Raw genomic sequence first — 144,179 nt, forward strand, 5'->3', positions numbered from 1 at the left:
CAACATATGGACTGCAAAGAACCAAGCCAGGACTTATCTTTGATGATCTGGTCAGAATAGCAGAGAAATCCAAGAAGAGATGTGAATCCAACCAGGAACATTGACAACTGGCACTAACTGCAGGACAGAGCCAGGCTAAATAGCCGAGCCTGAATAGACAATCAGTGGAAGCAGCTGCAGACTGCTAAATCCAAGGAGCAGCCATACCACTTATAACCACCGGAGGGAGCCCAAGAACAGAACTCACAATAGTGCCACTTACAGCCACCGGAGGGAGCCCAAGAGCGGAATTCACAACACATCAGTGACCCTGTCACATTATCGCGGCTCACCGATGGGTTGGCATGACAACCAGATGTCTCCAGCAGTAGTCTATGGTTGTCACTGCCGGATTGCTATGAGCGCCGCCCGCTAGCCGGAAACGCATGGATCAGGAATCGTCCCACCGAACTCCCACTCTCCTTTTTCATGGGCAAAATGCTACTCAGGCAACACAGGGTGAGGGTAAAACAGTATGGCAATGCTTTATTGAGCCACAAAACAGGCAGATAACAGAACAGTCCTTTTGAGATGTATGGATGTCTTGGCAGAATCTCTCTGGCTGTTTCTCTCTCAGTCTCTTTATACAGAGGCATGTAACCTATCTTTAGACTTGACAAGTGTCCCCCTCATTATTTACATAAAGGGTAAGAATAGAGACGAGATCAAGTAGCATTACGTGATTATTTAAACTATTTGCATAGTTTTATCCTCTCTGCTTTAGAAGTAAAAACCTGGCTCCATAACACAATGAATAATTAGCATATCAGCAAACATCACTAGTGATCAAGGCTAAGCCTCAATAAAAGTCAATATTACAGGCTGACAAACAAAAGTCTGTTTTCTTGACCAACCAGAAATCAACACTTAAATTTCAAAGCCAACATACAGATAACATTCTATTATTCTTCGTTTGCTAAAAATAGTCATCTGGTTAATTAAGATACAATGTTGTATGTTTTCTCAATGCCAAAAGTAAAAAAAAAGTTTTTAATATTAAAAAGAAAAAAAAAGTTCAAATCACCCCTTTTTGCCTCATTCAAAATTAAACAATAAGAAAAATCAAACATGCACATATTTGGTATTGCCGTGTTTAGAATTGCTTGATCTATCAATATAAAAAAATAATTAACCTGATCGCTAAATGGCGTAACAAGAAAAAGTAAAAATGCCAGAATTACGTTTTTTTGGCCACCATAACAACATTGAATTAAAATGCAATAACGGGCGATCAAAAGATCACATCTGCACCAAAATGGTATAATTTAAAATGTCAGCTCGGCACCTAAAAAATCAGCCTTCACCCAACCCAAGATCATGAAAAATAAAGATGCCACGGGTATCGAAAAATGGCGCAATTCTTTTATAGTTTACCTAATAAAGATTAGTTATTTTTACTGATAAATGTTTGTTTTGGGTCGTTTATTTTCTGTTGGTATTTGGTTTAATCTATAAAACTCCCATATAATATTGTCAACTTGTACGCACGTTATTGTGCATCATGTTTTTGTACAATTTGTCAATAATATATATATAGGTTCTTCCCGTTTGAGTTATTTTTGAAGGTCAACAAAATACGATTTTCCTGCAATTCATTTCTCACACTCTAGGTATAATAATGGCTTTTCCCTGTGTGGGATTTTTGATGTTTAAAAAGGTTGACAACTAGTTGGACAAGTCCTTCTCATTCCTCATGTTCGGTCCTCATATTTGCTGGCACCGTTTCAGTGGTGTTGGCGCTTGTGTTCTTGGGGCTCTTTTGAGGTTTTTACGTCATATGAGCACTGTGCCCAATCAGCGCTGACGTCACTGTCCCCACCTTCGGACAAATCAAGCATCATGAGGCAGTCAGAGAGCAGCCGCGGCCCTGGCTTCCTGTTCATGTCCAATACGTCGAAGGAAGGAACAGTGAAGCTGCCGCTGATCGGGTGCAGGGCTCTTGTGATGTAACAACCTCACATAAGCCTCAGGACAGTGAGTCTCGACACCGCTGAAGTGGAGCCGGCACGCCAGCGGAGTATGAGTGTTTTTAATTTAATGAGGCCAAACATGAGGATTGAGTTCACTAAGAAAAAAAAAAGATATATAATATATATATATATATATATATACCATATTTTTTGAATTCTAAGATGTACCTAGGTTTTAGAGGAAATTAGGAAAAGAAATTGAAGCAAAAAATGTGGTCAATTCTGCACTTACTATCCCCTATCCTGGTATATATGGTCTCCTCACCCCCATCCTGATACACATGGCCCCCTCATCCCTACCCTGGTATGCATGGCCCCCTCATCCCTATCCTGGCAGGAATGATCTCCCTCATCCCTATACTAGTATGCATGGCCCCATCCTTATCCTGGTATGCAGGGCCGTATCCCTATACTGGTATTGTTGGCCCCCATACCAGTCCTGGTATGCATGGCCCAATCCTTATAATTGGCCCCCATCATTGTATGCATGGCCCCATCGTAAAACATAAAAAAAGAAAAACATTACACTTACCTACCCGGCGCTCCCTCCCTGCTCCGATGCCAGCAGCTGCTTTATGCTTGTAAGCAGCACATGGCAGGGACATCACAAGCAGAGAACAGCTGCTGGAGTATTCGCCGGGACTGTGCGCACAGAGAGCGGTGAGTATTCATTTCTCTTCAGTAGTGCGCAGTATCAGCCACCGGCTTCCTGCTGCTGCCGGCGGTCACGTGTGCCGCTACTTAAGAGAAATGATTATTCATTGGATTCATTCATTCATCAGGAGACTATTTAATATTGACCTATATTCAAGTGAGACTAGACAAAAAAAAAACTACAATCGGGTATCATGTTATCCAAAACAGTCAGAAAACTAGCCACATATTGGCAGATCCCAGACCTCAAGCTATATACTTTGTAAGATTATAAGCCACTCCAGTGTCAGGAATAGAGAGTATGTGACAATACAGTATATACCGCTCAGGGAACACTTAACTTTCAGAGATAATCTCCATATTCATACTAAATAATGGCACAGATCTTCCAGACATTATGGTTGCACACATCCCTAGTCTTTATAACGATATTGCACTCATTCCTTGACAGACCGCAGCATGGCCATTAGTTAGAAGCTGCTATTGATCTTTGGAGCAGGTAAGTTTTCCCTGAGTGGTACATATTGGGCCATCTGAAAACGGAGTTTAGTCTAGGACAATTTGTCTGCACTACTAATTAACAGCTGTTACATTACCAAACTAGGGCAGTCCCTATAGGAGAAAAACACAAGAACTATACTGTATTGTCACATACTATCTATTCCTGACACTGGAGTGGTGTATAAACTTACAAAGTATATAGTTTGAGGTCTGGGATCTGCCAATATGTGGCTGGTTTTCTGACGGTTTCGGATAACATGATACATGATTTTAGTTTTTTTTTTGTCTAGTCTCGCTTGAATATAGGTCAATACTAAATAGTGTCCTGATGAGTCGCCTTTGTGAGGACAAGGAAACCGGTAGAAATGAGAGGCTTGGAGAGTGCGTGTGTATACGTCACCTCATCCTATATACTGAACTGTGGGGTACATGTCTTTTCTATTAGTACACCTACTGACTAACCTTCAGGGGGTGAATTATGGGTATAGTTTTACATTTGGAATGAATAAAGTTTAGTTTTATCCTTTTGTCAGCAAACATGAGGAATGACAAGAGACAACCCTTTTAAGAAGATTCAATCTTGGTTAAAACTATTCCAACATTATGAACATTAAAAAGGCTTCTCCCCTATGTGACGTCTCTGATGTCTAACAAGAAGCTCTTGGCATTTAAAACATTTCCCACATTCTGAACAGGAAAAAGGCTTCTCCTCTGTGTGACTGATCTGATGTCTAACAACAAGCTCTTTCCGGTTAAAACATTTCCCACATTTTGAACAGGAAAAAGGCTTCTCCCCGGTGTGAGTTTTTTGGTGACGAACAAGATGTGGTTTCTGGTTAAAACATTTCCCACATTCTGAACAGAAAAAAGGCTTCTCCCCTGTGTGAGTTCTCTGGTGACTAACCAAATATGATTTCAGGTAAAAACATTTCCCACATTCTGAACACGAAAAAGGCCTCTGTCCTGTGTGAGTTTTTTGGTGTCTAACAAGATTCTCTTTGAGGGTAAAACATTTCCCACATTCTGAACAGAAAAAAGGCTTCTCCCCTGTGTGAGTTCTATAGTGAAAAACAAAATGTGATTTTATGTTAAAACATTTCCCACATTCTGAACATGAAAACGGCTTCTTCCCCGTGTGAGTTCTATGGTGAATAACCAAATCTGATTTCCGGTTAAAACATTTCCCACATTCTGAACAGGAAAAAGGCTTCTCCCCTGTGTGAATTGTTTGGTGTCTAACCAAATCGGATTTCCAGTTAAAACATTTTCCACATTCTGTACAAGAAAAAGGCTTCTCCCCTGTGTGAGTTCTATGGTGAATAACAAAATGTCCTTTCTGGCTAAAACATTTCCCACATTCTGAACATGAAAACGGCTTCTCCCCAGTGTGAGTTCTATGGTGAATAACCAAATCTGATTTCCGGTTAAAACATTTCCCACATTCTGAACAGGAAAAAGGCTTCTCCGCTGTGTGAGTTCTTTGGTGTCTATCAAAATGTGATTTTGGGTTAAAACATTTCCCAGATTCTGAACATGAAAATGACTTCTTTGCTTTAGAAGCAGATTGTCTTTTAATAACTCGTTTGTGACTTTGATTTTCCTTAGTAGTCAGTAATGAATCAGAAGATGGGACCTGTTTCATAGGATCAGATGACAGATCTTTGCTGTGAATGGATGATGATATATCTGGAGTAATGGCATTCACTTCAGTTGTATCTTGTACGATATGAAGATCATCAGATTTAAAAACTGAAGATGTCAGCTCTCCCTCTGATCTCCTGGTACAGTCATCTGCTAAGATAAATAAACAATTATTATTTTTTAATAAAATATCCTTGAGTTTTATATTTTTGAACATTTCTACTACTATAAAAAATAGCAAGCTATGTAAAAAAAACTTTAATTACACTATGTAACAATTGTTTTCTCCCTGGATAGAAAGTTTTCCTAATCCGTTATGCCTAAAACAAATAGAAAATATATAGAACAAAAACAAATGAGCCATGCGCACAGTGAACAAACCTATAGAGACATGCTCACACCACCGAGAGACTTGAACACACAAAAAAGTACAGTAAAACCAAAAACACTCTGTTGCAAAAAAAATCAGTGAACAGCAAGTGCTAGTAAAAAGATGGAAAAAACAGGGTATTTGGTTGATACGTTTTTTGCAAAAAATTTATATTAAGCCGTTCTACCAAACGTCAAGGTATACCCATATTAGAGCAGTCCTAACTAATGTATGTAATCCCTATCTAATGTATTTAAAAACCTGATCATTTGTACAATACCTGTATCAGCAGGGTTCAGAAAGGGAATGTCCATGCTGTTCACAGTGATTTTTTTGCAACAGAGTGTTTTTGGTTTACGGTGCTTTTTTGTGTGTTCAACAAATAGAAAATAGTTGTTGTTTCACCAAAACTTTGCTTCTGTGATCGGAACAAAGAAATTTTGAAATGTTCTGTTTTCGGTAAAAATCTCAATTCATATTCAATATTGAGTAGTCTTCTAGAATATTCTTGAACTGCTAGAATTGTGCAGAAGTTTCTACAATTTTCCAGAATTATCTAGAAGTGTCTAGAAACTTTTAGCACTTTCTAGAACATTCTCAGACTGTTCAGTAGTAGTCATACAAGTATAAAAGCACATGTGACTCGAACCAACATTTCGGTTTATGTTATTGCTGAGTAAGAGAATAATGAATTGTAGTTAAACAGTAATTATTTTCTTTTAGATGGCATCAATAGGTTGTTTGCGCCCAGCAGATGCATTTTGCTACGTGTGTGGACAATTTATAAAGACAACAGAGAAAAAGAATTCTATGAAAGCATGTCGTAAGATGTGCGAGGCCTACAAGGCATATTTTGGCATGATCAAGACAAGTCCTGGGCACCTCATTTCATATGCAAATATTGCAAGAAAACTCTTGAAGGTAAGGTGAACAATTGCTGCTCATTTAGATGGCAGTGCTTTATTTTGTAGAATTTCAATGATTTTGGTCTAGTACAGTTTAAGGAGTTGCAATTGACAACATTTTCACATATGTCAATGCACAATAGTAAAATATGTATTAGGCTAGTTTCACATTTGCGTTTAAAAACGCAGCGTTTTTAACGCAAATGCAGGTGGTGAAAAAACGCATGTAAACGCGTGCAAACGCTGCGTTTTTTAGACGCATGCGTTTTTGCGTGCGGCAAAAAGAACGTGGCGTTTTGCCGCGTTTACATGCGTTTTTTCCTGCGTTTGCGTTTTTGAAACGCATGCTGAGAAGTGTGTGACAGCTGCCAATCATCAAAACTAGGGTTGAGCGAAACAGATCGGCCAATTTCAAAAGTCGCCGACTTTTGGCAAAGTCGGGTTTCGTTATATATACAATGGTGTTCAAAAGTCCTGCATAGGCGTGAAGAAAACTATATGTTTCATACTTCTGAATCTCTACAGTGAAACTGGTGGAACATATATGTTTTTGTAATCCCTCATTGTATGCCATACTCATTTTTGAATGTCCCAAGTGTATAAATTGTTATGGTATGCGCATTTTTGATAATTTTTTTTACAGCATAACCATACCTACACCAGTACAGTGTGGAGAATGGTGAACAGGTTTCTAAGTTCATTAACTTCCAATGCAAGTTCACAGACTTAAATTTTACTTTTTAAGATTTATTATTTTTTATTTAATTCAGAGTGCTGAAAAGGGCCTTTTGAGTGCATCTTTAGCTTCTAATACTTTATTGGCCAGCTTTTGCTCTTGAGCACCAGCTTGCATCTCTGTGGCATTGAGTGAACAAGCTTCTGCAGATGTTCACGAGTGATGATGTGGTTCCAGGCCTGTATCAGAGCCTCAATCAACTCACTCTTGGTCCTTGGCTGTTTTCTAGATATCTCTAATGATACCTTGTGCCACAAATTTTCAATTGGATTGAGGTCCGGGGACTGAGCTGGCCAGTCAATAGTAGCCACCTTGTTCTTCCAACACCATTGGCTGCCATACAGCCCCAGACCATTACTTTCATCGGATGTTTCACAGAGAAGCTCAAACACTCTGACTTGTACTCTTCATGTGGGACCCTTCTCACATAACACTTGCGATCATTTCCTAAAATGCAAAAAGTGCTTTCATCACTAAATAGCACTTTTTCCCACTCCTCCTTCCTCCATTTTAAATATTTCAATGCCCACAGTTTTCGCCTTTGTCTTTGTATGGCTGTCATCAATGGCTTCATTCGGGCCTTGCACCCTCTCAATCCTGCTTCCAAACATCTCTTTCTAACAGTTGATGTTGCTACCTCAATATTGCACTTTTCTTGCCATTCTCGCAGAAGCTGAGGAGAGGTGAGCTTTCGATTGGCAAGGGATGTTCTTATCAGTACTCTATCCTCCCTTTTAGTTGACTTTCTGGGCCGACCAGATCTGGGCCTGTCCTGGGTAATTCCAAGCTGCTTATGTTTCTGCAAAATTCTTACGACTGTACTCTGATTACAGCCGACCTTCCTTGCGATCTGGGGGCCAGTATAACCCTCTTCATGTAGCACTACAACTCGCACACGATCCTCCGTTGACAAAAATCTGAAGGCTCCCATCATAAAACTCTACAGTATGATTCACTAGATAGACCAACAGATAAAACAAACAAACAAAGCAGCAGATGTGATTAAATGTAATGCAATGTGATTGGCTGCCATATCCAGGTTATGATTGGTCACAAGAACCTCATCTGTGATTGGCTAATTTTGGATCTGAAGCTGTACAATATTTAGTTCTGCTTTCAATTCCCATATTGTTGCAATAATTTCAGGCAAAACTGCTTCAAAAGCTAACAATATTACAGGGAGAGAATGCAAAATTGTATTCTGAACAAAACCATATATAATATGTCGTATTAGCATCGAAGATATTAGACAGAAAACGTTTAACACTTGAAAAATCAATTTATCTAATGCCTATGCAGGACTTTTGAACACCACTGTATATATATCATTGAGACACACACACACACATTATATATTTATTTACTTCAGCGCGATATAGCAGAAAAGCCGAGTGCCGGCTTTTCATTTCTCCTGCCTAAACCCGACATGATATGAGACATGGTTTACATACAGTAAACCATGTCATATCCCCCTTTTTTTTTGCATATTCCACACTACTAATGTTAGTAGTGTGTATGTGCAAAATTTCGGCGCTGTAGCTATTAATTTTAAGGGTTAAATCGCGGAAAAAATTGGCGTGGGCTCCCGCGCAATTTTCTCCGCCAGAGTGGTAAAGCCAGTGACTTAGGGCAGATATTAATAGCCTGGAGAGGGTACACGGTTATTGGCCCCCCTCTGGCTAAAAACATCTGCCCCCAGCCACCCCAGAAAAGGCACATCTGGAAGATGCGCCTGTTCTGGCACTTGGCCACTCTCTTCCGATTCCCGTGTAGCGGTGGGATATGGGGTAATGAAGGGTTAATGTCACCTTGCTATTGTAAGGTGACATTAAGCCAGATTAATAATGGAGAGGCGTCAATTATAACACCTATCCATTATTAATCCAATTGTATGAAATGGTTAAAAAAAACACACAATATTGCAAAGTATTACAGGTTGTTGTAATATTTTATTGTTTTCTCAATCCACCTGAAGACCATCGTTCTGTAACAAATTAAAAATAATAAACCGACAATATACATACCTTCCGTAGATCTGTAACGTACCACGATGTAAATCCATCTGAAGGGGTTAAAATATTTTACAGGCAGGAGCTCTGCTATAATGCAGCTGTGCTCCTGCCTGTAAACCCCGGGGAATGAAGGTAATGTAGGTCAATGACCTGTAGTTACCTTCAGTCGCGGTGATGCGCCCTCTGCTGGATGTCCTCATATGACGTCGAGCGTGGGAAAAAGTTCCCAGGCTCCAGTTCATGAGGACATCCAGCAGAGGGCGCATCACTGCGCATGAAGGTAACTACAGGTCATTGACCTACATTAGCTTCATTCGCCGGGGTTTACAGGCACGAGCACAGCTGCATTAGCAGAGCTCCTGCCTGTAAAATATTTTAACCCCTTCAGATGGATTTACATCATGGGACGTGACAGATCATCGGAAGATATGTATATTGTTGGTTTATTATTTTTCCTTTGTTACAGAGCGAGGGTCTTCAGGTGGATTGAGAGAGCAATAAAATATTAAAACAACCTGTGTGTTTATTTCATTAAAATACTTTTTAATAATGTGTGTTTTTTTAACCCTTTCATACAATTGGATTAATAATGGATAGGAGTCATAATTGACGCCTCTCCATTATTAATCTGGCTTAATGTCACCTTACAATAGCAAGGTGGCATTAACCCTTCATTACCCCATATCCCACCGCTACATGGGAGTGGGAAGAGAGTGGCCAAGTGCCAGAATAGGCGCATCTTCCAGATGTGCCTTTTCTGGGGTGGCTGGGGGCAGATGTTCGTAGCCGGGGGGGCAATAACCATGGACCCTCTCTAGGCTATTAATATCTGCCCTCAGTCACTGGCTTTACCACTCTGGCGGAGAAAATTGCGCGGGAGCCCACGCCAATTTTTTCCGCGATTTAACCCTTAAATTTAATAGCTACAGCGCCGAAATTTTGCACATACACACTACTAACAATAGTAGTGTGGAATATGCAAAAAAAAAGGGGATATGAGATGGTTTACTGTATATAAACCATGTCTCATATCATGTCGGGTTTAGGCAGGAGAAATGAAAAGCCGGCAATTGATTTACCGGCTTTAGGGTTAGGGGTAGGGTTTGGATCCCTTTATCACCTTGATGGTGGGGGGTGGCTTATCAGTGTGTATTCTTGTTTTTTTCTATAAAAACGCATGCGTTTTTAACGCAAACAAACGCATGTGCTTAAAAACGCATGCGTTTACATAGACTGCAATACGTTTTTTTGCGGCAAAAAAACGCCTCTAGAAATTACTACATGTTGCATTTCCGCAACAAAACGCAAGCATGGAAAAAAAGGCATGCGTTGTCAAACGCGGCAAAACACATGCAAAAAAAACGCATGCGTTTTTAATGTTAAGAATAGAAAAAAAAACGCATGCGTTTTTTTTGCGGTAAAACGCAGCTGCAATAAACGCAAATGTGAAACCAGCCTTAAGTAATGTGTAAAATTTCATGCTTTTAAATTTATATCATTAATTATATCTGCTATGTTACAGGTTGGTACAGAGGAGAAAAGAGCCATGAAGTTTGCTATCTCGCAAATTTAGCAGCAACCGACCAACCACTCAAGCAACTGCTACTTCTGAATGTTGGATCCTGCCAAATGTGGCACAGGCAAGAATGCGCCTCAAATCATTTATCCAGACCTTCCTTCTTCCATTTCTCCAGTACCACACTGCCCCGAGATGCCTTTTCCAACTCCCCTGAAGAGGGATCAGCCATCTTCAGGAAAAAGCAGCAAGTCGGACAGCGAGGAAGATATTATTGGAGATCAAGATTACGTTTTCACAGATGCGATTGAGGAAAGAAGGCCATAATTTCCTAACGAGAAAGATGTCAACGATCTAATCAGAGACCTTCATCTTACCAAGTCCAATGCTGAGCTTCTGACATCCAGGCTCAAGCATTGGAACTTGTTGGATGAAAGCGTGCAAGCCACAGATCACAGAAAGCGTCAAACATTTCCAACTTCTTCTTTTGAGAAGATGGGTTGTGCTTCTGCAACAATGTGGCCGGTCTTTTTGAGGCCATAGGTATTACCTGTTATCTGAGTGAATGGCGCCTATTCATAAACAGTTCATCCCAGAGCTCCAAAGCTGTGCTGCTTCACAACGGAAACAACTACCCTTCTCTCCCTATGGCTCATTCTGTGTATCTCAAAGAGGACTACAATAGTGTCAAAATGTTGCGGAGTGCCTTGAAGTAGGATGACTATGGATGGAAGGTCATCGGAGACTTCAAAATGGTATCATTCCTGATGGGCCTTCAAGGCGGTTTCACTAAATTTCCTTTGCCTCTGGGACAGCCGGGACACTAAGGCGCACTATCACAGAAAGGACTGGCCACAGCGGACTGAGTTCTCTGTGGGGAAGAGCAACGTCAAGTGGGAGACACTGATAGAACATCTGAAGGCGCTGATGCCACCACTGCACATCAAGTTAGGCCTCATCAAGTCATCAAGCAATTTGTCACAGCTTTTGACAAGTAGTCAGCAGCTTTCAGGTACCTCCAAGGTCTTGTTCCAAAGCTGTCCGAGGCAAAGGTCAAGGCTGGCATCTTCGTCGGACCGCAAATCAAGAAGATCATAGAATGTGACGAGTTTGCCAAGCTGCTTAACATTACTGAGAAAACTGCTTGGAACAGTTTCGTTGCAGTGGTTCATGGCTTCCTGGGTAATCACAAGGCTGAAAACTATGTGCAGTTGGTTCAGACTCTCATAAAGAATTATATAAGAGAACTCAGAGGAGCAAGGCGGGCGCTTTCATCAAGTTATACTGGACTTTGAACGTTATTACCAAGGACAGTATAATGAAAACATGATAGGGGACTACATTTGGGGGCTTCTTCGAAAAAGCAATTTGCAGTACACTCGCAAATCTAGAACACCTAATCCTTTTTTAACCTTTTTGAGAGATTTTTGACTGCCTTTGTCTATTTGCCATGCAAGTGTTTTTTTTATCAGACCGCATGAACGAAAATATAATAATTTCCTTTTTTTGTCAAAATAAATACGAAATTTTTCTGGGCTGTGGTCATAAAATCAATGTTTGTGCTGCATATAGTCATTTTTCCATAGTCTTTAAACATAAGCAGTTGAAATATTACACTTGGAAGCCAGGAACAAAAATTGTGTTACATGGTGTTATTTACCAAGACAATGACTGTTCACAGTCTATTAGAAAACCTTGTTGGATGAACCAGTAATGTGTGGTGTTTAACTGGTTAATGATCTCCAGTCTTATTTAGAAGCATTTTGCAGGACCTTCGAGGAGCTCTGCTTCGCCTACTTCAAGGAACGCTCACGGTGGCTCAGTATGTTGTTCAGTTCCGCAGTCTTTCGTCTGAATTATCCTAGAATAATGAGTCCTTGCTGGCTACCTTCTGGGAGGGCTTGTCAGGAAGAATCAAAGAGCTGTCGGGACAGGCCTACAAACCCTGGATGACCTGATTTCTCTTGCAACCCGAATAGATCTATAATAATAATAATCTTTATTTTTATATAGCGCTAACATATTCCGCAGTGCTTTACAGGTTGCACACATTATCGTTGCTGTCCCCGTTGGGGCTCACAATCTAAATTCACTATCAGTATGTCTTTGGAATGTGGGAGGAAACCGGAGTACCCGGAGGAAACCCACGCAAACACGGAGAGAACAAACAAACTCTTTGCAGATGTTGTCCTTAGTGGGGCTTGAACCCAGGACTCCAGAGCTGCAAGGCTGCTGTGCTATCCACTGCACCACCGTGGGCTCGGAAGGGAAGTAGTGACGTTTTGAAATGCAGACTTTGATGGAATGGTCTGCGGGCGTCACGTTGCATTTGCAGAGCCCCTGATGTGCCTAAGCAGTAGAACCCCCCACAAATGACCCCATTTTGGAAACTAGACCCCCCAAGGAACTTATCTAGATGCCTTCAGTGTGAATGTACAATTTTCATAGTCATGAAAATACAGAAAAATTTTAAATGAGAAGGCGAGTCCAAACTTTTGGTCTGTACTGCATATATATATATATATATATATATATATATATATATATACACATACTGTATGTATTTATATAGACTGTATATATGTTTTCATGAATGTTTGAGCCCATGGATCCATTATATGTCCATTTTGCAAGCCGGCGAGAAAATCTCGCCATACGGATGACACACGGATACTTTTTGGATAAAAAAAATCACATCCTTGCATTGAATATGGATGTCATACAGATCACTGTTCATGAACATTTCTGCGTATCTCGGCTGTAAAAAACAGACCGTATTTTTATATGTTAGGTGTGACGCCGGTCTAACTGAAAACTACAAATACAGATTATACAGTAAACCAGAGTTGCATTCATTTATGGAGGACCATTGGCCTACTGTGAATCCTGACCAGAAGATTAGAGAAAATAATATTGCTCCCCATTTCAGGAGAGATTGTGCAGTAATCTGAATTTCTTAGGATCAAAAACAATGTAATTTATGAGGTGGAGTGAATCCATGAAACCACTGCTGGAGCCAACACATCTCCTGCAGGCGGGAATAAATGTATATTACAGCCATCAGCCACGCACAGCTCAGAGATAGATCATGGCACCGGTGTGATGGGTTTATGTAGATTATCACAATCCTCCTTGAAGTTAGTTGGTTTTAATACAAAGTGAAAAGTCCGGATAAAGGGAAACTCTGTTATTGTCCAGAAATTCACACTTGGCCTCACTGCACATTTAATGTTGTTGATCATAAAAGTGAAGTTTGGCCAGAAAGACGGGACCTGGTCTTGTAGGGACCATATGATCACATTCAGCATCACAGAAGGGAGAGAAGGGAGATTCATCCGATAAGATCTCAGGGTTCTAGGAAGCCAACAGCATCATTACCCTCCGCTTTCTCTTACAGGCCCATCAGGATATTTTTCTTCAAGTGATTTTCTATCTTGTCAGCACATTCTACGTACGCTGTCATTTGGCTTTGTAGTTAACAGATCTGGGCAGGTAACAGTCAGCATCTTCTAATGTGAAGGAGAGAATGGATAAAGAAATCAATTATTAAACCTAATGTAAGTCAGTTCAGATATGGTGCACCAAGATGGCGTCTGTGTCTTCAGACAACACCCTGGAAAGAATCCTTGGAATGCAGAAGCTAAGATACTGGATACCATATATGGAAGTGAAGTTGAAATGGACCTATCATAGACTGACACTGGCCACTCAGAAGATTGTGTGACACCTATTTCCTGTCTCTTTGTCTTGAGAATAAACTTCATTTGTGTGCAAGCCTTTGCTGAGAAAGGAGTATACATCTAACTCTGTGCTCGGCGTTACTCTTTAAGCGTGCTCTCAGGTACAAGCAATCATATAGATCTCGCTTTAAGGGATCACCCTCAAACTAATACCAGGGGGTCGCTTGATCCTTCAGGTTGTAAGTTCTATAGAAAAGGGCTTTCAATGCCCAAAGTCATTAGAACAGTTTTGGGTGGAGGAGAATGTTGTGGTCTAGAGGCAAAATAGTGATCATGGTAATACGGCCGGACTACAGCACCGATAAAGCAGCCACAGCCGGTGACTGAGAAGAATCTGTGACTTCTCTGCATTTAGTGGTTACTACTCACCTGGGTAGCCATACGTGGGAATCTCCTCTTTAAACCACTCATCATCTCTCATATATGTCTCTGTAGTGTCAATATGGGTCAGATCTTCACCCTGAAACAAATATTATAAAAGTCACTGACAGATGGAGAAGTCACATCTATGATCAGCTCTAATCCTGACATCTCCACATTCTCATTACACAAGTATAAAACATATCTTATACTGGTGGAAAAAAAAGACTCAACACAAGACCTTCACAGGCATCTACACATCATACACTCCCTGATAGAAGTTATGTCACTTATCCATGTTAGGTAAATAAAAGCTTATAACCTGACGTTAAATTCATCCATTGGTTGTATAAATTATTCTTTTGAAAGCGGAAACCCTCCGAAATGTGGTTTAGGTTAAGAAAATAAATTGGCAAAAATGCAGAAATATTGATCAGTTAAAGGACACAGAATGGTCAGATTTTGGCAAGACAAAATTTTTGTTGCCTGGTCATATAATGCACCCAATCCTAGTTTACATCCTCACCTGTGCTCAGTAAATGATCAGTTAATTAGTGTGTGTGTGAAGCCCCAGAGTCCTGGTTGTCACAGTGGCATTGCTTTCCCCTTGGGGAGAGTGATGTCACGCTTGGAGGCGATGAAGGATAACTTTCACCAGGTAAATCTCACATACAACACGTTCACACTCCAGGCCAGAAGGGGGAGCTCCGAACCCGGATTCAGAGTGAACTTCCCTTATATATTCTGGCTGGACAGGAAGTTAGAGAGCATTCTGTCAGAGGACAGAGAAATGAGCAGTTGGTCCAGAGAGACCAAGGGAGCAGAGAATGCCTGACAGCAGACTGGAGCAGTCTGAGCATAGGGACGTGTTTGGAGCTGTGCAGCCGGAGGTGCTGCAGCTCAAGCATTGAAAGGATTAAGAAGGACGAACAGATTGTGGAAGAGATTGCAGGAGAGAGAAAGCGCAGGAGAATAACGCCAGTGGAACAGAGGTGAGAAGTGGATACCTCACTGGCTAGTGCAGATTCCGGTAGCCGGAAGACCGTGGCCGAGCTGAACTATACAGTGGCATAGCAGAAACTGGCAGGAAAGCTCGATTGTAGATCACTTGTTCGCATTGATACCCAGGAGACACAGTGAATACTATAGGGCCCGGGTCATGATAGAGACTGTAAAAAGGTCCAGTTCACCTGTCATATGGTTTGTGTCCTAACCTTTATGGGGGACAGAGAGGAACTGTGAGGACCTTATTTGAAGCCTTAGTCAGTAAGGAACCACATCACCACCGCACTTTGAGGAAGGCTTTAATCTACACCTGGTGAGAGGACTCTGGAGTTGCCTCCAAGCCGACCGGACCCTGCCTATACCTGTTGTCTGGTGCCCTGGACTGCAGTTGCCTGAAGCCTACAGTAAACCAGGTAAAGACATTGCAAACCTGAGTCCTCGTTCTTCATCGCACCATTCACCATCTTCACCTATACACCGGGAGCCCTGGGGACCTACTTCACCTGTGGGAAGTTATACCATCTATCTGCCATACCATCTCCCCAGAGGACCGCTTTAAGCAGTGTCGGTCCCTACTGACCGAATACCACAGGTGGCGTCACAAACTTTATTCATAAAACCCCCAAAAGACCTTTACTTTAATTGGGCACCCAGGTACACCGTGACATCCCCTTTGAGTACTGGACCAGGTACTGAGTACACCACGGCCCAAGCGGGTGACTCGTGTGTATAAAAAGAAACCCAGCACCCCAGACCTTCACTTGAACTGCAACTTGAGCTCTGACAACATGCCAAAAATCCACCCTGCGACCAAAGCCTGAAGACCAGTTCCACTGCAGAGGTGGCTGGCACCTTTAATGTGTATCAGCATCAAGTACAAAGAATTAAAAAAAGATTTGAAGAGACTGGAGATGTGTTTGATAAGCCCAGGTCTGGCAGACCCAGCAAGACAACTGCTCATCAGGAACGTTTGTTGGTTAGAAAATCCAAAGCAAGTCCCTCTTCCACTGCAGCAGAGCTCCAACAGGCCTGGTCACCTCAAGTCCCTGTGTCAACTAGAACAGTTTATAGGATTCTGTCTCGAAATGGCCTCCATGGTCGAATCAGTGCCCAGAAGCCAGCACTAAACAAAAGGCAAATAAAAAAACGTGCGGCATTTGCAAAGTCCCACAGCCTGCTAAACAGATGGACGCTGGAAAAGTGGCAGAAGGTGGATTTCTCTGATGAATCTTCAGAACAATTACACCACAGCTGCTGCAATTACTGCAGGAGACCTACTGGAGCCCGTATGGATCCAAAATACACCCAGAAACCTGTTAAATTTGGTGGTGGAAAGATCATGGTCTGGGGTTACATTCAGTATGGGGTGTGCGAAACATTTGCAAGGTGGAAGGCAATATCAATAGCCAAAAATATCAAGAAGTATTAGCTTCCTCTTATATTCCAAATCATAAAAGGGGTCAAATTCTGCAGCAGGAAGGTGCTCCATCTCATACATCCATCTTTGCAACAAAGTTCATCCAGGCAAAAAGATCAATATGCTCATGGACTGGCCAGCCCAGTCACCAGACATGAACATCACTGAGAATGTTTGGGGTAGGATGAAAGAGGAACCTTGGAAGACAAAACCAAAGAATCTAGATGAACTCTGGGAGGCATGTAAGACTGCATTCTCTACTGTTCCTGATGACTTCATTAATAAATTGTATGAATCATTGTTGAACCGCATGGATGCAATCCTTCAAGCTCATGGAAGTCATACAAAATATTAAATATGACTCTAATAGCACCACAACTTCATTCACCAATGTTATGCAACATATATTTGTATTTTAAGTTAACTATTTATCATATTATTTTCTGTGGGCGACAAAACTTTTGTCTTGCCAAAATCTGACCATTCTGTGTCCATTAACTGAACAATATTTCTGCATTGATGCCAATTTATTTTCTTAACCTAAACCACATTTCGTAGGGTTTCAGCTTTCAAAAGAATAATTTATACAACCAATGGAAGAATTTAACGTCAGGTTATAACCTTTTATTTAGATAACATGGATAAGCAACATAACTTCTGTCAGGGAGTGTAGCGGAGATCTCCTGACACCTTCTCTCCATCTACCTGATGATCCTGAGGAGCATTGGGATCTTCTTGCTTGAAGTCTTGTGGAAGTAGAGGACAGGGACATCTCTCTGGTGTTGTCCACTTACTGGATAGATCTGGAGGAAACACATACAGGGAGTGAATTCATTCTTTACATACAGATAATTATAGGCCGTGTGTATTTAGTCCTGTCTATTACCTGGAGATGTGAGGGGCTGGGGAACCTCCATTATGACGTTCTTGTACAGATCTCTGTGTCCTTCTAAATACTCCCACTCCTCCATGGAGAAATAGACAGCGACATCCTGACACCTTATAGGAACCTGACACATACAATGATACCGTCATCCCCCCGATCCCTTCATAGTGTTACTGTATAATGTCCCAGCATTCCCAGCAGTGTCACCTCTCCAGTCAGCAGCTCAATCATCTTGTAGATGAGCTCTAGGATCTTCTGGTCATTGATGTCCTCATGGATCAGGGGGTGAGGTGGAGGCCCTGTGATTGGGCTCAGGGGTCTTCCCCATCCCTCAGACACAGGGTCCTGACAGCGCTCACTAGAGGTCTTCACCATTATGTAATCCTAGTAATGGAGAGACACATTAATAAATCTCACTACAGACATTGCCAGAGTCCCCCCCTCTCCAGTTCTGTCCATCAGTTATTTCCATAGATAAGAATGATGTAATGTGACGTTATCAGAATCTCTCACCTCTCCAGTAAGCCGGAAGAGGATCTCTAGGGTGAGGTGTAATATCCTCTCCGCCATCTTGTCTCTGTCCATATCCATCTTTGATGGGTAAATCAGGAAAATTTTCTTTTGTAGAAGATCTTCACTGAGAGGATCCGATATTGTAGAGACCTGAATGAGAAGATGAGCCGATGTAACATCATAAGAATCCTGTGTAACAATACAATTACGGGAGATAATAAGGGAAACATATGAGGAGATTTATTATTTTACAGTATTTAGTTTCCTTCTTTACATCTACTAATAAAACCTACCGTATATACTCCAGTATAAGCCGAGATTTTCAGCCCCTTTTTTTGTTTTTTTTGGGCTGAAAGTCCCCCTCTCGGCTTATACTCGAGTCATACCCAGGGGTCGGCAGGGGAGGGGGAGCGGGAGCTGTCTAATTATACTCACCTACTCCTGGCATGGTCCCTGCATGTCCCTGGCGCCCCAGCTTCTTCCTATACTGAGTGGTCACATGATACCGCTCATTACAGTAATGAATATGAGGCTCCACCTCCCATAGGGGTGGAGCCCCATATTCATTACTGTAATGAGCGGTAACGGTGAACGCTTAGTACAGGAAGAAGCTGCAGTGCTGGGAAGCCAGGGACCTGCAGGGACCGCGCCAGGTGCAGGTGAGTATAATGGGGTGGGGGAGCGCTGCGCGATATTCAACAGAAAGATAGGAGGAGAACCAGGAGAGAGCAGTGTCCTTAATGCCAAGTGACTGGAGCCTAGAGAGTAGGAGAGGGTGGTCAACAGTGTCGAAAGCTGCAGAAAGGTCGAGAAGAATGAGCAGAGAGTGGTAACCGTTACGTTTTGCTGTCAGAAGGTCGTTGGTCACTTTGATGAGTGCAGTTTCTGTCGAACGTAGGGGGCGGAAACCGGACTGTGAAGGGTCTAGGAGGGAGTGAGTGGAGAGGTAACGGGTAAGGCGGGAGTATATCAGGCGCTCCAAGAGTTTAGAGATGAAGGGGAGATTGGAGACTGGTCTGTAGTTGTTTGTGCAGGATGGGTCGAGGGCGGGTTTCTTTAGTAATGGAGTAATGATAGTGTTTGAAGGAGGAGGGGAAAATGCCAGAGGAGAGGGAGAGATCAAAGACTGTAGTTAGGCGAGTTGTGACGAATGGAGAGAGAGACTGGAGGAGATGTGAGGGAATGGGGTCGGTGGTGCATGTAGTCGGACGAGAAGAGGAGAGGAACCTGGAGACTTCTTCTGTGATGGGATCGAATGTGGAGAGTGAGCCAGGGGAAATGCAAAAACGTGTTTTCCTCCATAAGCGTTCAGCATACCTAGAGCATCGCTGGAGAAATCGGGTTTGCGATGTGAGCCAGGGCTGTTTCACTCTGTGTTTGGAGGTTCTGAGGGTGAGGGGCGCTACTTGGTCTAGGGTGCTTCTAAGAGTGTCATTGAAGTGATGTACAGCCAGATCAGGACAGGAAAAAGAAGAGATTGGGGACAATGATGAGTGTAGGGAGTCTGAAAGTGTATGAGGGTTAATGGCATGTAGATTTCTGACTGAATGGTAGGTAGGAGGGTGCTGGGGTGAGCGAGGATTTGTGAGTGTGAAGGAGAGAAAGTTGTGGTCAGAGAGGGGAAGCGGTGAGTTATCTAGGTAGGAGATTGAGCAGAGCATGGTGAAAACCAGGTCCAAGGTGTTACCGTCTTTGTGTGTTTCAGAGGTTGAGAGCTGTGAGAGGCCTTGAGAAGTGCTTAGTGATAGAAGCTGGGATGCAGATGTGGAAGTGGGGCTGTTAATGGGAATGTTGAAGTCTCCCAGGATAAGGGTTGGTAGTTCTGAGGACATGATGTTATGATCCTTTAGTGGCAGAGGATCACAAATAGACCAGCAAGTGATTAAACTTAGGACAAGCTCTAGGGAGATGGTAACTGGACTGATCGCAAATCTGAACCTATCCAACACAACTAGAGGTAGCCGGTGAACGTGCCTAAAAAATTCCTAGACGTCTCGAGCCAGCCGGAGAAACTAGCTACCCCTAAAGAGAAAGAAAGACCTCGCTTGCCTCCAGAGAAATAATCCCCAAAGATATAGAAGCCCCCAACAAATATTAACGGTGAAGTAAGAGGAAGGCACATACATAGGGATGAAATCAGATTCAGCAAAAGAGGCCCACTAGTACTAGAAAGCAAAAGATGGAGCAGGGGTCTATGCGATCAATACAAAACCCTTACAAAATATCCATCCTGAGATTTCAAGAACCCACGCACCAACTAACGGTGTGTGGGGAGAAACTCAGTCCACTAGAGCAACCAGCAAGCGAGAGAATCACATCTTAGCAAGCTGGACAGAAAATATGATAAACACTGATGATCAAAAAATGAGCAAACAAAACTTAGCTTGTCTTGGAGGGACTGGGAGCAAGGTAGTCAGCAGGAATCTGAGTAGCACTGATTACATCGACAGCCGGCAACAAGTGGAAGTGAAACAGAGCTATATAGGAACCTCCCAGAGGATAACGAGACAGCTGACCAGCAGGATAACAAATAAAGCCACCAGGGGGAGCCCAAAGCAAAAGTCACACCATACCACCTGTGACCACAAGAGGGAGCCTGAAAACAGAGTTCACAACACATGAAGTGCGGCAGCCAGGCAGAGAAATGGTCCAGGAAGTGGGTGGGTGAACCTGGGGGCCGGTATATGACCGCTACTCTGAGGGAGAGGGGACGGAAGAGCCTGATGGTGTGGACTTCAAAAGAAGGGAATGAGAGTGATGGAACTGGGGGGATGACCTGGAAAGTGCATTGTGGGGACAGGAGTATGCCGACTCCACCACTAGGTCTGTTTGTGGGACTCGGGGAATGGGAGAATTGTAAGCCACCATGGGAAATGGCAGGAGAGACAATGTCAGAATCCTGAATCCAGGTTTCCGTGAGGGCCAACAGATTCAGAGAGTTTTTCAGAAAGTAATTGTGAAGGAAAGGAAGCTTGTTGCAAACAGACTGTGGATTCCAAAGGGCACAATTAAAAGAAGGAGATGAAGGGGTGCAAGTAACAATAGTAAGATTATTAAGGTTTCGATGTGAGGTATGGTAGGGGTTGAGGTTGCGGGATGGGGGCCCGGGGTTGGGGGAGATGTCCCCTGAAATCAGTACGAGCAGGAAGATAAAGAGCAAGTAGTTTTTGGAATTGTATGAAGTTTTTTGTGCAGTGTGTTTGGGTAAGATGGACTGAGGTTTTTTAAGAAGGTGAGAAGTGCATGGGAGCTGTACATGGGAGAGGGAAGGAGTGCGGAGCTGATGTACATGAGTCGTGATGGAGGGGGATTGGTCGGTGTAAGTGGATTGCAAGGGAACACAGGAGGATAGGAATAAAGCACATGGATAGACGGGAGAGCAGAGTGTGGGTTACCTGACTCCTGCCCTGACTAACTGCCATGGAATAACTGCTGTATCATGACGCTTAGCTCCGTGACGCTTTGCTTCTGGGACGTGTGCACCCCTAAGGATGTTTCTAAATTTATAGTGCAGACTGCCGGGTCAGAAGAGATGGATTGTGGGAACTGGTTTAGGATAATTTGGAAGCTGGGGCCAGCACACCAGAGGCTTTTTTTTTTTTTTAGATGATCAAAGACATTCAGCCTGGTAACATCTACTTTAACACCTTCCTTCCACCAGATAAGATCTACACTGATCCCAGTCATGGATATGCAACAGTGAGTTTTAAGTACAATGCACCAAATGAATTATGCCGATGAATTAGCAAACACATTAAATTATGTTTCTAGATGGTAAAGCAGAGGATGACAGACAGCAGACAGCAAGCAGAGGTGGGAAGTTATTCCATAAGAGTCTATTGCAGCAGATGGGACAGCAAGCTGAGGTGGGAGGTTATACCTGTGTAAAGAGAGAAGATAGATGTTAGTTCTTTGCCATGGAATAACTGCTGTATCACGACGCTTAGCTCCGTGACGCTTTGCTTCTGGGACGCCTGCACCCCTAAGGATGTTTCTAAATTTAGCACTATATGGGGCAAGTGTCTGTATGGGGCCATAACGTTTGTGCAGCACTATATGGGGCAAGTGTCTGTATGGGGCCATAACGTTTGTGCAACACTATATGGGGCAAATATCTTTATGGAGCATCTTATGGGGCCATATTCAACATTTGTGCAGCATTATATTGGGAAAATGTGTCTATGGAGCATCTTATGGGGCCATTATTAACCTTTATGCAGGATTATATGGGGCATATTTAATATGGAGCATCTTTTGGGGCCATCATAAACTTTATGGAGCATTTATGGGGCTCCTGATTCAATATGGATATTCAAAAACACTTAACCTACTGATGTCTCAATTAATTTTACTTTTATTGGTATCTATTTTTACTTTTTACAATTACCGGTAGCTGCTGCATTTTCCACCCTAGGCTTATACTCAAGTCATTAAGTTTTCCCAGTTTTTTGTGGAAAAATTAGGGGGGGGTCGGCTTATACTCGAGTATATACGGTATATATTTAGGCCTCAGACAACAAGCAGTTTCCTCCTCGGAGTCGGCAGCTGAATACGTTCCTCATAGACTCATCTTCCATAACGCTAATTCTTGTCTCATTTACCGACCCTGGAATCGGCATTAGCAATACTGCAGGAGATATTCATTACATGCGACATGAGAAATAACTACTTCATGATGAGGACGACATCATCTTCTACTACGGCTCTAGAGACATATTTGGCCAGAGTCAGTCACTGACTCCATCACCACCGGCCGTCTATATGAAGGTTTCCCGTCTTCCCCGCACTGTAATTTTCTATCACGTTAGATCTCAGCTCTGATTCACACACAGAAGTTTGAGGCTTTTAGAAAAGCTTTTTTGTTTCCACAATCAACACGGACAGAAATGATCTGATCCCAAACTCTCCATGTACAGTGATTTATGGGGTTTATTTCTAGCCTTAGGCTTTCCTATATTACAAGGAAAACACCCCAAAAAAACAGATATTGAAATGTTTCTAAAGAAAATTGGCTCCAACAATTCTTGTAAAAAGAAAAAAACATGGAAAAAGCAGAAGACACGTTTTATAATTTTTAACATGTTAAACATTTATTAAAAAGAAATTAATGGTTTTGTGCCCCAGAACATAGATGTGCACCGCAGGGACAGCACAGATGAGGCTTCAACAAAAACCCTGGAAGTTTAACCACTTGCTGCTGTGAAAAGCAAACATGACATCTAAGAACATAGTAACACAGTTATTAAGGTTGAAGGAAGACTTTAAGTCCATCTAGTCCAACCCATAGCCTAACCTAACATGCCCTAACATGTTGATCCAGAGGAAGGCAAAAAAAACCCATGTGGCAAAGAGTAAGTTCCACCTTGGGGAAAAAAATTCCTTCCCGACTCCACATGCGGCAATCAGACTAGTTCCCTGGATCAACGCCCTATCAATTATATTATAAATATATTATACTTTTCCAGAAAGGTATCCAGTCCCCTCTTAAATTTAAGTAACAAATCACTCATTACAATATCATACGGCAGAGAGTTCCATAGTCTCACTGCTCTTACAGTAAAGAATCCGCGTCTGTTATTTGTTGTGAATTCTGCTCTTGGGCTCTCTCCGGTGGTTATAAGTGGTAGCGCTGCTGTCTTCGATCGCAGCATTTCATCAGGTGTGTCCACTTAATGCAATCCACTGGGCTATTTAGTTTTGCTTCACCCTTTGGTCAGTGCCAGTTGTCCATTGTTCCTGGAGGATTCACATCTCTGTCTGGTCTCTCCTGCTTGCTGTTCATTTCAACAAAGATAAGTTCTGGCTTTGTTTTTGCAGTCCACATGCTGTGGGCCTTATAGTTGAGTGCATTTCTATGTTTTGTCTTGTCTACCTTGGTCTGTATAAGGACTTGCTCATACAAGCTGGTATCTCTGGAAATGCAGATATACCCTCCATACCTTTAGTTAGATGTGGAGATTTTGTATTTTCTGTGGTGGATATTTTCTAGTTAATACTGACCGCATAGTACTCTGTCCTATCCTTTCGATCTAGCTAGAATGGCCTCCTTTGCTAAATCCTGATTTCAGTCTGTGTATGTTAATTCCCTCTCCTCTCACAGTCAATATTTGTGGGGGGCTGTCTATCCTTTGGGGATTTTCTGAGGCAAGATAGTTTTTCCGTTTCTTTCTCTAGGGGTATTTAGTCCTCCGGCTGTGACGAGGTGTCTAGGGAGTGACAGGAACATCCCACGGCTACTTCTAGTTGCGGTATTATGTTCAGGGTCCGCGGTCAGTACAGGTACTACCTTCTCCAGAGTACGTCTCATGCTGCTCCTAGGCCACCAGATCATAACAGTACAACTGGCCAACAATGAGTTAATTGCATCTCAAAAGGGAAGGAAAGTGCTGAGCCATTTTTTTTTCTGTAGTCTGTTGTGTCTTTTTTTCCCTCTTTACCTCTGCGTGGCTCAGGAGTTTGGCGCTGGCATAGATGTTCAGGGATTGGCTTCTCGTGTGGATCAGCTTGCTGCTAGAGTACAGGGTATTTCCGATTATATCGTTCAGACTTCAGGTTTTAGAGCCTAGAATCCCAACTCCTAATTTGTTTTTTGGGGACAGGTCCAAATTTTTGAGCTTTAAAAATAACTGTAAACTGTTTTTTGCTCTGAAACCCCATTCCTCTGGTGATCCCATTCAGCAGGTTAAAATTGTCACCTCTCTGCTACGCGGTGATCCTCAGGATTGGGCATTTTCCCTGGAATCTGGGAATCCGGCTTTGCTTAATGTAGACACCTTTTTTCAGGCGCTAGGGTTATTGTATGATGAACCTAATTCAGTGGATCATGCTGAGAAGACCTTGTTGGCCCTGTGTCAGGATCAAGAAGCGGCGGAATCGTATTGCCAGAAATTTCGAAAATGGTCTGTGCTGACTAAATGGAATGAGGATGCCTTGGCGGCAATTTTCAGAAAGGGTCTTTCTGAATCCGTTAAAGATGTTATGGTGGGGTTCCCCACGCCTGCTGGTCTGAGTGATTCTATGTCTCTGGCCATTCAGATTGATCGGCGCTTGCGCGAGCGCAGAGTTGTGCACACTATGGCGTTATCTTCCGAGCGGAGTACTGAGCCTATGCAGTGTGATAGGATTTTGTCTAGAGCTGAACGACAAGGATTCAGATGTCAGAATAGGTTGTGTTTTTACTGCGGCGATTCTGCTCATGTTATTTCTGATTGCCCTAAGCGTACAAAGAGAATCGCTAGTTCCGTTACCATCAGTACTGTACAACCTAAATTTCTGTTATCTGTGACCCTGATCTGCTCATTATCGTCATTTTCTGTCATGGCATTTGTGGATTCAGGCGCCGCTTTGAACTTAATGGACTTAGAATTTGCCAAACGTTGTGGTTTCCCCTTACAGCCTTTGCAGAACCCTATTCCTTTGAGGGGTATTGATGCTACACCGTTGGCTAAAAATAAACCTCAGTTTTGGACACAGCTGACCATGTGCATGGCACCAGCCCATCAGGAAGATTGTCGTTTTCTGGTGTTGCATAATTTGCATGATGCTATTGTGCTGGGTTTCCCATGGTTACAGGTACATAATCCGGTGTTAGATTGGAAATCTATGTCTATGACTAGTTGGGGTTGTCAGGGGGTTCATGGTGACATTCCTTTGATGTCAATTTCCTCTTCCCCCTCTTCTGAAATTCCTGAGTTTTTGTCAGATTTCCAGGATGTATTCGATGAACCCAAGTCCAGTTCCCTTCCACCGCATAGGGACTGTGATTGTGCTATTGACTTGATTCCAGGCTGTAAGTTCCCTAAGGGACGACTTTTCAATCTGTCTGTGCCAGAACATGCCGCCATGCGGAGTTATGTTAAGGAGTCTTTGGAGAAGGGGCATATTCGGCCATCTTCTTCACCATTGGGAGCAGGTTTTTTTTTTGTTGCCAAGAAGGATGGCTCCTTGAGACCCTGTATTGATTATCGCCTCTTGAATAAGATCACGGTCAAATTCCAATACCCTTTGCCTTTGCTTTCTGATTTGTTTGCTAGGATTAAGGGGGCTAGTTGGTTTACTAAGATTGACCTTCGAGGGGCATATAACCTTGTTCTTATTAAACAGGGTGACGAATGGAAAACTGCGTTTAATACGCCCGAAGGCCATTTTGAATACCTTGTGATGCCATTCGGGCTCTCTAATGCTCCATCTGTGTTTCAGTCCTTCATGCATGATATCTTTCGGAGTTATCTTGATAAATTCATGATTGTATATTTGGATGATATTTTGATTTTTTCCGATGATTGGGAGTCTCATGTGAAACAGGTGAGGATGGTATTTCAGATCCTTCGTGATAATGCTTTATTTGTGAAGGGGTCTAAGTGCCTCTTTGGAGTGCAGAAGGTTTCTTTTTTGGGCTTCATTTTTTCTCCCTCATCTATAGAAATGGATCCAGTTAAGGTTCAGGCCATTCATGATTGGATTCAGCCCACATCCGTGAAGAGCCTTCAGAAATTTTTGAGCTTTGCTAATTTTTATCGCCGTTTCATTGCCAACTTCTCCAGTGTGGTTAAACCCCTGACCGATTTGACGAAGAAAGGCGCTGATGTGACGAATTGGTCCTCTGCGGCTGTTTCTGCCTTTCAGGAGCTTAAATGCTGATTTACTTCTGCCCCTGTGTTGCATCAGCCGGATGTTTCTCTTCCATTTCAGGTTGAGGTTGATGCTTCTGAGATTGGGGCAGGGGCCGTTTTTTCTCAGAGGAGTTCTGATGGTTCCTTGATGAAACCGTGTGCCTTCTTTTCTCGAAAGTTTTCGCCTGCAGAACGCAATTATGATGTCGGCAATCGAGAGTTGTTGGTGATGAAGTGGGCATTTGAGGTGTGGCGACATTGGCTTGAGGGGGCCAAGCACCGTATTGTGGTCTTGACCGATTATAAGAATCTGATTTACCTCGAGTCTGCCAAGCGGCTGAATCCTAGACAGGCTCGATGGTCCCTGTTTTTCTCCAGTTTTGATTTTGTGGTCTCGTATCTTCCGGGTTCTAAGAATGTTAAGGTGGATGCCCTCTCTAGGAGCTTTTTGCCTGATTCTCCTGCGGTCCTTGAGCCGGTCGGCATTCTGAAGGAAGGGGTGATTCTTTCTGCCATCTCCCCTGATTTACAACGGGTTCTTCAGAAATTTCAGGCTGATAAACCTGACCGCTGTCCAGTGGGGAAACTGTTTGTTCCTGATAGATGGACTAGTAAAGTGATTTCTGAGGTTCATTGTTCTGTGTTGGCTGGCCATCCTGGGATTTTTGGTACCAGAGATTTGGTTGGCAGGTCCTTTTGGTGGCCTTCTTTGTTACGGGATGTGCGTTCTTTTGTGCAGTCCTGTGGGACTTGTGCACAGGCTAAGCCTTGCTGTTCCCGCGCTAGTGGGTTGCTTTTGCCTTTGCCGGTTCCTGAGAGGCCTTGGACGCATATTTCTATGGATTTTATTTCAGATCTTCCGGTTTCCCAGAGGATGTCGGTTATCTGGGTGGTTTATGACTGGTTTTCTAAGATGGTTCATTTGGTACCTTTGCCTAAATTGCCTTCCTCTTCTGATTTGGTTCTGTTGTTTTTTCAGCATGTGGTTCGTTTGCATGGCATTCCGGAGAATATTGTGTCCGATAGAGGTTCCCAGTTTGTTTCTAGGTTTTGGTGAGCCTTTTGTGCTAGGCTGGGCATTGATTTGTCTTTTTCTTCCGCATTTCATCCTCAGGCAAATGGCCAAACCGAGCGAACTAATCAGACTTTGGAAACTTATTTGAGATGCTTTGTGTCTGCTGATCAGGATGATTGGGTGGCTTTCTTGCCATTGGCCGAGTTTGCCCTTAATAATCGGGCTAGTTCTGCCACCTTGGTTTCGCACTTCTTTTGTAATTTTGGTTTTCATCCTCGTTTTTCTTCAGAGCAGGTTGAGCCTTCTGATTGTCCTGGGGTGGATTCTGTGGTTGACAGGTTGCAGCAAATTTGGGCTCATGTGGTGGACAATTTGGTGTTGTCTCAGGAGGAGGCTCAGCGTTTTGCTAACCGTCGTCGGTGTGTTGGTTCCCGGCTTTGGGTTGGGGATTTGGTCTGGTTGTCTTCCCGTCATGTTCCTATGAAGGTTTCTTCCCCTAAGTTCAATCCTCAGTTTATTGGCCCTTACAAGATTTCTGAGATTATTAATCCAGTGTCTTTTCGTTTGGCCCTTCCAGCCTCTTTTTCCATCCATAATGTTTTTCATAGATCTTTGTTGCGGAAATATGTGGTGCCCGTTGTTCCCTCTGTTGATCCTCCTGCCCCGGTGTTGATTGATGGGGAGTTGGAGTATGTGGTTGAGAAGATTTTGGATTCTCGTTTTTCAAGGCGGAAGCTTCAGTATCTTGTCAAATGGAAGGGTTATGGCCAGGAGGATAATTCTTGGGTTGTTGCCTCCGATGTTCATGCTGACGATTTGGTTCGTGCCTTTCATTTGGCTCGTCCTGATCGGCCTGGGGGCTCTGGTGAGGGTTCGGTGACCCCTCCTCAAGGGGGGGGTACTGTTGTGAATTCTGCTCTTGGACTCCCTCCGGTGGTTATAAGTGGTAGCGCTGCTGTCTTCGATCGCAGTATTTCATCAGGTGTGTCCACTTAATGCAATCCACTGGGCTATTTAGTTTTGCTTCACCCTTTGGTCAGTGCCAGTTGTCCATTGTTCCTGGAGGATTCACATCTCTGTCTGGTCTCTCCTGCTTGCTGTTCATTTGAACAAAGGTAAGTTCTGGCTTTGTTTTTGCAGTCCACATGCTGTGGGCCTTATAGTTCAGTGCATTTCTATGTTTTGTCTTGTCCAGCTTGGTCTGTATAAGGACTTGCTCATACAAGCTGGTATCTCTGGAAATGCAGATATACCCTCCATACCTTTAGTTAGATGTGGAAATTTTTTATTTTCTGTGGTGGATATTTTCTAGTGTTTTAATACTGACCGCATAGTACTCTGTCCTATCCTTTCTATCTAGCTAGAATGGCCTCCTTTGCTAAATCCTGATTTCAGTCTGTGTATGTTAATTCCCTCTCCTCTCACAGTCAATATTTGTGGGGGGCTGTCTATCCTTTGGGGATTTTCTCTGAGGCAAATTAGTTTTTCCGTTTCTTTCTCTAGGGGTATTTAGTCCTCCGGCTGTGACGAGGTGTCTAGGGAGTGACAGGAACATCCCACGGCTACTTCTAGTTGCGGTGTTATGTTCAGGGTCCGCGGTCAGTACAGGTACCACCTTCTCCAGAGTACGTCTCATGCTGCTCGTAGGCCACCAGATCATAACAGTTATTATGCTTAAACCTTCTTGCCTCCAGACGCAGAGGATGCCCCCTTGTCCCTGTCTTAGGTCTATGATTAAAAAGTTCATCAGAAAGGTCTTTGTACTGTCCCCTCATATATTTATACATTAACATAAGATCACCCCTTAGTCTTCGTTTTTCCAAACTAAACAGCCCCAAGTGTAATAACCTATCTTGGTATTGCAGATCCCCCAGTCTTCTAATAACCTTGGTCGCTCTTCTCTGCACCCGCTCTAGTTCAGCTAAGTCTTTCTTATACACAGGAGACCAGAACTGTGCACAGTATTCTAAGTGTTGTCGTACAAGTGACTTGTATAGAGGTAAAATTATGTTCTCCTCATGAGCATCTATGCCTCTTTTAATGCATCCCATTATTTTATTCGCCTTTGTAGCAGCTGCCTGACACTGACCACTGAACATGAGTTTGTCATCCACCCATACACCCAGATCTTTTTCATTGACGGTTTTGCCCAGAGTTTTAGAATTAAGCACACAGTTATTCATCATATTACTTTTACCCAAGTGCATGACCTTACATTTATCCCCATTAAAGCTCATATGCCATTTATCAGCCCAAGCTTCTAGTTTACATAAATCATCCTGTAATATAAAATTGTCCTACCCTGTATTGATTACCCTGCAGAGTTTAGTGTCATCTGCAAATATTGAAATTCTACTCTGTATGCCCCCTACCATGTCATTAACCCCTTCATGACCTTGCCGTTTTTTGCAATTCTGACCAGTATCCCTTTATGAGGTAATAACTCAGGAACGCTTCAACGGATCCTAGCGATTCTGAGATTGTTTTTTCGTGACATATTGGGCTTCATGTTAGTGGTAAATTTAGGTCGATAATTTCTGAGTTTATTTGTGAAAAAAAACGGAAATTTGGCAAAAATTTTGAAAATTTCGCAATTTTCACATTTTGAATTTTTATTCTGTTAAACCAGAGAGTTATGTGACACAAAATAGTTAATAAATAACATTTCCCACATGTCTACTTTACATCAGCACAAATTTGGAAACAAATTTTTTTTTGCTAGGAAGTTATAAGGGTTAAAATTTGACCAGTGATTTCTCATTTTTACAACAAAATTTACAAAACCATTTTTTTTAGGGACCACCTCACATTTGAAGTCAGTTTGAGGGTTCTATATGGCTGAAAATACCCAAAAGTGACACCATTCTAAAAACTGCACCCCTCAAGGTGCTCAAAACCACATTCAAGAAGTTTATTAACCCTTCAGGTGTTTCACAGCAGCAGAAGCAACATGGAAGTAAAAAATGAACATTTAACTTTTTAGTCACAAAAATGATCTTTTAGCAACAATTTTTTATTTTCCCAAGGGTAAAAGGAGAAACTGGACCACGGACGTTGTTGTCCAATTTGTCCTGAGTACGCTGATACCTCATATGTGGGGGTAAACCACTGTTTGGGCGCACGGCAGGGCTCGGAAGGGGAGGCGTGCCATTTGACTTTTTGAATGGAAAATTAGCTCCAATCGTTAGCGGACACCATGTCGCGTTTGGAGAGCCCCTGTGTGCCTAAACATTGGAGCTCCCCTACAAGTGACCCCATTTTGGAAACTAGACCCCCCAAGGAACTTATCTAGATGCATAGTGAGCACTTATAACCCCCAGGTGCTTCACAGAAGTTTATAACGCAGAGCCGTGAAAATAAAAAAATAATTTTTCTTTCCTCAAAAATGATTTTTAGCCCAGAATTTTTTATTTTCCCAAGGGTAATAGGAGAAATTGGACCCCAAATGTTGTTGTCCAGTTTGTCCTGAGTACGATGATACCCCATATGTGGGGGTAAACCACTGTTTGGGCGCACGGCAGGGCTCAGAAGGGAAGGCACGCCATTTGGCTTTTTGAATGGAAAATTAGCTCCAATCATTAGCGGACACCATGTCGCGTTTGGAGAGCCCCTGTGTGCCTAAACATTGGAGCTCCCGCACAAGTGACCCCATTTTGGAAACTAGACCTCCCAAGGAACTAATCTAGATGTGTGGTGAGCACTTTGAACCCCCAAGTGCTTCACAGAAGTTTATAACGCAGAGCCATGAAAATAAAAAATAATTTTTCTTTTCTCAAAAATGATTTTTTAGCCCACAATTTTTTATTTTCCCAAGGGTAACAGGAGAAATTGGACCCCAAAAGTTGTTGTCCAGTTTCTCCTGAGTACGCTGATACCCCATATGTGGGGGTAAACCACTGTTTTGGCACACGTCGGGGTTCGGAAGGGAAGTAGTGACGTTTTGAAATGCAGACTTTGATGGAATGCTCTGCGGGCATCAGGTTGCGTTTGCAGAGTCCCTGATGTGCCTAAACAGTAGGAACTCCCCACAAGTGACTCCATTTTGGAAACTAGACCCCCAAGGGAACTTATCTAGATGTGTGGTGAGCACTTTGAACCCCCAAGTGCTTCACAGAAGTTTACAACGCAGAGCCGTGAAAATAAAAAATCATTTTTCTTTCCTCAAAAAAGATGTTTTAGCAAGCAATTTTTTATTTTCACAAGGGTAACAGGAGAATTTGGACCCCAATATTTGTTGCCCAGTTTGTTGTGAGTACGCTGATACCCCACATGTGGGGGTAAACCACTGTTTGGGCACACGTCAGGGCTCGGAAGGGAAGTAGTGACATTTGAAATGCAGACTTTGATGGAATGGTCTGCGGGCGTCACATTGCATTTGCAGAGCCCCTGATGTGCCTAAACAGTAGAAACACCCCCCACAAGTAACCCCATTTTGGAAACTAGACCCCCCAAGGAACTTATCTAGATGTGTGGTGAGCACTTTCAACCCCCAAGTGCTTCACAGAAGTTTATAACGCAGAGCCATGAAAATAAAAAATAATTGTTCTTTCCTCAAAAATTATGTTTTAGCAAGTAATTTTTTATTTTTGCAAGGGTAACAGGAGAAATTGGACCCCAACAGTTGTTGCCCAGTTTGTCCTGAGTACGCTGGTACCCCAAATGTGGGAGTAAACCACTGTTTGGGCACACGTCGGGGCTTGGAAGGGCGGGAGCACCATTTGACTTTTTGAACGCAAGATTGGCTGGAATCAATGGTGGCGCCATGTTGCGTTTGGAGACCCCTGATGTGCCTAAACAGTGGAAACCCCTCAATTCTAACTTCAACACTAACCCCAACACACCCCTAATCCTAATCCCAACTGTAGCCATAACCCTAATCACAACCCTAACTCCAACACACCCCTAACCACAACCCTAACCGCAACACACCCGTAACCCTAATTCCAACCCTAATCCTAACCCTAATTCCAACCGTAACCCTAATCCCAACCCTAACCACAACTGTAACCCCAACACACCCCTAACCCTATCCGTAACCCTAACCACAAGCCTAATCTTAACCCTATTTCAAACCCTAGCCCTAATTCCAACCCTAACTCTAATTCCAACCCTAACCCTAAGGCTATGTGCCCACGTTGCGGATTCGTGTGAGATTTTTCCGCACGATTTTTGAAAAATCTGCAGGTAAAAGGCACTGCGTTTTGCCTGCGGATTTACAGCAGATTTCCAGTGTTTTTTTGTGCGGATTTCACCTGCGGATTCCTATTGAGGAACAGGTGTAAAACGCTGCGGAATCCGCACAAAGAATTGACATGCTGCGGAAAATACAATGCAGCGTTTCTGCACGGAATTTTCCGCACCATGGGCACAGCGGATTTGGTTTTCCTTAGGTGTACATGGTACTGTAAACCTGATGGAAAACTGCTTCGAATTCGCAGTGGCCAATCCGCTGCGGATCCGCGGCCAATCCGCTGCCAATCCGCTGCGGATCCGCGGCCAATCCGCTGCAGATCCGCGGCCAATCCGCTGCGGATCCGCTGCGGATCCGCGGCCGATCCGCTCTGTGTGCACATGCCATAACCCGAACCCTAACCCTACCCGTAACCCTATCCCTACCCCTAACCCTACCCCTAGTTCTAACCCTAGTTCTAACCCTAACCCTAGTGGGAAAAAAAAAAAAAAATTTCTTTATTTTATTATTGTCCCTACCTATGGGGGTGATAAAGGGGGGGGTTTATTTATTATTTTTTTATTTTGATCGCTGTGGTAGAACCTACCACAGCGATCAAAATGTACCTGTAACGAATCTGCCAGCCTGCAGATTCGGCGGGCGCACTGAGCATGCGCCCGCCATCTTGGTAGATGGCGGCGCCCAGGGAGAAGACGGACCGACTTCGGGAGGATCGGTAAGTATGAGGGGGTGGTGGGGGGGTGGATCGGAGCACAGGGGGGGGATCGGAGGACGGGGGGAGCGGACAGGAGCACGGGGGAGCGGACAGGAGCACGGGGGAGCGAACAGGGGGACGGAGGGGGGTACCGGACAGAACGGTGGACTGGGGAGGAGATTGGGGGCGGTGGGGGGGGGGCAGAACATGATTTCCAGCCATGGCAGATGCTATTGCAGCATCGGCCATGGCTGGATTGCAATATTTCACCATTTTCATAGGTGAAATATTGCAAATTGCTCTGATTGGCTGTTGCACTTTCAACAGCCAATCAGAGCGATCGTAGCCATGTGGGGGCAAAGCCACCCCCCCTAGGCTGAAGTACAACTCCCCCTCTCCCTGCAGATCGGGTAAAATAGGAATTAACCCTTTCACCCGATCTGCAGGGATGCGATCATTCCATGACGCCGCATAGGCGTCATGGGTCGGGAAGGGGTTAATAAATATGTTAAAAAGAGGGCCCAATACGGACCCCTGTGGTACCCCACTGCTAACCGCGACCCAGTCCGAGTGTTTCATCCATTAATAACCACACTTTGTTTCCTATCCCTGAGCCAGCTCTCAACCGACTTACACATATTTTCCCCATCCCCATTATTCTCATTTTATGTATCAACCTGTTGTGTGGCACCATATCAAAAGCTTTTGAAAAGTCCATATACACTACATCCACTGGGTTCCCTTGGTCCAGTCCGGAACTTACCTCTTCATAGAAGCTGATCAGATTAGTCTGACATGAACGGTCCCTAGTAAACCCGTGCTGATACTGGGTCATGAGGTTATTCCTCTTCAGATACTCCAGTATAGCATCCCTTAGAATGCCAGGATTTTACCCACAGTAGAGGTTAAGCTTACTGGCCTATAATTACCGAGTTCAGATTTTGTCCCCTTTTTGAATATTGGCACCACATTTGCTATACGCCAGTGCAGTGGTACAGACCCTGTTATTATGGAGTCTTTAAAGATTAAAAATAATGGTCTATCAATGACTGTACTTAATTCCTGCAGTACTCGGGGATGGATGCCATCCGGGCCCGGAGATTTGTCAATTTTAGTGATTTTTAGACGCCGCCGTACTTCCTGCGGGGTTAAGCAGGAGACACTTAATGGGGAATTTTTGTTATCACTAATCATATTGTCTGCCATGGGATCTTCTTGTGTAAATGCTGATGAAAAAAAGTCATTTAGCATATTGGCTTTTTCCTCATCCTCATCCACCATTTCACCCAGACTATTTTTAAGGGGCCAACACTGTCATTTTTTAGTTTCTTACTATTCATGTAGTTAAATAATATTTTGGGATTATTTTTACTCTCTCTGGCAATGAGTCTCTCTGTCTCAATTTTGCTGCCTTGATTTGCTTTTTACAGAATTTATTTAATTTTCTGTAATTATTTAATGCCTCCTCACTACCTACTTCCTTTAACCCCTTCATGACCCAGCCTATTTTGACCTTAATGACCTGGCCGTTTTTTGCAATTCTGACCAGTGTCCCTTTATGAGGTAATAACTCAGGAACGCTTTAACGAATCCTAGCGGTTCTGAGAATGTTTTTCCGTGACATTTTGGGCTTCATCTTAGTGGAAAATTTAGGTCGATAAATTTTGCGTTTATTTGTGAAAAAAATGGAAATTTGTCTACAATTTTCAAATTTTGAATTTTTATTCTGTTAAACGAGAGAGTTATGTGACACAAAATAGTTAATAAATAACATTTCCCACATGTCTACTTTACATCAGCACAATTTTGGAAACAAACTTTTTTTTTTTGCTAGGAAGTTATAAGGGTTAAAATTTGACCAGCGATTTCTCATTTTTACAACAAAATTTACAAAACCATTTTTTTAGGGACCATCTCACATTTGAAGTCAGTTTGAGGGTTCTATATGGCTGAAAATACCCAAAAGTGACACCATTCTTAAAACTGCACCCCTCAAGGTGCTCAAAACCACATTCAAAAAGTTTATTAACCCTTCAGGTGCTTCACAGCAGCAGAAGCAACATGGAAGGAAAAAATTAACATTTAACTTTTTAGTCACAAAAATGATCTTTTAGCAACAATTTTTTTATTTTCCCAAGGGTAAAAAGAGAAACTGGACCCCAAAAGTTATTGTACAATTTGTCCTGAGTACGCCGATACCTTATATGTGGGGGGAACCACTGTTTGGGCGCACGACAGGGCTCGGAAGGGAAGGATCGTCATTTGACTTTTTCAATGAAAAATCAGCTCCAATCTTTAGCGGACACCATGTCGCGTTTGGAGAGCCCCTGTGTGCCTAAACATTGGAGCTCCCCCACAAGTGACCCCATTTTGGAAACTAGATCCCCCAAGGAACTTATCTAGATGCATAGTGAGCACATTGAACCCCCAGGTGCTTCACAAATTGATCCGTAAATATGAAAAAGAACTTTTTTTCCTCAAAAACTTTCTTTTAGCCTCAATTTTTTCATTTTCACATGGGCAACAGGATAAAATAGATCCTAAAATGTGTTGGACAGTTTCTCCAGAGTACACCGATACCACACATGTGGTCACAAACCACTGTTTGTGCACACGGCAAGGCTCGGAAGGGAGAGAGCGCCATTTTACTTTTGAATGAAAAATTAGCTCCAAGCGTTAGCGGACAGCATGCAGCTTTTGGAGAGCCACTGTTTGCCTAAACATTGGAGCTCCCCCACATGTGACCCCATTTTGGAAACTAGACCCCCCAAGGAACTTATCTAGATGCATAGTGAGCACTTTGAATCCCAAGGTGCTTCACAAATTGATCCGTAAAAATGAAAAAGTACTTTTTTTTTCACAAAAAAATTCTTTTAGCCTCAATTTGTTCATTTCCACATGGGCAACAGGATAAAATGGATCCTAAAATGTATTGGGCAATTTCTCCTGAGTACACCGATACCTCACATGTGGGGGTAAACCACTGTTTGGGCACACAACAGGGCTCGGAAGGGAAGGAGTGCCATTTGACTTTTTGAATGAAAAATTAGCTCCAATCGTTAGCGGACACCATGTCGTGTTTGGAGAGCCCCTGTGTGCCTAAACATTGGAGCTCCCCCACATGTGACCCCATTTTGGAAACTAGACCTCCCATGGAACTAATCTAGATGTGCGGCGACCACTTTAAACCCCCAAGTGCTTCACAGAAGTTTATAATGCAGAGCCGTGAAAATAAAAAATCATTTTTCTTTCCTCAAAAATTATTTTTTAGCCCGCAATTTTTTATTTTCACAAGAGTAACAGGAGAAATTGGACCCCAAAAGTTGTTGTTCAGTTTGTCCTGAGAATGCTGATACCCCATATGTGGGGGGCTGGAATCAATGGTGGCGCCATGTTGCGTTTGGAGACCCCAGATGTGCCTAAACAGTGGAAACCCCTCAATTCTAACTCCAACACACCCCTAGCCCTAATCCCAACTCTAGCCATAACCCTAATTATAATCCTAACCCCAACAGACCCCTAACCACAACCCTAACCCCAACACACCCCTAACCCTAATTCCAACCCTAACCCTAATCCCAACCCTAACCATAACCCTAAACCCAAGCCTAATCTTAACCCTATTTCCAACCCTAGCGCTAATTCCAACCTTAACTCTAATTCCAACCCTAACCCTAAGGCTATGTGCCCACGTTGCGGATTCGTGTGAGATTTTTCCACACCATTTTTGAAAAATCCGCAGGTAAAAGACACTGCGTTTTACCTGCGGATTTCAAGTGTTTTTTTGTGCGGATTTCACCTGCGGATTCCTATTGAGGAAGAGGTGTAAAACGCTGCGTAATCCGCACAACGAATTGACATGCTGCAGAAAATACAACACAGCGTTTCCGCGCAGCATTTTCCGTACCATGGGCACAGCGGATTTGGTTTTCCATAGGTTTACATGGTACTGTAAACCTGATGGAAAACTGCTACGAAACCGCAGCGGCCAATCCTTGTGCGGATCCGCAGCCAAATCCGCACAGTGTGCACATAGCCTAATTCTAACCCTAAGGCTACTTTCCCACTTGCGTCGGTACGGGTCCGTCGCAATGTATCGGGCCGATGTACCGACGCACATTGTGAAATTTGTGCATGACGCGGGCAGCTGCCCATTCTGAAGTCCAGGGAGGGGGTGGAGTTTCGGCCGCGCATGCGCGGTAGAAAATGGCGGACGCGACGGAGAAAAAAACGTTCACTTGAACGTTTTTTGTGACGACGGTCCACCAAAACACAATGGATCTGTCGCACGACGGACGTGACATGTGGCCATCCGTCGCTAATACAAGTCTCTGGGCAAAATACGCATCCTGCGAGCACATTTGCAAGATCCATTTTTTGCCCAAAATGACGGATTACGACGGATGCCAAACGACGGAAGTGTGAAAGAGGCCTAACCCTAGTTCTAACCCTAACCCTAGTGGAAAAATAAAAGTAAATATATTTTCTTTATTTTATTATTGTTCCAACCTATGGGGGTGATAAGGGGGGGTTCATTTACTATTTTTTTTATTTTGATCACCGTGATAGGTGTTATCACAGTGATCAAAATGTACCTGGAACGAATCTGCCGGCTGGCCGATTCGGCGGGCGCACTGCGCATGCGCCCGCCATTTTGGAAGATGGCGGTGCCCATGGAGAAGATGGACAGACACCGGGAGGCTCGGTAAGTATGAGGGGGTGGGATCGGAGCACGGAGGGGTGCATCGGAGCACCAGGGGGGTGGATCGGAGCACGGAGGGAGCGGACAGGAGGATGGGGTAGCGGACAGGAGGACGGAGGGGAGCGGACCACAGTACGGGACAAAATGGAGGACTGGGGAGGTGATCGGTGGCAGTGGGCACATTAGGGTTCCTAGCCATGGCCGATGATATTGCAGCATCGGCCATGGCTGGATTGTAATATTTCACCACTTTTCATAGGTGAAATATTACAAATTGCTCTGATTGGCTGTTGAAAGTGAAACAGCCAATCAGAGCGATCGTAGCTGTTTCACTTTCAGATCGGGTGAGATTGGAGTTAACCCTTTCACACGATCTGCAGGGACGCGATCCCTCCATGACGCCACATAGGCGTCACAGGTCGGATTGGCACCGACTTTCATGACGCCTATGTGGCGTCACAGGTAGGGAAGGGGTTAATTCTCTAAATGCTTTCTTTTTGTCCCTTATTGCACCCCTTACAGTTCTATTTAGCCATATTGGTTTCCTCCTATTTCTACAGTAGTATGTATATTCCCATACAGTATATAGTGTGCACAGGTCCTATCCAGGATGCTAATAAATGTTTCCCATTTTCTTTGTGTATTTTTATGTCTCAGGATATCGCCCTAGTTAATTGCACCAAGATCATCTCTCATCCGTTGGAAATTTGCCCTCCTGAAGTTTAGTGTCCTTGTCACCCCTCTACTACACATCTTATTAAATGATACAAGAAAACTTATTATTTTGTGATCACTATTCCCCAAGTGACCCCCAACCCTTATATTTGCTATGCGGTCTGGCCTGTGGGTTAATATTCGGTCTAGCAGTGCCCCCCTTCTTGTTGGGTCCTGAAGTAGTTGTCAGAGGTAATTGTCTCTCATAGTTGTCAGACACCGATCACCTTTGCTGGAACTGCAGGTTTCTGTTCCCCAATCTATTTCAGGGTAGTTGAAGTCCCCCATAATAATGACTTCTCCTTGAGTCGCAGCTTCATCTATTTGCTTTACGAGGATATTCTCCATTGCTTCCATTATTTTTGGAGATTTATAACAAACCCCTATCAGTAATTTATCATTTTCCCCCCTCCCCTTATCTCCACCCACAGGGACTCTACATTTTCATTAGATTCACCTATATTATCACGCAGGATGGGTTTTAAGGTCTATTTTACATACAGACACACCCCTCCCCCTCGCTTATCCATCCGGTCATTTCTGAACAGACTATAGCCCTGCAAGTTAACAGCCCAGTCATGGCTCTCATCCAGCCACGTCTCAGATATCCCCACCATGTCATAATTATGCTCCAACAACATTAATTCTAATTCGCCCATTTTGTTGGCGAGGCTTCTGGCATTAGTATACATGCACTTGATGTTCCTCTCTGAACCTCTATTTTTTCTTAAATTATTAATTGTTCTAACCCCACCCCCATGCCACCGCCACCCCCAACTTTCTTATTTGTGCCCAGGTCTCTAGCTGCACTATCTTCCCCTCCTATAAAATGAATACCCTCCTCCCCAATCCCTAGATTAAACCCTCCTCCAACTTTCTAGCCATTTTCTCCCCCAACACAGCTGCACCTTCCCCATTGCGGTGCAGCCCGTCCCTAGCGTAGAGCCTGTATCCCACTGAGAAGTCGGCCCAGTTCTGCAGGAACCCAAACCCCTCCTTCCTACATCAATTCTTGAGCCACTTATTAATCTCCCAAATCTCCCGTTGCTTCTCTGGCGTGGCACAGGCAGTATTTCGAAAAAAAACACGTTGGAGGTCCTTGCTTTCAGCTTGCAGCCTAATTCCCTGAAATCATCCATAAGGACCTTCCACCTACCTCTAACTTTGTCATTTGTGCCAATGTGCACCATGACCGCTGGGTCCTCACCAGCCCCTCCCAGTAATCTGTCCACCCGATCAGGGATGTGTCGGACTCAAGCGCCAGGTAGGCAGCACACCGTCCGACGATCAGTCTTTGGGACAGATTGCCCTATCTGTTCCCCTAATAATTGAGTCCCCCACTACCAGAACCTGTCTGGCCTGCCCTGCTCTCCTATTTCCCTCCTTACTGTAGCAGTCACTCCTCCAGCTTTCAGAGGACATGCCTGGCTGCAGCAGTGCTACCCCTGTACTGGCACCCCCCTCATCTGCCAACTTAGCAAACTTATTGGGGTGTGCCAGCTCAGGACTAGCCTCCCTGGCACTCTTTCCTCTACCCGGCCTTCTGTCACTCAGCTTGCTGCTTCACTGTCCTGCAGCTCCATCCTACCATCCCCCTCCTCATCTATCCCATTAAGCGGCTGCTCAGTGAGCAGAAGACTCCTTTCCATATTGTCTATGGATCTCAGTGTTGCCAGCTGCACGTTTAGATCCAGAATCTGGGTTTCCAAATGCACAACGTGATCACATCTCGCACAGCAGTGTGCACCCTCGACCGGCTGATCAAGGACTGCATACATGTGGCAAGGTGTGCACTGGATGGCATTAACAATAGTGGAGCACATTTCCTAATGGGGATTGCACCAGACAGAAATGTTAAATAAAAATAAATACAAAGTATTAATAAAATACAGACAGCAATTCCTCCCTTAGAAACTCCCTGATTTCAAAGTCACTGAATCACAAGTCACACTTACCGCCGTTCACACTTATGCTCCGGACACACTCAGCTCGAAGGTGTGACAGAGATTGGCTGAATGCCCCCCGCCCCCAAGTACTCGATAGTATGGGGCGGCCTAGTTATTACGGTACTTACATTCCTAATAATGGTGTCTGGGCTGCAATGTATGAAGGTCTATTAGGCCAGAGGCAGCGTCCAGTAAGTTACCTTTTACCGCCCCCATACACATTAGACTAAAGTTCCATGAAATTACTGATTTCGGGGTTTGGGCGACTATATAATGTATTTGGGGCCTCCCGACAGATGATGTCAGGGCAGAGAAGGATCTGACATCCTGAATTTCAGAGGATAATCCGTTTGTTCTTCCGGTAGATAATCCTCCACTAGAGGAGTCTGGAGGCGACTCTCTCATACAGACCCCAGGAAAGCTGGAATATTTGTGTGTATGGGGGAGTCGGGAGAGACGGCCGTCTGCCAAATGACCGTTCAGCCAACTCTTATCTCATGTGTATGGGGCTGTTAGTATTAGGGTATGTGTCCACGATCAGGATGGCCGGCGGTATCGTCGGAGCGGCAAACCCGCTCGGCGCTAAGCCCCACCCCCTTCTGGGACGTGATGATGCCGGATGTGTTCATTGCACACATCTGGGATCATCGCACCCCACGCATAGGGCCCTGTGTTATTCCTTGCGGCGGCGCAGCGGCGCCGCAAGGAACATGGACATGCTGCGATCTTGAAAGATGCACAGCATGTCCGGAGTCGCAGGGCCGCCGGATGCGTGTTACCACCCATAGTGGAGACGGGATTTCATAAAATCCCCTCCACTACGCTGGAACATCTGAACGCTGCGTGTTTGACGCTCCGGCCCCACGCAGCGTCAAACACGCAGCGTTTCCTGAACGTGGACACATACCCTTACACTGACAGCAGTGATGATACATGGCACTACAGTAGTACAGGGCATCACCGGAGCCATCAGAGGCTTGTATGTTGGATGATCGCACGGATCAGAGGGGTTTAACCCCTTCACCCCCTGAACTTATTTCGTTTTCATCTTTCGCTCCCCATCTTTCCAGAGCTATAACTTTTTAATTTTTCCGTCAATATGGCCATGTGAGGGCTGATTTTTTGCAGGACAAGTTGTACTTTTGAATGACATAATTGTTTTTACCATGTCGTGTAACTGAAAACGGGAAACAAATTCCAAGTGTAATGAAATTGCAAAAAAAAGTTGAATCCCACACTGGTTTTTTGTTTGGCTTTTTTGCTAGGTTCACTAGATGCTAAAACTGACCTGCTATTATGATTCTCCAGGTCATTACGAGTTCATAGACACCAAACATGTCTAGATTCTCTTTTATGTAAGTGGTAAAAAAAGAATTCCAAAATTTGCTTTAAAAAAATTGCGTAATTTTCCGATAACGTAGCGTCTCCATTTTTCATGATCTGGGGTCATGTGAGGGCTTATTTTTTTGCGTGCCAAGCTGACTTTTTTTAATAATACCATTTCGGTGCAGATACATTCTTTTGATTGTCCATTATTACATTTTAATGCAATGGAGCGGCGACCAAAAAAAAATTAATTTTGTCATTTTGATTTTTTTTCTCGCTACGCCATTTAACAATCAGGTCAATTTTTTTTTATTGATAGATCGGGCGATTCTGAACGCGTCGATACCAAATATGTGTAGGTTTGATTTTTTTTATTGTGTTATTTTGATTGGAGGGAAAGGGGGGTGATTTGAAATTTTATATTTTTTTTATTTCTTTTATATTTTTAAACACTTTTTTTTTTAATTTTGACATGCTTCAATAGCCTCCATGGGAGGCTAGAAGCATGCACAGCTGGATCACCTCTGCTACATAGAGGTGAAGCACAGATCTCCTCTATCAGAAACAACGACTCAGGTCCAGAAACCAGAGTCACAAATTGGTCCTGCCAGGATCACCCAGAACCAATTGGGATAGTACCCTGAGATACTTCCTATTATATATACCAACCTCAAAAAATGAAGTATGATAACTCACAAACTCATAAAAATAATACAAAGTTTTTATTAATATTAAACACCAAACATACAAAACAAGATCCGTATACAAATAATATTATACTACAGAGTACTTTAAATATTGGGTTAAGGTGCACCAAAAAAAACACGCTAAGTGTCACATAATGAAGAAAGGAGGAGGGTACAATCACATAAAGACTGAACCCCAGTAGTTACTAATTTTAGCTCATCTGACTACCCATATCATTACAGGGATCCACTACTGCACTATACTACCAACAAGCCAATTCAACGGTCCAGTGACCCAGAGTTTCATAAGTGCAGTAAGGACTATTAGTCCCATAATAAAGTCTTACCCTTTTCTTTCTCCATAATGCCAACACACGCCCCTACGCGCGTTTCGCCCACTGCTTCATCTGGGGGCCCGCATGGTGTCTCTGTCTCCAACATCCTGCATTTATAGTCCTCCTTACCGCTAATTAGCGGCGCATGCCTCTGACCTATACGGGCGCCTAGTACCGCATCATCCCGGGCACCAACATGGCGGTGCGGGTTACCGGAAAATCTCGGATGACGTCAGTGACCCGCACACGTCATTAACAGGCGCCGGAAATGATGCCGCGGCCACTGCCCGTGCCAGGAGCATGCGCACTAGCGGCAAAACAATCACCTCTTATACCTAATGCTACCACTGCGATGTGAACGAACCCCAGGTAACCGGATATGTCACATTAATCCGCCTCCTATCGATCAGATACTCATTATAGTGATCTACGTCCACCATTAATATAACAATCAAGAATATACATCATACAGAAATTAAATATATATAATATACTAATAAAATTATACCCAGTCCCAATATATATATATACACAATAGTGTACAGTGTTACTTAATAATACGACTATAATACAGTCGTCACATATACAACAACACATGAAATATAGAATTCAAAAATCCATAATTCCAGTATTTGTAAACATTTTAATAATAATAAAGTGACATCGTGCAAATTGAAGAGTTCCATCCATCGGTATAGGGGTCAACAAGACTCTGGGATCCACATCCAGATAGAATTTATTCGGAGGAACCCTCACCCTCACCAAGACCACCAGGGCGATCAGGATGAGCGGCGTGAAAGGCACGAACTAAATCGGCCGCATGCACATCAGAGGCGACCACCCAGGAATTATCCTCCTGACCATAGCCCTTCCACTTGACCAGGTACTGAAGCCTCCGCCTGGAGAGACGAGAATCTAAGATCTTCTCCACCACGTACTCCAACTCGCCCTCAACCAACACCGGAGCAGGAGGCTCAGCAGAAGGAACCACAGGCACAACGTACTGCCGCAACAAGGACCTATGAAATACGTTGTGAATGGCAAACGACACCGGAAGATCCAGGCGAAAGGATACAGGATTAAGGATCTCCAATATCTTGTAAGGACCAATGAATCGAGGCTTAAATTTGGGAGAGGAGACCTTCATAGGAACAAATCGAGAAGACAGCCATACCAAATCCCCAACACGAAGTCGGGGACCCACACCGCGGCGGCGGTTGGCAAAACGCTGAGCCTTCTCCTGTGACAACTTCAAGTTGTCCACCACATGATTCCAGATCCGCTGCAACCTATCCACCACAGAATCCACCCCAGGACAGTCAGAAGGCTCCACATGTCCCGAGGAAAAACGAGGGTGGAAACCAGAGTTGCAGAAAAATGGCGAAACCAAGGTGGCAGAACTAGCCCGATTATTAAGGGCAAATTCAGCCAACGGCAAGAAGGTCACCCAATCATCCTGATCAGAAGAGACAAAACACCTCAAATACGCCTCCAGAGTCTGATTAGTTTGTTCCGTTTGTCCGTTAGTCTGTGGATGAAAAGCGGACGAAAACGACAAATCTATGCCCATCCTACCACAAAAGGATCGCCAGAACCTGGAAACAAACTGGGATCCTCTGTCCGACACAATATTCTCAGGAATGCCGTGCAAACGAACCACGTTCTGGAAGAACACAGGAACCAGATCAGAAGAGGAAGGCAGTTTGGGCAAAGGAACCAGATGGACCATCTTGGAGAAACGATCACATATCACCCAGATGACAGACATGCCCTGAGACACCGGAAGATCCGAAATGAAATCCATAGAGATGTGTGTCCAAGGTCTCTTCGGGACAGGCAAGGGCAAGAGCAACCCGCTGGCACGAGAACAGCAAGGCTTAGCTCGAGCACAAGTACCACAGGACTGCACAAATGACCGCACATCTCTTGACAAGGAAGGCCACCAAAAGGACCTGGCCACCAGATCTCTGGTGCCAAAAATTCCCGGGTGCCCTGCCAACACTGAGGAATGAACCTCGGAAATGACTCTGCTGGTCCATTTAGCAGGCACAAACAATCTGTCAGGTGGACAAGAGTCAGGCCTACCAGCCTGAAATCTCTGCAACACACGTCGCAGATCTGGAGAAATAGCTGACAGGATAACTCCATCCTTAAGAATACCCACAGGTTCAGCGACTCCAGGAGCATCAGGCACAAAGCTCCTAGACAGAGCATCGGCCTTCACATTCTTAGAACCTGGTAAATACGAAACCACAAAGTCAAAACGGGAGAAAAACAATGACCAGCGGGCCTGTCTAGGATTCAGGCGTTTAGCAGACTCGAGGTACATCAGATTTTTGTGATCAGTCAAGACCACCACACGATGCTTAGCACCCTCGAGCCAATGACGCCACTCCTCAAATGCCCACTTCATGGCCAACAACTCCCGATTGCCCACATCATAATTTCGCTCTGCCGGCGAAAACTTCCTAGAGAAAAAGGCACAAGGTCTCATAGTAGAGCAACCAGGGCCTCTCTGCGACAAAACGGCCCCTGCCCCAATCTCCGAAGCATCCACTTCAACCTGAAAGGGAAGTGAGACATCAGGCTGGCACAAAACAGGCGCCGAAGTAAACCGGCGCTTCAACTCCTGGAAAGCCTCCACGGCAGCAGGAGCCCAGTTAGCCACATCAGAGCCTTTCTTGGTCATATCCGTCAACGGTTTAACAACGCTAGAAAAATTAGCGATAAAACGACGGTAGAAGTTAGCAAAACCCAAGAACTTCTGAAGACTCTTAACTGACGAGGGTTGAGTCCAATCATGAATAGCTCGAACCTTGACTGGGTCCACCTCCACAGCAGAAGGGGAAAAAATGAACCCTAAAAAGGGAACCTTCTGTACACCAAAGAGACACTTTGAGCCTTTAACAAACAAAGAATTTTCACGCAAAATCTTGAAAACCATCCTGACCTGTTCCACATGCGAGTCCCAATCATCAGAAAAAAACAGAATATCATCCAGATAAACGATCAAAAATTTATCCAGATACTTCCGGAAAATGTCATGCATAAAGGACTGAAAAACTGAAGGTGCATTAGAGAGCCCAAATGGCATCACCAAGTACTCAAAATGACCTTCGGGCGTATTGAATGCGGTTTTCCATTCATCTCCTTGCTTAATGCGCACAAGGTTGTACGCACCATGAAGGTCTATCTTGGTGAACCACTTGGCACCTTTAATCCGGGCAAACAAGTCTGACAACAACGGCAAAGGATACTGAAATTTGACAGTGATCTTATTCAAAAGCCGATAGTCAATACAAGGCCTCAAAGATCCGTCCTTTTTAGCCACAAAAAAGAATCCCGCACCAAGAGGGGAAGAAGAAGGACGGATATGCCCCTTCTCCAGAGACTCCTTGATATATGAACGCATCGCGGTATGTTCAGGTACCGACAGATTAAACAGTCTTCCCTTAGGAAACTTACTGCCTGGAATCAAATCTATTGCACAGTCACATTCCCTATGAGGAGGCAATGCACTTGACCTAGACTCGCTGAAAACATCCTGATAATCAGACAAATACGCCGGAACTTCCGAAGGCGTAGAAGTAGCAATAGACAAGGGCAGGGAATCTCCATGAATTCCATGACAGCCCCAACTTGACACTGACATTGCCTTCCAGTCCAAGACTGGATTATGGGTCTGTAACCATGGCAACCCCAAAACAACCAAATCATGCATCTTATGCAGAACAAGAAAACGTATCACCTCCCGATGTTCAGGAGTCATGCACATGGTAACCTGTGTCCAAAACTGCGGCTTATTTTCTGCCAATGGCGTAGGGTCAATACCCCTAAGAGGGATAGGATTTTCTAATGGCTCAAGAACAAAACCGCAACGCTTGGCAAATGACAGATCCATAAGACTCAGGGCAGCACCTGAATCTACAAACGCCACGACAGGATACGATGACAGTGAGCAAATCAAAGAACAGATAGAATGAACTTAGGTTGCAAATTACCAATGGCGACAGGACTAACAACCTTAGTAAGACGCTTAGAGCATGCTGAGATAACATGTGCAGAATCACCACAGTAGTAACACAAGCCATTCTGGCGTCTATGAATTTTCCGCTCATTTCTAGTCAGGATTCTATCACATTGCATTAAATCAGGTGCCTGTTCAGATAACACCATGAGGGAATTTGCGGTTTTGCGCTCCCGCAACCGCCGGTCAATTTGAATCGCCAGGGCCATGGAATCATTCAGACCTGTGGGAATGGGAAAACCCACCATCACATTCTTAATGGCTTCAGAAAGGCCATTTCTAAAATTTGCAGCCAATGCACACTCGTTCCACTGGGTCAGCACGGACCATTTCCGAAATTTTTGGCAATACACCTCAGCCTCGTCCTGGCCCTGAGACATAGCCAGCAAGGCTTTTTCTGCCTGAATCTCAAGATTGGGTTCCTCATAAAGCAAACCGAGCGCCAGAAAAAACGCATCAATATCAGCCAATGCCGGATCTCCTGGCGCCAGCGAGAAAGCCCAATCCTGAGGGTCGCCCCGTAAAAAAGAAATAACAATTTTCACTTGCTGAGCGGAGTCTCCAGAGGAACAGGGTCTCAGGGACAAAAACAATTTACAATTATTCCTGAAATTTCTAAACTTAAATCGGTCTCCGGAAAACAGTTCAGGAATCGGTATCTTAGGTTCTGACATAGGATTTCTGGTAACATAATCTTGTATGCCCTGCACACGAGCAGCAAGCTGGTCCACACTTGTAATCAAGGTCTGGACATTCATGTCTGCAGCAATCACAAGCCACTCAAAGGTAAAGGGGAAAAGAAAAAAAAAAAAAATGAGAGAGAGAAAAAAAAACTCAGAACTTTCTTTCTTATAATCCCACTTCTGCAATGCATTTAACATTTAGTACCGGCCTGGCAAACTGTTATGACCCCAATGGCGAGGGTCTCAGAGATATCAGCAAGTCTGCAAAGTACAAAAATCCAGCTCATAGGGCAGTGGTAACTGGGTTGACCATATATCTACTCCTAACGCCAACCCTAGAAGTAGCCGGGGAACATGCCTACGTTGGTCGCTAGATGTCTCGCGCCAGCCGGAGAGCTAACTACCCCTAGAAGAGGAAAACAAAGACCTCTCTTGCCTCCAGAGAAAGGACTCCAAAAGTAGGATACAAGCCCCCCACAAATAATAACGGTGAGGTAAGAGGAAATGACAAACACAGAGATGAACTAGGTTTAGCACAGAGAGGCCCACTTACTAATAGCAGAATATAGTAAGATAACTTATATGGTCAACAAAAACCCTATCAAAAATCCACGCTGGAGATTCAAGAACCCCCGAACCGTCTAACGGCCCGGGGGGAGAACACCAGCCGCCCTAGAGCTTCCAGCAAGGTCAGGATACAGATAATATACAAGCTGGACAAAAAATGCAAACAATAACGAATTGCAAAAAGCAAAAAAGCAGACTTAGCTTAATCAAGCAGGAACCAGGATCAGTAGACAAGAGCACTACAGATTAGCTCTGATATCAACGTTGCCAGGCATTGAACTGAAGGTCCAGGGAGCTTATATAGCAACACCCCTGACCTAACGACCCAGGTGAGCATAAAAGGAATGACTGACAAACCCAGAGTCAAATCACTAGTAGCCACTAGAGGGAGCCAAAAAGTAAATTCACAACACCCTCCCCTTGAGGAGGGGTCACCAAACCCTCACCAGAGCTCCCAGGCCGATCAGGACGAGCCGAATGAAAGGCACGAACCAAATCGGCCACATGGACATCGGAGGCGACAACCCAGGAATTATCCTCCTGACCATAGCCCTTCCATTTAACCAAGTACTGGAGCTTCCGTCTCGAAACACGAGAATCCAAGATCTTCTCCACCACATACTCCAACTCCCCCTCGACCAAGACCGGAGCAGGAGGATCCACAGAAGGGACCACAGGCACCACGTATCTCCGCAACAATGACCTATGGAACACATTATGAATGGCAAACGATGCTGGGAGGTCCAAACGAAATGACACAGGGTTGAGGATTTCCAAAATCCTATAAGGACCGATGAAACGAGGCTTGAACTTAGGAGAGGAAACCTTCATAGGAACGTAACGAGAAGACAACCATACCAAATCCCCCACACGAAGTTGGGGACCCACACAGCGATGGCGGTTAGCAAAGCGCTGAGCCTTCTCTTGTGACAACGTCAAGTTGTCCACCACGGTTCCAAATCTGCTGCAACCTATCCACCACAGAATCCACCACAGGACAGTCAGAAGACTCCACCTGACCTGAGGAAAAACGAGGATGAAAACCAGAATTGCAAAAAAAAGGCGAAACCAAAGTAGCAGAACTAGCCCGATTATTGAGGGCGAACTCAGCCAAGGGCAAAAAAGTCATCCAATCATCCTGATCAGCAGAAACAAAACATCTCAGATAAGTTTCCAAGGTCTGATTAGTTGGTTCGGTTTGGCCATTCGTTTGAGGAAGGAAGGCCGACGAAAAAGACAATTCAATGCCCATCTTAGCACAAAAGGACCGCCAAAACCTTGACACAAACTGGGATCCTCTGTCAGACACAATGTTCTCCGGAATACCATGCAAACGAACCACATTCTGAAGAAACAGTGGAACCAAATCGGAGGAGGAAGGCAGCTTAGGCAGGGGCACCAAATGGACCATTTTAGAAAAACGATCACAAACCACCCAGATGACAGACATCCTCTGAGAGACAGGAAGATCCAAAATAAAATCCATGGAAATATGCGTCCAAGGCCTCTTCGGGACAGGCAAAGGCAAAAGCAAACCACTGGCACGAGAACAGCAAGGTTTGGCCCGAGCACAAATCCCAAAGGACTGCACAAAGGAACGCACATCCCGCGACAAGGAAGGCCACCAAAAGGACCTAGCCACCAAATCCCTGGTACCAAAAATCCCAGGATGACCCGCCAGCACCGAAGAATGAACCTCGGAAATGACTCTACTGGTCCATCTATCCGGGACAAACAGTCTCTCCGGTGGACAACGGTCAGGTCCATTGGCCTGAAATTCCTGCAGCACCCGTCATAAATCAGGAGAGATGGCAGACACAATCACCCCCTCTCTGAGGATACCAACCGGTTCAGAAACTCCCGGGGAGTCAGGCACAAAACTCTTAGAAAGGGCATCAGCCTTCACGATTTTCGAACCCGGAAAATAAGAAACCACGAAATCAAAACGGGAGAAAAACAGCGACCATCGAGCCTGTCTAGGATTTAACCGTTTAGCAGACTCGAGATAAGTCAAATTCTTGTGATCAGTCAAGACCACCACACGATGCTTGGCTCCCTCAAGCCAATGTCGCCACTCCTCAAATGCCCACTTCATTGCCAACAACTCCCGATTACCAACATCATAATTCCACTCGGCAGGCGAAAACTTTCTTGAAAAGAAAGCACATGGTCTCATCACAGAGCCATCAGAGCTTTTCTGCGACAAGACAGCCCCTGCTCTAATCTCAGAAGCATCAACCTCGACCTGGAAGGGAAGAGAGACATCCGGCTGGCGCAAGACAGGAGCCGAAGAAAACCGACGTTTCAGCTCCTGAAAGGCCTCCACGGCCGCAGGAGACCAATTCGTCACATCAGAACCCTTCTTGGTCAAATCCGTCAAAGGCTTAACCACACTAGAAAAATTAGTGATGAAGCGACGGTAAAAATTAGCAAAACCCAAGAACTTCTGAAGACTCTTCACTGATGTAGGTTGAGTCCAGTCATAAATAGCCTGGACCTTGACTGGATCCATCTCAATAGTAGAAGGAGAAAAAATAAAGCCCAAAAAGGAAACCTTCTGGACTCCGAAGAGACATTTAGAGCCCTTCACAAACAAGGCATTGGCACGCAGGACCTGAAATACCATCCTGACCTGCTTCACATGAGATTCCCAATCATCAGAAAAGACCAAAATATTATCCAGGTACACAATCATAAATCTATCCAGATACTCTCGGAAGATGTCGTGCATGAAGGACTGAAACACAGAGGGGGCATTAGAAAGCCCAAAAGGCATCACCAAGTACTCAAAATGGCCTTCGGGCGTATTAAATGCTGTTTTCCATTCATCGCCCTGCTTTATGCGCACAAGATTATACGCTCCTCAAGATCTATCTTGGTGAACCAACTGGCCCCCCTAATCCGAGCAAACAGATCGGACTACAGTGGCAAAGGGTACTGAAATTTGACCGTGATTTTATTTAGAAGGCGATAATCTATACAGGGTCTCAGAGAACCATCCTTCTTGGCCACAAAAAAGAACCCCGCACCCAAAGGGGACGAGGACGGGCGAATATGCCCTTTCTCCAAAGACTCCTTTATATAACTCCGCATAGCGGCATGTTCTGGTACAGACAAATTAAAAAGTCGTCCCTTAGGGAACTTACTACCAGGAATCAAATTTATGGCACAATCACAATCCCTAGGATGAGGTAGGGCACTGGATTTGGGCTCATCAAATACATCCTGGTAGTCCGACAAAAATTCAGGGACTTCAGAAGGAGTAGAAGAAGCAATTGACACCAAAGGAGCAACGCCATGAATTCCCTGGCAACCCCAACTTGACACAGACATTGCTTTCCAATCCAGGACTGGATTATGAGCCTGCAGCCATGGCAGACCCAACACGACAACGTCATGCAAATTATGTAACACAAGAAAGCGAATCACCTCCTGATGTGCAGGAGTCATGCACATAGTCACTTGAGTCCAGTACTGAGGTTTATTCTTGGCCAATGGCGTAGCATCAATTCCCTTTAGTGGAATAGGGAATTGCAAAGGCTCCAAGATAAAACCACAGCGCCTGGCAAATGACAAATCCATCAAATTCAGGGCAGCACCTGAATCCACAAAAGCCATAACTGAGTAGGATGACAGAGAGCAAATCAAAGTAACAGACAAAATGAATTTAGGCTGTACAGTACCAATGGTGACAGACTTAGCGGAGCTTTTTGTGCGCTTAGAACACTCTGAGATAACATGAGCAGAATCACCACAGTAAATGCACAACCCATTCTGACGTCTGTGATTTTGACGTTCAATTCTGGTCAGAATCCTGTCACATTGCATAGACTCAGGTTTCTGTTCAGAAAATACCGCCAGATGGTGCACAGGTTTGCGCTCCCGCAAACGCCGATCAATCTGAATGGCCAAAGACATTGACTCATTCAGACCCGCAGGCGTGGGGAACCCCACCATAACATCCTTAAGGGCTTCAGAAAGACCCTTTCTGAAAATCGCTGCCAGGGCGCACTCATTCCATTGAGTGAGCACAGACCATTTCCTAAACTTCTGACAATAAACCTCTGCTTCATCCTGACCCTGAGAGAGAGCCAGCAAAATCTTTTCTGCCTGGTCTACTAAATTAGGTTCCTCATAAAGCAATCCAAGCGCCAGAAAAAACGCATCTACATTTAGCAATGCAGGATCTCCTGGCGCCAGAGAGAATGCCCAATCTTGAGGGCCACCACGCAACAAAGAAATAATTTTAACTTGCTGAACAGAGTCACCAGAGGAACGAGGTCTCAGAGAAAGGAACAACTTGCAATTATTCTTAAGGTTCAGAAACCTAGATCTATCTCCGGAGAACAGCTCAGGAATTGGTATTTTAGGCTCTGACATAGGACTGCGAACTACATAATCCTGAATGCCTTGTACCCTTGCAGTGAGATGATCCACACTAGAAGACAGACTCTAAATGTCCATATCTGCAGTTGAATTCTGAACCACCCAGAGATTAAGGGGAGGAGAGAGGCTAGACACACTGCAGAGGAAAAAAAAAAAATGACCTCAGGACTTCTCTTATCCCTCTTCTGCGATGCATTAACACTTTATTGGCCTGCTGTACTGTTGTGATCCGGTGGTAGGATCACAAAAACTGACCTGACAGGTAAACAGAATATTAGGACAAGCTCTGGGGATGTGGGAACTATACTGACCGCAACCCTGATCCTATCCACGCACACTAAAGGCAGCCGTGGAGCGTTACCTGAAAACCTAGACGCCTCTTCACAGCCTGAGAAACTGGCTACCCCTAGAGAGAAAGCAAAGACCTCACTTGCCTCAGAGAAATTACCCCAAAGTTATAGACAGCCCCCCACAAATAATAACGGTGAGTTAGGCTACTTTCACACACAGCATATTTGCTGCGTATTTTTACACGCGCGTATTTTGCTGCTGCTTTACCTGCGTTTTTTTACGCAGGCAAAAAACGCAGCTGCTTTCACACACTGCGTTTTTTGCTGCGTTTTTTTCAGCATTGTGTACTGAAAATAAAGTTTGTTTGAAAAAAAAAAAAAAGGGGAAAAAAAAAAGAGTCATTGAGGTCATTTCCTGTCTTTATGACTCGGAATACAATACACACTGGAGTTAACATCATGTCGATTCTGCCAGCTGCAATGGCCTTGAGCCAAAGACGCCTCAGCAAGCGGAACAGACATCAGCTGGGGTTTACTAACCCCACTGTCACTAACCCCAGGTTACTAGGGCAGGCGTCAGTCAGACGCCCCCCCCTCGTAACCCTGTACGGTAAGGGTATGTTCACACGATCCTGATTTCAATCCTTTTTTTTCAGGACAAAAACCGCAGCTCTTGGCAGAAAACGCAGGTGCGTTTTTGGTGCGTTTTTGATGCGGTTTTTAGTGCGTTTTTTTATGCAGTTTTCTCTGCAGATTGTCTGTGTTTGACACAAATAAAGCTTTAACTGCAGTGGGGGAAAAAAAAAAGAAATGATGTCATTTCCTTGTCCAACCCTTTTCTTCTTCCATCCTCCATTTTGGGACTAAACACCAAAATGAGTGGACGTGTTTTGAATGACAGCGCTCCGCAGAGTGCTGAGCGTAGGCCAGATCACAGCCCGCGGATCCAGCTCTATCCAGCTATTTAAGTCTACGTTCACATTTGCGGTCTGCGCCGCAGCGTCGGGCGCCGCATGCGTCATGCGCCCCTATATTTAACATGGGGGCGCATGGACATGCGTCGCACTTGCGTTTTGCGCCGCATGCGTCACTGCAGCGCACGCATCCGGCCGCAGAGGACGCAGCAAGTTGCATTTTTGCTGCGTCCAAAATCAATCAAAAAAAGGACGCATGCGGCGCACAACGCAAATGTGAACATAGCCTAAGTGCCACGTATTTAAGTGCCACGTATTTCTTTGCCACGTATCACGTATTTCAGTGCCACGTATTTCAGTGCCACGTATTTCAGTGCCACGTATTTCAGTGCCACATATTTCAGTGCCACATATTTCAGTGCCACGTATTTCAGTGCCACGTGCCACGTATTTCAGTGCCACGTATTTAAGTGCCACGTGCCACGTATTTAAGTGCCACATATCACGTATTTCAGTGCCACGTGCCACGTATTTCAGTGCCACGTATCACGTATTTCAGTGCCACGTGCCACGTATCAAAGTGCCACGTGCCACATATTTCAGTGCCACGTATCAAAGTGCCACGTGCCACATATTTCAGTGCCACGTGCCACGTATCTAAGTGACACGTGCCACGTATCAAAGTGACACGTGCCACATATTTCAGTGCCACGTGCCACGTATTTAAGTGACACGTGCCACGTATCAAAGTGCCACGTGCCACATATTTCAGTGCCATGTATCAAAGTGCCACGTGCCACGTATTTCAGTGCCACGTGCCACGTATCTAAGTGACACGTGCCACGTATCAAAGTGCCACGTATTTAAGTGACACGTGCCACGTATCACGTATTTCAGCGCCACGTATTTAAGTGACACGTATCACGTATAAGTGCCACGTGTCACGTATTTAATTGCCACATATTTAAGTGCCACGTATCAAGATTTTCCATGGAGAACAGACACATCCAGAGATATGTCTGCTCTCCACGGCTGCAGCAACACACTGACAGGAGCCATAGTTCCTGTCGGTGTGTCACTGCGCATGCGCGAGCGAGTTTACCGGCGGTCATTGACCCCGGCACTCTCGCTTAACGGCAGTGCTGCGTGGGAAAGTTCAACGCAGCTGTACTGCTGTTAACCGAGACGCCGGAGCCATTGAACTCCGGAACAGTACGCGATACACTGCTAGGAGCTTCGCTCCTGGCAGTGTATCGCCGGAGAGCAGGGGATCGGCGTGGGACACTCGTTTTATGGATTCTGCGGACAGGGAGTATGGATTTGGTTTATTATTTTTGGATTTTTTCCTGGAGGATCGAGGGCTTCGCCTACAAGTGTGCTGTTGGTGAGTATATACTCTATGTTATGTGTTGTATGTACTGTGTGTCATGTATGTGTATTGTGTGTAGGTGTTTTGTGTAACTTTACAATTGTGCTAAGTCGCCGGACACAGGGACAACTCTCCCATCCTAATACCGGATGGGAGTAGTAGTCCCATACGGCGACTTAGCACAATGGTGGCACTAGCGTCGCATGGGGACACACACACACACACACACACACACACACACACACACCAAATCGATCAGCAGCCCCACGTTTAAGGACTCCATGCTGCTTCACTGGGGGGCGGGGGCTTCCCTCTTCCTGTCTGACGTCACGTCCGGTTCTGGGTGTCAACCCCTCCGTACAAAGACGCCGACACCCAGGACAAAGGCGCTGTGTGTGGACGGTAATATGGGGCCCTAGGGGGATACGCAGACACGCCACTGCGTAAAGAATTGACATGTCAATTCTTTTTACGCCGGCGTGTTTGCAGACAAAAGCGCCGCGTTTTTTTGCGGTGTGTCTGAACGGCAAAGTGAATTTCTCATTCACTTTGCCGGCAGACGAAAATGACATTGCGCATTTTTGAAAAGCGCCCGCAAAATAGCGCTCAAAAATGCGCTATGTCTGAAAGTAGCCTTAAGGGGAAAATACAAACGTAGAAATGAAACAGGTTTAGCAAATGAGGCCCGCTAACACTAGATAGACAGAAGATAGTAAGGGATCTGTGCGGTCAGTACAAAAACTATCAAAAACAATCCACGCAGAGAATACAAGAACCCCCACACCGACTCACGATGTGAGGGGCACACTCTTGCACCCCAGAGCTACCAGCAAGCGAAAAAAATCACATAAAGCAAGCTGGACTGAACTCTTAATATACTGAGCAACGTTTTCAAGGAAATAATGAGCAACATGAACAAGCAAGACTTAGCTTCTCCAGAAGGAAACAGGTCACAAGGGAGGTCCAGGAGAGATCTGAACCAGCACTGAATACAACGACAGCAGGCAACAAGTAAAGTTCCAGGTGAGTTAAATAGGAGCCAGCCTAGCAGGAAATGATGCAGCTGAGCCCAGCTACAGACCAGCCATATCGCTAAAGGCCACCAGAGGGAGCCCAAGAACAGAACTCACACAGTACCACTCATGACCACAGGAGGGAGCCCGAGAACAGAATTCACAACAGTTTGGTGTTTAATATTAATAAAAACTTTGTATTATTAGTTTGTGAGTTATCATACTTCATTTTTTGAGGTTGGTACAGATCACCTCTATGTAGCAGAAATGCAGGGTTGCTATGAGTGCCAACCACTCTGGTTGTGATGGCAATGCACCGATGACCCCTGATCACATGACGGGGGTCCGCGGTGTGAGCACATCCGGCCGGGAGCACTTGTTAAATGCTGCTGTCATGCCACGATTCCGCTTGCACCCATTGGGCGCACATGTCAGCTAACAACTGACATGTTGCTGCTTTGAGGTGGGCTCACCACCGGACCCCTCCTCAAAGTGGGGGATACTGCCAGCTGACATACTAATCAGACAGCTGGCAGAAAGGGGTTAAAGGTTTAAAGTGAAAAAACATCATAGTTTCAGCAACAAGAAATATCCATCACTATATGGAAAGCAGAGTCACTGCACAATGTTAGTTAAGTCTCGTCCATAACTACTTTATTATACTCTATTATCCTGTACACAGAGGAGGTGATAGAAATCACAGGTCCGACAGCAACAGTTGGAATTGGGCCCTCCAACGGAAAGAAAAAAAATCTATCTATATAAAGCTGAGTGTAAGTGTAAGTGTGTGTGTGTGTGTGTGTGTGTGTGTGTGTGTGTGTGTGTGTGTGTGTGTGTGTGTGTGTGTGTGTCAAGCCACGCCAATCCTACATGGCAACCAATCACTAAGCATCTTTCATTTCACCAGAGCTGTTTTAAAGGAGCTGAGCTGTGATTGGTTGCTATGACCAACAGTTTTCCCACTCCACAACGCCTCAAAAGACACTGACCGGGTGGGAGAAATCTATCATCCCTGTGAACATAAGCTCCAGCCATTGTCTGCCCCCCAGAAAGGAGCAGAGAGCACATGACAGAAATTAATCCCCCTCCTCTATTACTGCCGCGCTCTATTGTTACCGGCGTAGAAAATCGCATCATCAGCGGCCGCACACAGAGCCGCACTGCCAGGTTACATAACAGCACATCTCCAGGAACTCCCTGCTCAGCGCCACCCAGCTCAGGACTATGGGATGGGGAATGTGTGATGGGTATATGGGCACTGGACTATGGGATGGAGGATGTGTGATGGGTATATGGGCACTGGACTATGGGATGGAGGATGTGTGATGGTATATGGGCACTGGACTATGGGATGGAGGATGTGTATGATGGGTATATGGGCACTGGACTATGGGATGGAGGATGTGTGATGGGTATATGGGCATGGGACTATGGGATGGAGGATGTGTGATGGGTATATGGGCACTGGACTATGGGATGGAGGATATGTGTGATGGGTATATGGGCACGGGACTATGGGATGGAGGATGTGTGATGGGTATATGTGCACGGGACTATGGGATGGAGGATGTATGATGGGTATATGGGCACGGGACTATGGGATGGAGGATGTGTAAGATGGGTACATGGGTACTGGGCTATGGGATGGAGGATATGTGTGATGGGTAAATGGGAACTGGACTATGGGATGGAGGATGTCTATGATGGGTATATGGGCACAGACTATGGGATGGAGGTTGTGTGAGATGGGTATATGGGCACTGGACTATTGGATGGAGGATGTGTGGTGGGTATATGGGCATTGTGCTATGGGATGGAGGATACGTATCCCCCCTACCTGACCTATCTATTATGGTAAACGGCATCACGCTCTCTCCCGCACCTGAAATCTGCCTCGGGGTAACTCTTGACTCTGCCCTGTCCTTCAAACTGCATGTCCAAACTCTTGTCACCTCCTGTCGCCTCCAACTCAAAAATATTGCCAGAATCCGTTCCTTCCTCAGCCCACAATGTACTAAAACTCTTGTGCATGCCCTCATCATCTCCCGCCTCGACTACTGCAACACCCTCCTCTGTGGCCTCCCCGCTAACTCTCTTGCACCACTCCAGTCTATCCTCAACTCTGCTGCCCGGCTAATCCACCTCTCTCCTGGCTACTCCCCTGCTTCTCCCCTCTGCAAATCCCTCCACTGGCTCCCAATTCCCCAACGAATCCAGTTCAAACTACTAACACTGATCTACAAAGCCATCCACAACCTGTCCCCTCCCTATATCTCTGAACTAATCTCCCACTATCTTCCCTCACGTAATCTCCGATCCTCCCAAGACCTCCTACTCTCCTCCACACTTATTCGTTCCTCACACAACCGCCTCTAAGATTTCTCCCGAATATCCCCTATCCTCTGGAATTCCATGCCTCAACACGTCCGACTATCGACCACCTTTGTCTCCTTCAGACGGAACCTGAAAACCCATCTCTTCAAGAAAGCCTACAATAACCATTCTGCCGCCTCGCCATCGCCAGAGCCGCCTCGCCCGTTCCTTCTGCCCCTTCCCCACTATCCCATAGAATGTAAGTCCGCAAGGACAGGGTCCTCTCCCCTCTGTACCAGTCTGTCACTGTAAATTTGTTTACTGTAAACGATATCTATAGCCCGGTATGTAACCCCTTTCTCATGTACAGCACCATGGAATTAATGGTGCTATATAAATAATAATAATATGTATGATGGGTATATGGGCACTGGACTATGGGATGGAGGATGTGTATGATGGGCACTGGACTATGGGATGGAGGATGTGTGATGGGTATATGGGCACTAGGCTATGGGATGGAGGATATCTAAGAAGGGTATATGGGCATGGGACTATGGGATGGAGGATGTGTGATGGGTATATAGGCACGGGACTATGGGATGGAGGATGTGTGACGGGTATATGGGCACTGTACTATGGGATGGAGGATGTGTATGATGGGTATATGGGCGCGGGACTATGGGATGGAGGATATGTATGATGGGTATATGGGCACTGGACTATGGGATGGAGGATATAGTAACATAGTAACATAATTAGCAAGGCCGAAAAAATACATTTGTCCATCCAGTTCAGCCTATATTCCATCAAAATAAATCCCCAGATCTACTTCCCTCTAAGGAACCTAATAACTGTATGTATGATGGGTATATGGGCACTGTACTATGGGATGGAGGATGTGTGATGGGTATATGGGCACGGGACTATGGGATGGAGGATGTGTATGATGGGTATATAGGCACAGGACTATGGGATTGAGGATGTGTATGATGGGTATATGGGCACTGTAGTATGGGATGGAGGATGTGTATGACGGATATATGGGCACTGTACTATGGGATTGAGGATGTGTATGATGGGTATATGGGCAATGGACTATGGGATGGAGGATATGATGATGGTATATGGGCACTGGATTATTGGATGGAGGATATGTGTGATGGGTATATGGGCACTGGACTATGGGATGGAGGATATGATGATGGGTATATGGGCACTGGATTATTGGATGGAGGATATGTGTGATGGGTATATGGGCACTGGACTATGGGATGGAGGATATGCATGATGGGTATATGGGTACTAGACTATGGGATGGAGGATATGTATGATGGGTATATGGGCACGGGATTATGGGATGGAGGATATGTATGGGTATATGGGCATGGGACTATGGAATGGAGGAAATGTATGATGGTAAATGGGAACTGGACTATGGGATGGAGGATGTGTGATGGGTATAGGGGCATTGTGCTATGGGATGGAGGATATGTATGATGGGTATATGGGCACGGGATTATGGGATGGAGGATATGTATGATGGGTATATGGGCATGGGACTATGGAATGGAGGAAATGTATGATGGTATATGGGAACTGGACTATGGGATGGAGGATGTGTGATGGGTATATGGGCATTGTGCTATGGAATGGAGGATATGTATGATGGGTATATGGGCACAGGACTATGGGATGGAGGATGTGTGATGGGTATATGGGCATGGGTCTATGGGATGGAGGATGTTTGATGGGTAAATGGGCACTGGGCTATGGGATGTAGGATATGTATGATAGGTATATGGACACTGGACTGTGGGATGCAGGATGTGTGATGATCTCCCGCTTTGACTACTGCAACATCATTTTCTGTGGCCTCCCTGCTAAAACCCTTGCACCTCTCCAGTCCATCATTAAATCTGCTGCCCGACTAATTCATCTCTTTCCTCGCTACTCCTCCGCTTCTCCCCTCTACAAATCTCTTCACTGGCTCCTATTCCCACAGAGTATCCAGTTCAAATTACTAATACTGACCTACAAAGCCATCTACAACCTGTCTCCTCCACACGTCTCTGAACTAATCTCCCGATATCTTCCCTCACGTATTTTACGGTCCTCCCAAGACCTCCTTCTCTCCTCCACACTTATTCGCTCCTCACCCAACCGCCTCCAAGACTTCTCCCGAATATCCCCCATCCTCTGGAATTCTGTGCCCAAACAAATCCGACTATCAACCACATTCAGATCCTTCAGACGGAACCTGAAAACCCAGCTCTTCAGGAAAGCCTACAGCCTGCACTGACCCCGCTGCCTCCTCACCACTACCGGAGCTACCGCCTCACCAACACCCGAGCTGCTGCAGCCCCCCAGAATGTAGAATGTAAGCCCGCAAGGGCAGGGTCCTCTCCCCCCTGTATCAGTCTGTGATTGTTAGTTTGCTTATTGTAAGTGATGTTTGTAATTTGCATGTAACCCCTTCTCATGTACAGCACCATGGAATCAATGGTGCCATATAAATAATAATAATAGTATATGGGCACTGGACTATGGCTGGAGGATAATCATTATAATTTGTTATAACTAACCACAGTTAGTTACTATGTCCGGGCAATGCCGGCTCTTCAGCTAGTATACAGTGCCTTGCGCATTCGGCTCCCTGGAACATTTCAACCTTTTCCCCCATATTATGCTTCAAGCATAAAGATACCAAATGTAACTTTTTGGTGAAGAATCAGCAACAAGTGGAACACAATTGTGAAGTTGAACGAAATTTATTGGTTATTTTACATTTTTGTGAAAATTCCAAAACCTAAAATTGGGGCAGGCAATATTATTCGGCCCCTTTAACTTAATACTTTGTTGCGCCACCTTTTGCTGCGATTACAAGTCGCTTGGGGTATGTCTCTATCAGTTTTGTACATCGAGAGACTGAAATTCTTGCCCATTCTTCCTTGGCAAACAGCTCGGGCTCAGTGAAGTTTGATGGAGATCGTTTGTGAACAGCAGTTTTCAGCTCTTTCCACAGATTCTCGGTTGGATTGAGGTCTGGACTCTGACTTGGCCATTCTAACACCTGGATACGTTTATTTGTGAACCATTCCATTGTATATTTTGCTTTATGTTTGGGCTCATTGTCTTGTTGGAAGACAAATCTCTGTCCCAGTCTCAGGTCTTTTGCAGACTCCAACAGGTTTTCTTCAAGAATGGTCCTGTATTTGGCTCCATCCATCTTCCCATCCATTTTAACCATCTTCCTTGTCCCTGCTGAAGAAAAGCAGGCCCAAACCATGATGCTGCCACCACCATGTTTGACAGTGGGGATGGTGTGTTCAGGGGGATGAGCTGTGTTGCCTTTACGCCAAACATCTTTTGGCATTGTTGCCAAAAAGTTTGATTTTGGTTTCATCTGACCAGAGCACCTTCTTCCACATGTTTGGTTTGTCTCACAGGTGGCTTGTTGCAAACTTTAAATGACACTTTTTTTGGATGTCTTTGAGAAATGGCTTTCTTCTTGCCACTCTTCCATAAAGGTCAGATTTGTGCAGTGTACGACTGATTGTTGGCCTATGGACAGACTGTCCCACCTCAGCTGTAGATCTCTGCAGTTCATCCAGAGTGATCATGGGCCTCTTGGCTCCATCTCTGATCAGTCTTCTCCTTGTTTGAGATGAAAGTTTAGAGGGACAGCCGGGGCTTGGTAGATTTGCAGTGGTATGTTACTCCTTCCATTTCAATATGATCGCTTGCACAGTGCTCCTTGGGATGTTTAAAGTTTTTTAAATCATTTTGTATCCAAATCCAGCTTTAAACTTCCCCACAACAGTATCACGGACCTTCCTGTTGTGTTCCTTGGTCTTCATGATGCTCTCTGTGCTTCAAGCAGAACACAGACTATCACAGAGCAGGTGCCTTTATACGGAGACTTGATTACACACAGGTGGATTATATTTATCATCATTAGGCATTTAGGACAACATTGGATCATTCAGAGATCCACAATGAACTTCTGGAGTGAGTTTGCTGCACTGAAAGTAAACGGGCCGAATAATATTGCACGCCCCACTTTTCAGTTTATGAATTTCCACAAAATTTAAAATAACCAATAAATTTCGTTCAACTTCACAATTGTGTTCCACTTGATGTTGATTCTTCACCAAAAATTTACATTTGGCATCACTATGTTTGAAGCATGATATGTGGGAAAAGGTTGAAAAGTTCCAGGTAGCCGAATACTTTCTCAAGGCACTGTCAGATATATATATAGATATATATATATATATCATACATACATATATATATATATATATACACAGTCATGGCCAAAAGTATTCACACCCCTGCAATTCTGTCAGATAATACTCAGTTTCTTCCTGAAAATGATGGCAAACACAAATTCTTTGGTCTTATTATCTTCATTTAATTTGTCTTAAATGAAAAAAACACAAGAGAATGAAGCAAAAAGCAAAACATTGATCATTTCACACAAAACTCCAAAAATGGGCCAGACAAAAGTATTGGCACCCTCAGCCCAATACTTGATTGCACAACCTTTAGCCAAAATAACTGCGACCAACCGCTTCCAGTAACCATCAATGAATTTCTTACAATGCTCTGCTGGAATTTTAGACCATTCTTCTTTGGAAAACTGCTCCAAGTCCCTGATATTAGAAGGGCGCCTTCTCCAAACTGCCATTTTTAGACCTCTCCACAGGTGTTCTATGGGATTCAGGTCTGGACTCATTGCTGGCCACCTTAGAAGTCTCCAGTGCTGTCTCTCAAACAATTTTCTAGTGCTTTTTGAAGTGTGTTTTGGGTCATTGTCCTGCTGGAAGACCCATGACCTCTGAGGGAGACCCAGCTTTCTCACACTGGGCCCTACATTATGCTGCAAAATTGGTTGGTAGTCTTCAGACTTCATAATGCCATGCACACGGTCAAGCAGTCCAGTGCCAGAGGCAGCAAAGCAACCCCAAAACATCAGGGAACCTCCGCCATGTTTGACTGTAGGGACCGTGTTCTTTTCTTTGAATGCCTCTTTTTTTCTTCTGTAAACTCTATGTTGATGCCTTTGTCCAAAAAGCTCCACTTTTGTCTCATCTGACCAGAGAACATTCTTCCAAAACGTTTTAGGCTTTTTCAGGTAAGTTTTGGCAAACTCCAGCCTGGCTTTTTTATGTCTCGGGGTAAGAAGTGGGGTCTTCCTGGGTCTCCTACCATACAGTCCCTTTTCATTCATAGTAAGGGTTGACACTGTCGTACCCTCGGACTGCAGGGCAGCTTGAACTTGTTTGTATGTTAGTCGTGGTTCTTTATCCAACATCCGCACAATCTTGCGTTGAAATCTCTTGTCAATTTTTCTTTTCCGTCCACATCTAGGGAGGTTAGCCACAGTGCCATGGGCTTTAAACTTCTTGATTACACTGCGCACGGTAGACACAGGAACATTCAGGTCTTTGGAGATGGACTTGTAGCCTTGAGATTGCTCATGCTTCCTGACAATTTGGTTTCTCAAGTCCTCAGACAGTTCTTTGGTCTTCTTTCTTTTCTCCATGCTCAATGTGGTACACACAAGGACACAGGACAGAGGTTGAGTCAACTTTAATCCATGTCAACTGGCTGCAAGTGTTATTTAGTTATTGCCAACACCTGTTAAGTGCCACAGGTAAGTTACAGGTGCTGTTAATTACACAAATTAGAGAAGCATCACATGATTTTTCGAACAGTGCCAATACTTTTGTCCACCCCCTTTTTTATGTTTGACGTGGAATTATATCCAATTTGGCTTTAGAACAATTCTTTTTGTGTTTTTTTCATTTAAGACAAATTAAATGAAGATAATAATAACAACAAAGAATTTGTGTTTGCTATCATTTTCAGGAAGAAACTGAGTATTATCTGACAGAATTGCAGGGGTGTGAATACTTTTGGCCATGACTGTATACACTCACTGGCCACTTTATTAGGTACACCTGTCCAACTTCTTGTTAACACTTAATTTCTAATCAGCCAATCACATGGCGGCAACTCAGTGCATTTAGGCATGTAGACATGGTCAAGACAATCTCCTGCAGTTCAAACCGAGCATCAGTATGGGGAAGAAAGGTGATTTGAGTGCCTTTGAACGTGGCATGGTTGTTGGTGCCAGAAGGGCTGGTCTGAGTATTTCAGAAACTGCTGATCTACTGGGATTTTCACGCACAACCATCTCTAGGGTTTACAGAGAATGGTCCGAAAAAGAAAAAAAATCCAGTGAGCGGCAGTTCTGTGGGCGGAAATGCCTTGTTGATGCCAGAGGTCAGAGGAGAATGGGCAGACTGGTTCGAGCTGATAGAAAGGCAACAGTGACTCAAATCGCCACCCGTTACAACCAAGGTAGGCCTAAGAGCATCTCTGAACGTACAGTGCGTCAAACTTTGAGGCAGATGGGCTACAGCAGCAGAAGACCACACCGGGTACCACTCCTTTCAGCTAAGAACAGGAAACTGAGGCTACAATTTGCACAAGCTCATCGAAATTGGACAGTAGAAGATTGGAAAAACGTTGCTTAGTCTGATGAGTCTCGATTTCTGCTGCGACATTCGGATGGTAGGGTCAGAATTTGGCGTAAACAACATGAAATCTTTGGGATGTGGTGGAACGGGAGATTCGCATCAGGGATGTGCAGTTGACAAATCTGCGGCAACTGTGTGATGCCATCATGTCAATATGGACCAAAATCTCTGAGGAATGCTTCCAGCACCTTGTTGAATCTATGCCACGAAGAATTGAGGCAGTTCTGAAGGCAAAAGGGGTCCAACCGTTACTAGCATGGTGTACCTAATAAAGTGGCCAGTGAGTGTATATATTTGGCAGAGTCATATCTCCCGACAAATTGCATGCTGTCGTGGAAGGCCCAGACCAGATGATATGGAGATGAATGAGGGAGACCAAAGTTCAAAAATAGACTCTCCTTTACTTAACAAGAACTTGATGAGAAGAATATACATCAGATAGCAGGCACAACACTTTATGAATGCTTCTTCTGCATTGTGCAGAGTCAGGAACTTTCCGGTTACATGTGGCGGTACATAACTTTTGTTATAAGCCACAATAGTGCAGCAAACCTGAGCTAATGACCTCTTCCTGCTCTTTGTCTCCACTATGCTCCCTGCCTGGAATCCGAATTCTTACTGCCATTATATCTTTACTTACTTCAGAACGTACTATCTGATGTCTCCCTCCTGACACACAACACCCTATCAATTCAGGAGGACTGCAATCATATAGACCAAAGGTCTGTACTTCTCACTTTCTATGTGACTCATCACAAGGAAATTGTTCTCCTGTGTGCCCATGTAGCTCAGTATGAGGTCTCCACACAGTATGGCGGCCCCACAGCACCTCACAAAGTATTATGGCTAAAGATGAGAGAATATTTCAATGTTCTGTTCATCTCACGATTGTCGAATTTGCAATATTCACCAATTAAATCGTTGAATATAGCCAAACATGCAGAGCACAAAAGCCGGTGTTTCCCAAGCTGTGTGACAGTATGGTAATCACCGGCGTAGCGCTTCTGAACGGCGGTAAAATCATCCCCGCCGGTCAGAGAGCCACGGTTCCCACCCTGTCAGAAGACAGCGTGACCGCTCATCTGTGATCGGAGGTAAAAAGTTTACCTCTAGTCACTGGTGTCAGCTGAAGGGACTACAGGTCCCATCATCCGACACCTACAGTCGCTAATAACAGTGAGAGCCGGAGCGGCTGATGGGTGTATTCATCATACGCTACTGTGCTGTAAATAAATAAAAAAAAATAAACTGTGTGGGTTCCCCTGTATTTTTGATAACCAGCCAGGCAAAACTCACAGCTGGGGACTGCAACCCTCAACTGTCAGCCTAAGCAAGGTTGGTTATCAAGAATAGAGGGGTCCCCCAAAAGCCGGCAATTCATGTGCCGCGTTCAGTAACATCACAGCGTGACAGGATAGAATAGATAGAACAGATATATACACATAGAAAACAAATATATAGATGTCAGTGATTATATATATATATATATATATATATATATATATATATATATATATATATATATATAATCTATATATATATATTTTTTTTTTTATTACATGCATAGGCATAGACAGATAGAAGAAAAGCCGGTAATTCACCAGTCGTGATAGTGTAAAATCACCACAGGAGCCGACAGGATTGAACAAATCGATTACATACAGTAAACACAAATAGAATAGGTAGATATACAGATGTCTGTGACATATACAATCAGTACAGTGTGTGCAGCTTACTGTAAATGTATTTAATTAATAAAAGATTATTTTTCTGAAAAAAATGGCATGGGCTCCCTCGTAATTTTTGTAACCAGACGAGGGAAGCCGATGGCTGGGGACCATTGTTTATAGCCTGGGAAGGGGGTAATACCCATGGAGCTTCCCAGGCTATGAATATCAGCTCACAACTGTATACTTAGCCTTTAGTGCCTATTAAAATGGGGGACCCAACAAAAAAGTGACATAGGTTCCCCCTATATTTAATAACCAGCAAAGGCTATGCAGACAGCAGACAGCTGCTGGTTGAAATTAATAGCCTAGGAAGGTGCCATGGTTATTGCCCCCCAGGCTAAAAACATCACATCTCAGCTGCCCCAGAAAAGGCACATCTCTAAGACACACCAATTCTGACAATTTGCATATTTCCCAGAGGAGCATTGCATCTTTAAGTCTCCTCATCTCGACATGCTTAACATGTCAATCTCCGCAAGGAGAAATGATAATTCTTGGATCTCGGTCAGACACCTCTCACTCAGCCAAACCAGATCTCCACTTTGCACTGACGAGGAGCAGTACCCGGAAACACAGTGTCTGAAAATTGAAAATCTGGTTTGGCTTTTGTCCTAGGTCATGTGACAAGGCTTGTTAAAGGGTCGACATTGACTGTTAGGATTGTCCTCTTCCTCTGTGAAGAGGCAATTTGCATATTTCCCAGAGGAGCATTGCGGCTTTAAGTCTACTCATCTCGACATGCTTAACATGTCACTCTCCACAAGGACAAATGATACTTGTTTATGATATTGAAACGTTTGGTGACTAGTTGTTTCTAAGTTAGTGGACATGAAGTCTTGTATCCATCCAGAGCTTCCTCATATGCTTCATATATCCTCTCCCATTTGGTCTGCTGTTATAGTAGCATTTCATCAGATCCAGGTTCTCTTGCCTTGTCCATGTTTGGTTTGGTCCAGTAGCCCATTTATCATCAGATTGTCCTAGTTCCTTGACATCTGACGTGGACCTTGTTAATCCAGATGACGTCCGGCATGACTCTCTTTGCTCATGACACTCATGTTTATTGAGGTAGGCACCATAGTGTTATGTGTTATGGACTGGTGATTTAGGAGCGACATGCGACGAGCTCTGAGCAGGTGGTAACTATACTGACCGCAGTTTCTGATCTCAACACAACACTAGAAGTAGCCGTGGAATGTTCCTGTCACTCCCTAGACACCTCGTCACAGCCTAAGAGCTAGCTACCCCTAAAGGTAGAAACAGGAAAGCTATCTTGCCTCAGAGAAAATCCCCAAAGGATAGGACAGCCCGCCACAAATAATGACTGAGTGGAGAGGGAAATGACATACGTAGAATGAAACAAGATATAGCAAAGGAGGCCACTTCTAGCTAGATAGATAGTAAAGGACAGAACACTGTGTGGTCAGTAATAAAAACTAGAAAAAGTCCACCGCAGAGAATGTAAAAATCTCCACACCTGACTAAAGGTGTGGAGGGCAAAATCTGCTGCCCAGAGCTTCCAGCTTAGCTGAATAGATCCATACTGATAAGCTGGACTAAAGAGAAAAAACATTAAATGTGCTGAACAATAAGTCCACAACAAGTGGACTGCAAAAGGACAAGCAAGGACTTATCTTTGCTGAACTGGTCAGAGTGTCAGAGAAAGCCAAAAGAGCTGTGACTCCAAGCAGGAACAATTGACAACTGGCATTGACTGAGGGATAAGGCCAGACTAAAATAGCCGAGCCAGAAAGACGATCAGTGGAAGCAGCTGCTGATGCTAAATCCAAGAAGCAGCCATACCACTCAAAACCACAGGAGGGAGCCCAAGAGCAGAACTCACAAAAGTGCCACTTAGAACCACTGGAGGGAGCCCAAGAGCGGAATTCACAACAGTTATGGACCACTACTGGTATATTATGGCCAACAGGGCAGAGCCAGGATCTGAACCACAGTCTCCCACATTGGTGGCTGTGATTTTACTAAATGCAGCACATGTATTGCCGGCTTCTATTATATCTTTTACCGAATGTTACTGACTTTTTCCGATCTTAAGAAAAATGCTCGTCTTACCGATCATGAATCCGAATGTACCATATTCGTGCCAAATTTATGTTTGGGGATCGTTTTCTGAACATATTCGCTCATCTCTAATTATGGCCACCACAACCTGCTACACAAAATAAAAACCCCCAGTCAGTATGGAGGTATTTACAGTCCACCACAACCCCAGTATAATGGCCCCTACCAGCCACACTTAATATGATGCCCCCACAATTCCTGATATTTAAAAAAACAAAAAAACAAAACACACACTACTCAGCCAACCCGGTTCCTGAGGAGCGCTGCTCTGGTCTGTGCGGTGTGAGTACTGAGGCTCCATACTACAGGTGTGATGTAGTGACGTCATTGGGTCTGCAGTGCACGGAGTCTCAGACTCAGAAGCGAAGGCTGAATGGTGGATCAGGAGCTTTCCACTCCCTGATTCACTATTCTATTCAGCGGTATCACCGTCATGGGAATGTGGATATCGCTGAAATTGTGATGATGGGAAGGAGAGGGTGACCAATACCACACCCCACTGAGCCCTGTCAATTCATAGGCATCATAGCAACCAAGTGGGCTACCTTTATGGACGATACACTCCTGCCTATCCAACTATCGTATGGTAAATATCTCATAGATCCTGGGTTCATTAGTATCTGCACCAAGAATGAGGTTAAGTGAGTATTTATTAATTAACTGTTGGTGGTCGGAGGTAGTCAGTGAGGTGGATGGTGCCATATTGTGCATGTAGGGGGCAGTACTGTGGAAACATTGTCCTGTGTCTGTGGGAAGCCACTATTGTGGAACAAAATACTGTGTGTGGTGGGATGATGGCACTGTGTGAACTTTATATTGTGCGTGGGGGTATGGCGGTACTTTGAGAACATTATACTGTGTGTGGGGGTATGGCGGTACTTTGAGAACATTATACTGTGTGTGTGGGGTTGTGGCGGTACTATGAGAAGATTATACTGTGTGGGAGTATGGCAGTACTGTAGGAACATTATACTGTGTGTGGTGGGATGGAGGTACTATGTGGAGATTATACTTTGTGTGGTGGGATGGAGGTACTGTGGGAACTTTATACTGTGTGTGGGAGTATGGCATTACTATGAGAAGATTATACTGTGTGTGGGAGTATTGCGGTACTGTGAGAACATTATACTGTGTGTGGTGGGATGGAGGTACAGTAGGAACATTATACTGTGTGTGGGGGTATGGCAGTACTATGAACAGATTATACGCTGTGTGGGGGTATGGCGGTACTATGTGGAGATTATACTTTGTGTGGTGGGATGGAGGTACTGTGAGAACTTTATACTGTGTGTGGGAGTATGGCGGTACTATGAGAAGATTATAGTGTGTGTGGGGGTATGGCGGTACTATGAGAACATTATACTGTGTGTGGTTGTATGGCGGTACTATGAGAACATTATTAGTGATGAGTGAGCACTAAAATGCTCGGGTGCGCGTTGCTCGGGTCGAGCAGATTGGAATGCTCGGGTACTCGGCCAGAACAACGAGCCCAATGTAAGTCTATGGGAGACCCGAGTATTTTTACTGCGATCCCCCCGGGGGTCCTTTTAAGGTCTAAAAACGTTTGAAAATGATGGAAACACTGCTAAAATGACACAGGGACATCATGGGGATCGCCCCTGGAAGCATTCCTGACTCCCAGTTCACAGCTGTAATCCAATTTTTTCCGAGATTCATGCCATTTTTCCCGGTGCCACAAAAAAACACATTAAAACGAAACCAAAATTGGTTTTGCTAGGAAATATGTCAAGGTCCATCCTTTGCAGGGTAATGACTTGCCTGTAAGGCCAAATATTTAACCCCAGACTGAAAATTTCCTCCACCACTTGGGCTTAGTTCAGACGCAGCATTTTTTAAGCGTTTTTCAACTTTAACATTGCTTTCAACCAATACAAATGCATTCACTGGGAAATGTCATTGTAACATGTAACCCCCCTAGCTGGCCATGTGGTGTATGACACATAAGCAGACCCATCTTGTTTCATTTATGAAGGAGGGACTCTTAAAGTCACAGAGCCTATTTTTACTGGTGCATCAGGCGGCATTAATCTTCTTAAAGGGCCATTATTAAACAGTGGGTCTCCTAATCTGTTGTAGCCTATGCTGTGAGTGGATGGGCTGCCAAGAACTACGACGCACCACAATACCCCTGTCATAAGATGTCCATGGGGAGTCCTGAAAAAGTGTTGCATTGAATTCAAGGCCTGCCCTGCTACCAATTCATATGCACCCCAATAATCCTTTGAACCCACATACTCGATGGGCCCATGAAAATCCACTTCACAATATGCAATTTGTGCTCCATACTCCTTTGTTTTACACATTGGCAGGAAGGCCAGCCCTGCTGCACAGTCATATGCACCCCATTACGCCTTGGAACCCACATACTGGATGTGCCCATGAAAATCCACTCGTATTTTTTAATGGTATGATGGTTCCCTCTTTGCAAAATTATTTACAGGAGAATTTGGCAATTTTATTTGCCATGTTTTTAACACTAAGGTTCAGGTACAGCTTTCAAGAAGGCTAATACTTGCAATACAGCGCAATGTTATTGAAAACTACATAATTCAAGGAATAGTATGATTGAATTGTGTGAGTGCGTACACTTTTGTATATGTTAGCATACACAGGTTAATAAGCACACACAAGGATTAAATATCGTGATTACGTATATATATGAAGAGTAACTACATACTGTACAGTATAGTGAGATCATCACCAAGAGGCTTTTAAACATCATCCGTCTGGAATGAATCCGTCAGAGAAGCAACACCAAGACAGAGAACTCCTGGGAGATTACCTACGCTGCATGGGCGTCCCCAATTATGCAGGTATGAGCACACTATACATGTACAGGTACCCCAGTTTTGGCATCTGTCTTAGTCATGTTTCGCTTGTCTTATATAGTGATTTACACTATGTAGCAACTCTAGTTTTACCCAGACCTTCAAGGGGCCACTTTTCAAGGTTGAATGAAACTGAGATATTATGGACTCATCAGATTAGGGGCCATAAGCCCCCAGAAAATAAAAGCCACAAGGATTTCGATCAAACCACCACCGGCAGTTTCAGTAAACCATAATGTTTTACAATGACAAACAGCAAACATATAGAGGCTTAGAACTGTTTGTGAAGTGAATAAACAAACATTTCTCAAGATTGTGTCACTATGAGCATTGTCTGTCACATCTGTAAATGTTTTACAAGAAATGCAGGTATTGTATGAATGCATTCGGTATACAGTATTTCAATCTTGTTTACAAATCGCCATTTGTATATTCGCCATTTGTACATTTGAGGCAGCCAAAGTTATGGCTCTCAAGGAGAGAAACTAATATAGTGGACAAAGCTCTATTTTTAATGAACTACTGAGCTAAACTGACAGCATTGCTTTATCAAATTTATATGAAGTGTATTGTGTCCAATGTGTGCAACCAGGCAACACAAATAGGAGCTTATTAAGGGAGCTCTTTAAGGTACACAAATGTTATCAAGTCTTTGCTAACAAGGATGTGGTTTCACCAATGTGGGGTACCTTTTTAAAAAATACACTAGTGCCATCGCAGGCCCCTTGCCCAAAATTCAACGGCCTATAACAGTACAAAGCACGTTCACCCTGGTGATCTAGTGGCAGTTAAACAAGAGACATTGCAGGAGACAGAGATATGAAGTAGGCCCAATGTGTAATGCCCAATTCCCCAATGTGGGGACCTTTTTTTACTAAATAAAATAGTGCCATCACAGCCCCCTTCCCCAAAATGCACCATACAGAGCACGGTCACCCTGGTGATCTAGTGGCAGGGGAAGGACACAATGAGGGAGACAGAGCTAAGAAGTAGGCCCAATGTAATGTAATGCCCAATTCCCCAATGTGGGGTCCTTATTTACTAAATAGTGCCATCACAGCCCCCAACAAACAGACCAAATGTGGAAGCATATACCCATGTGTGGTTGTGAAGAGGTGCATGACAATAAACTTCCCCATAGAGAATGTATTTGAGGTTAAGTTTCGCTGGTTTAACTTGGTGGTGTACAGAAGTCTTTCCCAATCCAGCCCTTGTTCATTTTTATAAGAGTCAGCCTGTCAGCATTTTCAGTTGACAGGCGGATGCGTTAATCTGTGATAATTCCACCAGCAGCACTAAAAACCTGCACTGACAGAACGCTAGCAGCAGGGCAGGCCAGGACCTCCAAGGCATAGAGAGCCAGTTTATGCGCCATGTCCAGCTTGGATATCCAATAATTAAAAGGCACAGAGGAATCACGGAGGACGTCTGTACGATCTGCAAGGTACTCTCTCACCATCTTCCCAAACATTGAATTTTGCAACGCTTGCACCCAGACTGGTTGGCGCGGGCGTGCGGGGGTGTGGACCACAGACCAGACTTCCCTGGAAGGGGTTTAACTAAGTAGCTTCCTAGGTGTTCGCTGGAGCCTCTGATGGTGAGGTCAGACTTGTGTGGCAGGTAGCTACCAGGTACCACTCCAGGGTGGTGTCTGGCTGTAGATGCTGATCCCACCGGGGAACAGAACACAGACAGGCAGTCACGGCTGTGACACTGACTGATGGACGGATACGGCAGAGGCCCTGACCAGCGGACTGGCTTGACGGAGACACAGGCAGGCAGGCACGGCTGGCAGACAGGCAGGCACGGCTGGCAGACAGGCAGGCACGGCTGGCAGACAGGCAGGCACGGCTGGCAGACAGGCAGGCACGGCTGGCAGACAGGCAGGCACGGCTGGCAGACAGGCAGGCACGGCTGGCAGACAGGCATGACAGGAGGACTGAACTGGAAAATTGGCAGGACCGGTATGGACTGGTATCCTGTCCTGGCAGGACCAGTATGGACCGGTATACAGGCAGGCATGGCAAGTATATAGGAACAGGTAGGGACCTGTTCAGACAGGAGGAACGGAGGAAGGGGAAAGACCGCAAGAGCAGAAGCAAAGCAGGAGCACAGGAGGAGGAGCCAAGGGCTGAAGCCAAGAACAGTAAGGCAGGAGGCAGAGCCAAGAGCGAAAAAGGCGGAGTAAAGTACAGAAATGCAGGAGGCAGGAACAAGAGCGCGAGATGGAGCTGAGAGCAGAGGAGAAGACAGAGCTAGGAAGAACCAAAGGAGCAGAGCCGCAGAGTGATAGCTGAGCGGAGCCGCAGAGTGCAGAGCAAAGCAAAACCACAGAATGCAGAACTGAGTGTAGAGCAAAGTTAGACACAGAGTGCAGAATCGAGAGCAGAGCAAAGCAAGACACAGAGTGCAGAACCGAGAGCAGAGCAGGACACAGAGTGCAGAACTGAGAGCAGAGCAGAGCAGGACACAGAGTGCAGAACCGAGAGCAGAGCAGCGGAAGACACAGAGGGCAAACCGAGAGCAGAGCAAGACACAGATGGCAAAGCCGAGAGCAGAGCAAGACAGAGGGCAGAGCCGAGAGCAGAGCAGAGAGGTGCTGAGCCACTGGTAGTGGCAAACAGAGCAGAGAGATATGGCAGAGGTACACACAGCAGAGTGGAATTGGTTAACAAGCAAGGAGACAACAGGAACGGACATATACCAGAGTTCAGACAGAAACAGACACAGATACTGAACTGGTCACGGATACAGGCCTGCGGATTGCAGGCCTCAGAGTCAGACACGGAAGTAACGGAACACAGATTCAGACCAGGATACGACGCCCCCCTGGGTGGCGAACACAGACAAGGGTACTACGCCCCACTGGGTGGCGGTCACAGAGACAGAAGCAGACACCTCAGCAGCAAAGTACTGACTGAGGAAGTAAGTTTGCTCAGGCGTCCTTCAATGGGTGAGGATGCCTTAAGAATAGGAGGCCTCTAGGCAATTGGCCAGGGACACCTTAGGGAGGTGCACAAAGACTGAATAAGAAACAGGAGTTGCTGGCGCCACCCCCCTATGCACACAGACAGAAAGTGTACATAGAGCAAGCGGCCATGAAGTACATGGCATGGAGCCGGCGGCAGACAAATCTCACAGCATGGCACAGGGTGAGCGAGGTGATGTATCAAGCAGGTGGGGGATGGAAGGCCATGCAGTGATGCCAGCAGGGTTGTTACACACTTCTTGTGACAGCACCCCTTGCCTCTGTGCCGTCACGATGGGAGGTTCTGAGAAAACTGTCCCAGAACGTGGCAATTGTTCCCCTGCCTGAGATGGATTCCACTTCTGTCTCTCTCGCTTGGACTCCTTGGTTGTACAACAAACTCTGACGTCTGCTGCCTGCGTTCTCACATGGGAATTTTCTAACTAATTCCGCTACAAGGGCCCTCTGGTACTGCAACATTTTTGTACACCTCTCTGCCTCTGGTAGAAGAGATTGAAAGTTCTCCTTGTAGAGTGGGTCTAGAAGTGTCACCAACCAGTAGTGAGTGTCACCCAAAATTTTTATCATGCGAGGGTCACTGTGAAATGCAGCGCAACATAAAGTCAGCCATGCGTGCCAGACTGCTAACAGGCAAGACTTACGTGTCCTCACCAACAGGATGACTGACCATGCTGTCCTCCTCCTCCCTGTCCTCAGGCCATCCCCGCTGAACAGATGGTATGGCAGCTGTATTTGCTGTACAGTCTATAGCGCATGAAAGTAGCTCCTGTTCTTCCTCCTCCTCATTGACTACCAATCCATGATGAGAAGACATGAGGCTGGGCTGAGTGTTATCCTCCTGTATGGTTCCTTGCTCCATGTCCTCGTGCTCTGCCTGCAATGCATCCTCTTTAATTGTGAGGAGAGAGGTTTTCAGAATGCTGAGAAGCGAGATGGTAATGCTAATTATGGCGTCATCGCCGCTCACCAACTTGGTGCAGTCCTCAAACTTTTGGAGGATGGTACATGTGTCGGACATCCATGTCCACTCCTGAGGTCTTATGTGTGGAGTCTGAACTGAATATCGACTGCCTTGTTGATGTTGGTAGTCAATAACTGCCCTCTTCTGCTCACAAAGCCTTTCCAACATAAACAGCGTAGAGTTCCAGCACGTGGGGACATCACACACCAGTCGGTGAGCTGGAAGCTGCAAACGCTGATGACGCACGGCAAGGGCGGCTGAAGCTGTAGCTGACTTTCTAAAATGGGCAGACAGACGGCGTACTTTTACTAGCAGATCCGGCAGCTCTGGGTAGCTTTTCAGAAAACATTGAACCACGAGGTTAATCACATGGGCCAAGCAAGGTACGTGTGTGAGCTCACCTTGCCTAAGAGCCGCCACCAGGTTATGGCCACTGTCACACACGACCATGCCTGGCTGTAGGTTCAGCGTTGTCATCCAAACATCTGACTGCTCTTTCAGCGCTGTCCACAACTCTTCTGCATTGTGCGGTTTGTCACCTATGCAGATTAGCTTCAGCACAGCCTGTTGCCACTTGGATGAGGCAGTGCTGCAGTGCTTCCAGCTTCTGACTGATGTGTTGATTTCAGAGATGGAGGATGAAGAGGAGGAGGTGCAGGAGCTGTAGACTGTGGGGGCAACCCTGATTGATGTAGGGCCAGCAATTCTCGGCGTAGGGAGGATGTGTTCCTTCCCAAGGTCCGACCGGGTCCCGGCTTCCACTATGTTAACCCAGTGTGCCGTCAGTGAGATGTACCATCCCTGCCCACAGGCAGTTATCCACGTGTCCGTTGTTAGGTGGACTTTCCCTGAAACAGCATTGTTGAGGGCACGGGTAATACTGTGGGACACATGCTGGTGTAATGCCAGTACAGCACACCAGGAGAAATAGTGGGGACTTCAAGCGCAAGTAGAAGAGAAATATTAGAATTTAGGACTGTGGCCTGTGGGGCGTTGGCGGGGTATTTCCACTTGCGTCCCAAAGACTGGTTTATATACAATTGAAGGCTGTGCTGGGACAAGGACGTGGACGGGCTTGATGATGGTGCTGCTTGACTGTGGGGCACAACAGGTGCAGGCTAGAGGCATCTTAACATGCACGGTGTACTGGGGATTGGCTTCTCCACAAAACAGTGGAAGAAGCAGTCTTGTGACCTGCAGGCAGTGGTCCTGGAGCTTTGGGTTCAGCCCACAAAGTCAGGTGCTTTGCTGCCATGTGCCTGATCATGCTGGTGGTGGTCAGGCTGGTTGTTTTGCTACCTCTGCTGATGCTCACATGGTAGGTGCTGCAAATGGCCTGTTTGGGGTTATCAGCAGAGTCTTTAAAAAATAACCATACTCGGGAAGATCTAACAGTTGGAATAGCAACTTCCCTCATGTTGGTGTTACGGGGAACGGATGCACACCCTCTGTCTGTGGCCACACTGCTTCTTCCTGCCTGTTGGAGTGATATGCCTCCTTCCCCATGTGTGCTGATGCCCTCGCTCTGCATATCCTCCTGCCAGGTTGGGTCAGTCACTATGTCATCCACCACCTCGTCTTCCACATCTGAACCTTGCTCCTCCTCCTGACTTTCTGGCAATTGTGTCTCATCATCGTCCACCTCTTCTGACACTTTCCCACCATCGCCTTCGCGTGACCGGGGCTGGTCAAAGCTTTGGGCATCTGTACATGTGATCTCATCTGTCCCCACTTCAAGTTGACAGGCCGAGAGACCGGAATCTTGAAAAGGAATACTGAACAGCTCTTCTGAGTGTCCAAGTGTGGGTTCAGTTGTCTCAGGGCACACGGCATGGTGGGAGGAAGGAGGAACAGGGTGAGGAATAGCCGAGCCACACTCACGGCTACTCAGACTTGAACATGTGGAAGACATGGTGGTGGTGGTGGCTAAGTGACTGGAAGCATTATCCGCTATCCAACCAACAACCGTTACACACTGCGCTGGCTTCAATAGTGGTGTGCTGCGGTCCCCTAGAAACTGGGACAGGAAGGTCGAGCGAGAAGATGTGGGTCTTTGTTGTTGCCCACTTTCACCTTGGCCATGGCCTCGTCCTCTGCATGCACCATCATCATCACGTCCACTTCCCTGTCCCTTGCTTTGCCCATTTTAAATGGACTACTGCACTATTTCAAATGCTCAACACATAATAATATCTGATCAGTATGCCTGCAAATCTACGATTTTTCCAACCCAAACAGCAGGCAGACCTCAGCCTGATATAACAGACTGTATTCAATTTTGGGGGGCTTTTTGGTGAAGTACATGTATGCTAAAAAGTGCTGTATAGAATTTTAGTATCAGACAGCAAGAAAAAGAGGTACACAGCCCTACAATGCCCAAACTTGGAGCACACAGATATATGAGGGCTGTCACGGAAATACCAAACTGGCAATTATGTGTCCTTTTTTTAGGTGCTAAATAGTGCTGGGTAGATTTTGAGTATCAGACAGCAAAAAAAGAGGTACATCGGCCTACAATTCACCAACTTGGAGCACGCAGATATATGAGGGCTGTCACGGAAATACCACACTGGCAAATATGTGGCCTGTTTTTTTTATAAAATGCAAAATAGTGCTGTATAGAATTAGAGTATCAGACTGCAAAAAAGAGGTACACCGCATTACAATGCCCAAACTTGGAGCACGCAGATATATGAGGGCTGTCAGAAAAATTCCACACTGGCAAATATGTGGCCTTTTTTAATTTTGGAAGCTAAATAGCGCTGTATAGAATTAAGAGTCTCAGACAGCAAAAAAAGTGGTCCTCCGGCCTACAATGACCAAGCTTGGAGCACACAGATATATGAGGGCTGTCACGGAAATACCACATTGGCAAATATGTGGCCTTTTTTTAGATGCTAAACAGTGCTGTATAGAATAGGAGTATCAGACAGCAAAAAAAGAGGTACTCCGGCCTACAATGCCCAAAGTTGGAGCACGCAGATATACTGTATGAGGCCTTTTTCGGTGAATTTAAAACACAAAAAAAAAGTGGCATAAGGCTAGCACACACAACTATGCTAAGTATGCCTGACAAACTAGGATTTCTCAACAGGCCTCAGTCTGACAGAAGAGACTGTATATTTTGTTTTTTTGGGGTGAATTTTTGGAAAAAAAAGTTATATAGTAAAGAAGCTGCAGCAGCAGCAGGCAGTTATGGAGCTTTGGGAAGGATGCAGTGGGAGCAATGGACGCACATACAGTGCCTGCAGGCCTTGCACTGATGTGGATATGCTGTGCCCTGCCTACCTAGTGCTGCAATATCGGCACCCACAAATTAGCCCTAAAAAGGACTGTTGGTTTCTCAGGAGTTGTGGATGTAAGAGTTGCAGACCTACACTAACACTAAAAAGCACGATTCTGACCCTATCTCGGCAGCAGCTCTCCCTACTGTCGCTGAATAGGGACCTGTCACCAGCCAATCACTGAACGACCACTACAAAGATGGCTGCGGAGTTTTATGGCCTTGCAGACAATCCCTGCACCTTGACTGGGTCTCTAAAGTCCGCCAAAAAAAACACGGGGTGGAGACACCCGTTACCGCCGAATAATCCCGGAAATGCTCACTGCTCGCCGAGTACACCGAGCATAGTGATACTCAGGCGAGTAATGGCGAGCACATTCGCTCATCACTAAACATTATACTGTGGGTGGTGGGCAGGGCCGGACTGGCCATCTGGCAAATGCCAGAAGGGCCTGACTGGCCATGGGCCACCTTGTCTGCTACATTGTTAACAAAATCACTGTTCTCAAGACTCCCATACTGTCAAGAGTTGTGATGGAGCACAAAGTTGCTGACTCCATCACTTACCCCAGCAGGCCACGAGTATCATTAGTATATTGGTCTTGTAGAAAATCTTCCTTTCCTCCATCCAGGGTAATGTTAGTAATATATCCCCTCTGGTTCATGGGAACAGGGACAACATGGGCCTATGTGATTTCAAATGCCAGGAGTGAATTTCAGCCCCAGTCCGTACCTGGTAGTGGGGTGGAGGAACTGAAGGAACATTATACTGTGTCTGAGGGTATGGCGGTACTATAGGAAGATTATACTGTGTGTGTGGGGGTATAGCGGTACTGTAGGAACATTATACTGTGTGTGGGGGTATGGCGGTACTATGAGAACATTATACTGTGTGGGGGTATGGCGGTACTGTGAAAAGATTATACTGTGTGTGGTGATATGGCGGTACTATGAGAAGAATATACTGTGTGTGTGGAATGGAACTAGAGAGAGTACAAAGGAGGACAACAAAGTTAATAAAGGGGATGGGAGAACTACAATACCCAGATAGATTAGCGAAATTAGGATTATTTAGTCTAGAAAAAAGACGACTGAGGGGCGATCTAATAACCATGTATAAGTATATAAGGGGACAATACAAATATCTCGCTGAGGATCTGTTTATACCAAGGAAGGTGAAGGGCACAAGGGGGCATTCTTTGCGTCTGGAGGAGAGAAGGTTTTTCACCAACATAGAAGAGGATTCTTTACTGTTAGGGCAGTGAGAATCTGGAATTGCTTGCCTGAGGAGGTGGTGATGGCGAACTCAGTCGAGGGGTTCAAGAGAGGCCTGGATGTCTTCCTGGAGCAGAACAATATTGTATATTACAGTTATTAGGTTCTGTAGAAGGACGTAGATCTGGGGATTTATTATGATGGAATATAGGCTGAACTGGATGGACAAATGTCTTTTTTTGGCCTTACTAACTATGTTACTATGTGGGATGGAGGTACTATAGGAACATTATACTGTGTGTGTGGGATGCAGGTACGGTACTATGAGAAGATTATACTGTGTGTGGCGGGTATGGAGGTACTGTAGGAACATTATACTGCGTGGGGGGGTATGGCGGTACTGTGAGAAGATAATACTGTGTGGGGGGGTATGACGGTACTATGAGAACATTATACTGTGGGGGGTATGGCGGTACTGTGAGAACATTATACTGTGTGTTGGGACGGTGGTACTATGAGAACATTATACTGTGTGTGGGGGTATGGTGGTACTGTAGGAACATTATACTGTGTGGGGGTATGGTGGTACTGTGAGAACATTATACTGTGTGTGGGGGTATGGCGGTACTATGAGAACATTATACTGTGTGTGGGGGTATGGCGGTACTATGAGAACATTATACTGTGTGTGGGGGTATGGCGGTACTATGAGAACATTATACTGTGTGTGGGGGTATGGCGGTACTATGAGAACATTATACTGTGTGTGGGGGTATGGCGGTACTATGAGAACATTATACTGTGTGTGGGGGTATGGCGGTACTATGAGAACATTATACTGTGTGTGGGGGTATGGCGGTACTATGAGAACATTATACTGTGTGTGGGGGTATGGCGGTACTATGAGAACATTATACTGTGTGGTGGTATGGCGGTAGTGTGAAAATACCTTTTTTACGAGAGATGCCAGTACTGTGGAAACATTATACTGTGTGAGCGGCATCATATATATTACATAAGGGGTGTAATAAGGAGAGTCATAAAAAAGCCTCCTCAGGGCTGTGCTGCATTTGTACAGACTGCTATCTGCCGTCCAGACGGGACCATGTGACACCAATGGGAAGAGGGAGGGTTTCCGGAGGGAAGAGTCTAGAGGGTGCACCTGGTCAGGAGACCTTGATGGCGCAGTTACTGAGATTATAAAGGCCGGAGCCCCAAAGGCAGAACAGATTTGGCGCCAACAAAGGAAAGGGGTGCGGGGAAGAATCTGAGGTACCAGCTCCTGGTAAAGTGCCCGAGGCAGCTGGGTGTGGGGCAGAACCTGCTTACAGGGCATAATGGGGGCATTACACTGTGTGGGGCCAAGAAAGGGGCCCTGTACTAGGAGAACACTCCGCTCCTCACTTCCTGTCCTCCATAGTTGGCTCGTATGTATCTATTACAGGAAACAGAACAACAACGTTATGGTTCTTATAAAGGGGCAACAACAATCCCAAAAGAGTCTCCTCCGTGCAGAAGGGGTTAATGTCCCCGGCTGCGCTCAGTACTGGGGAATCTCCACATACCTCCACCTGCAGAGCCGCACTCCACAGATATGGCTGCTCTGTGCGCACAGGACCTGTGATGAGGTCACAGGGGGAGGAGTCAGGGGTCACGTGATCCGCAGTGAAGACGCTACATGGAGACTTCTCCTCAGTCAGTGACATTCCCGCCATTATTCGCCCTCACTACTGGCACAATCACCTCGCGCCGCCTTTTCTACACAATGTTCTGTGTGGAATGTAACGTGTGATTTCTCTGGAGACAAATAGACCCCACACATGAGGGGATTATCACCGGTTACCGGACGTCTAGTATATGGCGGCATATGATTGTGCTATCGCCTCCACACCGGGAGCTAAAAGGCCGAAATCTCGCTTATTTACCCCCTTCCAGTGTCCGGCTAAGGCCGGGGTCACACATGCGAGTTTTACGGACGTAAGAGCGCAGAAACTACTTCCGTAAAACTCGCATTACATACGGCACAATTATTCTCAATGGGGCTGCTCCTATTAGCCGTATATTACGGTTCAGTATTATACGGCTTTCTACGGCCGTACAAAATCGCAGCATGCTGCGTTTGTCAGCGTATTGCGCAAAAAATTCGTCAATGAAAGTCTATGGAGGCGAGAAAAATACGAATTCCACACGGACCTGCAGTGTGACTTGTGAGAAATACACAGCGGTGTTAGTGAAAAGTCGGTAATTCAATTGCCGGCTTTTCATTTCTCCTGCACAAACCCGACAGAATATGAGACATGATTACATACAGTAAACCATCTCATATCCCCATTTTTTTTGCAGATTCCACACTACTAATGTTAGTAGTGTGTATGTGCAAAATTTCAGCGCTGTAGCTGCTGAAATAAAGGGTTAAATGGCGGAAACAATTGGCGTGGGCTCCCGCGCAATTTTCTCCGCCAGAGTGGTAAAGCCAGTGACTGATGGCAGATATTAATAGCCAGGAGAGGGTCCATGGTTATTGGCCCCCCTGGCTACAAACATCTGCCCCCAGCCACCCCAGAAAAGGCACATCTGGAAGATGCGCCTATTCTGGCACTTGGCCACTCTCTTCCCACTCCCTGTAGCGGTGGGATATGGGGTAATGAAGGGTTAATGTCACCTTGCTATTGCAAGGTGACATTAAGCCAGATTAATAATGGAGAGGCGTCAATTATGACACCTCTCCATTATTAATCCATTTGTTTGAAAGGGTTAAAAAAACACACACACACACATGATTCAAAAGGAATTTAATGAAATAAACACAGCGGTTGTTTTAATAATTTATTGTTCTCTCAATCCATTTCCAGGCCCTCGCTTGGCAAAACAATAAACACACAAGATACATACCTTCTGGTGAACCGTCTCATCCCACGAAGTAATCCATCTGAAGGGGTTAACTAATATTACAGGCAGAGCTGCGATAAACCACTCGCTCGTGTCTGTAATCCCCGGGTGCTGAAAGGAAAGCAGGATCTGTACTTACATTCAGTCGCGGTGATGCGCCTCTGGTGGATGTTCTCATGAACTGCAGCCTGGGAACTTTTTCCCACGCTCCAGGTCATATGAGGACATCCACCAGGGGGCGCATCACCGCGACTGAAGGAAATGTAGGTCAATGACCTACATTTCATTCATTCGCCGGGGAATTAGAAGCACGAGCACAGCTGCATTTGCAGGGCTCCTGCCTGTAATATTAGTTAACCCCTTCAGATGGATTACTTCGTGGGATGAGACGGTTCACCAGAAGGTATGTATCTTGTGTGTTTATTATTTTGCCAAGCGAGGGACTGCAAATGGATTGAGAGAGCAATAAAATATTAAAACAACCGCTGTGTTTATTTCATTAAAATACTTTGTAATCATGTGTGTGTGTGTGTGTTTTTTAACCCTTTCAAACAATTGGATTAATAATCGATAGGTGTCATAATTGACGCCTCTCCATTATTAATCTGGCTTAATGTCACCCTACAATAGCAAGGTGGCATTAACCCTTCATTACCCCATATCCCACCGCTACAGGGAGTGGGAAGAGAGTGGCCAAGTGCCAGAATAGGCGCATCTTCCAGATGTGCCTTTTCTGGGGTGGCTGGGGGCAGATGTTTTTAGCCACGGGGGGGGGGGGGGGGGGCAATAACCACGGACCCTCTCCTGGCTATTAATATCTGCCCTCAGTCACTGGCTTTACCACTCTGGCAGAGAAAATTGCGTGGGAGCCCACGCCAATTTTTTCTGCCATTTAACCCTTTATTTCAGCAGCTACAGCGCTGAAATTTTGCACATACACACTACTAACATTAGTAGTGTGGAATCTGCAAAAAAAAGGGGATATGAGATGGTTTACTGTATGTAACCATGTCTCATATCCTGTCGGGTTTGTGAAGGAGAAATGAAAAGCCGGCAATTGAATTACCGGCTTTTCACAGAGATCGCGCTGAATGAAATCTAAATACAGAATATATATATATATGTCTCAATGACATATATATATATATATATATATATATATATATATATATATATATATATATATATATATATACTGTATATATGTTTTCCCGAACATTTGAGCACATAAATCCATTAGATGTCGATTTTGCAAGCCTGCGTGAAAATCTCGCAGTACGGATGCCATACGGATTACATACGGAGGATGCCATGCGCAAAATACGCTGACACACACTGACTACGGATCAATATTTTGGGAACATTTCTCCGTATTACGGCCGTAGTACGGACGTATAATATGTGGCGTATTGTCTTACGCCAAGTGTGACCCCAGCCTAAGGGTCATATACGGCCATTCACCTCTCCAGTCGCTGTGGGGGTTTTGGTAATAGGATGGAGGGGGCGGCGTCCATGCTTGGACTTCAGAGAGAGTAATAAAATCACAGCTCACCTTCCCTATCCTTTACCCCTTACACCTGACCTGTTTAGCCATACCTCCCAACTTTTGAAGATGGGAAAGAGGGCCAAAGTTTGCGGCGCGCAAAGCGCGCCGCAGCAAATTTTAGGCCACGCCTCTGACCACACCCATTCATAATTAGTCACACCCATATGCACGTCCCAACCACACCCATTTAGCACTGCTAACCACACTGTTTCACATACAATAATTATAAACAAAAAAATATGGCCACACAGTGCTCCATACTGTATAATGGCCACACATGATGCTCCATACTGTATGATGACCGCACATGATGCTCCATACTGTATAATGGCCACACATGATGCTCCATACTGTATGATGACCGCACATGATGCTCCATACTGTATAATGGCCACACATGATGCTCCATACTGTATAATGACCGCACATGATGCTCCATACTGTATAATGGCCACACATGATGCTCCATACTGTATAATGACCGCACATGATACTCCATACTGTAAAATGACCGCACCTGATGCTCCATACTGTATAATGACCCCACATAATGCTCCATACTGTATAATGACCGCCCATGATGCTCCATACTGTATAATGGCTGCACATGATGCTCCATACTGTATAATGGCTGCACATGATGCTCCATACTGTATAATGACCCCACATGATGCTCCATACTGTATAATGACCCCACATGATGCTCCATACTGTATAATGACCCCACATGAGGCTCCATACTGTATACTGGCTGCACATGATGCTCCATATTGTATAATGACCGCACATGATGCTCCATACTGTATATTGGCTGCACATGATGCTACATATTGTATAATGACCCCACATGATGCTCCATACTGTATAATGACCCCACATGATGCTCAATACTGTATAATGACCCCACATGATGCTCCATACTGTATAATGACTGCACATGATGCTCTATACTGTATAATGACCGCACATGATGCTCCATACTGTATGACCACACATGATGCTCCATACTGTATGACCACACGATGCTCCATACTGTATAATGACCCCACATGATGCTCCATACTGTATAATGACTGCACATAATGCTCCATACTGTATACTGGCTGCACATGATGCTCCATATTGTATAATGACCGCACATGATGCTCCATACTGTATATTGACTGCACATGATGCTGCACACTGTATAATGGCCGCACATGATGCTCCATACTGTATAATGACTGCACATGATGCTCCATACTGTATAATGACCCCACATGATGCTCCATATTGTATGACTGCACATGATGCTCCATATTGTATAATGACCCCAAATGATGCTTCATACTGTATAATGACCGCACATGATGCTTCATACTGTATAATGACCACATGATGCTCCATACTGTATAATGAACACACATGATGCTCCATACTGTATATTGGCCGCACATGATGCTCCATACTGTATATTGGCTGCACATGATACTTCGTACCATATAATGGCCACACATAGCTACTCCTACACACGCGGCTGCGCTCCGTACACTTTGCACACACGGCTCCACTCCGTACACACGCGCTCCGCTCCATACACCTCGTACACATTCAGCTCCGCTCCATACACCTCGTACACATTTAGCTCCGCTCCGTACACCTCGTACACACACGGCTCCGCTCCGTACACCTCGCACACACACGGCTCCGAACACCTCGTACACACACGGCTCCGAACACCTCGTACACACACGGCTCCGAACACCTCATACACACACGGCTCCGCACACCTCGTACACACACGGCTCCGCACACCTCGTACACACACGGCTCCGAACACCTCGCACACACACGGCTCCGAACACCTCGTACACACACGGCTCCGCACACCTCGTACACACACGGCTCCGCATACCTCGTACACACACGGCTCCGAACACCTCGTACACACACGGCTCCGCACACCTCGTACACACACGGCTCCGAACACCTCGTACACACACGGCTCCGAACACCTCGTACACACACGGCTCCGCACACCTCGTACACACACGGCTCCGAACACCTCGTACACACACGGCTCCGAACACCTTGTACACACACGGCTCCGAACACCTCGTACACACACGGCTCCGAACACCTTGTACACACACGGCTCCGAACACCTCGTACACACACGGCTCCGTACACATCGTACACACACGGCTCCATACACCTCGCACACACACGGCTCTGCTACATCCACACTGCACACCTCCTGACCTCACACACAGCATTACTTACCTCATCCTGCCGCGGCAAGTTGGCAACCAGCACAACTTCGGAGGTCCCAATCATGTGACTCCTCCCCTCCTGTGACCTCATCACAGGTCCTGTGCGCAGAAAGCAGGCAGCCATACGGAAGGGTAAGGGCCCGGGGCATGGCTTGAGACAAGGGGGCGTGTCGGTCCTGCTGTCTGCGGGTGCGGGATCAGAGCGTCCTGCGCTGGACAGTGGGGCACAGGCTCCAAACGAGGACAGTCCCGCACAATGCGGGACGGTTGGGAGCTATGTGTTTAGCCAGTTACCTGGAGATAAATGGTTTTACAGACTTAACATGAGAGGGGCATATAACCTTATACGTATACGCCATGGTGACGGATGGAAGACCGCACACAATACACCTGAGGGGCAGATTGAACATTTGATGCAGCTATTCGGGTTAACCAATGCTTCCAGTCTTTGAAAATGTCATTAATTATATTTTTCTCTCACTGATTGGTAGATTTGTGGTAATTTACCTGGATGATATATTGAGTTCCTCACGTACTCTGGAGGAGCATGGTGAGCATGTCAGACAGGTTCTCCAGGTTCTACATGACAACTATTTATTTGCTAACCTGGAGAAATGGCAGTTTGTGGTACAGCAGGTCCAGTTCTCAGGACATTTGGCTTCTGCATTGGGGTTTCAGATGGACCCCGATAAGGTCCAAGCAGTCCTTGATTGCTTCTAACCAAGGAAACTGAAAGCGATACAGAGATTTCTTGTAGTCGAGATACTGAGGAACAAACAGGCGAAAAATAGGTTCTTATCTGATAACAAGATGTAATGAGAATAGAGGAGTATTACACTCACCTGATAGTGGCACCTCAGCAACATGTTCAATGCATAAATCAGCTGCTGCAGGACACGGGGCCAAAGACCGAGCAGAATAGATGATCCGGGTATAATGTGTCTGTACCTGCACTGCTGATGAAGACTATCAGATATGGAGATTTCCTTAAAAACGTTTATTCAAATAGGTTTCAAAGTCAACGCGTTTCAGAGTCACGCAGGACCTCTTCCTCAGGACAAACCTGATAGCGGATGAACATGTCAAGCTTGGAACGTTTTATATCCAGTTTCTTTTTGAGAAAAAAAGCCAAACAAAGCACGAAATGTCAGAGTTCATGAGAAAGTCCGTCAAACAAAGATAAATTATGGTTCATGAAAAAAAAAACCATTTACATACATTAATTATATTAAAAAGTACTTATAAATTAAGTGAGGTCACCTGAAAGAATGAATAAACATGTATGTGATACGAATGAGAAAGTTCTTGCCAGTAAATAAATCATTTATAAATGGTGTTATTGAGTTGTGTCAGTAGTTTCCTATATGAGATGTGACCTGGTGTTCTGGAAGGTTCTGAAGTCACAGGTATAGTGGTGTAAAGCTGTGCTCCACTAGTGAACTTGATGGATCAGCATTGGACTGAAATAATAGGATTATTGGAAAAGAATCCATTGACCCAGAAGACAAATACGTAACCCAATGGTTAATAAGTAATAAGAATGAATGTCAGCTTGTGGTGTTACATAGTCAATGTAACAAACCCGGCACTCAACTTCAATATGGATGCTGTAAGGTTTATTGTGTAGTATCAACAATAAAACATTTCGGTCCTGTGGACCTTCCTCAGTTACTATTTGTGAGGTGAGTAGGGAGTAAGCTTCTTTGCCAATAGATCCCTATTGGTATAACTTAATATCCAGAAACGCTCCTGGTTCCAGCTTTGAAGCTGTGTTGTGTCCGGGTATAGACGCGGTGTCCACCGCTAGTCTCAATCCTCTACCGGAGGATTGAGACTAGCGGTGGACACCGCGTCTATACCCGGACACAACACAGCTTCAAAGCTGGAACCAGGAGCGTTTCTGGATATTAAGTTATACCAATAGGGATCTATTGGCAAAGAAGCTTACTCCCTACTCACCTCACAAATAGTAACTGAGGAAGGTCCACAGGACCGAAACGTTTTATTGTTGATACTACACAATAAACCTTACAGCATCCATATTGAAGTTGAGTGCCGGGTTTGTTACATTGACTAGTTATAGGGTGTGGGAGCCTACCCGTGCACCTACGCCAGCAGTGCTCACGTTTAAATTCACTGTGGTGTTACATAGTGATTAATGGAAGTGCTGACAACACAAGAATGTGATTGGATCTTGTATGTGACGGCTGTCTATTCGAAGAGCGCGTGTTGGTTCCTGATCGCGGCTGTTCTGGTAACAGGAGACATAAACCTAGTGAGCATGTATCGGGGTCAGCTACTATGGTGGAAGCTGATAGAATGTGTAGTGAATGGGAGTAAGGGAAAATGAGGGAGGTGTTGATGAGGGGAATAATGCGATACAAAGAGCGTCGGCTGATCACTCAGGCTACAGAATGGAGGATCCATTGGAGGAGCACTCTGGATGCCAGAGACAACGAAAAACCTGGGGGAGCGAACTACACTAGTGATGAGCGAGCATACTCGGTAATGATCATCGCTGTACTCGGGAGCACCGAGCATTTCCGGGTTTGCTCAGCGGGAATTTGGGTCCCCGTCCTGCATGTTTGGCGCTCTTTAGAGAGCCAATAAACATGCAGGGATTGTCTGCCACGCACTGTAATGCCGTAGCCATGATGGTTGTGGCATTACAGTGATTGGCTGGCCACACAGCATCATCAGGTCTATAAGAGACCTGGCACCGTCCTGCTCGTCGCATTCAGCTCCGGATTCAGACAGTGTAGGGAGAGCTTCTGCCGAGATAGGGTCAGATGTGGGGGGTTTCAGTTAGTGAGGGTCTACGATCATAGAATCCACGAATCCAGCTAAGCGAATGGAGAAAAAAGGGGGCTCTGGATTGCTTTGAAATAAAATAATCAGGATTAAGATGCAAAACAAATTATTCCTGACCACTGGTACCTGGGGCTATGTATATATGTAATAGGCAGCAGCAGACAGTAATGGAATGGACCCTCTCGATGTATGCAATGATATCTATATACCCACATACAGTGCCTGCAGGCCTTGCACTGATATGTATAGATCCACATACACTCCCCTGCCTACCTAGCACTGCAATCTATATACTCCGGAATTAGTCCTTAGAAGGACTGTTGGTTTAGCTGGATTTGTGGATTCTATGATGGTAGACCCTTACTAAAAACCCCCACATCTGACCCCATCTCGGCAGAAGCTCTCCCTACACTGTCTGAATCCGGAGCTGAATGCGACGAGCAGGTCGGGGCCAGGTCTCTTATAGACCTGATGATGCAGTGCGGCCAGCCAATCACTGTAATGCCACAACCAACATGGCTACAGCATTACAGTGCGTGGCAGGCAATCCTTCCATGTTTATTGGCTCTCTAAAGAGCGCCAAACATGCAGGGCGGGGACCAGGGGCTGGCTGGCAAATTTTAGTTGGGGGCAAGCACAATGCAGTGGCCCACTGTGATGCGGCCCATCTTAAGGCTTGGGTCTCCTGTAGTAGCACTTGAGTATAGCACATGTGCGACAGAGGTACACATTCTAACTACCCATTTCATAAAAATGGTTGAGGAACAATAAATACTTGTCAATAGAAAAAATGGTATGTTAGTGTATCACCACCGATAACACAAGTAAGTTCTCAATTAACAAATGTATTTCTCTCATTTGCTTCACATCAGCGTGTCAGCCAGGGGTCCATAGCATACCATAACATTGTTATCAGCACAAATCCTGCCTTGCTGCAGGTCCAGCTCTCTGAACCCTCGGCACGCTATACCACCACCGCCAGTACATGCTAATACTAATTTTACTAAATTATCAGTAGTGGTTGTAGTAGTGCCTATATAACTAGCTGATATTTCAGCCTCATTTTTATTTTGTGGAAGAAAAAAAAAATATATACAAAAAGACATGACAGGAGATATAACAGGTAGCTCTTTAAAGCACCACTCCAGCATTTCTTTCAGCTATGGAGTAGCACTTTAAATGTAAGCCCCCTGTCTTATTCTCACCCTGTAGTGGCTCCATCCTTTTTCAGCAGTACGCCAGTCCCGTGGCGCCATCTTGTGCCCATAACTTCTGACTGGCCAGTTATATCACAAGCTCCCTATGTATCTCTGAGAGCCAGAATGGTGCCAGAGTGAGGCTCTCAGAAATGTATTGAGTTGTGACCTCCGATACACTCCACGAAACACTGGAGCTGCCGGAAGGTCACGAAGGAGCCCAATGGGAGAAACACTGGAAACAGATGATGGCAAAGGGTGAGTATAAAGCAGGGGGCAGATTTACATTTAAACACCACTCCAACACTGAAGAAAAACAAATCGCTAGAGTGGTGCTTTAAACACCGAGAATTCTCATACAGTTAGCAAAGATCTCATCAGAGGTGAACTTTCACGAATAATTTCCAGCACATCTTGAAATTGAACTAGTTCCAAGAGATCTTGCTCCACGGACATGATCATAAAGGCTTCAAGCAGGTCTTGTCCCATTGTGACCCGCAGTCTTGTCTTTATGAGTTTAAGCTTGCTGAATGCTCTTTCACATGCAACTTGTGTGAATGATAGAGGTCAATGAGTACTCATATGCCACAGACAGATTCTCATAGGCAGCGGAATAGAGATTGTACTTCATGAGTAATCGGTGACAGCAGAGGAAGCAATTTTTACATGACTTGCATTTAATTTTGACAAGGTCTGTATGTGCAGGTACACCCCATTCATCTCCATCTCCTCCATATTCTTCTGTAGCTGCAGTTGTTTTTTCTTGTTTCATCCAATTGTACCATCAACTTACGAAAGAGGTTTGCAAAACATCTGAGCTCATTGATAAGAGCTTCTTCATTAACTTTTGATAATTCTGAGATTCTTGTTAGGGTGCCTTCCTTGAGTAGGTTGGGGTCATTTTGAATATTTTCAAAAAATTTTGGCTGCAAAAATTGGGTATCAATTATCAACTGTTTATTTTCTGAAAATCTTTCAGTGAGGCTTGTCAAAATTTGATTTAAAATTGGCCTGTATACTTCCACACGAAAACGTTGTGTTTGATCAGCTGGCCGTTCATCAACTGAGCTTTCACCTGCCATTCTTTTCTTTCTGCCAGTCCTCTTCACTTGGATCTCTGTTTCAATCTCCAAGAATGAAATAATAATAATAATGATATTATATCATTCATTGTTAATGCAAACTGTGTAGCAGTTTCTTTAATATGTTCAAATGTTATCTTCTTAAGCTGGTCAATCGCATTTTCAATCATTGTCCAGGCTACCAAAAAGTCAAGACCACTTGTCTGCAAATATTTTCAAACAGGCCCGATAATATCAAAAATAGGAAGAAACACGTGTGCTGTTAAAATGGTCTAGAACTCGCACAGCTTTTCATACCGGGATGCAGCCTCAGATGAATCTCTTGAATCACAGTTGTGCATTTGTGAGATTAAAAATAAAACCTCAATGGCATCCAGAAAAAGAGATTGCTTCTCCCCAAATAGCTAATTAAGAGCCTTCTCCTTTGCCCACCATCTTGTTTCTCCAATTTTCTGTAATCGTAAAAGTTTTTCATGACCATGGCGTTTTTGAAGTTGTTCTCCCCAACTGTTCATTCGCTTGTGTGAATCTCCAATAAAGGATGCCATGCGATTTAACAGCCCAAAAAAGTTTTTTACCTCAAGGACTTCACAACAATCGGAGATACAGAGATTGAGGATGTGACTGTAGCACCAGATGTAAATAGAGTCAGGCACTTCTTTAGCAATCTGTGCTCGTAAGCCTACATATGAACTTCGCATATTTGCTGCACCATCAAATGATTCTCCAGCGATCTTATGGTAGTCAAGTCCAAGTACTTTGAAGTTAGCCATTAACAGTTCATGAAATCCTCAACCAGATGCATCTTTAACTGGAAGAACAGAAATGAGTCGTTTCTGAATCTCTTCATTTTTCACATACCTTATGACAACTGTTGCTTGATCTACAATCCCTGCATCTTGAGTGGAATCAACTTGGATGCTAAATCTCTTTTCACCAATTCCAGAAACTATGGCTTGCTTTACACAATGAACCACTGCCATGACAACTTTGTTACAGGTCTTGTATGATAAAAATGTCACTAAACTTCCACGACCAGCTGCCATTTTCCCAGCTTTTCCTCTTTTTTCTAAACGTGTTTTTCTTTTTTCACTCTCTTGAATACTTTTTTCAAGGTGATTTTTTAATGGTACATCGTAATGGGATATCAGTAAGATCATTTCCAAAAAATTACCATGGTTAATTTCACTATTGTTAAGGTTGTAGAGTGACTCGTTGGTTCCATGGGTATGAAATGGCAAGCATTGTTTCCCTAATAGTTTTACCACATCAAAAATGCGTTTCATGACTTCAATATTCTGAAGTGCTTCCTTCTTTCATTTTGAAGCTTGATCTGGGTTTATTATGTCGATGGTTTTGTTTTTCTTTGCAATGAGGTATGCATTAGCGGCATCACAATGACTGTTTGATAATTCATGTTTTGCAACAGCTTGGTAGCAGTGTCTAAAATTTGTAGACCCATCAATAAAAGGTGAAACAGCATTTGAAAAGGCAATGCATATACTGCAGAAAAACGCTTCAATTTTTCTATTTATCACCTTCAATGTTAGCCAAGAGCGCATAACATGTGTCACGGGGAGACTAGGTGGGCGAGAGCTAATAACCCGGGCCCCTGCAATTTCCCTCAGACTTGGGAAATCCTGACTGACCCTCTACCAGAAGTTTACACTGAAGGTGTGCATGTCCAGGCCTCGAACCTAACCCTGCCTCCTGTTTGTACCCTAGGCTGATACCACCGCCCACAACCCAGTGAATGCAATAGACCAATACCCACAGTTAGCACAGACAAGGATAAAGGAAAATATACACCACGCCGCAATCACTCAGGAATACACTATAAATGTGCAGGGCAAAATAAATACAAATATAGGAAGGAGTAAATAAGACAAAGAAAAATACACCACCAGCAACGATTCTCCAACAACCAGCTCTCCACTCCAGACTGAGATAACAACGCAAAAGACAGAAGCTATAATCGGCGAAGCACAAAGATCAGGAGAACTATTTAAAGGCAATGGGCATGGCCCAGCTTTCAATCCGAGGATCAGGTAAATTAACCCCGGAACAGCTAGATAAAATCTAGCCGACGCCAATGAGCAAATAGTGGTCAAAAGCGGAATTACCGCTGTCTGTCGGACGACCTGGTCTGAACAGCGTCCGACATGACAACATGATCTCCATTTTGTTTCCTTTGATAATAGAAATCTGCCTCCTTAAATGGGATGTGGTCGCAATCCAAGGTAGTAGGTTGATAAGGATGTTGTTCTACAAATGGAATTATTTTCAGCAATAGAACTTGATGAAGATAGCACAAATGAAAGGCTGGTAGATTTTACTACATCCATGTCATTGCTTTTTGATATCATGGTGACCTCTTGCTCTGGAAGGTTCATTTGTTCTTCTTGGGAAGCACTGTGTGATTGTGGTTGAAAGCTCTGCCGTGAGCTGCTTTCAGGGAAAGCCTCCATATCACTAGCATTAGCATCCAAATCTCCTTCCTTCGTATGTAACATTTTTGGAGAGCTTGAAAGTTCACTTGGATGTGCCAAAATCTCCTCAGTATTACTTTTCTGGGATTCATCGGTTCCCTAAGGAAAGATTTAGTCAGTAAAAACAAAGGTCTTTAGTTTATAGCGCTTTTATGCCACACTACCACCTAAACCAATATAGGTCTGGCCCGTCAGTAGCCCTGGGATCTGACAAGTGCATTGTTTTTTTTCCATGAGTTTTACTATTAAACATTCGAAAAGTGTAAATGTTTAAAGCAATATGGACATGGTGACATTTGATTGGTCTTTAAACTGCTAAAAGCTCAACTATTTTTAGTGGATAATGAAAATGATCATACATTGTAGGTGTTACTGCGGCTTAAAGACATTAATTCAGAAACCAACTGAGCATAACATGCTGAAGAAAATCCATGAACTGAAACAAAGTAAAACACCATGCAAACATCGGGTGCTGTATGTTCACTCTTACAATCACTACCATTATTGTAAGCCTAATATTTGTAATATCTTTCTTTAACATTGTAATTATGCTAAAGCATGCTATATCATATCCCTCTTAAGGCGCAGTTAGAGGGCCATAAGTCAGAGTGAAGTGCAGGAGCTCGGCATTTCAGAGCATTCTTTTGACTAATCGGTGAATGCCTCAGCACCTGGACCCCAATGACTAGAAGCACAGAAGCCTTTATAATATTTAAAAAATGTTTGTATATGATTGGTACCTTTTAAACATTTTCATCCATAATTTAAAGAAATACATAAAGTAACAAGTAATTTAGTTTATAAACAAGTAAGAGTGACTGCATACAGCCCTACGACCTACTGACCTATTTTAAAGCGAACCTGTCACCTCGTTTTGCCTCTATAAGATGTGGCCACCGCCTTTCAGGGCTTATCTGTAGCATTCTGTAATCCTGTAGATAAGCCCCCGATCTGACCTGAAAGATAAGATAGATAAGTTTTATTATACTCACCTGCGGGGCAGTCCGGTCCGATGGGTGTCGAAGGTCCAAGGCCTCCTATCGTTTTATGATCGCTGCCCTCCTGCTTGCTTCATGGTTCTTGACATCATGCTCCTGCACAGGTGTACTTATCTGCCCTGTTGAGGCCAGAGAGGCCCAGTGCCTGCTCACTGTAGTACTTTGCTTTGCCCTCAACAGAGCAGATAAATACATCTGGGCGGGAGTGCGATATCGGGAGCACCAAAGCAAGCTGGAGGGCGGTGATCATAAAACAATGGGAGGCATCGGATCCGAACCTGCAACACCCATTGGACAGGACCGCCCCCGGGTGAGTATAATAAAACTTTTTTTTCTTATCTTTCAGGTCAGATCGGGGCTTATCTACAGCATTCTAGAATGCTGTAGATAAGCCCTGAAGGGCGGTGGCTGCATCTTATAGCGGCCAAAACAGGTGACAGGTTCCCTGTAGTAAAGATAATAATAATAATTTTATTTATATAGCGCCAACATATTCCACAGCGCTTTACACCTTATAGAGGGGACTTGTACAGACAATAGACATTACAGCATAAGAAATCACAGTTTGAAATAGATACCAGTAGGAGTGAGGGCCCTGCTGCTCGCAAGCTTACAGACTATGAGGAAAAGGGGAGACACGAGAGGTGGATGGTAACAATTGCTTTCGTTGTTCGGACCAGCCATAGTGTAAGGCTCGGGTGTTCATGTAAAGCTGCATAACTAGTTAACTGCCTAAGTATGTAGCAGTACAGAAACAGAGTGCTATTAACTGCATAAAGTGTATGAGAACATGATGGAGGAACCTGATTATGTTGTTTGTTTTTTTATTAATAGGCCACACAGGGATAATTAGGTTAATGCATTGAGGCGGTAGGCCAATCTGAACAAATGAGTTTTTAGGGCACGCTTAAAACTGTGGGGATTGGGGATTAATCGTATTAACCTAGGTAGTGCATTCCAAAGAATCGGCGCAGCACGTGTAAAGTCTTGGAGACGGGAGTGGGAGGTTCTGATTATTGAGGATGCTAACCTGAGGTCATTGGCGGAGCGGAGGGCACGGGTAGGGTGGTAGACTGCAGGGGCTGACTGGCCCAGGTGGCAAAGAGGCAAATGCCCCCCGGGCCGCTCCCCCAGCAGCTGTTCAGGGCCGGCTCCCTGGTGGTGGCTACAGCCACACAGCAAATTGTGCGCAGCCATGTCTGCTGTACTGTGACGCGGCTGGCAGCAGACACAGCTGCATCACAGTTAGCGCACACGTCTGCGCTGGGGCAAGGATGCTTGGCTGTCACCTTAACGGCTGCGCAGCTACTGCTCCCTTCATGTTCTCTATACTTCCAGGTTAGGTGTTGGGCATGCGCGATGGCGTCCTCACGCACACGCCGACATGACCCGGATGCTAGAAGCAGAGAGGCACTGAAAGGGAGCGACTGGTGAGGTAAGTATGAAGAACTTTTTTGTTTTCTTTATCAAATAAATTTAATGGTGGGTAACTGCAAGTTATGAAGTGGGGGGTGTAAGGAGGCTGCACATGATGGAATTTCGGGGTTAAAGGAGACTGCACATGATGGAGTGAGGGGGTAAGTGGGGCTGCACATGATGAAGGTTGATTGGGGCTATACATGATGGAGTGGGGCTGCACATGATGAAGGGGGAGTGGGGCTGCACATGATAGTTTAGTGGATAAAGGAGACTGCACATGATAAAGTGGGGAGAGTGGGGCTGTACATGATGGAATGGGGCAGCACATGATGATGTGGGGGTAAGGGGGATTGCGCATGATGAAGGGGGAGTGGGGCTGCACATGAAGTGGGGGGTAAGGGGGACTGCACATGATGAAGTGGGGGGTAAGGGGGACTGCACATGATGAATTGGGGGTTAAAGGGGATTGCATATGATGAAGTGGGGGGTAAGGTGATCTGCACATGAAGTGGGGGGTAATGGGGACTGCACATGATAAAGTGGAGTGTAAGATGGACTGCACATGAAGTGGGGGGTAAGGGTGACTGCACATGATGAAGTGGGGGGTAAGGGGACTGCACATGATGAAGTGGGGGGGGTAAGGGGACTGCACATGATGAAGTGGGAGAAGGGGACTGCAGGACTGCACATGATGAAGTGTGTCTGATGTGGGACTGCTCATGATGAAATGGAAGGGGGATAGGGGGCTGCAAATGATGAAGGGGCACTGCAGATGAAGTGAGGGGGTGATAGGGGACTGCAATGAATGAAGGGGACTTCAAATTAAAGTGGGGGGACTGTAAAATGATAAATTCAGTGTGAGGGACAGGGGGACAGCAATTTAATTGAAGGTGGGGGTGGGGAGAGCAAATGATCAATTGAAGAGGGGGTGGGGAGAGCAAATGATGATCTAGGGGAAGAACAAATAATGAATTTTAAGGGTGTGGGAGTAAATGATGTATTGGATGTGGGGTAGAGCAGTTGATAATGAATAGAGGGTGAGAGAGAAAGACATGACAATGAATTGGGGCGGGAGGGGCATGTAACTATAATGAATCGGGGTTAGGGTTAGAGTGGTAGGTACATAGTGGGGGCGTGGAGGATGAAGTGACTGGTAATGAATTGGGGGAAAGAGTACAGGTGCTAAATAATTTATATATTAAATGGGGAAAGTGGCTATTTATAGTTAGTGGGTGCACAGTGGTGGATTATAATTTATATTTGGAATGGTTAATAATAATAATTATGATAATTTTATTTCTATAGTGCCAACACTTTACATTTTAGAGGGGACTTGTACAGACAATGGACATTAAGCATAGCAATAAGCACATAGATCAACAGATACCAAAAGGAATGAGGGCCCTGCTCGCAAGCTTACAATCTATGAGGTTGCATAATAACCAATTATATATTGTTTGTGGGTGCACCTCTGTATTCAGATGTCTAGTGTACACCATGTTCCAAATTATTATGCAAATTGGATTTAAGTGTCATAAAGATTTAATTGTTTTGTTTTTCAAATAAACTCGTGGATGGTATTGAGTCTCAGGGCTCAATGGATCACTGAAATCAATCTTAAACACATGGGATCATTAGTTTTCCAAGTGATTCTAATGAAAGAAAAACTACTTAAAAATGATGTTCCACATTATAAAGCAGACCACAGGGTTCAAGCAATATGGGAAATAAAAAGGATCTCTCTGCTGCTGAAAAGCATTAAATAGTGCAATGCCTTTGTCAAAGTATGAAAACATTAGATATTTCACGAAAACTTAAGAGTGATCATCATACTGTGAAGAGATTTGTGACTGAAACAGAGCACAGACAGAGTTCATGCAGATAAAGGCATAATGAGGAAGGTTTTCTGCCAGACAAATTCATTGGATAAAGAGAGCAGCTGCCAATGTTCCACATTATAAAGCAGACCACAGGGTTCAAGCAATATGGGAAATAAAAAGGATCTCTCTGCTGCTGAAAAGCATTAAATAGTGCAATGCCTTTGTCAAAGTATGAAAACATTAGATATTTCACGAAAACTTAAGAGTGATCATCATACTGTGAAGAGATTTGTGACTGAAACAGAGCACAGACAGAGTTCATGCAGATAAAGGCATAATGAGGAAGGTTTTCTGCCAGACAAATTCATTGGATAAAGAGAGCAGCTGCCAAAATGTAGCTGCTGGTGCCTCTGGAGTCCCTCGAACCTCAAGGTGTAGGATCCTTCAAAGGCTTGCTGTGGTGCATAAACCTACTATTCAGCCACCCCTAAACAGTGTTCACAAGCAGAAACGGTTGCAGTGGGCCCAGACACACATGAAGACTGATTTCCAAACAGTCTTGTTTACTGATGAGTGTCGAGCAACCCTGGGTGGTCCAGATGGATGGAGTAGTGGATGGTTGGTGGATGGCCACCATGTCCCAACAAGGCTGCAACGTCAGCAAGGAGATGGAGGAGTAATGTTTTGGGCTGGAATCATGGGGAAACAGCTGGAAGGGCCCTTTAAGGTACCTGAAGGTGTGAAAATGACCTCTGCAAAGTATATAGAATTTCTGACTGACAACTTTCTTCCATAGTATTTAAAGCAGAAATGTGCCTTCAGGAGCAAAATCATCTTCATGCATGACAATGCACCATTTTGTGCTGCAAAGAATACCTCTGAGTCATTGGCTGCTATGGGCATGAAAGGAGATAAACTCATGGTGTGGCTACCATCTTCCCCTGACCTCAACCCTATAGAGAACCTTTGGAGTATCATCAAGCAAAAGATCTATGAGGGTGGGAGGCAGTTCACATCAAAATAGCAGCTCTGGGAGGCGATTCGGACTTCATGCAAAGAAATACAAGCAGAAACTCTCCAAATACTCACAAGTTCAATGGATGCAAGAATGGTGATAACAAAGAAGGGTTCCTATGGTAACATGTGACTTGGCCTGTTAGGATGTTTTGGAGTTAAATATCTTTTTTGTTCAGTGAATGTGACCTCCTAATGCTGCAAATTCCACAAATGAGCATTTTCAGTTCTTTAAAACAGATCAAATGTTTAGAAATTCTACTGTGCCTAATAATTTGGAACAGTGCATTTTGAGTTTTTATTCATTTTGGAGATTATACTGTTATCATTGGGAGGTTTCTCCAATAAAATTCGATGTATACTCTAACGGGTGATGACTTTTATTAGACTGACTGTCATTTGCACCGACCATTTAGGAAAATCCAAGAAAAATATAATTTGCATAATAATTTGGAACATGGTGTAGAAGAAAGGGAAAAAGTGGGGAATGTGGTCTGGAAGCCGTGCTCTAGGCAACTGTGTTATTTTATGCAGAGACGAGTCCTGGCTGGAAGAAGTGATGGCAGTCTGTGCTGGATGAAAATGAAAAGCAAAGATGAAGGACTTCAGCTAGAGATATCACTAGTGACTCAGTGTATTACCTGTACACTGACACTATACACTGTATACTATATACAAAGCTCCTGTGTATAATGTCACTGGCAGTGGTGATCACTGTATTACCTGTACACTGACACCTTATACAGAGCTCCTGTGTATAATGTCACCAGTGATTACTGTAGTATCTTTACACTGACCGTAAATACAGAGTTCCTGTATACAATGGCACTTAGTGTTGTGCTTTTTTTAAAATTAATGATCAGTATTGTAGTATACTAGTAGTAAAAGTTGTACACTCCCTGACAGAAGTAATGTCGCTTATCCATGTTACGTAAATAAAGCTTATAACCTGATGTTAAATTCATCCATTGGTTGTATAAATTATTCTTTTGAAAGCTGAAACCTTCCAAAATGTGGTTTAGGTTAAGAAAATAAATTGACATCAATGCAGAAATATTGATCAGTTAATGGACACAGAATGGTCAGATTTTAGCAAGACAAAAGTTTTGTCGCCTGGTCATATAATGCACCCAATCCTAGTTTACATCCTCACCTGTGCTCAGTAAATGATCGGCTATTTAGTGTGTGTGTGTATAAAAAGAAACCCAGCACCCCAGACCTTCACTTGAACTGCAACTTGAGCTCTTGACAACATGCCAAAAATCCACCCTGCGACCAAAGCCTGGATTATCAAGAGGCTGAAGACCAGATCCACTGCAGAGGTGGCGGGCATCTTTAATGTGTCTCAGCGTCAAGTACAAAGAATTAAAAAAAAGATTTGAAGAGACTGGAGATGTGTTTGACTAGCCCAGGTCCGGCAGACCCCGCAAGACAACTGCTCAGGAGGAATGTTTGTTGGTTAGAAAATCCAAAGCAAGCCCCTCTTCCACAGCAGCAGAGCTCCAACAGGTCAGGTCACCTCAAGTCCCTGTGTCAACTAGTAAAAGTTAAATTCACCGCACGTGACACGCCGATCGTTAGCAAGGCACGGGAGCACCACTTGTCATAACAGACACTGCAGGTCCACAGTACTGGACAGGATCTTCCATAGGCGGACATTTAGATTACAATAGAGCTTATATTGCACTGCTGGGACTTTCCGCCTTCTCTGTATATCACTATCTTAGCTGGAACAAGCGATTACGTGACAAAGGCTCTGGTTGAGCTGAAACGTATATAAAAAATCACAGATGCTGTAATATTCTGTTACGCTCCCAGTTTATGTATAATACATTTATACCAGACTTTGCATAAGAAACCTAGAGAGAGTGCAGTGAATTTAACTTTTACTGTTATTCTGGGCCATCAGTCCGTTACACCAGCACCTCGCCATATTAAGGCTGAGTGCACACCTAAACCTTTACCAGTATCAACTAGAACAGTTTGTAGGATTCTGTCTCAAAATTGCCTCCATGGTCGAATCAGTGCCCAGAAGCCAGCACTAAACAAAAGGCAAATAAAAAACCGTGTGGCATTTGCAAACTCCCACAGCCTGCTAAGTAGATGGACACTGGAAAAGTGGCAGAAGATGGATTTCTCTTCAGTAGAATTACACCACAGCAGCCACAAACACCGCAGGAGACTTACTGGAGCCAGCATGGATCCAAAATACACCCAGAAGACAGTTAAATTTGGTGGTTGAAAGATCATGGTCTGGGGTTACATTCAGTATGGGGGTGTGCGAAACATTTGCAAGGTGGAAGGCAATATCAATAGCCTAAAATATCAAGAAGTATTAGCTACCGCTTATATTCCAAATCATAAAAGAGGTCAAATTCTGCAGCAGGATGGTGCTCCATCTCATACATCCATCTCTACAACAAAGTTCCTCCAGGCAAAAAAGATCAAGGTGCTCAAGGACTGGCCAGCCCAGTCACCAGACATGAACATCATTGAGCATGTTTGGGGAAGGATGAAAGAGGAAGCTTGGAAGACAAAACCAAAGAATCTAGATGAGCACCACAACTTCATTCACCAATGTTATGCAACATATATTTGTATTTTAAGTTAACTATTTGTCTGTGGGCAACAAAAATTTTGTCTTGCCAAAATCTGACCATTCTGTGTCCATTAACTGATCAATATTTCTGCTTTGATAACAATTTATTTTCTTAACCTAAATCACATTTTGGAGGGTTCCAGCTTTCAAAAGAATAACTTATACAACCAATGGATGAATTTAACATCAGGTTATAAGCTTTTATTTGCATAACATGGATAAGGCGACATAACTTCTGTCAGGGAGTGTATGGTGGAATCATTGGTCTTTGTATAGAATGTAGTTTCATGTAGAGGTAATGGTGATATTATATTATGTATTCGCTGTGTAGTGGTGATAGTACTAGGCACTGTGTAGCTGTATTGTTGTGTGTATGTTTGTAAGTAAGCTCCGTTATGGCACCATATCTAAGCAGTAAGCTTGGTTCTGGTACTCTATCAATGTAGTAATCTAGATTATGGTACTGTATGTATGTCATAATCTCAGTTCTGCTCCAGTTTCTATGTAGCAGACTTGGTTCCATGTAGTAGACTTATTAAGCTCGGTTCTGCTCCCATATCTCTGCAGTAAGCTTGGTTCTGCTCCCATATCTCTGTAGTAAGCTCGGTTCTGCTCCCTTATCTCTCTAGTAAGCTCGGTTCTGCTCCCTTTTTTCTGTAGTATGCTAGGTTCTGCTCCCATATCTCTGTAGTAAGTTTGGTTCTGCTCCCATATCTCTGTAGTAAGGTCGATTCTGTTCCCATATCTCTGCAATAAGCTCGGTTCTGCTCCCATTTCTCTGCACTAAGCTCGGTTCTGCTCCCATATCTCTGTAGTAAGCTTGGTTCTGCTCCCATATCTTTGCAGTAAGCTCAGTTCTGCGTCCATATCTTTGTGGTAAGCTCGGTTCTGTTCCCATATCTCTGTAGTAAGCTCGTTTCTGCTTCCTTATCTCTGTAGTAAGCTCGTTTCTGCTCCCATATCTCTGTAGTAAGCTTGGTTCTGTTCCCCTATCTCTGTAGTAAGCTTGGTTCTGCTCCCTTATCTCTGTAGTAAGCTCGTTTCTGCTGCCATATCTCTGTAGTAAACCCCGTTCTGCTCCCATATCTTTGCAGTAAGCTTGGTTCTGCTCCCATATCCTTGCTGTTAGCTCGGTTCTGCTCCCATATCTCTGTAGTAAGCTCGGTTCTGCTCCCATATATTTGCAGTAAGCTCGGTTCGGCTCCCATATCTCTGAATCTAGTAAGTTCGGTTCTGCTCCCATATCTCTATAATAAGCTCTGTTCTGCTCCCATATCTCTGCAGTAAGCTCTGTTCTGCTCACATATCTCTGTAGTAAGCTCCGTTCTGTTCCCATATCTCTGGAGTAAGCTCGATTCTGCTCCCATATCTATGCAGCAAGCTCCGTTCAGTTCCCATATCTGTGTACCAGCCTGTTTTTAAAGCCTGTTATCTCTGCTACTTTTATGCAGTGGCCAGATACAGTTATATGAAAAAGTTTGGGCACCCTATTAATCTTAAGCTTAATGTTTTATAAAAATTGTTTTTTAGCAACAGCTATTTCAGTTTCATGTATCTAATAACTGTTGGACACAGTAATGTTTCTGCCTTGAAATGAGGTTTATTGTACTAACAGAAAATGTGCAATCTGCATTCAAACAAAATTTGACAGGTGCACAAGTATGGGCACCCTTATCATTTTCTTGTTTAAAATACTCCCACCTACTTTGTACTGACTTACTAAAGCACTTTTTTTGGTTTTGTAACCTCATTGAGCTTTGAACTTCATAGCCAGGTGTATGCAATCATGAGAAAAGCTACTTAAAGGGCCACTGTCACCCCCTCCAGCCATTATAAACTAAAAGAGCCACCTTGTGCAGCAGTAATGCTGCATTCTAACAAGGTGGCTCTTTTAGTTTTAGGTTCAAGTATACCCCAAAAAAAGCGATTTGATACTTAGCCATAATTGGTGTCTCTAGCCACGTAGGCTGGTCCTCCCGCCCCAGCTCGAAACGCTCCTCTGCCATCACTCACATCTTCTTGGTCTTTCTGCGCCGCCCCCTCAGCGCTGTTTACGTTTTCAAACCGGCGCCTGCGCTGTATAGTACTGTTCTGCGCAGGCGCAGTAAGCTCTGGCCGTCTGCTGTCCAAGCCAGGCTTTCACACTGCGCCTGCATGGGCAGTGCGGCCCCCACCTTTGGAATCCCCGCCCCGCACTGTGTTATGCATTATGCACAGTGCGGGGCTGGTATTCCTGGGCATGCGCACAGCGTGTTGCATCCTGTCAGCCCGGTCCCCCGCCTTACTGCTTCTGGATACAATATACAGATCGTGCCTCCTCCTCCTCTAGCAATCGTCGGGCAAGAAGCAACTTTGGAATGGTCAAAAATACCTTCATCCAGGATCTCATTAAAAGCTACAGGAAGCGACTAGAGGCTGTTATTTTTGCAAAAGGAGGATCTACTAAATATTAATGTCACTTTTCTGGTGAGGTGCCCATACTTATGCACCTGTCAAATTTTGTTTGAATGCAGATTGCACATTTTCTGTAGGTACAATAAACCTCATTTCAAGGCAGAAACATTACTGTGTCCAACAGTTATTAGATACAGTGGGGCAAAAAGTATTTAGTCAGTCAGCAATAGTGCAAGTTCCACCACTTAAAAAGATGAGAGGCGTCTGTAATTTACATCATAGGTAGACATCAACTATGGGAGACAAACTGAGACAAAAAAATCCAGAAAATCACATTGTCTGTTTTTTTATCATTTTATTTGCATATTATGGTGGAAAATAAGTATTTGGTCAGAAACAAAATTTCATCTCAATACTTTGTAATAAATCCTTTGTTGGCAATGACAGAGGTCAAACGTTTTCTGTAAGTCTTCACAAGGTTGCCACACACTGTTGTTGGTATGTTGGCCCATTCCTCCATGCAGATCTCCTTTAGAGCAGTGATGTTTTTGGCTTTTCGCTTGGCAACACGGACTTTCAACTCCCTCCAAAGGTTTTCTATAGGGTTGAGATCTGGAGACTGGCTAGGCCACTCCAGGACCTTGAAATGCTTCTTACGAAGCCACTCCTTCGTTGCCCTGGTGGTGTGCTTTGGATCATTGTCATGTTGAAAGACCCAGCCACGTTTCATCTTCAATGCCCTTGCTGATGGAAGGAGGTTTGCACTCAAAATCTCACGATACATGGCCCCATTCATTCTTTCATGTACCCGGATCAGGTGTCCTGGCCCCTTTGCAGAGAAACAGCCCCAAAGCATGATGTTTCCACCACCATGCTTTACAGTAGGTATGGTGTTTGATGGATGCAACTCAGTATTCTTTTTCCTCCAAACACGACAAGTTGTGTTTCTACCAAACAGTTCCAGTTTGGTTTCATCAGACCATAGGACATTCTCCCAAAACTCCTCTGGATCATCCAAATGCTCTCTAGCAAACTTCAGATGGGCCCGGACATGTACTGGCTTAAGCAGTGGGACACGTCTGGCACTGCAGGATCTGAGTCCATGGTGGCGTAGTGTGTTACTTATGGTAGGCCTTGTTACATTGGTCCCAGCTCTCTGCAGTTCATTCACTAGGTCCCCCCGCGTGGTTCTGGGATTTTTGCTCACCGTTCTTGGGATCATTCTGACCCCACGGGGTGGGATTTTGCGTGGAGCCCCAGATCGAGGGAGATTATCAGTGGTCTTGAATGTCTTCCATTTTCTAATTATTGCTCCCACTGTTGATTTCTTCACTCCAAGCTGGTTGGCTATTGCAGATTCAGTCTTCTCAGCCTGGTGCAGGGCTACAATTTTGTTTCTGGTGTCCTTTGACAGCTCTTTGGTCTTCACCATAGTGGAGTTTGGAGTCAGACTGTTTGAGCGTGTGCACAGGTGTCTTTTTATACTGATAACAAGTTTAACCCCTTCACCCCCAAGGGTGGTTTGCACGTTAATGACCGGGCCAATTTTTACAATTCTGACCACTGTCCCTTTATGAGGCTATAACTCTGGAACGCTTTGACGGATCTTGGCGATTCTGACATTGTTTTCTCGTGACATATTGTACTTCATGTTAAAGGTAAAATTTATTCGATATAACTTGCGTTTATTTGTGAAAAAAATGGAAATTTGGCGAAAATTTTGAAAATTTTGCAATTTTCCAACTTTGAATTTTTGTGCCCTTAAATCACAGACATATGTCACGCAAAATACTTAATAAGTAACATTTCCCACATGTCTACTTTACATCAGTACAATTTTGGAACCAAAATTTTTTTTTGTGACGGAGTTATAAGGGTTAAAAGTTGACCAGCAATTTCTCATTTTTACAACACAATTTTTTTTTAGGGACCACATCTCATTTGAAGTCATTTTGAGGGGTCTATATGATAGAAAATACTCAAGTGTGACACCATTCTAAAAACTACACCCCTCAAGGTGCTCAAAACCACATTCAAGAAGTTTATTAACCCTTCAGGTGTTTCACAGGAATTTTTGGAATGTTTAAATAAAAATGAACATTTAACTTTTTTTCACACAAAATTTATTTCAGCTCCAATTTGTTTTATTTTACCAAGGGTAACAGGAGAAAATGGACCCCCAAAGTTGTTGTACAATTTGTCCTGAGTACGATGATACCCCATATGTGGGTGTAAACCATTGTTTAGGCGCATGGCAGAGCTTGGAAGGGAAGGAGCGCCATTTGACTTTTCAATGCAAAATTGACTGGAATTGAGATGGGACGCCATGTTGCGTTTGGAGAGCCCCTGATGTGCCTAAACATTGAAACTCCCTACAAGTGACACCATTTTGGAAAGTAGACCCCCTAAGGAACTTATCTAGATGTGTGGTGAGCACTTTGACCCACCAAGTGCTTCACAGAAGTTTATAATGCAGAGCCGTAAAAATAAAAAATCATATTTTTTCACAAAAATGATCTTTTTGCCCCCAATTTTTTATTTTCCCAAGGGTAAGAGAAGAAATTGGACCCCAAAAAATGTTGTGCAATTTGTCCTGAGTACGCTGATACCCCATATGTGGGTGTAAACCATTGTTTGGGCGCATGGCAGAGCTTGGAAGGGAAGGAGCGCCATTTGACTTTTCAATGCAAAATTGACTGGAATTGAGATGGGACGCCATGTTGCGTTTGGAGAGCCCCTGATGTGCCTAAACATTGAAACTCCCTACAAGTGACACCATTTTGGAAAGTAGACCCCCTAAGGAACTTATCTAGATGTGTGGTGAGCACTTTGACCCACCAAGTGCTTCACAGAAGTTTATAATGCAGAGCCGTAAAAATAAAAAATCATATTTTTTCACAAAAATGATCTTTTTGCCCCCAATTTTTTATTTTCCCAAGGGTAAGAGAAGAAATTGGACCCCAAAAAATGTTGTGCAATTTGTCCTGAGTACGCTGATACCCCATATGTGGGTGTAAACCATTGTTTGGGCGCATGGCAGAGCTTGGAAGGGAAGGAGCGCCATTTGACTTTTCAATGCAAAATTGACTGGAATTGAGATGGGACGCCATGTTGCGTTTGGAGAGCCCCTGATGTGCCTAAACATTGAAACTCCCTACAAGTGACACCATTTTGGAAAGTAGACCCCCTAAGGAACTTATCTAGATGTGTTTTGAGAGCTTTGAACCCCCAAGTGTTTCACTACAGATTATAACGCAGAGCCGTGAAAATAATTTTTTTTTTTTTTCTCAAAAATGGTTTTTTAGCCCCCAGCTTTGTATTTTTACAAGGGTAACAGAATAAATTGGACCCCAAAATTTGTTTTCCAATTTGTCCTGAGTACGCTGATACCCCATATGTGGGGGGGAACCACTGTTTGGGCGCATGACAGAGCTCGGAAGGGAAGGAGCGCCATTTGGAATGCAGACTTAAATGGATTGGTCAGCAGCCGTCACGTTGCATTTGCAGAGCCCCTGATGTACCCAAACAGTACAAACCCCCCACAAGTGACCCCATATTGGAAACTAGACCTCCCAAGGAACTTATCTAGATGTGTTTTGAGAACTTTGAACCCTCAAGTGTTTCACTAAAGTTTATAGCGCAAAGCCGTGAAAATAAAAATTATTTTTTTTTTTTCACAAAAATGATTTTTTAGCCCCCAGTTTTGTATTTTCACAAGGGTAACAGGATAAATTAGACCCCAAAAGTTGTTGTCCAATTTGTCCTGAGTACGCTGATACCCCATATGTCGGGGGGAACCACTGTTTGGGCGCATGACAGAGCTCGGAAGGGAAGGAGCGCCATTTGGAATGCAGCCTTAAATGGATTGGTCTGCAGGCGTCACGTTGCATTTGCAGAGCCCCTGATGTACCCAAACAGTACAAACCCCCCACAAGTGACCCCATATTGGAAACTAGACCTCCCAAGGAACTTATCTAGATGTGTTGTGAGAACTTTGAACCCCCAAGTGTTTCACTACAGTTTATAATGCAGAGCCGTGAAAATAAAACATCTTTTTTTTCCCACAAAAATGATTTTTAGCCCCCCAAATTTTTATTTTCCTAAGGATAACAAGAGAACTTGGACCCCAGAAGTTGTTGTTCAATTTGTCCCGAGTACGCTGATAACACATATGTTGGGGTAAACCCCTTTTTGGGCGCACGGGAGAGCTCGGAAGGGAAGGAGCACTGTTTTACTTTTTCAACGCAGAATTGGCTGGAATTGAGATTGGACGCCATGTCGCGCTTGGAGAGCCCCTGATGTGCCTGGACAGTGGAAACCCCCCAATTCTACCTGAAACCCTAACCCAAACACACCCCTAACCCTAATCCCAACGGTAACCCTAACCACACCCCTAGCCCTGACACACCCATAATTCTAATCCCAACCCTAATCCAAACGTAAATGTAATCCAAACCCTAACCCTAACTTTAGCCCCAACCCTAACTTTAGCCCCAACCCTAACTTTACCTCCAACCCTAGCCCTAACCCTAACCCTACCCCTAACCCTAAACGTGACTGAAATACGTGGCACTGAAATACGTGGCACTGAAATACGTGGCACTGAAATACGTGGCACTGAAATACGTGATATGTGGCACTTAAATACGTGGCACTGAAACACGTGGCACTGAAATACGTGGCACTGAAATAAGTGGCACTGAAATATGTGATATGTGGCACTTAAATACGTGGCACTGAAATACGTGGCACTGAAATACGTGGCACTGAAATACGTGGCACTGAAATACGTGGCACTGAAATACGTGGCACTGAAATACGTGATACGTGGCACTTATATACGTGGCACTGAAACACGTGGCACTGAAATACGTGGCACTGAAATACGTGGCACTGAAATACGTGGCACTGAAATACGTGCAACTGAAATACGTGGTACTAAAATATGTGGCACTGAAATACGTGATACGTGGCACTGAAATACGTGGCACTGAAATACGTGGCACTGAAATACGTGGCACTGAAATACGTGGCACTGAAATACGTGGCACTATGACTGTCAGAAAATGTTCATTAAACGGTTAGGGGTGAGGTTAGGGGTAGAGTTAGGGTTTGGATCCCTTTATCACCTTGATGGTGGTGGGTGGCTTTTCAGTGTGTTTTCTGTTTTTTTCGATAAAAATGCATGCGTTTTTAACGCAAACAAACGCATGTGCTTAAAAACGCAAGAAAATACTGCAGGTTGTATTTCTGAAAATGAACGCATGCAGAAAAAAACCGCATGCGTTTGAAAACGCGACCAAACGCGTACAAAAAAACCGCATGCGTTTTCAATGTTAAATATAGGGAAAAAACGCATGCGTTTTTTTGTGCAAAAAACGCTGCAGACAAAAACGCAAGTGTGAAACCAGCGACGCTTTTTATAGCAAAAAAGTTTTTGCGTCTCCACATTTTGAGACCTATAATTTTTCCACATTTGCTCCACAGAGTCATGTGAGGTCTTGTTTTTTGCGGGACGAGTTGACGTTTTTATTGGTAAAATTTTCGGACACGTGACCGTTTTTGATCGCTTTTTATTCCGATTTTTGTGAGGCAGAATGACCAAAAACCTGCTATTCATGAATTTCTTTTGGGAGAGGCGTTTATACCGTTCCGGGTTTGGTAAAATTGATAAAGCAGTTTTATTCGTCGGGTCAGTACGATTACAGCGATACCTCATTTATATCATTTTTTTATGTTTTGGCGCTTTTATACGATAAAAACTTTTATAGAAAAAATAATTATTTTGGTATCGCTTTATTCTCAGGACTATAACTTTTTTATTTTTTTGCTGATGATGCTGTATGGCGGCTTGTTTTTTGCGGGACAAGATGACGTTTTCAGCGGTACCATGGATATTTATATCAGTCTTTTTGATCGCGTGTTATTCCACTTTTTGTTCGGCGGTATGGTAATAAAGCGTTGTTTTTTGCCTCGTTTTTTTTTTTTTTTTCTTACGGTGTTTACTGAAGGGGTTAACTAGTGTGGCAGTTTTATAGGTTGGGTCGTTACGGACGCGGCGATACTAAATATGTGTACTTTTATTGTTTTTTTTTTTTAATTTAGATAAAGAAATGTATTTATGGGAATAATATTTTTTTTTTTTTTCATTATTTTGGAATATTTTTTTTTATTTTTTTTTACACATTTGGAAATTTTTTTTTTTACTTTTTTACTTTGCCCCAGGGGGGGACAATACAGATCGGTGATCTGCCAGTTTGCATAGCACTCTGACAGATCACCGATCTGAGAGAAGTGCAGGCTGCTTCACAGTGCCTGCTCTGAGCAGGCGTCTGTGAAGCCACCTCCCTCCCTGCAGGACCCGGATCCGCGGCCATCTTGGATCCGGGTCTGGAGCAGGCAGGGAGGGAGGTAAGACCCTCGCAGCAACGCGATCACATCGCGTTGCTGCGGGGGGCTCAGGGAAGCCCGCAGGGAGCCCTCTCCCTGCGCGATGCTTCCCTGCATCGCCGGCACATCGCGATCATGTTTGATCGCGGTGTGCCGGGGGTTAATGTGCCGGGGGCGGTCCGTGACCGCTCCTGGCACATAGTGCCGGATGTCAGCTGCGATATGCAGCCGACACCCGGCCGCGATCGGCCGCGCTCCCCCCGTGAGCGCGGCCGATCGGCTATGACGTACTATCCCGTCGGCGGTCATACGGGCCCACCCCACCTCGACGGGATAGTACGTCAAATGTCGGGAAGGGGTTAAACAGGTGCCATTACTACAGGTAATGAGTGGAGGAAAGAGGAGACTCTTAAAGAAGAAGTTACAGGTCTGTGAGAGCCAGAAATCTTGCTTGTTTGTTTCTGACCAAATACTTATTTTCCACCATAATATGCAAATAAAATGATAAAAAAACAGACAATGTGATTTTCTGGATTTTTTTGTCTCAGTTTGTCTCCCATAGTTGAGGTCTACCTATGATGTAAATTACAGACGCCTCTCATCTTTTTAAGTGGTGGAACTTGCACTATTGCTGACTGACTAAATACTTTGTTGCCCCACTGTATATGAAACTGAAATAGCTGTTGCAAAAAAAACTATTTTTATAAAACATTAAGCTTAAGATTAATAGGGGTGCCCAAACTTTTTCATATAACTGTATAAGCAGGGAAAAGGAGGGCCACCGCAACTCGAGGGCCACTGCCTTGTGATTGCCCCCCAGGCTGAAAATTGCCAGCCAGCCCCTGGTAGACTGAGACCAGAGAGGAGATGTAGGGTGGTGCTGAGCCATGGAGTGCTTTGTGGATGAGGGTAGTAGTTTTGTACTGGATTCTGGAGTGGATGGGTAGCCAGTGTAATGACTGGCACAAGGTAGAGGCATCGGTGTAACGGTTGGCGAGGAATATGATCCTGGCTGCAGCATTCAGGACAGATTGGAGCGGGGAGAGTTTGGTAAGAGGGAGGCCGATTAGTAGAGAGTTACAATAGTCCAGACGAGAATGAATAAGTGAAACAGTAAGAGTTTTTGCAGAGTCAAAAGTAAGAAAAGGGCGAATTCTAGAAATGTTTTTGAGATGCAGATAAGAAGAGCGAGCCAGTGATCGCATGTGGGGGGTGTAACTTGGCATTTTTTCACTTGCATTTTAAATGCCACACTTACAAAAGGACAGTAGATATAGGTCTTATAACCAGCTGAAACAAAATCAGGGTTGCCAATTTGATATTTTTATTTCGATCTGTATAACTTAATAAAAAAAGTCAGCACCAGACATTTTTGTGGTGGACAAATTGAAAACCCTAATGAATAAAGAACATAAGTTATTTCTATCTACAGCTTTGATATTATTGAAGACATTAGCAACATTATCTGTAATTAGTAAAATCACAATAACCTATGAAACCTCATCAAGCTAAATAATGACAGGACACACAAAAGGAAGGGCGCTCTGTTTTTATGGACTGTCCAAGAATTTATGGAAAGCTGGCCACCCTGATCTGTATTCAGAACAATTAACCTTTTACACACCACTGTAAAAGACAGTCTCGTTTGTTTTGGATCCTTTCCTTTTCCATCCTTTTCTCTCGAGCTTTCTGAGCACCCCCTTTACCTCTTTTTGATTTTCCACTCTCCATATTTATTTATAAACTACAAAATACCACCTTAAAAAAAATAAATAAATAACATTTTAGAAGCAGAACGGCTAAACAAAAAAGCTCACTATGACATTTCAGCCATAAAGTTACACTCAATAACAATATGACTTTACGGTGTCAGAACACTATCAACCTGCAGACTAACCACATATCTGCAGCTTCATAGCTTTTGGGGACATGTCACATGCTCGGTTTCCTTTGGTTTCACACTAGCGTGTTTGATGCGAGACGCTTGCACGAGTCTCTCACATGAACACCCGGCGCTGGCATAGAAATACATGCAGCCGCACACTCCGGTCCAGAGTGCCAGTGCCAGGTGAAAGACTCGTGCAAGTCATGGAATGAAGATAGGAGGTCCCGAACCGGACCTCGACGCCCATGGGACTGGACCGCAGCGGGACCGCCCCTGGGTGAGTATAATCTAACCTCTTTTTCTCCTCTTTCAGGTAACATCGGGGGCTTATCTACAGCATTCCAGAATTCATTACAGAATGCTGGAGATAAGCCCCTGATGACGGTGAGCTTACCTCACCATCGATTTTGGGGGTGACAGGTTCCCTTTAAATAAAATCATAATATGAAGTAGTAGTTGCTGTTTCCACAATTAGCCATCAAATGGTGCTATTATCCCATACTAAAACATTCTCATAGCAAGTCAAGCCTTTATCATTAAATCAATAAATATCAGATAGATGATTTTAAGTGTTCTACTGATAGACTGGCACAAACACTATCGTTGCATAAATTCCTGTTAATACCATCTAATTTAGTTCTGCTATTCAAAAAAATGGCGTAATATAACCCAAAGATATCTGTGTGCCTATATTATTACAGTCAAAGTGAGACACAAATATCACCAGAATACAAAGAAGGATCCACTATGTGATGTCCGCATGGAGTGTAATGAAATATCTCCTGATCGGTGCAGACAACGGCACTATAAGGCTATGTGCACACGTTGCGGATTTGCCTGCGGAATTTTCTGCGCTGATTCTTCCTCTCTTGCCAGAAAACACAGGTAAAAATCCGCGTGGATTTGATTCATTTTTGATGCGGATTGTCATGCGGCTTTCTCTGCAGATTTGTATGCGTTTTTGTAAGCTAAATAAAGATATATTATTTAAGAAAAAAAAAAAATAATAATTGTGATGTCAGTTACTTGTCCAACCTCTTCTTTTACATACTCCATTGAAGACTATGATATCACATATCATGCGCACACAAAACAAATATAAGTGAATATATTATATATCTATCTGTACGCAGCGTCCAATCTGCAGCAAATACGCCATGTGTGCACATAGCCTAACACACTACAGCGGCACTCCGGTATTTTATTACACTCCATGAGATAGATGGTATGGCAGAAGGACCTGCCATGACGTCACGGTCATGTGTGTTGTGAATTCCGTTCTCAGGCTCCCTCCTGTGGTCATGAGTGGTACTGTGTAAGTTCTGTTCTTGGGCTCCCTCTGGTGGCCTTTAGCGATACGGCTGGTCTGTAGCTGGCCCAGCTGTCTCGTTTCCTGCTATTCTGGTTCCTATTTAATTCACCTGGACCTGTACTTGTTGCCGGCTGTCGTTGTACTCAGTACTGGTTCTGTTTTCTCCTGGACTTCCCTTGTGACCTGTCTCCTCCTGGAGAAGCTAAGTGTTGCTAGTTCATTTTGCTCTTGTTTCCTTGAAAATGTTTCTCACTATATGATGAGTTCAGTCCAGCTTGCTTATATGTGATTTTTCGCTTGCTGGTAGCTCTGGGGTGCAGAGTGCGCCCCTCACATCGTGAGTCAGTGTGGGGGTTCTTGTATTCTCTGCGTGGATAGTTTTTGATAGGGTTTTTTACTGACCGCACAGATCCCTTGCTATCTTCTGACTATTTAGTGTTAGCGGGCCTCATTTGCTTAAACCTGTTTTCATTTCTACGTTTGTATTTTCCCCTTATCTCACCGTCATTATTTGTGGGGGGCTGTCTAAACTTTGGGGTAATTTCTCTGAGCCAAGTGAGGCTTGCTTTCTCTCTAGGGGTAGCTAGTTTCTCAGGCTGTGAAGAAGCGTCTAGGTTTTTAGGTAACGCTCCACGGCTGCCTTTAGTGTGTGTGGATAGGATCAGGGTTGCGGTCAGTATAGCTCCCACATCCCCAGAGCTCGACCTAATAGTCTGGTTTACCTATCAGGTCAGTTTTGCGATCCTAACCACCAGGATCCATAACACATGTGACCGCGACATCATCACAGGCTCTGCGTGCCTGCGCTAGAAGGACCTGCCATGACGTCAAGGTCATGTGACCGCGACGTCATCACAGGTCCTGCGCTCACTCCAACCCTGGGACAGAAAGCTGCCGTGGACTACAAGGGGCCCTCGGAAAGGTGAGTATATGTTTATTTTTTAACCTGTGACAAACGTGGCTGCGCAATATACTACGTGACTGGCCAATATAGTACATGGGCTGTGCAATATACTACGTGGCTCTGTGCTGTATACTACGTGGCTCTGTGCTGTATACTACGTCAGTAGCTGGGCAATATACTACGTGGCTGCGCAATATACTACGTCACTGAGCAATATACTACGTGGCTCTGTGCTGTATACTACGTCACTAGGCAATATACTACGTAACTGGGCAATATACTACGTCACTGAGCAATATACTACATCACTGGGCAATATACTACGTGACTGGGCAATATACTACGTCACTTGGCAATATACTACATCACTTGGCAATATACTATGTGACTGGGCAATATACTATGTGGCTGGGCAATATACTACATGGACATGCATATACTAGAATACCTGATGCGTTAGAATCGGGCCACCATCTAGTCCTGAATAAACAGTTAACAGTACATGCTGCAGGGAAGGAGGGCGGTGCAGCGCCCCAGAGTTCTGGTTCGTTGCAGTAATGTTATTCATCCACCAGGGGGAGTGATGTTACGTCTGAACGCAATGAAGGAGATCTGCTGTCCCGGTATCACAGCCACACACACACTTCACATGCCAGTCCACCAGGGGGAGCTAAGGGATCTATCTTTTAGGCCACTCCTCACATAGTGTAAAACTGGTGGGTTGGTTAGGAAGTTAGTCAGAACAAGGAGAGGAGAGGAGAGTTCCTGGCTGGGGAACGACAAGGAAAGGTCTCCTGGTCGAGCTGGCTAGGGAGATCTCTAGTCAGATCCAGACTGAAGTCTGAGGAGGGAGAAGGACACGGAGCTGCGCCTGCAACCCATGCGGCAGCATCCGAAGAAAGGACACGAAAGGATTTGTGCTCTAGTGAGTGAGAAAAGAAGTCATAGCAACATGAGTGAAACATCAGTGGGAGACCAGCTAGAAGCAGTCTGCCTCCATCTGAAGCGCAGATCCGGTGGCCAGAACACCGAGGGAGTAAAGAGCTCTATGCCGTTACTTCAGAGACTGGCAGGACAGTTAATTCCAAGTTGGCTGTCCGACCTTTATACCTAAGAAGACACAGTGGCAACTTGTGGGGGTCGGGGCATCTCTAGGGTCCCTATAAACAAGCCTCAGGCCATCAGTCATACGGGTTTTGTCCTATTCGCACCACCTGGGGGACAGAGAGGAGTAACAACAGTGGGAACCTTATGGTAGCTTATGCAAGTAGGGACCTACTACGTTACTGTGCGCAAGGGGAAGGCTATTGAATTCCTCCTGGACAAGGCGACTCTGGATATTGCCTTCACACCGGCTGGACTCTGCCTGCCCTGTGGTCCCTACCCTGGACTGTGGATGCCGAACCTTTAGTAAAAGGTAAAGAAACTGCAACCCTGTGTCCTCGTTATTCACTGCGCCTTGCACCATCCACTGTCTACACTCTGGGAAGCCCTGGGGATACACTTCACCTGTGGGAAGGTGTTATGATCCTAGTGGCTAGGATCACAAGTCTGACTAGCTAAGGAACTAAACCGAGGACTAGCTCTGGGGATGTGGTAACTGGATTGACCGCAACCTGATCCTATCCGCACACAACTATAGGTAGCCGTGGAACGTTACCTGGAAATCCTAGACGTCTCTTCACGGCCTGAGAAACTGACTATCCCTAGAGGGAAAGCAAAGCCCTCACTTGCCTCAGAGAAATGACCCCCACAAATATTAACGGTGAGTTAAGGGGAAAACACAAACGTAGAGATGAAATAGATTTAGCAAATGAGGCCCGCTAACACTAGATAGCTGAAAATAGGAAGGGAACTGTGCGGTCAATAGAAAACCCTATACAAAATATCCACTCAGAGATCGCTCGAGCCCCCGCACCAACTAACGGTGCGGGGGAAGCAACTCCGTACCCCAGAGCTACCAGCAGCAAGAAATCACATATTAGCAAGCTGGACTAAACTCATCATACACAGAAATCATATTGCAGACTGATGAGCAAAAAATAATCAAACAGAAGCTTAGCTTCTCATGAAGAGACTGAAAACGAAGATAGTCAGGAGTAATCAGAATAGCACTGAATACATCGACAGCAGGCAACAAGTGAAGGTGTAGCAGAGCTAAATAGGAAACCTCCCTAGTGGATAACGAGACAGCTGATCCCAGCCACAGACCCGCAGGATAACAAACAGAGCCACCAGGGGGAGCCCAAAGACAACACTCACACAGTACCACCTGTGACCACAAGAGGGAGCCCGAAAACAGAGTTCACAACAGTACCCCCCCTTGAGGAGGGGTCACCGAACCCTCATCAAAACCCTCAGGGCGATCAGGGTGAGCCACATGGAAGGCACGAATCAAATCGGCCACATGAACATCAGAGGCGACAACCCAGGAATTATCCTCCTGACCATAGCCCTTCCACTTAACCAAATACTGAAGCCTCCGTCTAGAAATACGAGAATCCAAGATCTTCTCCACCACGTATTCCAATTCTCCCTCAACCAGCACCGGGGCAGGAGGCTCAACCGAAGGAACCACAGGCACCACATACCTCCGCAACAATGACCGATGGAACACATTATGAATAGCAAACGATGCTGGGAGGTCCAAACGAAATGACACAGGGTTAAGGACTTCCAAAATCTTATAAGGACCGATAAACCGAGGCTTGAACTTAGGAGAGGAGACCTTCATAGGAACAAAGCGAGAAGACAACCACACCAAGTCCCCAACACGAAGTCGGGGACCCACACAGCGACGGCGGTTGGCAAAGCGCTGAGCCTTCTCTTGTGACAGCTTCAAATTGTCCACCACATGGTTCCAAATCTGATGCAACCTATCCACCACAAAATCCACTCCAGGACAGTCAGAAGGCTCCACCTGACCCGAGGAAAAACGAGGATGAAACCCAGAATTACAAAAAAAAGGCGAAACCAAAGTAGCAGAACTAGCCCGATTATTAAGGGCAAACTCGGCCAATGGCAAAAAAGTCACCCAGTCGTCCTGATCAGCAGAAACAAAACATCTTAAATAGGTTTCCAAGGTCTGATTAGTTTGCTCGGTTTGGCCATTCGCCTGAGGATGGAAGGCCGACGAAAAAGACAAATCAATGCCCATCTTAGCACAAAAGGTCCGCCAAAATCTAGACACAAACTGGGATCCTCTGTCAGACACAATATTTTCAGGGATCCCGTGCAAACGAACCACATTTTGAAAAAACAGCGGAACGAACTCGGAGGAGGAAGGCAACTTAGGCAAGGGCACCAAATGGACCATCTTAGAAAAATGATCACAAACCACCCAGATGACAGACATTCTCTGAGAGACAGGAAGATCCGAAATAAAATCCATGGAAATGTGCGTCCAAGGCCTCTTCGGAACAGGCAAAGGCAACAGCAATCCACTGGCACGAGAACAGCAAGGCTTAGCCCGAGCACAAATTCCACAAGACTGCACAAAGGAACGCACATCCCGCGACAAGGAAGGCCACCAAAAGGACCTGGCCACCAAATCTCTGGTACCAAAAATTCCAGGATGACTCGCCAACACCGAAGAATGAACCTCGGAAATAACTCTGCTGGTCCATCTATCTGGGACAAACAGTCTCTCCGGTGGACAACGGTCAGGTCTATCCGCCTGAAATTCCTGCAGCACTCGTCGCAAATCTGGGGAAATGGCAGACAAAATCACCCCCTCTCTGAGGATACCAGCCGGCTCTGAATCTCCAGGAGAGTCAGGCACAAAACTCCTAGAAAGAGCATCAGCCTTCACATTCTTCGAACCAGGCAGGTACGAGACCACGAAATCGAAACGAGAGAAAAACAACGACCAACGAGCCTGTCTAGGATTCAGCCGCTTGGCAGACTCGAGATAAATCAGATTTTTGTGATCAGTCAAGACCACCACACGATGCTTAGCTCCCTCGAGCCAATGTCGCCACTCCTCAAATGCCCACTTCATAGCCAACAACTCCCGATTACCAACATCATAATTCCGCTCGGCCGGCGAAAACTTTCTTGAAAAGAAAGCACATGGCTTCATCACAGAGCCATCAGAGCTTCTCTGCGACAAAACAGCCCCCGCTCCAATCTCAGAAGCATCAACCTCGACCTGGAAAGGAAGAGAGACATCTGGCTGACATAAGACCGGAGCCGAAGAAAACCGGCGCTTCAGCTCCCGAAAGGCCTCCACAGCCGCAGGAGACCAATTAGTCACATCAGAACCCTTCTTGGTCAAATCAGTCAAAGGCTTAACAACACCAAAAAAATTAGCGATGAAGCGAATTTCTGAAGACTCTTAACAGATGTAGGCTGAGTCCAGTCATGAAAAGCCTGGACCTTGACTGGGTCCATCTCAATAGTAGAAGGAGAAAAAATAAAACCCAAAAAAGAAACCTTCTGGACTCCGAAAAGACATTTTGAGCCCTTCACAAATAAAGCATTGGCACGCAGGACCTGAAACACCATCCTGACCTGCTTAACATGGGACTCCCAATCATCAGAAAAAAACAGAATATCATCCAGATACACAATCATAAATTTATCCAGATATTCGCGGAAGATGTCGTGCATGAAGGACTGAAACACAGAAAGAGCGTTAGAAAGTCCAAAAGGCATCACCAAGTACTCAAAATGGCCTTCGGGCGTATTAAATGCAGTTTTCCATTCATCACCCTGCTTAATACGCACAAGGTTATACGCACCACGAAGATCTATCTTGGTGAACCAACTAGACCCCCTAATGCGAGCAAACAGATCAGATAACAATGGCAAAGAATACTGAAATTTGACCGTGATTTTATTTAGAAGGCGATAATCAATACAAGGTCTCAGGGAACCATCCTTCTTAGCCACAAAAAAGAACCCCGCACCAAGAGGGGAGGAGGAGGGGCGAATAAGTCCTTTCTCCAAAGACTCCTTTATATAACTCTGCATAGCGGCATGTTCTGGCACAGATAAATTAAAAAGTCGACCCTTAGGGAACTTACTACCAGGAATCAAATTTATAGCACAATCACAATCCCTATGAGGAGGTAGGGCACTGGATTTGGGCTCATCAAATACATCTTGGTAATCCGACAAAAATTCAGGGACTTCAGAAGGAGTAGAAGAAGCAATTGATACCAAAGGAACATCGCCATGTACCCCTTGACAACCCCAACTAGACACAGACATTGCTTTCCAATCCAGGACTGGATTATGAACCTGCAACCATGGCAGACCCAACACGACAACATCATGCAAGTTATGTAACACCAGAAAGCGAATAACCTCTTGATGTGCAGGAGTCATACACATGGTCACTTGAGTCCAGTACTGAGGCTTATTCTTGGCCAATGGCGTAGCATCAATTCCCTTTAGTGGAATAGGGAATTGCAAAGGCTCCAAGACAAAACCACAGCGCCTGGCAAATGCCAAATCCATCAAATTCAGGGCAGCACCTGAATCCACAAAAGCCATAACTGAGAAGGATGACAGAGAGCAAATCAAAGTAACAGACAAAATAAATTTAGGCTGTACAGTACCAATGGTGACAGACTTAGCGAACCTTTTAGTGCGCTTAGAACAGTCAGAAATAACATGAGTGGAGTCACCACAGTAAAAACACAACCCATTCTGACGTCTGTGATTTTGCCGTTCAATTCTGGTCAGAATCCTGTCACATTGCATAGACTCAGGCTTCTGCTCAGAAAACACCGCCAGATGGTGCACCGGTTTGTGCTCCCGCAGACGCCGATCAATCTGAATGGCCAAAGACATTGACTCATTCAGACCCGCAGGCGTGGGGAAGGGCTTCAGAAAGACCCTTTCTGAAAATCGCTGCCAGGGCACACTCATTCCATTGAGTGAGCACAGACCACTTCCTAAACCTCTGGCAGTAAACCTCCGCTTCATCCTGACCCTGAGACAGAGCCAGCAAGATCTTTTCTGCCTGGTCTACTAAATTAGGTTCCTCATAAAGCAATCCAAGCGCCAGAAAAAACGCATCCACATTTAGCAATGCAGGATCTCCTGGCGCCAGGGAGAATGCCCAATCTTGAGGGTCACCACGTAACAAAGAAATAATAATTTTAACTTGCTGAGTAGGGTCACCAGAGGAGCGGGGTCTCAGAGCAAGAAACAATTTGCAATTATTTTTGAAATTCAAAAACCTAGATCTATCTCCAGAAAACAAATCAGGAATTGGTATTCTAGGCTCTAACATAGGATTCTGAATCACATAATTCTGAATGCTTTGTACCCTTGCAGTGAGATTATCCACACTAGAGGACAGACTCTGAATGTCCATATCTGCAGCTGACTCCTGAACCACCCAGAGATTAAGGGGAGGAGAGAGGCAAAACACACTGCAGAGAAAAAAAAATGAACTCAGAACCTCTCTTATCCCTCTTTTGCGATGCATTAACACTTTTGGCTAGCTGTACTGTTATGGACCTGGTGGTTAGGAACACTAGAAATGACCTGATAGTTAAACCAGAAATATAGGACAAGTTCTGGGGATGTGGGAACTTTACTGACCGCAACCCTGATCCTATCACACAACTATAAGCAGCCGTGGAGCGTTACCTAACTCTCCCTGGACGCCTCTTCACAGCCGGAGAGCTAGCTACCCCTAGAGAGAAACAAAAAGCCTCACTTGCCTCAGAGAAATTTCCCCAAAGTAAAGCAGCCCCCCACAAATAATAACGGTGAGTTAAGAGGAAAATACAAACATAGGAATGAAAACAGATTTTAGCAAAAGAGGCCCACTAATCCTAAATAGTAAGAAGATAGCAAGGGAACTGTGCGGTCAGTATAACATGCTACAATAATATCCACACAGAGAATACAAAAAGACCCTCTCACCGACTCACGATGTGAGGGCGCAACTCTGCACCCCAGAACTTCCAGCAAGCAAGAAAATAACATATAAGCAAGCTGGACTGAACTTATCATGTACTGGGAAACATTTTCCAAAGCAATGAGCAAAAATGAACTAGCATGAACTTAGCTTCTCCTGAAGGAGACAGGTCACCAGAGAAGTCCCAGAGAGATCTGAACCAGTACTGAATACAACGACAGCTGGCAACAAGTAAAGACCTAGGTGGAGTTAAATAGGCAGAGAGCATAGCAGAAAACGAGGCAGCTGTGAGCCCAGCTAAAGGCCAGCAGTATCACTCAAAGCCACCAGAGGGAGCCCACGAACAGAACTCAACAAAGTACCATTCATGACCACAGGAGGGAGCCCGAGAACGGAATTCACAACAGCACTCTACAAGAGCCTTGTCGACTTCCTGGGCAGAAAGGGCGAATGTGCCAATAGACCTTATATGTAAGGCCGCAACCTGGTCTTCGCCTAGTACCTTTTATAAGCACTATAGATTAGACCTATCTGCTGCTTCTGATCTAACTTTTGGGGTTTCGGTTCTTGACTCAGTTAACCCACCCAATTTATAGTCTCTGTAAATCTCTCTAGTGGGTGCTGTCGTGGCGAATAGAAAATACCGGATTACTCACCGGTAATTCTCTTTTATAGAGCCCACAACAGCACCCATTCACATCCCTCCCTTTTTTATATAGTAGCACGTAGTGCCTTGGTGGTAAGGTGTAAATATTAGAAAGATATAGTATAAGGTTGTAAATATGTATATATACCTGAGCCTACTAACTAAAACCTGGCGGCGGTTCCTCCTGAGTAATCCGGTATTTCTTACGCAGGCAGATCATATAATATTATTGGAAAAAAGTATATATACTAAGAGAAATAAACTCGATGTATTTCAAAAGATATGGCAGCTATGGATAGAATGGAATTAGATTTGTGGGGAGGATGCATAATGTTATAGATGATGTTCATACTATACAATTGTATTTGGTTTGGGGACGGAATATTGGATGGGAAATGAGGAAGGCACTAAGGGGGTCTCGAAGGGAGGGGGGAAAGGGGGGGAGTTTTGTTCATAAAATATATGATTATATGTGAATTATAGCTTGAGGTCATATGTTATAATTGTGTTCTTTAATAAAAATGTATCTGATTAAAAAAAAGGAGGACACCATTGTTGAAAAAAAATAATAGAAAAGTCAAACTGGAATTTGCCAAACTACATGTTGACATGCCCCAAAGCTTCTGGGAGAGTGTCCTATGGACATATGAGACAAAAATGGAACTTTTTGGCAAGACACATCAGCTCTATGTTCACAGACAGCAAAATGAAGCATATCAAGAAAAGAACACTGTCCCTACTGTGAAACATGGAGGAGGCTCTGTTCTGGGGCTGCTTTGCTGCATCTGGCACACGGTGTCTAGAATCTGTGCAGGGTACAATGAAATCTCAAGACTATCAAGGGATTCTAGAGAGAAATGTGCTGCACAGAGTTAGAAAGCTTTGTCTCAGTCGCAGGTCATGGGTCTTGCAACAGGATAATGACCCAAAACACACAGCTAACAACACCCAAGAATGGCTAAGACGGAAACATTGGACTTTTCTGAAGTGGCCTTTTATGAGCCCTGACCTAAATCCTATTGAGTATCTTTGGAAAGAGCTGAAACATGCCATCTGGATAAGGCAACCTTCAAACACGAGACAACTGGAGCAGTTTGCTCCTGAGGAGTGGGCCAAAATACCTGTCGAAAGGTGCAGAAGTCTCGTTGACAGTTACAGGAATCGTTTGATTGCAGTGATTGCCTCAAAAGGTTGTGCAGCAAAATATTAAGTTAAGGGTACCATCATTTCTGTCCAGGCCTATTTCATGAGGTTTATTTTTATTTTTTTCTAATTCTGTGGAAGCATGGTTGAAAAGCACTGTCTCTTTCATTTGTTCATTTTTATAGCTTTTTTATTTCTTATTACCTTTGCCAGATTCAAGTTATTTCTGTGACCCTTGTGCGTTTTTCAGTCATTAAATGAGGGGTACCAGCAATTTAGACCACGTGTGCAGGAGGAATTAATATTTTGACTCCACAGCCACTTTCCAGAAATTAACACGCAGTGGATGTAGGAGAGCGAAAATTACACATTTGCCATTTTATTACCCAGCACATAGTGCCCAGATTGTGCTCCAGGAGTCACACACCGCAAACTAAGTGGATTCTTCTCACTATATAATATTACTAAATACAGGAATCCTTAATGTTGTTTGAGCACACTGCAAGACTCAGAAGTGAGAGCGGATTTTGCTGGATTGGTTTATAGAAATTCTGTTACTTTTCAACAGCCTTTGAGTCACTTATAGTGTGGGAACCTCTGTTTTTCCACTGACAGATGATGGTCCTGAGTTTGGACTTGTTTTTGTGAAATGAGAATTGGTATTATTTTCGCCTACATAACATTAATTGGTTTCTTTTTATTCGATATTTGGGAGGCAGATTGAACAAACAGTTGAACACCACACACTACTGGTTCATCCAACAAGGTTTTCTATTAGGGCTGTCCCACACGTCCAGATAATTCCGGTACCGGAATAAATCGGTACCGGAGTTATCCGTGTCCGTGTGCCTGGGAACTCACGGAGGCCATACGTGCGGCACACGTGTGCCGCCCGTATGGCGAGTGGGTACCACACGGAGCGTGTGGTACCCACTCTGCATGGTGCTGAAGCTGCTGAAGCTGCGATTCATATCCTCTCTGCAGTAGCGTTTGCTGCAGAGAAAATATGAAGAATAGTGTTAAAAATAAAGATTTAGGTGTCCGCCGCCCCCCCACCCCCTGTGCGCCCCCCCCGCTGGTCAGAAAATACTTACCCGCTCCCTCGCTCCTTCCTGGTCTGGCCGCGGCTTCTCCTGCATGCGGTCACGTGGGGCCGATCATTTACAGTCATGAATATGTGGCTCCACCTCCCATAGGGGCGGAGCCGACTATTCATGATTGTAAATGATCGGCCCCACGTGACCGCATACAGTAGGAGGCGCGGCCAGACCAGGAAGGAGCGAGGGAGCGGGTAAGTATTTTCTGACCAGCGGGGGGGGGGCGCACAGGGGGTGGGGGGGCGGCGGACACATGGATCTTTATTTTTAACACTATTCTTCATATTTTCTCTATAGCAAACGCTGCTACAGGGAAGATATGAATACCGGCTTCAGCACCATGTGGGGGGGACAGCGCTTACTGTAGCGCTGTCTCCTGCACGCACACGGACCCCAGACGGAGAATGTCCGTGTGAGGTCCGTGTTTTACGCGGACCCATTGACTCTATTGGGTCCGTGTAAAACGTGCGCTCCCACGAACACTGACATGTCTCCGTGTTTGGCACACGGAGACACGGTCCGCAAAAAATCAATGACATCTGAACAGATGCATTGATTTTTATGGGTCTACGTGTGTCAGTGTCTCCGGTACGTGAGGAAACTGTCACCTCACGTACCGGAGCCACTGACGTGTGAAACCGGCCTTAGACTGTCAACTGTCATTGTCTTGGTAAATGATTAAAGTTTATTAGATAGCTTGCCATTTTTATGGACAGTTTAAGTACAAATGTTCAAAAATGTAAAACTCAAGGATATTTTATTTAAAAAAAATGTTTATCTTCGCAGATGACTGTACCAGGATATCAGAGGGACAGCTGACATCTTCAATATTTAAATCTGATGATTTTGAGATCCTACAAGATACAACTGAAGTAGTTGCTGTTACTCCAGATATATCATCATCCATTAACAGCAAAGATCTGTCATCTGATCCTATGAAACAGGTTCCATCTTCTGATTCATTACTGACTACTAAGGAAAATCAAAGTCACAAAAGAGGCATTAAAAAACAAACTGCTCCTAAAGCAAATAAGTCGTTTTCATGTTCAGAATGTGGGAAATGTTGTACCTCGAAATCAGGTTTGGTTACTCACCATAGAACTCACACGGGAGAGAAGCCTTTTTCATGTTCAGAATGTGGGAAATGTTATAACCGGAAATCAGATTTGGTTAATCACCATAGAACTCACACGGGAGAGAAGCCTTTTTCCTGTTCAGAATGTGGGAACTGTTTTGCACATAAATCAAAATTTGTTAACCACCAGCGAGCTCACGCAGGAGAGAAGCCTTTTTCCTGTTCAGAGTGTGGGAAATGTTTTAACCGCAAATGGAATCTTGATGAACACCAGAGAACCCACACAAGAGCGAAGCCTTTTTCATGTTCGGAATGTGGGAAATGTTTTATCATGAAAGGGAATCTTGTTAAGCACCAAATAATGCACACAGCAGAGAAGCCATATTCATGTTCAGAATGTGGGAAATGTTTTAAAAGGAAATTAGATCTTGATCGTCATCAAAGAATCCACACGGAGGAGAAGCCTTTTTCCTGCTCAGAATGTGAGAAATGTTTTAAACAGAAATGGCATCTTTTTAAGCACCAGAGAACTCACACAGGGGAGAAGCCTTTTTCCTGTTCAGAATGTGGGAAATGTTTTCACCAGAAATGGCATCTTTGTAGTCACCAGGGAACTCACACAGGGGAGAAGCCTTTTTCCTGTTCAGAATGTGGGAAATGTTTTAACCAGAAATCATATTTGGTTACTCACCAGAGAACTCACACAGGTGAGAAGCCTTTTTCCTGTTTAAAATGTGGGAAATGTTTTAAATTGAAAGCACTTCTTGTTAGACATCAGAACAGTCACACAGGGGAGAAGCCTTTTTCATTTTCTTAATGTGGGAAATATTTTACTTGGAAATCAACTGTTAATAAACATCAGAGCCGTCACATAGGAGAGAAGCCTTTTTTATGTTCATAATGTTGGAATAGTTTTAACCAAAATTGAATCTTCTTAAATGGGTTGTCTCTTGTCATTCCTCATGTTTGTTGAAAAAAAGGGTAAAACTAAACTTTATTAATTCCAAAAGTAAAACTATACCCATAATTTACCCTCTGAAGGTTAGTCAGCAGGTGACTAGTAGAAAAAACATGTACCCCACAGTTCAGTATATAGGGTGAGGTGATGTATACACACACACACACCAAGCCTCTCATTTCTACGGGTTTCATCGTCCTCACCAAAGGCAACTCATCAGGAGACTATTTAAGATTGACCTATATTCAAGCGAGACTAAAATCATTGTATCCGAAAGTCAGAAAACCAGCCACATATTGGCAGATCCCAGACCTCAAACTATATACTTTGTAAGTTTATAAGCCACTCCACTGTCAGGAATAGATAGTATGTGAAAATACAGTATAATTCTTGTGTTCTCCTCCTGTAGGGACTGCCCTAGTTTGGTATTGTAACAGCTGTTAATTAGTAGTGCAGACAAATTGTCCTAGACTAAACTCCTTTTTCAGACGGCCCAATATGTACTACTCAGGGAAAACTTACCTGCTCCAAAGATCAATAACAGCTTCTAACTAATGGCCATGCTGCGGTCTGTCAAGAAATGAGTGCAATATCGTTATAAAGACTAGGGATATGTGCAATCATAATGTCTGGAAGATCTGTGCCAGTATTTAGTATGAATATGGAAATTATCTCTGAAAGTTCAGTGTTTCCTGAGCGGTATATACTGTATTGTCACATACTATCTATTCCTGGCACTGGAGTGGCTTATAAACTTATGAAGTATATAGTTTGAGGTCTGGGATCTGCCAATATGTGACTAGTTTTCTGACTGTTTCGGTTAACATGATACATGATTTTAGGGTTTTCTTAATCTAGTCCCCCTTGAATATAGTTCAATATTAAATAGTCTCCTGATGAATGAATCCGATGAATATTAATTTCTCGTAAGTAGTGGCACACGTGACCGCCGGCAGCAGCAGGAAGCTGGTGGCTGACACTGCGCGCTACTGAAGAGCAATGAATACTCACCGCTCTCTGTGCGCACAGTCCCGGCGAGTATTCCAGCAGCTGTGCTCTGCTTGTGATGTTCCTGCCATGTGCTGCTTACAAGCATAAAGCAGCTGACAGCATCGGAGCAGGACGCTGCGAAGGACCACCGGGTAGGTAAATGTGATGTTTTATTTTTAATGTTTTCTGATGGGGCCATGCATACCAGGATGGGGGTGGGGGCCAATTGTAAGGATTGGGCCATACATACCAGGATGGGGGGGTCGGGGGCTATTATAAGGATTGGGCCATGCATACCAGGACCGGGATGGGGGCCAATCATACCAGAATAGATATGGTGCCTTACATACTACGACGAGATGGTGGACCCTGCATATCAGGATTAGGATGGGGTCATGCATACTAGTATAGGGATGAGGGCGATCATTCCTGCCAGGATAGGGATGAGGAGTAGTGATGAGCGAGTATACTCGTTGCTCGGGTTTTCCTGTGCATGCTCAGGTGGTCTCCGAGTATTTGTTAATGTTCGGAGATTTAGTTTTTATTGCCGCAGCTGAATGATTTACAGCTGTTATCCAGCCTGAGTACATGTGGGGGTTGCCTGGGTGCTAGGGAATCCCCACATGTATTTAAGGTGGCTAATAGCTGTAAATCATTCAGCTGAGGAGATGAAAACTAAATCTCCGAACACTAACAAATACTTGGAGACCAGCCGAGCATGCTCTGGAAAACCCGAGCAATGAGTATACTCGCTCATCACTAATGAGGAGGAATGCATACCAGGATAGGGATGAGGCGGCCTTGTGTATCAGGATAGAGGTGAGGGGCCATGTGTATCAGGATGGGGGTGAGGGGACCATATATACCAGGATCGGAGATATTAATAACAGAATTGACCACAGTTTTTGCTTCAATTTTTTTTCCAAATTTCCTCCTCTAAAACCTAGGTGCATCTTATACCCCAAAAACTACAATATATATCTTTTTTTTCTCAGTGAACTCATTCCTCATGTTTGGCCTCATTACGATAAAAACACTCATACTCTGATGGCGTGCCGTTTCCACTTCAGTGGTTTCGAGACTCACTGTCCCGGTGCTTATGTGAGGTTGTTACATCACACGAGCCCTGTACCCGATCAGCGGCAGCTTCACTGCTCCTTCCTTTGGACGTATTGAACATGAACAGGAAGCCAGGGCCGCGGCTGCTCTCTGACTGCCTCATGATGCTTGATTTGTCCGAAGGTGGGGACAGTGACATCAGCGCTGATTGGGCACCGAGCTCACATGATGTAAAAACCTCAAAAGAGCCCCAAGAACACGAGCGCCAACACCACTGAAACGGCGCCACCATGGGAGGTTTGTATGAGGAGTTCTATTTTAACAGGACCAAACATGAGGAATGAGAAGGGCTTGTCCAACTAGTTGTCAACATTTATAAACATCAAAAATCCCACACAGGTAATAGCCATTATTATACCTAGTGGGTGAGAAATGATTTACAGGAAAATCGTATTTTGTTGACCTTCAAAACTAGCTCAGACGGGGAGAACCTATATATATTATTGACAAATTGTACAAAAACATGATGCGTGCAACGTGCGTTCAAGGTGAGAATATTATATGGGAGTTTTATAGGATATACCAAAAACCAACAGAAAATAAATGACCCAAAACAAACATTTATCAGTAACAATAACCCATCTTTATTAGGTAAAGTATAAAAGAATTGCACCATTTTCCAATACCCATTGCATCTCCATGAATGATATTTAGTTTCCTCCTGATATTATTTGGCACTTGTCTAAGAGGGTATGAAGCCAACCTGATCATAGTGGATAAGAGAAGGTAATAATTTATTAAGACTAGCAGTAATGATTGATGTGAAAATTTTTAGGTCTATGTTTAATAGTGAAATAGGTCTGTAATTTTTTGTTAGTAAATGGTCTCTTTTAGGTTTGGGGATCACAGTCACGTGTGCCACGTAAAATTCAGGGGCATCCGGGATCTATTTAAGAGTGAATTATAAAAAACACTTAACGTGGTGTAAGTATCTCACTAGATTTTTTATAGTAGATGTCACGGTCACTCCTTCTGCGGCCGTGCCTGCTGCCGGGACCACCTCCGCTCATACTTACCCACTGTGGCGCGCTCCTCCTGCAGGCGTGCGTCCTCTCCTTCATTCTCCGCTCCCTGGTTCTCGTCGGGTGTGCATGCGCACCGCCCACTCCAGCACTTCCTTTTTCTGATTTATAGGCACTCTGTATAGTTAGTGAATGATGTTTTCCATGATCTACTCTACTCCTGTGTGGTGGTATATTTAGACGACATTTTGGTGTTCTCCTCAGATCTTGCTTGCCACAGAAGGGATTTACGCCAAGTGCTGTCTCATCTTAGAGAGAACCATCTTTATGCCAAACTCGAGAAGTGCGTTTTTGAGCAGTTTTCGCTACCATTTCTTGGCTATATCATTTCTGACTCTGGCTTGCAAATGGACCTGGAAAAAGTGTCTGCTGTGCTTAACTGGCCACGTCCTCAGGGAGTAAAAGCTATCCAACGCTTCCTCGGGTTCGCAAATTACTACCGGCAGTTTATCCCACATTTCTCCACTCTGGTCACATCAATTTCTGCTTTGACTCGCAAGGGGTCCAACCCCTACATCCTTTTCTTCGGCTCCTGTACTCCGTCGGCCTGAGGTCAACAAGCCCTTCATTCTTGAGGTAGACGCTTCTGCCATTGGTGCTGGTGCGGTACTTTCCCAAAGATCCTCTTCTGGACATCTGGCTACTTGTGGTTTCTTTTCCAAAATCTTCTCCGCCTCGGAGAGGAACTATGTCATCAATGACAAGAAACTATTGGCCATAAAATTGGCGCTGGAGGAGTGGCGTTATCTGTTGTCTGTTGGAGGGAGCTGTTCACCCTTTCAAGATCTTCACAGATCATAAGAATTTGGAATATATCCGCTCGGCGCAAAGATTGAATCCCCGACAAGCCAGATGGTCATTGTTCTTTGCCGGCTTTGACTTCGAATTACATTTTCGTCATGGAAGCAAGAACATCAAAGCCGATGCTTTATCCAGGTCATTTCTCGCATCCGATGTTGAGTAGCTGGCACATATCGTGGATCCCAGCAAAATTATGCTTGTGGCTCTGGTCAGCATATCTTCTTTACCACCAGGTAAAACCTTTGTCCAGGTGAACGAAAGGTCTCGAGTCCTATGTTGGGGCCATGCCTCAAAACTAGCAGGCCATGTAGGATACAAGTCACTCGCTCTCATCACGCGCCACTATTGGTGGCCGTCTCTTCTTTCGGATGTTCGAAGTTTTGTCAACTCATGTCCTTCCTGTGCAAGAAACAAGATCCCCAGACATCTGCCCTCCGGTCTCCTACATCCGCTTCCAGTTCCTTCGGCTCCCTAGCAGCATATTGCTATGGATTTTATTACCGACCTTCTTCAGTCTTCTGGTCATACGGTCATTTTTGTAGTCGTGGATCGATTCTCCAAGATGGCTCATTTTGTCCCTTTACCAGGATTACCTTCCGCTCCTGAATTGGCGAGAATCTTCATTGCTCATATCTTCCAGATTCACAGTTTTCTGTTGCACATAGTCTCTGATAGAAGAGTCCAGTTCACCTCTCGTTTTTGGCGAGCTCTATGCAAACTGATGAATGTTTCCTTGGATTTCTCTACAGCTTATCATCCTCAGACCAATGGACAAGCAGAGCACACAAACCAAATACTGATGACTTATCTCCATCATTTTTCCAACAGTCATCAAAATGACTGGTCAGATTTGCTTCCGTGGGCTGAGTTTGTGAACAATAACCACATCAATGAGTCTTCTTCCAAATCTCCCGTCTTCATCATCTATGGGCAACATCCGGGTATCCCTCTACCGGTACTTCCTGTCTCTGGTGTGCCAGCGGCTGATCTTCTGTCCGAGGAGTTCCCCAGGGTCTGGCAGGAGACCAAAATTGCCTTAGAATGGGCACAGGCCAGGATTGAGACATGCCGATAAGAGACGTCTGCATCCTCCCTTATACCGGCCAGGTGATAAGGTGTGGCTGTCCTCCAGGTTAATTCATGGTTTTGTCTCGTATCAATGATGTTGCTTACAAACTGAAATTGCACGCTTCTCTTTGCATACCTAACTCTTTTCACGTCTCCCTTTTGAAACTAGTCATTTTCAATCAGTTCCATGTTTCTCCTTCTCAAACTCCTTTACCTGTCTCCAACCCAGATGTTTTTGTTTCTTGCCATGAAAAAGTCTTGAGGTAAAATTCTCTTGTTGGTTGATTGGAAGGGTTTTGGTCCCGAAGAGAGGTCTTGGGAGCCCCGTGAGAACATACAAGCTCTTCAGATTTTATCCAGGTTTCTGTCTGGTCTTAGAAAGGAGGAGAGTAAGGGGAGGGGTACTGTCACGGCCACTCCTTCTGCGGCCGTGCCTGCTGCCGGGACCACCGCCGCTGCCTCCACTCATACTTACCTGCGTGCTCCTCCTGCAGGCGCCCGTCCTCTCCTTCATTCTTCTCCGCTCCCTGGTTCTCGTCAGGTGCGCACCGCCCACTCCAGCACTTCCTCTTTCTGATTTACAGGCACCCTGTATCTCCTCTCTGTGATCCTGGAGAACCATGACCCGGAAGTCCTTCAGCACCCCATCTATTTAAGGCGATTCCTTCCTCTGCTCCTTGCCCGTCTGTCATTTGTGCTTCTGTGACTCAGGTCCACCTTTGTCTTTGCACTGCCTGTTCTGAGTCTCCGCTCTGTCCAGCCAGTTCAGCTTCTCTGCCTTTCCTAGCCTTCCTTGTGTCCTCGTCCAGTCCAGCCTTCCCAATATCCGCTCCGTACTCTGTTAGTCTGGTGTCTCTGTCCTGCTTCCTTTGTGTCTTCCCCTTCCCAGTGCTCCTTTGGTCTTGCCTGTACTCAGCTCTTACCATACTGTACTTCATCTTACCCCGCTCTGTCCGTCCTATGCCCAGCTTCTCTATTTTGTACCTCGTACTACCTGTCTCTGGGTTCCAGCTTTTGCGGCAATAGTCTCCCTTGGGTCTGCCCCTAATGCTCCCTGTATAGGGGGTGGTCTACCTAGTCAGCTCAGCCTTGGGAGGTTCATTGTTGTGGATCTGTGGGTCCTCTCCAGGTGTTCCAAAAGATCTCAGTAGATTGCCGTAAGGCCATCGGGTCCAGGTTCCTTTCCTTTTTTTAGGCTTTTAATTGCTGAGATTATTTCTTCTTCAGAGATATCAAGATGAAGTTGTTGGGCTGTGGGTTCTGTAATTTTGGGGAGATGCGGGTCTTGTAAGGATTGTAGGAGTTGTGGGGGTGGCTGCGGAGTGGAGTATAGTTTCTGACAATAGGCGTGAAATGTGTTGTAGATAGTATCCGGGTGTGCTATCTGCCCTGTAGTGTATTTTATGGAGGTTATGGTGTTAAGCGATTCTCTCATTCTAAGTTTACATGATAACATTCTATTGGATTTTTTGGCCTGTCTATAAAATGTAGCTTTGGTCCAAGTCAGGGCTCTCTCTGTCCTAGTGGTGAGAGTGGCTTCTAATTGTAGCTTAGTGTCCTGTATTTGCTTGGTTAGGTACAAAGATGTGGAAAGTTGGTTGGCTAGTTTGAGTTTTAGAAGTTAGTTTTCAAAATTTGTTTGCAAGCCTGTTCTCTTCCTTTTCTTGTTAGCTGCTAGCTTGATTAGGGAACCAGTACTAGAAGAAAACATGGCACTCAATAGAAAAAAGTTTTTTGTAGGTGCTCAAGTAGGGTCTCCAACCCATAGAACAATAATAGAAAAAACTTGGCACTCAGTAGTGAGGAAAATTATTTTGCTTCTTTTTATTATTGATGCATCCAGGCAAAATTAACGAATAAACGTATTCGGTCCGGCAAAGGACCTTCATCAGACAATTCTTTAGTGTGAACTGAGATATGGAACACCAATCACACAGGGAGGATAAAGCGCCGGGGTATGTGGCAGCATCAGTTGCAGAGGCAAAGTGATTACTTGTGTCTGGATCAGTGAGGAGGAAGCGTGGCAACGTGCCGTGCAGCAGGAGGGAATTTTGTCTGGATGCATCAATAACAAAAAGAAGCAAAATAATTTTCCTCACTACTGAGTGCCAAGTTTTTTCTATTATTGATTAGGGGGCCAGTCATATATTTCTTGTGTGCTAGCCAAGCTGTTTCTGGGGAGGATATTCCTGTAATATTGTCCTCAAAAAATCTACTCATATCCTCTTTAGTTAGTATTAACAATTGGATCTGTCAGTAAGGATTCATTTAGCCTCCATCTATACAACCTGGATGTGGTTATATTCAATTTAAAAATCGAAAGGACCGCGTCGTGGTCAGACCATGAAGAAGTGTATAATATTGCTGGGAGTGAGTTAGCTATTTTAGGTGGAGATCAATTCTGGAATATGTGTTTGTTTTATGGGGTGAGGAGAAGCATGTGTATCCAAGGGCGGACACAGACAGCTTGGGGCCCCTGTGCAGGAAATGTGTCTGAGCCCCCCTTTTTTTAAAGGTGAGAAAGATATATATATATATATATATATATAGCCACACACATACGTATATATATTACATAGTCTCCTTTATTATGTATATTACCGTCCCTTATTGTACAGTGCCCTCTCTCGTTATGTACAGCACCGTCCCTTACATATTGGATTTTATAGAGCTCTGTTTTTTTATTACATACAGTCTTGTATTGTTAGCTGTATAATGGAATGATGGCTGATGGATCATGGGAAAGCTTCTTTTCTAAAGGAGGAGCTGATGGACTGGTAGTCTGGTTACCGGCTCCTCCATCAGTAGTCATTTTATATCTAACAAGACAGGGGACTATGTAATAAAAGAGGGCGCTGGTAATAACAAAAATAACAAGAATACACTATGTAAGAGACAGCACTGTACATAAAAGCAGAGGATGCTATATAATAAGGGAAGAGGAAACTATGTATTTAAGGATGGTGTTATACATAAGTGAGTACACTATACACTAAGGGACTGTGCTATACATAAGTAAGTACACTATATACTAGGGGACTGTGCTATACATAATAAGTGAGTACACTTTATACTAAGAGACTGTGTTAGTCATAATAATCGATAATGTCTTCCTCCACCTCCCCATTCCTAAATCCATTATAAATTCTGCTTCCAACCATCCCAATCCCCCACACCCCTCATTGTCCTCCCCCCGCATCCCATTATTGCCCTCCCCCCCACCCCCATGATTGCCCTCCCCCCACCCCCATGATTGCCCTCTTCACAACCTCAATCTTAGCTTTCTCCACGCCACCCCATTATTGCCATCATTGCCCATTCCACCACCTCCATCATTGCCTCCTCCCCACCACCCCCATCATTGTCCTTTCCACTGCCACCATCATTGCTTTCTCCCCACAACCCCATCATTACCGATTCCACCACCTCCATCATTTCCTCCTCCCCCACCACCCCATCTGTTGTGAATTCCGTTCTCGGGCTCCCTCCTGTGGTCATGAATGGTACTTTGTTGAGTTCTGTTCGTGGGCTCCCTTTGGTGGCTTTGAGTGATACCGCTGGTCTTTAGCTGGCTCCCAGCTGCCTCGTTTTCTGCTGTGCTGGCTGCCTATTTAACTCCACCTAGATCTTTACTTGTTGCCAGCTGTCGTTGTATTCAGTATTGGTGCAGATCTCTCTGGGACTTCTCTAGTGACCTGTCTCCTTCAGGAGAAGCTAAGTTCATGCTAGTTCATTTTTGCTCATTGCTTTTGGAAAATGTTTCTCAGTACATGATAAGTTCAGTCCAGCTTGCTTATATGCTATTTTCTTGCTTGCTGGAAGTTCTGGGGTGCAGAGTTGCAGAGTTGCTCCCTCACATCGTGAGTTGGTGTGAGGGTCTTTTTGTATTCTCTGCGTGGATATTTTTTGTAGTATTTTATACTGACCGCACAGTTCCCTTGCTATCTTCCTACTATTTAGGATTAGTGGGCCTCTTTTGCTAAAACCTGTTTTCATTCCTATGTTTGTATTTTCCTCTTAACTCACCGTCATTATTTGTGGGGGGCTGACTTTACTTTGGGGAAATTTCTCTGAGGCAAGTGAGGCTTTGTTTCTCTCTAGGGGTAGCTAGCTCTCCGGCTGTGAAGAGGCGTCAAGGGAGAGTTAGGAACGCTCCACGGCTGCTTATAGTGTGTGTGATAGGATCAGGGTTGCGGTCAGTAAAGTTCCCACATCCCCAGAGCTTGTCCTATATTTCTGGTTTGGTGGTTCAGGACTCAGCTGCAGATATGGACATTCAAAGTCTGTCCTCTAGTGTGGATCATCTTACTGCAATGGTACAAAGCATTCAGGATTATCTGGTTCATAATCCTATGTTAGAGCCTAGAATACCAATTCCTGATTTGTTTTCTGGAGATAGATCTAAGTTTTTGAGTTTCAAAAATAATTGCAAATTGTTTCTTGCTCTGAGACCCCGCTCCTCTGGTGACCCTAATCAGCAAGTTAAAATTATTATTTCTTTGTTACGTGGTGACCCTCAAGATTGGGAATTCTCCCTGGCGCCAGGGGATCCTGCATTGCTAAATGTGGATGCGTTTTTTCTGGCGCTTGGATTGCTTTATGAGGAACCTAATTTAGTAGACCAGGCAGAAAAGATCTTGCTGACTCTGTCTCAGGGTCAGGATGAAGCGGAGGTTTACTGCCAGAGGTTTAGGAAGTGGTCTGTGCTCACTCAATGGAATGAGTGTGCCCTGGCAGCAATTTTTAGAAAGGGTCTTTCTGAAGCCCTTAAGGATGTTATGGTGGGGTTCCCCACGCCTGTGGGTCTGAATGATTCAATGTCTTTGGCCATTCAGATTGATCGGCGTTTGCGGGAGCGCAAGCCTGTGCACCATCTGGCGGTGTTTCCTGAGCAGAAGCCAGAGTCTATGCAATGTGATAGGATTCTGACCAGAATTGAACGGCAAAATCACAGACGTCAGAATGGGTTGTGTTTTTACTGTGGTGACTCCACTCATGTTATCTCTGATTGTTCTAAGCGCACTAAAAGATTCGCTAAGTCTGTCACCATTGGTACTGTACAGCCTAAATTTATTTTGTCTGTTACTTTGATTTGCTCTCTGTCATCCTACTCAGTTATGGCTTTTGTGGATTCAGGCGCTGCCCTGAATTTGATGGATTTGGCATTTGCCAGGCGCTGTGGTTTTATCTTGGAGCCTTTGCAATTCCCTATTCCACTAAAGGGAATTGATGCTATGCCATTGGCCAAGAATAAGCCTCAGTACTGGACTCAAGTGACCATGTGCATGACTCCTGCACATCAGGAGGATATTCGCTTTCTGGTGTTACATAATTTGCATGATGTTGTCGTGTTGGGTTTGCCATGGCTGCAGGTTCATAATCCAGTCCTGGATTGGAAATCAATGTCTGTGTGTAGTTGGGGTTGTCAAGGGGTACATGGCGATGTTCCTTTGGTGTCAATTGCTTCTTCTACTCCTTCTGAAGTCCCTGAATTTTTGTCGGATTACCAGGATGTTTTTGATGAGCCCAAATCCAGTGCCCTACCTCCTCATAGGGATTGTGATTGTGCTATAAATTTGATTCCTGTTAGTAAGTTCCCTAAGGGTCGACTTTTCAATTTATCTGTGCCGGAACATGCCGCTATGCGGAGTTATATAAAGGAGTCCTTGGAGAAAGGGCATATTCGCCTGTCCTCGTCACCCTTGGGAGCAGGGTTCTTTTTTGTGGCCAAGAAGGATGATTCTCTGAGACCCTGTATAGATTATCGCCTTCTTAATAAAATCACGGTCAAATTTCAGTACCCTTTGCCTCTGCTGTCCGATCTGTTTGCTCGGATTAAGGGGCTAGCTGGTTCACCAAGATAGACCTTTGAGGAGCGTATAATCTTGTGCGTATAAAACAGGGCGATGAATGGAAAACAGCATTTAATACGCCCGAAGGCCATTTTGAGTACTTGGTGATGCCATTTGGGCTTTCTAATGCTCCTTCTGTGTTTCAGTCCTTTATGCGCGACATCTTCCGGGAGTATCTGGATAGATTCATGATTGTATACCTGGATGATATTTTGGTCTTTTCTGATGATTGGGAATCTCATGTCAAGCAGGTCAGGATGGTATTTCAGGTCCTGCGTGTCAATGCCTTGTTTGTGAAGGGCTCTAAATGTCTCTTCGGAGTCCAGAAGGTTTCCTTTTTGGGCTTTATTTATTCCCCTTCTACTATCGAGATGGATCCAGTTAAAGTCCAGGCCATTTATGAGTGGACTCAACCTACATCTGTGAAGAGTCTTCAGAAGTTCCTGGGCTTTGCTAATTTTTACCGTCGCTGTGACATTGTGGGATAGAACTTTACTCATGACTGGTCAAGCATGTGGTGCTAAGGAGCAACTTACTCCATAGTCCCTCCCGACATGGATAGATGTAGAGGTATGATTTGCTGAGCAAGTTGTACGATGAGCGGAGTAAATGTAAACAATCCTGTGGAAAGACAATAGGAAAGGAAGGGCGGGGAATAGACAAAGACAAATAGGAAACAACATAAGACTAGATCGGTGAAATACCCTGTATGCACAGTGATCTGGAGACCCATTTTGAAGGGGGATCCAGGTATCACTGAGATTAGGCAACATGTGTTAACCCCGAGAGCCAAACCTCAGCTCTTATTATACCTCTATCTATGCCATCTAATATCAGGTAAGGTAATTAGAACAACTGACATAGACTGTAATGAACGAATTTGGTCGGTGATAGCATAATGTAATCATTTATAGATGGTGAGATTCATTAGTCCAAACTCTAATTAACTCATGTGGAATAGTGGTCCCTAGGGTGGTACCAGCGATTGTGGCCCTATATAAGGTCCAGGTGGCACCACTCCTATCAACCACCATATTAAAAAAGGCCAAAAAGAAGGAACATTGCAACTTAGCCAAAACATTCTTTTACCACCAGGTCTAACCCCAGCAAACCGTGGTCAAACCCCAAATGTCCTTATAAAATATGGACATAGGTTCTGACCTGGGACAGCACTTGGTAACTGCTGGACTAAAGACCAGTCATGTAACACGCGTGTGCTGGCTTCTTGTCCTGGGAGCCTCCCTCCACTCTCGTCAGCCATGGTTGTCGTGGTGGCAATGGTTGGGTAGCCTGTGGTATTGGGATACCAGCTTGGTCTAAAGCATGCTTGCCTTCCACTAGGGACCTACATGTATAGGTTTTATTGCTGAGGGAGGAGAGGGCAAAGGGGAAGCCCTATCGGTACTTAATGTGTGCTGCTTGTAGTGCAGTGGTGACAGGTTTGAGAGCTCTTCTCCTGGAGAGTGTGGCGGGTGCAATGTCCGCAAGGACCAAGGCTCCAACTCATTAATGCGCTCCATGTGCAGCCTGAGAATCTCCTGATCCTCTCCCAGTGCATCAGCCGCGGCATCCTTTTTCTCTTCCAAGCTGGAGGTGCATTGTGTAAGAGGTAAGCTACAACCTAAAAGTCCCTTGCAGTGTTTTTATCAGCGCTGATGTGGGTACCTCACACTCCACATGAGAGGGGAGATCAGGACTTGTAAGGGTGATCTCGTGCAGTGCAGGTGCGGGAGAAGTAGTTGTGGCGGCAGCCATTTTAGATATGCCGCTACCTATGAGAAGCTCAGTGATCGGGCAGCTTACCGTCTGAGCTGGGCCTCCTCTCCTCGGCATTTCAGGTCACAGGGCTCCTGGATGGATGCTCAATCCACCGTGATTCTTGTGCTGAAAGAGGCTGATTATGGCTGATTGGGGAGCGAAAAATAAGCAACGCATGTCTGCCTCAGTCAAGCTCCGCGTATGAGCCATCCTGTTATTTCATTTTAATAAAATGTGGCGGCGACCAACAAAGCGTAATTCTGGCATTTTGACTTTTTCTCATTACGCTGTTTAGCAATCAGGTTAATTATTTTTTTATAATGATAGATCAAGCAATTCTGAATGGGGCGATACCAAATATGTGTACGCTTGATTTTTTTTAATCATTATATTTTGAATGGGGCGAAAAAGGGGTGATTTGAACTTTTACATTTTTTATTTTTTTTTATGTTTTTAAAAACATGTTTTACTTTTGGCATTGTGAAGACCAAATGAGACAGCCAGCCTTCAATCAGGGATTGGCTCTGCATTCCTTGTGTGAACATTGCCACATACAGATTATATTTTTTGGCACTGGTGTGCCACACGGCCAATCCCTGATTGAAGGCTGGCTGTCTAATTTGGTATTATTGCACCCGGGCAGTTGCCATTTTACTTAAGTCTGCTGCACCCTGTTAATGCATTTGTATTGAGGCCCAGTTAGACAGATAAGCATCAATGTCTGTTTTTGGTTTTTCTTGAATATTGGAGGATTTTTTCCTCTTTTTGTGGTTTTTATGTTAGAGTAGGACTGGCAAATGTAAGGACACTTGACGTGGGTTGCCAGCTTACGTATTATGGCCGAAGAGAGAGAAACAGCCAGGGAGATTCTGCCAAGACATCCATACATCTCAAAAGGACCAGACACTGGACAGCAGCCATTTTACATCATGGCTCCATTACGAGGGACACGGATCTATAATTCTATAGGAAACAACCTAGGGGTTTTCAGCCTCGGTTGGAAGAATACAGTTCTGCTCCATTGACCATTGCTCAACCATGGATGTTTGGAGAAGCCAGGCTGTGATCAGCAGATCAACTGGCCTTGTATGGACTGACATCTTCCTACGCTTGTCATTACCTCTTCTCTGTGTGCGTGCCACAGGTGAGGTTGAGCCCCTGGAAGATCTGTAGCCACAGCTGCTATTATCCCGGCGAGTCAGTGGAGACTGTAATGTCCACCATCTTGGGTACTGTGCTGGGACTGTTCTATATGTTTTCTGCCTGTTTTGTGGCTCAATAATGCTTTACCACATTGTTTTACCCTCACTCTGTGTTGCCTGAGTAGCGTTTTGCCCATTTTAAAAGGAGAGTGGGAGTTGGGTGAGACGATCCCTGGTCCATGCAGTTTCAGCTAGCGGGTGGTGCTCATAGCAATCCGGCAGTGACAACCAGACTTCTACTGGAGACCTCTGCCAACCCATCAGTGACCTGGGCGGGATTTACGGCATGCTTGCTGACATGTGCCAGAAAAGATGTGGGCCCAGCGCTGGAGCCTACATCAAAGGGAGAGAGTCCGACATCGGCGTACATTTATGGCTGATGTCGGAGAGGGGTTAAAGGGGATTGTTTTTACAGAGACAGAAGTGGTAATCAATCATGTATACATACAAATAATTACAAAAACACAGCTTCTAATGTTAAATAGTATATAGTTAAGACAAGAAAATATAATTTGTGTAAACCATATGTAGATATTAAAATTCAGGCAAATTCAGCCCGGTCCGGGCTTCCTTCTCAACATCCCCCTGTTTACAGGTATACTCCCGACCGCAATTGCGGTGATTAGTCCTGGTTTTCTGGGCATATATAGGGTGAGTTGTACAGTCTTAGAGGACCATGGGGTTATGAATGATATATATGATACAGACTTGATGTTTATCTGGAGAGGGTAGCCATCGGTTACTGGTCCGCACGATTTCTGGACATGGTGGCCAGTTGATGGGTGTATTGCCACCATTATTGCACCTTGTTCTGTCTTCTGTCCTGAGCCTTAGTAGGTTTTTTACTTGTCTGTGTTGATTTTCAATAAAGATGTTGTTGTATTAGCACCCAGTTTGGTCGTTTTTTATGTGGTTTCCCACATTCCCATTAGATTCAAGATAAGTCAGATTCTTGTGATCCGTCAAGACCACCACGCGATGTTTAGCTCCCTCAAGCCAATGTCGCCACTCCTCAAATGCCCATTTCATAGCCAACAACTCCCGATTGCCAACATCATAATTACGCTCGGCAGGTGAAAACTTTCTAGAAAAGAAGGCACATGGCTTCATCACAGAGCCATCAGAGCTTCTTTGAGACAAAACAGCCCATGCTCCAATCTCAGAAGCATCAACCTCGACCTGAAAAGGGAGCGAAACATCTGGCTGACGCAACACAGGAGCCGAAGAAAAACGACGTTTCAGCTCTTCAAAGGCCTCAACGGCCGCAAAGGACCAATTCACCACATCAGCACCTTTTTTGGTCAAATCAGTCAAAGGCTTAACCACACTAGAAAAATTAGCGATGAAGCGACGGTAAAAAATTAGCAAAGCCCAGGAATTTCTGAAGACTCTTCACAGATGTAGGTTGAGTCCAATCATAAATGGCCTGAACTTTAACAGGGTCCATCTCAATAGTAGAAGGGGAAAAAATGAAGCCCAAAAAGGAAACCTTCTGAACTCCGAAGAGACATTTAGACCCCTTCACAAACAAGGCATTAGCACGTAGGACCTGGAATACCATCCTGACCTGCTTCACATGAGACTCCCAATCATCCGAAAAGACCAAAATATCATCCAAGTATACAATCATGAATCTAGATACTCTCAGAAGATGTCGTGCATAAAGGACTGAAACACAGAAGGAGCAATAGAAAGCCCAAATGGCATCACCAGGTACTCAAAATAGCCTTCGGGCGTATTAAATGCTGTTTTCCATTCATCGCCCTGTTTTATACACACAAGATTATACGCCCCTCGAAGATCTATCTTGGTGAACCAACTAGCCCCCTTAATCTGAGCAAACAGATCAGACAGCAGTGGCAAAGGGTACTGAAATTTGACCGTGATTTTATTAAGAAGGCGGTAATCTATACAGGGTCTCAGAGAACCATCCTTCTTGGCCACAAAAAAGAACCCTGCTCCCAACGGTGACGAAGACAGGCGAATATGCCCTTTCTCCAAGGACTCCTTTATATAACTCCGCATAGCGGCATGTTCTGGCACAGATAATTGAAAAGTCGACCCTTAGGGAACTTACTACCAGGAATCAAATTTATAGCACAATCACAATCCCTATGAGGAGGTAGGGCACTGGATTTGGGCTCATCAAATACATCCCGGTAATCCGACAAAAACTCAGGGACTTCAGAAGGAGTAGAAGAAGCAATTGACATCAAAGGAACATCGCCATGTACCCCTTGACAACCCCAACTAGACACAGACATTGATTTCCAATCCGAAACTGGATTATGAACTTGCAGCCATGGCAAACCCAACACGACAACATCATGCAAATTATGTAACACCAGAAAGCGAATATCTTCTCGATGTGCAGGAGTCATGCACATGGTCAATTGAGTCCTGTACTGAGGCTTATTCTTGGCCAATGGCGTAGCATCAATTCCCCTTAGTGGAATAGGGAACTGCAAAGGCTCCAAGAAAAAACCACAGCGCCTGGCAAATTCCAAATCCATCAAATTCAGGGCAGCGCCCGAATCTACAAATGCCATAACAGAGTAAGATGACAAAAGGCAAATCAAAGTAACAGACAAGAGAAATTTAGGCTGTACAGTACTAATGGTGACAGACCTAGCGAACCTCTTAGTGCACTTAGGACAATCAGAGATAGCATGAGTGGAGTCACCACAGTAAAAACACAACCCATTCTGACATCTGTGATTTTGCAATTCAATTCTGGTCAAAGTCCTATCACATTGCATAAGCTCAGGCCCCTGCTCAGAGGGCACCGCCAAATAGTGCACAAGTTTGCGCTCCCGCAAACGCCGATCTATCTGAATGGCCAAGGACATTGATTCATTCA

At 44.6% G+C, this 144,179-nt stretch overlaps 1 protein-coding gene across 1 annotated transcript; it reads right to left on the bottom strand.

Annotated features, from left to right (window-relative positions):
- Positions 1-3,451: 3,451 nt before the first annotated feature.
- On the bottom strand, positions 3,452-82,315 carry LOC143766839 (uncharacterized). The gene is made up of 7 exons (XM_077254824.1): positions 82,274-82,315; positions 18,266-18,415; positions 17,960-18,136; positions 17,753-17,876; positions 17,572-17,669; positions 14,454-14,544; positions 3,452-4,955 (listed from the first exon to the last, which is right to left on the bottom strand). The coding sequence occupies exons 2-7, from the start codon at positions 18,341-18,343 to the stop codon at positions 3,775-3,777; spliced, it is 1,749 nt and encodes a 582-aa protein (XP_077110939.1). The 5' UTR covers positions 18,344-18,415; positions 82,274-82,315; the 3' UTR covers positions 3,452-3,774.
- Positions 82,316-144,179: the final 61,864 nt, after the last annotated feature.

The sequence above is a fragment of the Ranitomeya variabilis genome, chromosome 4 (assembly GCF_051348905.1).
Source record: "Ranitomeya variabilis isolate aRanVar5 chromosome 4, aRanVar5.hap1, whole genome shotgun sequence".
Classification (NCBI taxonomy): domain Eukaryota; kingdom Metazoa; phylum Chordata; class Amphibia; order Anura; family Dendrobatidae; genus Ranitomeya; species Ranitomeya variabilis.

Bases quoted from the DNA above. Each gene is read 5' to 3' on its own strand.
- LOC143766839 (XM_077254824.1), bottom strand. From the start codon at position 18,343: ATGGATATGGACAGAGACAAGATGGCGGAGAGGATATTACACCTCACC. The intron at 17,877-17,959 runs GTGACACTGCTG...TGTATGTGTCAG, and splicing joins TTGAGCTGCTGACTGGAGAG to GTTCCTATAAGGTGTCAGGA. The intron at 4,956-14,453 runs GTGAGTAGTAAC...TTATCTTAGCAG, and splicing joins TCCCACGTATGGCTACCCAG to ATGACTGTACCAGGAGATCA.